The 144179-nt window shown below is 36.3% G+C and overlaps 8 protein-coding genes, 1 long non-coding RNA gene and 1 pseudogene across 15 annotated transcripts; 5 read left to right on the top strand and 5 right to left on the bottom strand.

The window, feature by feature from the left end:
* The first annotated feature begins 14428 nt into the window (after positions 1–14428).
* LOC110691740 (ribosome biogenesis protein WDR12 homolog) lies at positions 14429–19631 on the top strand. Its single transcript, XM_021868676.1, has 13 exons — positions 14429–14654; positions 14775–14875; positions 15019–15125; positions 15489–15524; positions 15623–15708; positions 15968–16035; positions 16177–16287; positions 16373–16498; positions 18530–18673; positions 18784–18892; positions 18998–19134; positions 19228–19263; positions 19349–19631. Exons 1-13 carry the CDS (start codon positions 14498–14500, stop codon positions 19439–19441), a joined length of 1311 nt encoding a protein of 436 aa, XP_021724368.1. The 5' UTR covers positions 14429–14497; the 3' UTR covers positions 19442–19631.
* Positions 19632–20923: 1292 nt separating this feature from the next.
* LOC110691739 (ribosome biogenesis protein WDR12 homolog) lies at positions 20924–29241 on the top strand. Of its 5 annotated transcripts, XM_021868675.1 has the most exons (7): positions 20924–21078; positions 21676–21702; positions 21778–23065; positions 23163–23255; positions 23509–23576; positions 23706–23817; positions 23888–23965. In XM_021868675.1, the coding sequence occupies exons 3-7, from the start codon at positions 23053–23055 to the stop codon at positions 23917–23919; spliced, it is 318 nt and encodes a 105-aa protein (XP_021724367.1). In that variant the 5' UTR covers positions 20924–21078; positions 21676–21702; positions 21778–23052; the 3' UTR covers positions 23920–23965. The 5 variants fall into 5 exon arrangements, 4 of the variants coding, with proteins under 4 accessions (XP_021724367.1, XP_021724365.1, XP_021724366.1 ...); XR_002505339.1 differs by adding an exon at positions 28356–29241 and having other exon boundaries at positions 21778–23255; positions 23509–23817; positions 23888–27748; XM_021868673.1 differs by having other exon boundaries at positions 21778–23255.
* A 15740-nt stretch (positions 29242–44981) lies between these two features.
* LOC110691738 lies at positions 44982–48775 on the bottom strand. Its single transcript, XR_002505338.1, has 4 exons — positions 48690–48775; positions 47946–48043; positions 45489–45685; positions 44982–45286 (listed from the first exon to the last, which is right to left on the bottom strand). It is a non-coding gene; the product is annotated as an uncharacterized LOC110691738 (long non-coding RNA).
* Positions 45717–49518, top strand: LOC110691737 (beta-amylase-like). Of its 2 annotated transcripts, none has more exons than XM_021868670.1 (8): positions 45717–46175; positions 46768–46845; positions 46936–47334; positions 47525–47689; positions 47805–48068; positions 48159–48368; positions 48721–48960; positions 49064–49518. In XM_021868670.1, exons 2-8 carry the CDS (start codon positions 46771–46773, stop codon positions 49208–49210), a joined length of 1500 nt encoding a protein of 499 aa, XP_021724362.1. In that variant the 5' UTR covers positions 45717–46175; positions 46768–46770; the 3' UTR covers positions 49211–49518. The 2 variants fall into 2 exon arrangements, with proteins under 2 accessions (XP_021724362.1, XP_021724363.1); XM_021868671.1 differs by having other exon boundaries at positions 45719–46175; positions 46777–46845.
* A 323-nt stretch (positions 49519–49841) lies between these two features.
* Positions 49842–51608, bottom strand: LOC110691685 (pentatricopeptide repeat-containing protein DOT4, chloroplastic-like). Its single transcript, XM_021868623.1, has one exon. It carries the CDS (start codon positions 51606–51608, stop codon positions 49842–49844), a length of 1767 nt encoding a protein of 588 aa, XP_021724315.1.
* A 29667-nt stretch (positions 51609–81275) lies between these two features.
* Positions 81276–87190, top strand: LOC110691735 (serine carboxypeptidase-like). Of its 2 annotated transcripts, XM_021868668.1 has the most exons (10): positions 81276–81842; positions 83453–83621; positions 83720–83839; positions 83944–84087; positions 84168–84318; positions 84415–84503; positions 84613–84871; positions 84969–85102; positions 85378–85453; positions 87078–87190. In XM_021868668.1, the coding sequence occupies exons 1-10, from the start codon at positions 81478–81480 to the stop codon at positions 87083–87085; spliced, it is 1515 nt and encodes a 504-aa protein (XP_021724360.1). In that variant the 5' UTR covers positions 81276–81477; the 3' UTR covers positions 87086–87190. The 2 variants fall into 2 exon arrangements, with proteins under 2 accessions (XP_021724360.1, XP_021724359.1); XM_021868667.1 differs by lacking the exon at positions 87078–87190 and having other exon boundaries at positions 81278–81842; positions 85378–85686.
* On the bottom strand, positions 85862–87718 carry LOC110691736. The gene is made up of 3 exons (XM_021868669.1): positions 87141–87718; positions 86678–86798; positions 85862–86490 (listed from the first exon to the last, which is right to left on the bottom strand). The coding sequence occupies exons 1-3, from the start codon at positions 87327–87329 to the stop codon at positions 86327–86329; spliced, it is 474 nt and encodes a 157-aa protein (XP_021724361.1). The 5' UTR covers positions 87330–87718; the 3' UTR covers positions 85862–86326.
* Positions 87719–88251: 533 nt separating this feature from the next.
* LOC110691734 lies at positions 88252–103090 on the bottom strand (annotated as a pseudogene).
* A 4296-nt stretch (positions 103091–107386) lies between these two features.
* On the top strand, positions 107387–115146 carry LOC110691733 (protein N-lysine methyltransferase METTL21A-like). Its single transcript, XM_021868665.1, has 10 exons — positions 107387–107651; positions 108547–108614; positions 110516–110582; positions 111536–111601; positions 112580–112673; positions 112841–112957; positions 113126–113226; positions 113728–113802; positions 113895–113987; positions 114506–115146. The coding sequence occupies exons 2-10, from the start codon at positions 108601–108603 to the stop codon at positions 114797–114799; spliced, it is 921 nt and encodes a 306-aa protein (XP_021724357.1). The 5' UTR covers positions 107387–107651; positions 108547–108600; the 3' UTR covers positions 114800–115146.
* Positions 115147–116470: 1324 nt separating this feature from the next.
* LOC110691732 (alpha-L-fucosidase 1-like) lies at positions 116471–121305 on the bottom strand. The gene is given in 4 exon segments (XM_021868664.1): positions 116471–117441; positions 117443–117692; positions 118274–118510; positions 119836–121305. Coding segments are annotated over 4 exon segments (1638 nt in total). The 5' UTR covers positions 120441–121305; the 3' UTR covers positions 116471–116895.
* Positions 121306–144179: the final 22874 nt, after the last annotated feature.

Raw genomic sequence — 144179 nt, 5'->3', positions numbered from 1 at the left:
AGTACCCCTGCACTGCGTCCCGAGCTTCAAATGGCTCTAAGACGAGTACTTTTTGGCCGCCTGTGGCCTCAGCAATCGGTGCTCAAGAGGTAGTCGGCCTGTCGAATACTCTGTTGTTCCATATATTTCTTGTTATGACTTTTATTAACTTTGCTGTTTGTTTTTGCAGCTGACGCCATGAGCAAAATCACCGCCGCCAAGACTGCGGCGGCCATGTTGCGGGCCTCCATCATGCAACAAGCTTCAACCGACTCCCCCAAGAAGGGGGCACCTTTGGTGAGCTCCGAACCTTTCACCCTCTTTTTGGAGTTGTGTTTATGCATATACTGACTTTTTTTTTTCTTTTTTAGACGGGTGTTCCAAGAGCTTCATCTTCCCAACAGCCGGACCCCAAGGCCCGGAGGACGACTGTTGCGAGCTCTCCTGGTTCTGCCAGGAAACATGTGGCGGCTGAGAAACAGCCGGCCACTTCTTCTAAAACTCCAACTGGGCCGCCTAGAAGTATGAAGTTGTCCTTGTAAATTTTAGACTCACTCCCTTTTTTACTAGGTCTAATCCGTTTGTTTATACTTGATGCAGCCGGCCCTCAGGAGCCTGACTTGGTAGAGATGGCCAAGTCTATGATCAGGGCAGTTCCTCCAGCTGAAAGGGAGGCGGTCAGGGGTGTCGCCACCCTTGACCTAGACGGGATTGCAGGGGTCCTTGCTGAGGTATACTTAGCATATTTTTGAGTATTTGAATTTCTGGACGCCTGTTTTCTTTTTTGTTTGGAAACTGATGCCTATTTCTTTTTACTTAGGCCCTGCTCCGAGTGAACGGCCTTCGCAAGTCGCTTGACCGGAAGAACAAAGAGGTAAAGGCAGCAAAAGCTATGGCCGCCTCCAACTGTGATAAGGCAATGTTTCAAATTGCCCAAAATGAAGTTCTGACCATTGATATTCTTTATTATCAGGCGCAGGCTACCGCCGCTGTTCGGGCTCAGTTAGAGGCGGCCCAGAAGAGGAATGGCGAGCTGGAGGCGACCATCACCAATCTCAAGGCCGAGCTGAAACCTCTTCGCCTAAAGATGTACTCATACGAAGCCTTGGAGAAATCCTTGGCCAACGTAAAGGAACGCCTGGTGACCCAAGAGAAGAGTCTTACCCAGGAGCTCTCGGAAAAGGCCGAGCAAGAGAAGAAAGAGCTGGTCCGGGAGATGATGGAAGACTCCGCTCAAATCTAGCGCATGACTTGGGGCCGCCTCTTCCCTAATGCCGACTTTGCCTCATGGGAAAAAACGACCTCTTCGCCTAAAGATGTACTCATACGAAGCCTTGGAGAAATCCTTGGCCAACGTAAAGGAACGCCTGGTGACCCAAGAGAAGAGTCTTACCCAGGAGCTCTCGGAAAAGGCCGAGCAAGAGAAGAAAGAGCTGGTCCGGGAGATGATGGAAGACTCCGCTCAAATCCAGCGCATGACTTGGGGCCGCCTCTTCCCTAATGCCGACTTTGCCTCATGGGAAAAAACGTACCGCCAGTGTTCGGATACATATAATCAAGAGATCCTGGCGGCTGCTGAGGAAGAGGCGTTGGAGGAGGCGTTGGAGGAGGAGGAGCCGGTAGTGGCGCTTGTGCCGCTTGGGGGTAATGCATCAAAAAAGGATGCAGCTGAAGCCGAGTCAAGCAAGAAGAGTGCTGACCAGGCGGCAGCTGCTAATATTGAAGATCTGCCCCCTTCTTAAGCTTTATGTATTCTTTCCACGGCCTGCGTGCCGTTTGTTTTGTATTTACCCGGCCAGGGGGCCGGGGCTTTGAATATTTTGCCGGTCTTTAATGACCGGCTTCTTTTTTTTTTTTTTAATGAATCTTTGTTTTGCTTCAAATTTGTCTAAGTATATTGAATATTCTAATATCGAATTGTTCACTAGACCGACTGTTTTACATGGCCGATAGTTGCAGACAGGTACGGATAGTTAGTCACGCCGCCTATGCCCCTGGACGACTGGTTGTCTGTTTCCAGGAGAGACGATCAGTCGGCCATTTATCCAATCGGTATTCGAACTATTTTAAGGTCTGGATCCTTTTTAGGCAGGCGGTCCTGTCATTTGTAAATTTAACCAAGTAGGAAAGTGGTCTGACCAAGTAAACATGAGTATTACCTAGTCGCCAAGGAACTGAGTAGTAGAGATAACAAGCGGCGGGTACCGGTTGTTTCCCTTTATTCGCCAATGTTTGTTGGCTTTTAACTCATAATTTGTTAACCTAGCAGGAGTAGTGGTTGAGAGCCCCTGTTTGCTAAAAACAGGCGTACAACTCATACCTTTTAGGCTCCATACTAAGTTTGAGTGACTATAAGTTAACATAGGAGTTACTTAGTCTTCGTCACACTCTAGATTGAGTAGTAGAGGTACCAGGCGGCGGAGACCGGCTGATCCCCTTGATTCACCAATGTTTGTTGGCTATTAACTCAATAGGTTACCTAGTAGGAATAGGGGTTTGAGTGCCCCTGTTTGCCAAAAAACAGGCGGTCTACTCAAACCTTTTAGGTTCCATACCAAATTTGAGGGAGTGACTATGAGTTAACATTGGAGTTACTCAGTCGCCGTCACTCTTGCTTGAGAAGTAGAGGTACCAGGCAGCGGAGGCCGGCTAGACCCCTTGATTCGCCAATGTTTGTTGGCTATTAACTCAAGAGGTACCCCCTGCATTTATCCCAAGTAATACAAGCGGTCATCTGACTCAGATGTCAACTGCTACCACTGGTTTGGTTAGTGATAGAGTTATCCTTGTCTCAAAAACGGCTACGTGGTTGCCCTTGGGGACAGTCGTATAGGTGCCGTGTAATTAGTTTATAGAGCAATGTTCCACCCAAAAGGGAGCTGCTCTCTGCGACGAATTTCATCCGGAGGGATGCCGCCGGACGCCTGCTATGATGTTGGGACAGGTCGTATTAGTTTTGTAGATTTGATCAGTTGGCTTGGCGCCTGGTCTGATCATTCGGCCTGTGGCCTTGGTAAGTTCTTGGTGAACGTAGGTGCTAAGTAAAAGGAGGGTAGCCGCCTGTTAGGCACAGGGTCGGCCAGGCCCTAATCTTTTTAGATAAGTATTAGGGGGGTGGCTATGTGTTTGGAACCAGTCGGCCATCTTCTTATGGAGAGTAGCTGACTATATGTCCAGACGACATGCCCCTATTGTGAGTAAAATACTCAATGGAGAGTAGCCGACTATAAAGGTACAGACGGCATGCCCCTGTGAAGATAGAGTGAAAAACTCAATGGAGAGTAGCCGACTGTAAAGGTACAGACGGCATGCCCCTCTGAAAATAGAGTAAAATACTCAATGGAGAGTAGCCGACTGTAAAGGTACAGACGGCATGCCCCTCTTAAGTAAGAATAAAAATTAAACATGGAGAGTAGCCGACTATTTGTTAGTAGGCGTGCCCCTCTTAGTACAAAATTGAATAGTAAGTGCAAACTTTTATTAAGTAGCTCTTGACTATTTCAAAAGAAATATTTCTTAAGATTATCTACATTCCAAGTTCGAGGCAACGGTTGTCCGTCTGGTGTTTCCAGACGGTAGGTACCGTCCCTGACTTCCTCACAGATTCGGTAGGGTCCTTCCCAGTTGGGAGTTAGTTTGCCAGACTCATTAGCCCTACCAACAGCTTCCATTTTTCTAAGTACAAAGTCCCCTACTTTGAGTGGACGTCTGTGTACTTTTTTGTTGTATGATCTAGTCATTCTCAGGCGATAGATTTCATGGCGCAAGACAGCATTGCCCCTCTTTTCAGGAAGTGAGTCTAATGCCAGGCGCATGGCTTCCCAGTTTGCCTCTTCGTCATATAGCATTACTCGTAGAGTCGGCTCGTAGTGTTCTATTGGAATAACAGCTTCCGCACCGTAAGTTAGGAGGAATAGAGTTTCTCCAGTCGCCCCTTTTTCAGTCGTCCTAATGGCCCAGAGAACATGTGGTAGTTCATCCGCCCATAGGCCGCCTGCTCGTTCAATCTTTTTCTTGAGACCGTCCGAGATGATTTTATTAAAGGCTTCTACCTGGCCGTTTGCTTGTGGACGGCCGACAGATGCAAAGTAGTTTGCAATTCCTTGGTCACCCAACCAGCTTTTGAGAACAAGCGTCTCAAATTGGGGACCATTATCAAAAACCATAGACATGGGAACCCCGAACCGAGTGATGACATTTTTCCAAATGAATGAAATTACATCTTTCGTCTTGATTCCCTTTACAGCCTCCGCCTCTACCCATTTAGTGAAGTAGTCAACGGCAACAAGTATGTACCTCCTTCCGCCTGTAGCAGGCGTATATGGACCCAGAATGTCCATACCCCACTTAGCAAACGGTAGTGGGCTATGAATGGTAGTGAGGTCAGTAGCCGGACGGTGAATTAGTTTGCCAAACCTTTGGCACTTGTCACATTTTTTCACCATCTCCATTGCATCTGCTTCCAAAGTAGGCCCAAAGTAGCCCTGCCGCCTTGCCCTTTGAGCAAGCGTCCTACCGCCTATATGAGAAGCACAGTAACCAGAGTGAAGATCGTCTAGTATCTCTCGTCCCTTTTCTGGAGTAACACACTTTAAGAAGGGTTGAAGGTACCCCCTTTTGTGAAGTTCTCCCTTTATCATTTCAAAACAGGTGGCTCGTTTTTTCAGTGCTGCCGCCTGTTGAGGATCATCCGGCAGTGTACCGTTTGTCAGATATGCCCTGATTGAATCCATCCAGGTTGAGCTTCTGTCTAGGATTCCAATAGGGTTTTCCTCGATGCTTCTCCTCTCCATTACTTCCCAAAAAACAGTTCGAGGAGTATCAGAGGAGGCGGATGATGCTAATTTTGACAGTGCATCCGCCTGGTTGTTTTCTGATCTTGGCACTTGGATCAGATGGAAATCCTCAAGGGAGCCGACTGCTTGTCGGACCGCCTGTAAATACTTGATCATGGCCGGATGGGTTGCTTCGTATTTGCCATTGTACTGACTCACTATCAATTGTGAATCGGAACAGGCGTCTATTTTTCTTGCCCCTGCCGCCTTGCACATGCGGATCCCGGCTAGTAAAGCTTCATATTCTGCCTCATTGTTTGAAGCCTGAAAACTGAAGCGTAGAGCATACTCGTATCTGTCGCCCTCTGGCGACTGACATATGACGCCTGCTCCACAACCATTTGAAGTAGAGCTTCCGTCCACATATACCTTCCATACTTGGTCTGGAACTTGAGAGTCAGGAGGACGAGTCATCTCTACAATAAAGTCAGCAAAGGCTTGCCCCTTCACTGCTTTTCTAGGCTCGAAAGTAACTTCGAGGCTCTGTATTTCTATGGCCCATTTGATCATTCGGCCTGACGACTCCATGATGGTAAGTGGCCGCTTGATAGGTTGGTCTGTATACACGACGACTACATGTGCCAAAAAGTAGGGCTTCAATTTTTTAATAGCCATGAAGAGTGCAAGACCAAATTTCTCCACTAGGGGATACCTCAACTCGGCATTTTTCAGTACGTGACTGACAAAGTAGACCGGGAGCTGACAGCCGTCTCTTTCAGCAAGGAGAACAGCGCTTAACGCATGATCAGAGACGGCCAGGTACATGTAGAGTACTTCTTTGGGCAAAGGGCTGACCAGCCTCGGCAAGGAATGCAAGTGAACTTTCAATTTCTGGAAGGCGGCCTCAGCATCCGGCCCCCATTCAAACCTTGCCTTTTTCTTAATTGCCTGGAAAAAGTATAGGCATTTGTCGCCTGATCGGCTTAGAAATCTTCCCAAGGCCGCCAGACAACCTGTTAACTTCTGAACCTCTCGGATGGTACGAGGCGACTGCATGTCAATGACCGCCTGCACCTTCTCAGGGTTCGCCTCTATTCCTCTCTGATTGATAAGGAATCCGAGAAATTTCCCAGACTCAACTCCAAATACACATTTCTTGGGATTGAGCATGACATGGTGCCGCCTGAGTGTGGCAAAAGTTTCTCGGAGGTCCGACAGATGATCTTTCTGAAGTTTAGTCTTGACAATCATATCATCAATGTATGCCTCGACGTTTCTCCCAATCTGATCAAAGAACACAGTGTTTATCATTCGCTGGAAGGTAGCCGGGGCATTCTTAAGACCAAACGGCATGACCGTGTAACAGTATAACCCCTGATCAGTGACGAAGGCCGTCTTCTCCTGATCTTTCTTCCATAAAGGAATTTGATGGAAACCAAAATAGGCGTCCATAAAGCTCATCAAAGCATGGCCGGCTGTTGAGTCGACCAGGTTATCAATTTTAGGCAGAGGGTAACTGTCTTTGGGGCACGCCTTGTTTAAGTCTGTGTAGTCTACACAGATTCGCCAGGTGCCATTCGGCTTTTTAACAAGCACCACATTTGAAACCCAGTCTGGGAAGTAACATTGCCGAATGAACCCTGCATCAAGTAATTTTTTAACTTCGGCGGCTGCCGCCTGACTTCTTTCTTCGCCATGGTTCCGCTTCTTTTGCCGTACCGGCTTCTTTTTCGGATCCACGGCTAGTTTATGTACCGCCAGATCAGGACTAATGCCTGGCATTTCATGGACTTCGAATGCAAAGATGTCCTTGTATTCTTTCAATAGTTTGTGAAAGTCGTCACCAAGGTCTCTCAGAGCAGTCGTCCCAACTTTGACTGTTCGGTCAGGACGTGAGTCATCTAAGATCAGGTCCGCATGCTCACCAGCCGGCTGAGGGCGGAACTCATCCGACCGCTCCTCTGCCAATGATTGCTATTTTCTTTCTTTTCTTGCGGCCCCTGTCTGGGATGCCTTTCTCTTCTTGCCGCCTGCTTCTTGAACAGGCGCACTCTCCTTGACATTGTCAAGGTCTGTTTTTTCACCGCTTGACCCAGTGGCCATAACAGTGGGCTTGACATCCGAGAGATAGCACTCTCGGGCCATCCTCTGATCTCCCCTTAGGGAGCCGACTGTTCCATTATCCCTCTCAAACTTGAGCAACATAAGAGATGGGATTATAACAGCCTTGGAATTATTCAGGGTTGGTCGACCCAGAATCATGTTGTAGGCCGAGAGTTCTTCTACTACCAGGAACCGGACTACCATGTGTCGTCCTTCCCCTTTTTCGCCCAGGCGGATGGGTAAATCCACTCGTCCCAGTGGGTGGACGACTCCTCCTCCTCCAAACCCTACTAAAGGGTGGGAGGCCGGATGTATGCAATCAATCTGATATTTTAGTTTCGACAGACATTTGCTACTGATGAGATCTAAGGAGCTTTCGGTATCTATGAGGATTCGGCCAACTCTCTGGTTGGCCACTTTACATTCAATAACGATAGGGTCGTCATGCGGCCCTCTTACCCCTCCTAGATCTTCTTCAGTGATGACAATCTCAGGAAATGAATATTTGGACGGCCGATCTTGGTGAACGGAATTTACATCTAACCGCCTGATATTGTCTTTGTTGCCCCTAATAGTGGGGCCGCCTCCTGAGAAGCCGCCTGCAATGGTGTAGACGACTGCATCATCTGTATCGGAGCTGTCGGCCTGTTGATTCTTTTTGGCCGACTGCTTTTTTGAGGAAGTGTTCCCCGTAGATTTCTTGACATAAGTGTCAAGATCACCTTGCTCAGCCAGGCGGTCCAGATACCGCATGAGACTGATGCAGTCATTGGTGTGATGACCAACATCATCATGATAAGCACAAAATTTATCTTGGTTCCGGTTGTTTGCAGAACCCTTCATGGGGACCGGCTTCTCAATTGAGATCCGTCCCTTGATTTCTTTTAGGATAAACTGGTTATCTTTGTTAAACGCATACTTTGGGGAGTATGGTTTGAATTCTTTTTTCTTTTTCTGGGCCGGCTGTTTAGAGGAATCAGCTGCCCAGACCTCTTTTCTCTTCTCATCTTTGTTTGACGATTGTTTCTGTCGTCCTTCTCTTTTGTCGAACCTTTTCCCGTCCGACTGTTTTACTGTACAAAGATCAGTCGCCTGTATATAGGCTTCTGCTTCAATCAAGGCCTCTTGAAGAGTCGCCACCCTCTTTCGAACCAAATCAAATTTGAAGGTAGACCCGTCTTTGAGACCTCTGAAGAAGTCAGTATAGGCTACCTCATCCGGTAACCCTTGAATCTGTATTCTCATCAGGTTAAACCGCCTGATGTAAGAACGAAGCCCCTCCTTCTCGCCCTGCTGAATTGTTCCTAAATCAAGGGTCGTTTTCTTCGCAGGGATGTTCATGGCGAAGTTGGAGGTGAATAAGTAAGCAAGCGTCCTGAAGCTATTTACACAACCAGTCGGCAGGTTGCCGAACCATTGTTGTGCGATTCCTTTGAGAGTCGCTGGGAAACACTTGCACCAAGTGGGATCATCCAACCCTTGAAGGTACATCAGGTTGGTGAATGCCATCAGATGGTCTTCTGGGTTAGTAGTGCCGTCATAAGCGCCTACTAGTACATTTTTCACTTTGGCCGGCTGAGCGGCTTCAGTAATTTCCTTGGAGAAGGCCGACGGCTGTTCACCAAGTCTAAGCAACCGTAGCTGCCAGTCCATAGGTTGGACGTTTTTTGCTGCAGGTCCACCAAACGGAGGTGGCTGCAAAAAATACTGTTGTTGCGGCACAAATGGTAAGTTTGGTACCGCCTGGTCGCTATGAAAGCCGGACTGACGGGAGGTGCCGCCTGACTGACTCTCATGATACGACTGAGTATGCCTCATCGAGGCATTTCGCAGACTGTCTTGAAAGTTTGAAGTAGAGGCCGACTCTGACAATCAGTCACTCTTCTTCTGCTCTAGCAGTAGCCGAGCGTCTGTGAAAGTTTGCTTCGACCCGTCCGCCTGAATATGACGAACAGGTTTCCTATTTCCTGTAGGAAAACGGAATTTCGTGAAATCAAGGGCAGGTGGCTCCCGCTTCCTAGATTTGGGATGAGGAGTCGCCTCTCGCCCTTGAACTGGCTTCCTCTTCAGTGAAGTGGAGGGTTTCTTAGACGACTGCTCCTTGACTGGAGCAGGCGGCTTCTTGTTGATCAACTCTTGAATCTCTCCCTTGAAGTTCCTCATGAAGGTCATGAGTTCGTTCCTTGTGATGGGAGCAGACCCATCAGTCGGCTGTTGCTGAACAGGCGGTGCGCCTGCTGGCTCACTTCCAGTTTGAAGATGTTCCCGTTCCCTCCTTTCGGTATGACGGGTACGTCGGGCCCTTAGGGTCCCGTCTGAAGCTGTGTGAGCTTCAACTTCAAATTCACTCTCGGTATCATGGTCCGACTGAACTTGAGGGTCGTCTAGGGGACGCCTCTCTTCAGGAGTCGGTACAGACTTGGATGCCATCTCAGAAGTACTCTTCCCACAGACGGCGCCAAATGTTTCGGGGTTTTCTGATGTCCTGCGGGAGAGTTACAATTCCGAGACTAGAACCGGACGCCTGTACCTGCAAAATAACGGAGACTCCTGGTGGTGGGAGCTCCGCCTCCAACGGTCAAGTTAGTACTTGATTAAGGAGTAATTAATGCGGAAATTAAAGTGATTGGGTCTCTCTAGGTGAGAGTGTTTAATGTAGGTAATCTGCTTTGTTAGCGAGATCAGTCGGTTATTACTGTGTGTAATTAATGTGTTTTTTCGTAATCCCCCTTAATGAGGATTAAGGGAGGTATTTATAACCTTGGGAAACGTGCCCATCCTAGGTTTAGGTTAACCTAGGGCTGATTGGGCTTCCCTCGGAAGTTGGGCCTGGGTGGCCGGTTTCTCCATTAGGCATGGAGTATGCCACATGTCATGACATAATAGGTCCAAGGTGGACGAATAAGCGCGTGCCACGTGGCAAGCCCTGACAGTTCCAACTGGGGGACACTTGGCAGGATCTGATTGGCCCACGTGGCGCATTTCGATTGGTGGGAGCAAAATCCCCTAATCAATAACTACTTTTAAAACAAAAGCTAATGAGATCATATCGCTCCCTATATATAACTTTAAAAGTATGAGATACACTTATAAATAGTATAAGGACAATTATATTCTTAGAATGTTTGTTTACCTATATGCCTTTAAGCTTTTCCTTGTGTGATTAAATGAATTAACTCTTATGAATAGTGTTTAAACAATTATACCCTCAAAAATGTTTATTTACTTATTTCAATCATTCAACTCGAGAAAAACAGGTAGCACGATGTTCTTGTTGCCCTCATTAATGCTAATTGTTTCTTTTTTATACTCTTAAAAAGTATGCGGCATTTATACCCCTTAAAGTATTTGTTTATATATTTTCCCTCATACCCCTTAAATTATTTGTTTATATATTTTCCCTTATTATTTTGCCAACAACTAAAAGCGCTCCCCGTAAATGGATAATTATGGGCTTATGGTGCGTGCATCGCGAGTGTTAGCCACCCTAGTTTCCTCTAAAATTGTACAAATGTCAACTTTGCATAAAAAAGTATTAAGCAAAATAAAAAGAAATAAAAAGAAAACAAAAGAGGAGGAAAAAGAAGCCACGGTGGGCCGCTGCTGCTAGTGGGTCTCTGGCGGCTGGGTGGCAGCGCCGGTGGTGGCTGGGCGGCGGTAGTTGGCGGCTTAAGGGGGTGTTTCACGTGAAAGGAGAAAAGGAAAAGAAAGAAAAGTAAAGAAAAGGGAAAAAGAAAAGAAATAAAATAAAGAGAAAGGAAATTAACTGACCTTTTTGCGTGGGAAAAATTTTGGGGATTCATGGGGTATTTATAGGAGAGAATTGTAGGGTAGAATTGGGCCTCATGAAAATAATGGGTCAATAAAATAAATAAATGGGTTAAGCTTTGTTTTTATCATAGGATATAGGTTTATAAAATAATAGCCTAATTTTTTTTTTTTGACCCAAATTAATAATTTAAAACTTTTAAAATTTAATTCCGGAAAAATACAAATATATATTATAAATAACATAAAATTTTATTTATAAATTATTTAAAAATATGGGGGATTACACCCTAAATCAAGCAAAAATAAAGAAAAATCAAAATTCAAATCGAATTGAAAGCATGAGTGAGCTCAAAAAATTGAAGTATGAAAGTGTGAGATTAAACCCTATATTGTGAAATTGATATTTGTTGATTAATTATTACCTTAGAAGCATATTCGATGGGGGAGTCGAAGCTTAGAAGACGCTTTAATGGAAATTTGAGAGTATTACTTTAATAGAGAACTAGTTTTTTGTTCCGTGCAATGCACAAATTCATAATTATAAGACTTGTAAATGTAAAAAGTCAATTAAAATGAACTTAGTTCAAATGAAATGACTTATATAAATTTTTTTTAAATTTGAATTTATTTAATGTCTCCCTTAGAACTTTCTTGTTAGACATATAATTTAAAATTTGCCAAATATTTTCATATATCCCTATAAGTTTTTATTCAATAACATTTTTATTGTGTTATTTTTTAAGGAAAAAAAGGGGTAAAAAAAGTAAAAGTTTTTTACGTGAAATTTTTTGTTGTGGATGCGACATGTGTACTCTGGTGATTACTTTAGTATATAGTATATAGATTGAGAGTAAAACCCGGAAAAAACAAAGAAAGAAAGTTGAATTAAAAGAGAAGAGTTCACTGGATTAATTGGGACGCCTTATGCACTCCAAAATGTCTAGGAGGAATGGGATTCCGAGACATGGGGGTTTTCAATCTTGCTCTCCTTGGTAAACAAGCTTGGCGTCTCTTAAAAAATCCGAACTCTTCTATAGCAGGGTAATGGCTGCAAAATACTACCTTCTGCTTTTTTGGACTCCTATTTGGGCTTAGCATGGAGCTATTCTTGGTTGAGCATTTGGACTTCAAAAACTTTGTTTAGGGATGGTCTTATTTGGAGGGTTGGTGATGGCCCTAATATTAGCATCTGGGAAGATGCGTGGGTAGCTGATGAGGCTGGGAGTCGACTTCTGACGAGCAAGATTTCGGGTTTGGAGATGGTTAGTGACCTTATTGATCCGGTGACAATGGAATGGAAGACCGGCCTCATAAATACAGACTTCAATGAGCGGGATATCAAGTGTATTTTCACTATTCCTCTCAGTTTTCGAGCCCCAAAAGATGAACTTATCTGGGCGTTTTCAAAGAGTGGTGAATATTTTGTGAAGATAGCCTATTTTTTAAGTAAATTGTGTAACCTTGATGACTTTCATAAGGCATGGGTTATAATTTGGAGTATGGATGTTATAAGAAGTGAGGCACTTCTTATGGAGAGTTTGCACAAGAACTCTAGTTGTGGGAGAATATCTTAAATTCAGACAAATGGCTGATTTTGATCACTATCCATGGTGCCCGAATGTAGCTGAATCTGTACATCATGCTCTTTTCGATTGCCCAACAGTTGAGGACTTGTGGATTGAGCTTGGGTGTGAGAAGCTTGTGTGGAAGGATGAGGTGTCTTTTGCTGATCTGATTGTGTCATGGAAGGAGAAGGCAAGAAGCATAAATGTGGGTGTTATTTTGCTTTGGCAGATTTGGAGCAAGATAAAACGACAAGGTCTTTAATGGTGTAGAAGTGACGCATCGCACTGTGCTTGAGAGAACAAGAAGACTTGCTGCTAATCTGAAGCTTTACTCAGAGAAAATATATGGAGGGATTCAGACAGCTTCGGGGTGTAACAGTCGTAAGGTTTGGAAAGCCCCTCTCCCTGACTTGGTGAAACTAAACTCCGATGCGGCTATTAGTGAAGACGGTTGGGTTGGTATGGGAGTAGTAGCTAGAGACTCCACGGGTGCTGTACTTTTTGCAGCGTTAAGGAGGGTGAAGGCTTATTGGGATCTGATTATGGCTGAAGGGAAAGCTCTAAGATTGGCTATGAGGTGGACCTCACAATCCTAACCCGTCCCGTGACCCGAAAACGTAAACCCAAAATTGACCCGAACACGAAACTAACCTGACCCGATCCGATGTGGAGTTAGCCCGATACCCGAATTGACTCGACCCGAAGTTAACCCGATACCCGAATTGACCCAACCCGAATTTGATCCGATACTGAAGCGACCTGACCCGATCTTGACCCGAATTGATTGACCCGAAGCGACCCGAACTATACCCGAAATGACCCGACCTAAAATTAACTAATACTCAAAATGACCTAACTGATTTAGGGCTTAATTACTTTACCCAAATAAACACTTATCGAAAATAACTAAACATTATATTCTTGTGTGTATAGTGTTATTGGAATGTGCGTGTAATTTAGTACTCGTAATTCATAATAAGTTTCACTTGATTAGGAACACTTGTTATTGTTATTATTACTATTACTCTTAGCTTCTTCTTTTAAGTGTTACTCTCTCTGTCCTAGAATACTGGACACATTTTCCATTTTCGTCTGTCCCAAAATATTTGACACGTTACTAAATATGGAATGAGATCACTAATAAAAAAATATTTTCTTATACTCTCCTCGAGACCACAAACCCCAAAACCCAATTAAATCCTATATTTTCTCTCTCTCACTACCCCTACCTCCCCCATCTTTTGTTTTCTTACAATATATACAAAAGAGAATCTTATATATGATAAACAAATGTTTTAAATGAATCCACTTATAGTTTTTATAAACTACGTGTCCACCCCAACATTCCATGTATTTTGGGACGAAGGGAGTACATTGAATTTTTTTCCCACTATTCACTTTACCTAATTTGAATTTTTGACCAATTAATCAATGATAGTGATTATACATATGAAACAATATAGTCTTGTGTGTATAGTACCGTTGGAATTGTCTAATGAATATCTTATCAATATTCAATTGTTATACTTTATACTTATTGATAATGATAATATATTATTGGTCAAATTTCTACATCAACTTAGACGAAATTGACTCGACCCGACCCGAACTTGACCCGACAAATGGACCCGAAGACTGACCCGACCCGAACTCGATTCGAAGTGTTGACCCGATACCCGACCCGACCCAAATTACCATTGATCCGAAACTGACGAGAAACCCGAATTGACCCGACTCAATCCGAACCCGACTCGAATATTGATTGACCCGACCCGAATTGACCCAACCCAAAGTCCCGTTTGCCAGCTAGTGTCAGGCTTGCTCGGAAATTTGGCTTCATAAAAGCAATCTTTGAGTTTGATAATTTGTCAATTGTTTCTCGCCTTACCAAAGCAACGATCTACTTGACGGAGCTTGACGCAACGTTAGAGGACTTTTTTTCTCTTACTCTTCTTTCGATTATGTTTTTTTGTCTCATTTTAGAAGGGATGGGAATGCTATACGGCCTGTACCCCATCATTTTCCTAAGTTAATTCCGTTTGGATTCGAAAATGTTTAGGTCAATCATTGTCCTTTTGAGATTGCCCCGTATGTTTTGATGGACTCTTTGTCCTTAATATAATATTTCAATTGGACGTTTCCTAAAAAAAATAGAATTTTATGTTAGTAAAGGGCATATGCGGTATTCTACTGTTACTTTGCTACAGTAGAGTAATTTACATCTCTCAATAACGCTAAAACCCTAGTTAAAACCCCTCTCCATCTTCTCTTCCTCTTTCTCTCTCTTGCAGAACTCCGGCAGCCATGGATATGGAGACAGACGAAACCGTGAAGAGAGTCCATGTTCGCTTCGTAACTCACCTCGAACAACACTTCAAAGTTCCTTCCAACGCCATTGCTATTCCTTCTGACCTTACTCGCTTCGGTCTCTCTTCTATCGTCAATAATCTTCTCAAAGCCGGTAATTACTACTTCTCTTTCTCGCTCCTGTTTTCCATTTTTCTACTGTTTCTTCGTTCAATTCAAGGTTGTCAATTTCTCAATGGTTGATTTTACTTTAATTTGTTGATGAATTTTGTAGTTGATTCCGATTGGGAACCGGAACCTTTCGATTTTTTAATTGATGGCGAGTTGGTTCGATTGTCGCTTGAAGAGTTTCTTCTTGCTAAACGCATTTCTGCGGTAAGAAATTATAATTTCAGTGAATTATAAACTATTTCTATTTTCGTTTGCTAATGGTTTCATATATTTGATGGGAGCTTGTTTGTTATCTAATTGCCATGTCTATTGTGTCGTGTTCACTAGTATTCTTTCTTCTTTTGCAGGAAAAAGTTGTGGAGATAGAATACATTAGGGCTGTTGTACCACGCAAACAAGAAGAGCCATGCTTACATGATGATTGGGTCAGTGCAATTGATGGCTCCGATCCTAGGTAGATATGCGGATTCATTGGGTTATATTTATTTTTTGTTTTTATTTTGGGTTATTGCATTGCACTCGTGGCAGCTAGGTGCCCTTTTACTAGATTTCGTATATGCCGTTTAAATTTTGGTGGCATCTTGGCTATAGTTAGAGAGAATGTATCATATAGACAGTCCAAAACAAAGAAAAGGTTGCCCTTTCTCTTGTCATGCTTGTGTTTTAAACTGCTTAAGACCAATTACACTGCGATATTTTTCAGTTTTCACTTTGTCGTTGTATTGTAATCTAATCAAAAGTATTGTATGAGTACCTTGTTGATTATTATAATTTAATTCCTGATTTTGTGTTCATTTATGTATTTTTTCTGAGGCAGGTTTGTTTTGACAGGATGTTATGATGGTCTTGGAAGGTACTATTGTTGGAAGCAGCTGTTGATTTAATTTCTAATTTTTTTTCCCATGCATTTTTTTGTTTAAAATTGATTGTGGATATTTTTTGTTTTTTCAGGATATGGACGGGTGCTGAGACATGTACTCATAAGTTAAAAGGACACACTGGTGCCCTAACTTCTCTTTGTATTATCAATGGAAAGGGCAAGTGACTGAAATTTTTTCCTTTTACTCGTGAACCTTTGGTATATGGTGTGATAATCTGATAATCGGTGGTTATTTTTTTTTGTTCATATGACTATGTTAAAGTAATTCTCTAGAGAAAGGTTTTTGTCGTAATACTAGATCAATATGTGCTTTTGGGGCTTAATAAAAAACACCAACTTACTGGTCTATGAATTTCTGTGTATGTAGTCTCGTTATCTTTGAGTATAGCTAGTAATCATCAGTGTGCTTTTCTCAGGTTCTGATAATGGTAATAACATCTGTGTTGCTACTACTTCAAAGGATCAATCGCTCAGGCTTTGGCAGGTAATTTAGACAGTGCTGCTCTGTGTTTTTAAATTTTTTTTTTTTAAATTATTAATTTTATTTATCTGTAAACTAAGAATTCGTAGAAACTTAGAAAGAAAAAGATTTCTTGTTAATTATTTTATCTCTTTTCCTAAAAAGTTTGATGCAGAAAATGCCTCAAATAATCCTGCAACCATTACTGCATCTAAAGTTTTACGAGGGCATAGTGCAGCTGTTGAATGTGTCTCATCGCAGCAATCTGGAAATATGGTATTTCTGTCTTTGTTGTACACAAACTAGTGACAGGTGTATGAATGGCATTGATGCTTATTTTTGCTTTGTGCTGCAAACTTAGGTGTGTTCTGGTTCCTGGGACTCTACAATTAATCTGTGGCAGGCAAATCTCTCTGATGCTGATGGTGATCTTGCTTCTATAAAAAAAAGGAAAAAGAGCGGTGTTGTAAACGAGTCATTATCAGAGGTAAACAATGTTTTCCGTGTATCATACAGTTGTGACTTCGTATAGAATGTTTTGGCGATGGATTTTTAATTTTCATCTCATTGGGTGTTTTCTTTCTTCATCATGATGCACTGGTTAATTATCACTGCTTTAAGGATTGGGAATTTGTTGTTTTATTATAGGGTTTTGTTGCAAACTCATTGGATTCTTTGAATCATATTGTTCCTTTTGACTTCCCTTTGAAGAACTTGAAATCATTGTAAGCGGGCTAAAAGGCTAGATTTTGAGAGGGAAGTACCTTGAAATTTTGCTCCACATCAATCTAGAGTTCAATGGGTTAATTGGCAACCTCAACATGTAGCTATTATTTATTCTTTATTTCATCATATGGAAACTATTGGCCCAATGCGTCGACTTTATACATTCCTAAAAATAGTGTTAATCTCATTCATTGATGACTTTCCATCTAAATTTTGGAATATGGGTTAGGGCAATGATCCAAGACTCATAGACTGCTTTAGGACTTTAGGCAGGTTATAATGCTACGTGATCCGATTCTATATCGCGTACGAAATCGGATGCTCAGCATAGTACCTTGGTGAATTGGGTATGGAATATATCAAAGTATGTGCTTGGGCCCTATTAAAGCTCACTAAATGCTCTATTCCTTCTCTTTATGTTTTACTACTAACTAAATACTCTGCTTCTTCGCCTTATTTTATTCCTAATTGAACTCTTACACCCATATAGGTTCTCTCTCTCTCCGCTGACAATTTTGCAACTGGTAGTATACGCTTGTATCCTTGTGTTCAATGTTTGAATTATGATGTTAAATATTTCAGTAGGTGTTTTTGATTTTAGCATCAGGCTCTCCATAAGTCCATATTACTTAAGATCTCGTGAATCCTCCACATCACTGTAAACACTAAGTGTGCGGCATCTAGTGTTCGTCTCATCGTCTATGGCTTGCTAAAACCCTTATAAATTTTTACTAGAACACAACTTTATAATTTCTAGAAGCATGTGAGGGGTTGGCTGTATCACCATTTAAATGTTTATCTATAATTTTTAAAATATTTTTTTTATACCATTTATTTTCCTTGCCAAAAAGTTGGGGTTGGATGGTGCAGGGGTATGTTCTTAATGTTTAGCTCAAGTCTTCCTTTGGGGTAAAATTTCATTTTTCTTCAGCTTCTGCTAATACTCTCTCTTCTGTTACTAGAGACTTTTGTCAATTACTTGAAATTTAATCTAAAGACAATTTTTAGACCTTGTATTAACCATTGAGATTTTTTTGTGCTTGAGTATCGTAAAATCACTAGTGGCTGAAGCTCTGATTGTTGATTTGTATATGATGGATAATTGTAGTATGCATAAGTTTGTATCAAGACAAATTTCAATTTCGACATGGCTGAAAAAAAAAAAGGAAAAATTGATTCTAATAATCCCACCTTTGGCCGGTTCGCTGCTAATAATCCCACCTTTGGCCGGTTCGCTGCTAATAATCCCACCTTTTGATTATTATCTAATAATCCCACTTTTAGGGGGCATTCTCTTCTAATGGTCCCTAACCTGTTGGTAACCGGTATAATGGGTTAACATGCCACGTGTCACTTTGTGATTCGTCGAAATATTTTTTTATAAATTTTTTCCCTTTCCTTCTTCCTTATCGTTTTTAAAAAAAAAAAAAATTACAAAATGAATTTTTTTCTTACCTTCTGGTTGCAAAAAAAAAAAAAAAAAAAAAAAAAAAAAAACACTTACCCAAACAACAAGTTACCGGTCATAAGGGACCATTAGAAGTGAATACCCCCTAAAGGTGGGATTATTAGATATTAATCAAAAGGTGAGATTATTAGCAGAGAACCGATTAAAGGTGGGATTATTAGAATCAATTTTTCCAAAAAATAAAAATCTGACGTCTATTGAGAAAGAGGCATACCTTGTTATGTTACTAGTTCATCGGTTTTTGTGCATTGATGTTACCAACAAAAGAATATTTGCCTGTAAAATAGCAAAACTGCACATTTTCATAGTTTATATTGATTTCAGGGTGAAGCTGTAACTACACTGGTAGGACACACTAATTGTGTATCTTCTGTTCTTTGGGCACATGATGAAACTATCTATTCTGCATCCTGGGACCATTCCATCCGAATTTGGGATGTTGAAACAGGGAACGCAACATGGAGCATGGTGTGTCACTATTCTCTCTATTACTCTAAATACTTTAGTTTTCTGCACTATATGTTTCGTTTTCTGAACCTATCTGTTAATAGCTTTTAAATTAACTCTCTCCATTACAGTTCTCAGGCAAGGTTCTTAATTGTATTGATGTTGGAGGAGAGAGCTCTGGTTTAGTATCAGCTGGTGGTTCTGATGGCACATTAAGGATATGGGATCCTCGCAGACGAGGTTTAGTGCTTGATCAATTATTTGTTCACGAATCATACTATGTATGTGTCCATATCTGTCTTTTCTCCTCTTTCTCTGGTTTCAGCTTGAGATCTATTTTTGCAGGGACATTAGCTCCTGTGTACCAGTTTTCATCGCATACTAATTGGATTTCTTCTTGCAAATGGCACAAAAAATCTTGGTTTCATTTGGTTTCCGCATCATATGATGGGAAAGTAATGCTATGGGATCTGAGGACAGCGGTATTTCTCCTTATTCTTCTATCATGCATCACACATGTTTCTATTTTATTTCCTCTGATATGTTCTTGCTAAGTAACATGTTTTGTCATGCAGTGGCCTCTGTCCGTGATTGACTCACACAATGATAAGGTATTAAGACCTCATACTTTATTACAGCAATCTTTACTTTTTATCATTTTAAGTTTGCTGAAATATGCTTGGTCTTCTAATTCAGGTATTGTCCGTTGATTGGTGGAAAGGCAATAGCGTTGTCAGTGGGGGAGCAGATTCAAAGATGTGTATCTCTTCCGAAATTCCAGTTATGTAGATGATATATACAAGTTCCCTCTGGTAATTGATCGTAACAGTCGTCAATGTAGTTACGGTCAATGCAAGGAACTTTTCACATAACACCAAGAATTCATTTTATTTGATACTATTTTGTTCAAGACTTAACTTTGGGTGCAAATTACATCCACTGTTCATGCAGTATGATTAAGGCACTATTTTGATACTGTTTTGGGTGCATTTCATTCTATCAATAATTATCCCAATACTTCGTGAATATTGTAGAGTCAGTTTAATTAGAGTGCTCCAAAACCCAAATATTTGCCCCACATTCACTCCCGTCCAAACACACTAATCCCTTCAAAAATACCTAATACTTTCTTTTTTAAAATTGGGAAATTGTTCTGTGTACCCCTAAGGTTTTAAAAAATGCACCGTGTTTCCTAAAAACTTTCAAATGCACCGTGTACTCCTAAGGTTTGTAAAAAAAATGCACCAAATACCTTAATCATCTAACAAATGAACATATCATTGACTTATCAAACTTTTTTTTTCTTTTTTTTTTGACGGGATACTTATCCAACTAAAATCATGCCCGCGCACTAACTCTTTCTTAGTACTTTATATTTATGCAGTAAAACCGCTTTAAAGCATAAATTACATCAAAATTTGAACTCTATCGATCATTCTAAATCCTAAACTTTTGGGTGTTAGAATTTGATTTATAGTAGGAAAAATAAGTGTGTTTGGTAAGGTAGGGATTTATGCAGCGGTTAGTGGTAGGGGTAGCGTTTAGGTAGCTTTTGTCAAACGTTAATAATATTAGCGTTTGAAAGGTAGCGGATAGCTTTTGACAAATTTTGTTTACCTTATACATATTATAAATGCATTTTTACTGTATTTTAACTGCTAGTTTTACCAAATACTTATACTATTAACCGTTACTAATCTATTAACCTATACTAAATGCAAATCCTTTCATGACAATTGTCATTACCTTGTAAGAAAATTTCCCGCCCTTTTTTTTTTTCTCCAAATCTATAAGTAAACTATTTATATCTTATGATATTTTCTTTCCATTTTGATAAACATATTCCATATATACCCAAATGAAATATTTCTGAATATCTTTTATATACATTATATTTTGTAATATTATTGTCAAAAATATATAACATTCGTGCATTGCACGGGATTTTAACATAATTAACAGCTAAACCTCTACCCACTACTAATTGACAGCTGCTCGCTACTCGACCGTTAAAAGCTACCCGCCACCACTAGTTTTGCCAAATAGGACCTTAGTTATTTAATTTATTTAATTTAATTTCAACCGTTTTTTTAAAAGAAACTTACAAACAATTGATACAAGCTTTGATGTGTGAAAATAGTATTTGCGAAATGGAAAGATAGAGAAAAACTAACATCCAATGTTTTTTAAAACAAATATGCTTTAAATCCTTATAAAGCCCGCCTAGTCCCATAATTGAATGATCATTTATTTATTAGACGGTCCATTGATTACGATGGGCCGGTGGCGGGTCATAGCTTTTGATAGGGCTCAAGGCCTCCAACCCAACCTCTCTCTCAGCTATCTATTTAAGCGCACTCAACGTTCTCCATTGAAGCGCAGTTCACGTTCTAATACTTGTATACCCCATTGAAGCATCTTCTGATGTAAGTTGTTTGTTTTTGTTATCATCATATTAATTTCACAATCTAGGGTTTAAATTGTCAGTGCATTAAGGGTAGGGTTCGAAAATCTGAACTGTTTCTTCTAAATTCTAAGATTATGAAACATGATAACCAAAAGAAAAGAAAATTATGTGCCAAATTTGATTATTGAATCAATCCCTAAAATTATGTATTTTTCGAAATAAATGAATCAAATTTGGTTGCTAATGTATTGCACAACCCTTAAATGTTAGGATTGAACTATGAATTTAGACCTGTTTGATATAACCCTTTAGGGTTCGCCTGGATATGGTGACAAATTACCAGGAAACTGATAATAAAATCACTCGTAATTCAATTTGCTCAAAAATAAGAAATAATATATTTTGGGTCCTGTTTGTACTTTGTGTCCTGACCTTGCTAAGGGGGCAGGCCTGTTTGTACTTTATACGCACGCCCTTGTGCTTCAATAACCATCCCCAACAAAGTCATTAATTAAAATTAAATTTTGGACTTAAAAAGATACGCCCAAAAGATGTAAAAATGCTATTTTTATTGGTGTGAGCTTGTGATATTATTGATTGACCTTTTGTTTTGCAGGCTTTTGGAAATTGAAATGGCAACAAGGTATCTAAGTTTTGGGTTTTCTTGGTTATTAGCTCCGGATTGAACTGATATCTAATTCTGTTTTTGTGATGTCAGAATGCTAAGGAAGTTGACAATATCACTTGGTTGTCATCGTTTGATTACACCAATGTCAGGAGTAGCAAGAACCAAACATTTTTTATCTCAACATCAGCAACTAGCCAATCTGAGCATCTTGTCATCATCATCATCACTAGAGGTGGTGGATGGTAACAACTGTCTGCCAAATCCGAGAATTCCATGGTTAAAACTCACTCCCGAACTAGATGAGAAGACCGGGTGTGTTGTGGACTCGTTCTATAGCCCTGTAGTGAATCAAGTGGTGAGGCTAAATCGAAGGGAGTGTCTTGGTGTTCCCGACACAGCTAAGTGCCTTGCATCCATAGGGGAATGGTTGGCCTTTGAGGATCCCCAGGACAATTGTCACCCCATCTATCAACCAATCCCTATTTCAGTGATAAGGATATGAATGGCCTTTGATTCTTCTAAGATTTATTGGGAAGGAAACATTTGGCATAACGATCGCGGCATCTTCAATTTGGACAATAACACAATTGAGCCTATTTCATGTTCGTATACTCCAACATACCCTCTGGATGAAGATTTAAGGGAAAGAAATCCCAACTGGAAAAGGGATCAAGTGTTTTTTTGGGTTTCCCCATCCAAAATTCATCTTTAATCAGCAAAAATCAACATAGTCAGTTTAAATAATTTTATTTTGGTGAAAAGGACTCAAGTTTCTTGTATGTTTACTCAAAACATTTCTTGGTTATTCATATTTTCTTTGTTTCCTTTTGTATTCTAGAAATAAAAAATAAATTTCTTTCATTCTCTACTCTTGATTGTACGTTGTAACCTTAACTAGTGCTGCTGTTTGCCAAATTAATGGTGGATGATACCTAGATTATTTTATTATCTTGGTAGGACAATAACTAATTGTGTTGAATACCTATATCAAATTAGTACCTTGATTATTAACCTTTGATATCAAGTTTCAAGTAAAGCTAACTTTTTGGTGCCCTTTTACTAGATTTCATATATGCTGTTTAATTTTGGTGGCATCTTGGCTATAGTTAGAGAGAATGTATCATATAGACAGTCCAAAACAAAGAAAAGGTTGCCTTTTTTTTTTTTTTTTTCCTTTCTCTTGTCATGCTAGCTATGCTTGTGTTTTAAACTGCTTAAGACCAGTTACACTCTGCGATAATTTTTCAGTTTTCACTGTGTCGTTTCGTAATCTAACAAAAAGTATTGTATGAGTGCCTTGATTTTTATAAATTCCTGATTTTTTGTTCATTTATTTATTTTTTTCTGAGGCAGGCTGATGTTACAATGGTCTTGGAAGGTACTATTGTTGGAAGCAGCTGTTGATTTAATTTCTAATTTTTTTCCCATGCATTTTTTTTTATTTAAAATTGATTGTGATGTTTTTGTTTTTTCAGGATATGGATGGGTGCTGACTGCTGAGACATGTACTCATAAGTTACAAGGACATACTGGTGCCCTAACTTCTCTTTGTATTATCAATGGAAAGGGTAAGTGACTGTTTTCCTTTTACTCATTAACCTTTGGTACATGGTGTGATTAATCTGGTTATCATTGTTTTTTTTTTTTTTTTGGTTCATATGACTGTTAAAGTAATTCTTTAGAGAAAGGTTTATGTCATAATACTAGATCAATATGTGCTTTTGGGGCTGTATAAAAAACAACTTACTGGTCGATGAATTTCTATGTATGTAGTCTCGTTATCTTTGAGTCATCTAGTAATCATCAGTGTGCTTTTCTCAGGTTCTAATAATGGTAATAACATCCGTGTGGCTACTGCTTTGAAGGATCGATTGCTCAGGCTTTGGCAGGTAATTTAGACTGTGCTGCTCTATGTTTTTTTTTAAAAATTTTTTTTATTGTATTTGTAAACTAAAAATTCGTAGAAACTTAGAAGGAAAAAGAATTCTTGTTAATTATTTTTCTCTTTTCCTAAAAAGTTTGATGCAGAAAATGCCACAAATAATCCTGTAACCATTACTGCATCTAAAGTTTTACGAGAGCATAGTGCAGCTGTTGAATGTGTCTCATCGCAGCAATCTGGAAATATTGGTATTTCTGTCTTTGATGTACACAAACTAGTGACATCGATGCTTATTTTTGCTTTGTGCTGCAAACTTAGGTGTGTTCTGGTTCCTGGGACTCTACAATTAATCTGTGGCAGGCAAATCTCTCTGAGGCTGATGGTGATCTTGCTTCTTTTAGAAAGAGGAAAAAGAGCGGTGTTGTAAATGAGTCATTATCAGAGGTAAACAATGTTTTTAGTGTATCACAGTTGTGACTTTGTATAGAATGTTTTGGCAATGGATTTTTAATTTTCATCTTATTGGGTATTTTCTTTCTTCTTCATGATGCATCGGTTAATTATCACTGCTTTAAGGATTAGGAATTTGTTGTTTTATTATATAATGGGTTTTGTTGCAGAAACTCATTGGATTATTTGAATCATAGTGTTTCTTTTGACTTCCCTTTGAAGAACTTGAAATAATTGTAAGCGGGCTAAAAGACTAGATTTTGAGAGGATATTACCTTGTCATTTCGCTCCACATCAATCTTGAGTTCAATGGGTTAATTGGTGACCTCAACATGTAGCTATTATTTATTCTTTATTTCATCATATGGAAACTACTTGCCCCATGCGTCGACTTTATACATTCCTAAAAATAGTGTTAATCTCATTCATTGATAACTTGTAACCTAAATTTTAGAACATGGGTTAGGCAATGATCCAATATTTAGATACTACTTTAGGACTTTAGGCAGGTTATAATGCTATGTGATCCGATCCTATATTGATTACGAAATTGGATGCTCTGAATAGCACCTTGGTGAATTGGGTATGAAATATATCAAAGTATGTGCCTTTTCGGGCCCTATTAAAGCTCACTGAATGCTCTTTTCCTTCTCTTTATGATTTACTACTAACTAAATGCTCTGCTCCTTCGCCTTATTTTATTCCCAATTGAACTCTTACACCCATATAGTTTCGCTCTTTCTCTGCTGACTATTTTGCAACTGGTAGTATATGCTTGTATCCTTGTGTTCAATGTTTGAATTATGATGTTAAATATTTCAGTAGGTGCTTATGATTTTAGCATCGGGCTCTCTATAAGTCCATATTACTTGAGGTCTTTGAATCCTCCATGTCATTGGAAACACTAAGCTTGCGGCATCTAGTGTTCGTCTCATCGTCGATGGCTTGTTAAATCCCTTATTAAATTATACTAGAACACAACTTTAAATATTGTAGAACGATGTATGGGGTTGGCTTAATCACCATTTAAAGGTTTATTTATAAATTTTAAAATATATATTCTTTTTTATACCATTTATTGATTTTCCTTGCCAAAAAGTTGGGGTTAGATGGTGCAGGGGAATGTTCTTAATGTTTAGCTCAAGTCTCCCTTTGGGGTAAAGTTTCATTTATCTTCTGCTTCTGCTGGTACTCCCTCTTCTGTTACGAGAGACTTTTGTCAATTACTTGAAATTTAATATAAAGACAATTTTAAGACCTTCTATAAACCATTGTGCTTTAGAATTGTAGAATCACTAGTGGCTGAAGCTCAGATTATTGATTTGTATATGATAGATGATTGTAGTATGCATAAGATTATATTAAGACAAATTTCAATTGCAACGTGGCCAAGAAAAAAATAGAAGTCTGACATCTGTTGCATGCTGAGAAAGAGGCATACCTTGTTATGGTATTAGTTCATTGGTTTATGTGCATTGATGTTACCAACAAAAGAATATTTGCCTGTAAAATAGCTGAAGTGCACATTTTCATAGTTTATATTGATTTCAGGGTGAAGTTGTATCTACACTGGTAGAACACACTAATTATGTATTATTCTTTGGACACTTGATGAAACTATCTACTGGGACCATTCCATCTGAATTTGTGTTGTTGAAACAGGGAATGCAACATGGAGCATTGTATGTCACTGTTCTCTCTATTACTCTAAATACTTTAGTTTTCTGCATTATATGTTTTGTTTTCTGAACTATCTGTTAATGGCTTTTTAGTTAACTCTCCATTACAGTTCTCAGGCAAGGTTTTTAATTGTATTGATGTTGGAGGAGAGGACATGGAAATTTTGCTATTTTATTTTTTGTCCTGGTGTTTCTAATGGTGGAAATTTAGCTATTTTATTATTTGTCCTGGTGGAAATTTAGCTCTGCTTTAGTACCAGCTGGTGGTTCTGATGGCACATTAAGGATATGGGATCCTCACAGAGTAGGTTTAGTGCTTGTTCAATTATCTGTTCACGAATCATACTGTGTATGTGTCCATATCTGTCTAATTTTGCTGTCTTCTGAAGGGTAATGAACATATCCTTTGTATCGTTTTTTTTTTTATTTTTTTATTTATTTATTTTATTCTTATTTGACGTATAGTTGATAACTTGCTCATTTGCCCTACATTTGTCATCGTAAATTTGTTGATGGAAGACTAATTGTGATTTATTATGCATGGTTAGGGTATTGATTGTTAAATGTTAGAATCTACTCCATAGCTTATAAGACTCTTGCACTATTATTCATATAATTTGGACTTAGAGTAGCTTTCAATGGGAAAATTGTCATATGCAAAATACATTATTGTGTAGCAGTTTGGACTCTTCTGTCCTAGGAAATTGTCATATGCAAAATACATCTTGTGGACTCTTTTGTCTTAGAAAATCAGGATAGTTGCTGGGTGCTTATGCTTGAAAAGTTATAGGTTCGTGTAAAAAAGCAGCGCTAAGCCGCTAAGATTTTTGAATGCGACAAGCTTTATCAGTGTGCTTGCACCTGGTGGTAAGTAGGTCTTACCACCAGAAAAGGCTTCAGGTCAGAGGAAAATCAGTCAAGAATGCAATGCATATATTTAACTAATATTATCTGGTGGGAACTGTGAGTATCTGAGCTCTTGCATATTCAGCTGTATTTAAGTTGTGGCCTCCTTTCAACTATCTTAATTCATAGTTTGCTGAGCTGGTGGCTCTGCTGGATTGTTTCTGTACCTGATCTCATCCCTTTCTCTTGGTCCTGCTGCAGGGAGAGTGAGGGGTGTTTACCTTGTATAACATTTTGTTCTATTATATGGCCAATCTATTGTACTCATTTCTTTTGTATTTTGTGGCTTAGATCCTTGCGCTTCTAAATTTCTTTACCCTTTGAGGATTTGTTGCTTGGTAGGGTGTGGGCATGTGGCTTTCAGGTGTTGCTTGTAAAACTTAGGTAAGGGCGAAGACATCCATTGTTCAAAGTTCATGAATTCTATTAAGTGGAATGATTATGTCTTGGGTAAGGCTGTTTCACAATTTATTGTGAGACATTAAGTCATGGGAAAAAATTTGGTAGGAAATTGTTTAGAGACGCTCACTCATTCTTATTAGCGTTTACCGGGAGGCCTGGCAATTCTTGATAGTTATGTCAACGATCAGCATTCGATGAACAGAGGATCTACTCATTCGCTACTAGAGTTAAATAGTGTTTATTTTTTATCTTTAAGATCTTGGTAACTTCCATTGTTTTAAAGGAATAGAGGAGATGCAATCAGTCACCTTGCATTTGTCCTACATTAGTGTTCGTCTAATAATAGGGGATGCCACAAAATTCTTATATATATACATTTTCCTAGAGTGATTTTATATGTATTTAAATTTTTTCTCTTATTTTGGTGAGTGTATGGACGTATGTCATGTTTTTAGCCTTTACAATGCAGTTGCATCAGATAAAGGAGAATGTAATGTTATTTACTTTCAAACACTAATTTATTGGTACATGTTGTGCATTTAAATCTTTGGTGCATTTATCAAGTACATAAAATTCTTGAACAAAATATTATCTTGAGGTATTCTCATTAGGTTTGTCTGTGCTGCAGCATGCGAGGTTGTTCCTGACCCAAAGATTTGAGACAGCAACTCGGAATGTGATTGATTGGAAGATACAGAACGGTATACTTCAGCCCTTACCCGCAAGTTCCTCACAATACCTGGTATGTCATACACTCATACTGGCAATACTGTAGTAGTTTCTTACACCCTTCACACGAGCAGCTTAATCATCATCTTTTGTGCTCTGTCAAGTTTGTGAACATGTGAATTTAGATTACACTTTAGCTTTTCTTGTTGAGCATGAAGTTTAGGGGTGGGTGATGGCACTGCACCTACAAGAGTTTGGGTCCATTCAGCCCTCATCTACTGCGGGAAGATACCCTAGTCTCCCCTCCTGCTGATCCATAAACTTCAAAAAGAAATTTGCATTTCTTTGATTTCACTCTACATATATGAGTAGTTGCTTTATTTATACATCCCTCTGTCGCCCCCCCCCCCCCCTCTTCTCGTGAGAAAGATTTTTAAACTGATTTCAGGATGTATGTTAGGTTTGGAATTTGCTATGTCATTATTATTATTCTAGAAGTGTCGTGACTGCGACCATTTTCCTTAATATGTTCTCAATGTGTAGTGTAAAAGCTTAAGAAGGCATACTAATGGGTGCTTGTAAAATAGTGATTTTTATTCTAACAGACAGTTCTTTGCATAGAGGATGACTATAACTTGCATGGTCCTTCTTTATCTTAAGATCGTTTTTCATGTTGGTAGGAACTACGTTGGGGAGGTAGTTCAGTCCGGATCTGCTGTAACAAGGTTAAAAATTGGTAACAAGGCCGTGGCTTTTCTTAGCTATGGTGTAACTTTGTAAGTTGCTTGCTTCAATCAGAATGCTTTTTTCTTAACACTCTATGAGTGAGGGGCATGGCCAATCTCAGTTACTTGCTAATTTGGTCACTGAGTCCCAGTCTCATAAGGCAATTAAGTGAGCTTTCTGTGGATAAAACCAAAGGAGAATCTGACAGTTATCTGACCATCAGAAGTTTCAGCACCCAAAGGTGCAGCCTACCTGTTGCTGCCCTTATTGCTTACCAAGCTCTCATCCAGCTTGCAAACTTCAAGCTTGATGGAAGTGGTGAACATATTGATCACAGCTGCATCAGGAGGAGTGGGCCACTATGCAGTCCAACTAACCAGTTTGTAACGTCCTACATGTGGAGCTCGTAATCTAGATTTTGAAAAAGGCTTAGGGGCCGATGAGGTTCTCGACTATAAGACTCAAGAAGGGGCCCTTAATTTCATTTTGAGAACATCCTATCTGTAGGGGCAGGGCTACATTGATTCTACTTTCAATTTTTTATTTTATTTTATCTTTTTTTTTATGGTGTTTTATTGTATATAGTGTGAATATTTTTGGTGGGTTTGTTTTAAGGAAAATTTTTATTTTCACACACAAAACACGCCTTTTTTGAAGTAACCACCTGTTAATTTTTTTTATTTATTTTACCACCCCTTAAATTAAAAAAGTATTCAGATTCCCACCTTTTTGAAAATTCTGATGAACTTTCCGTCACCTAACTTATTTCCCTCCTTTTTTTTTGGGAAATTCTCTCTGGTAACCACTAACTTTTATTTTTACTCAGTGATAAAGTCTGAATTTTTTTTATTATCAATGGTAATCACGAATTAATATTACTAAGCCAATGATAAGGGGGTCATTTGGTTTGCACAGGGTAATCGGAATGGAATGAACAAATGGAATGAAAGAGAATGGAATGAAACCCTTTCTATGTAGTATGTTGTTTGTTTTACAAAACAAAGGGAATCACCACCACCACCACACACAACCCCTCTTCCCCACTTTTCCGGCCACTCCACCGCCCAACCACCACCTCACTGAAACTCGTCGCCTGTATTCGCACCTCCCCCACCCTTCGCCGTCCGTATTCCCACATCCCCTACCCTTCGCCTCCCGTATTCGCACATCCTCAACCCCCTCGCCGCCCATATTCGTACATCCCCTACCCCTCACCGCCCCCTGAAAACCGTCGGCCGCCGTGGCTTGTGTCGGAAATTGCGAAACTGGAAATCGTGAACTTGCTGCTCCTCGTGGCTTGTGTCGGAATCTTGGTGGCGGAGAGGTTGGGTTTGCGTGGGTTGGCTTGTGTTGTGGCTTGGGTAGGAGGATGATTTTTTAGAGTTTGCGTGGGCGGGGGAAGGTTTTTCATGTAGGAGAGGGGGAGGTGCGACGAGTTTCGGCGAGGAGAGGGGGAGGTGCGGCGAGTTCCGGCGATGTGGTTAGGTCGTGGGGGTAATTGGGTGAGGTAAGTAGTGGCTGGGGAAAGGAAATGCAAAAGTCTAGGGGGGGGGGGGTGGAGAATCAATTAACGTAGAAGGATTTTGGGTAAACTCAAAAATAAAAATGGGTAAAGGGATGAAAAAAATGACAAACAAATAGCAACAAAGGGAATGAGCCATGTTCATTCCCTTTTCCTTTGATTATTAACCCCAACCAAATGGCCCCTAATGATAATAAAATATCATTAAACGTGGGGAAAGGAAATGCAAAAGTCTGTGGGGGGGGGGTGGGGAATCAATTAATGTAGAAGGATTTTGGGTAAACTCAAAAATAAAAATGTGTAAAGGGATGAAAAAAATGACCAACAAACAACAACAAAGGGAACGAGCCGTGTTCATTCCCTTTTCCTTTGATTATTAACCCCAACCAAACGGCCCCTAATGATAATAAAATATCATTAAACGTTTAACCAGGGTTAATCTTGGTTTAGAAACATTAAATTTACATTAATACCTTTCAAATTATTCAAAAAAAAAAAAAAATCCAAACCCTTCGCCACCCACCTAGCCAGCCCCGCTCCGTTGCTGACACTAAGCTTAGCCCGACTGATGGAGTCTCAAATCCCTCCCTCATCGGAGACCCTGTAACACCCCCGATTTACTAGCTAATAATAAATAATAAATAAAGGAAAATTAACAACCTTTGAATAAAACTGCAGAAGCATACACCTAAATCGGAGGTATTATCGCCACTCTCAACAACTTGTCAAGTGCTATGGCTTATAAAATCACAATAATTACAACCCAATAAACTAGGTGAGCTATTTATACAACTTTTCAAACTTGTTATAAAATACTAATTGAAACACTTGAGCTCCTTTAGCTACGATCACTTGATCAACCTGTTTAGACAAACTTGACTGCTCATCATTAAGGACAAATTCCAAAATAGATCGTCACAGGGCCACCATAAGAAAAAGACATGGTCGCAAACACAAGTAGCATAACAAAACAACACACACGTCAACAAAAAGCTGAGTAATCATCACATATTAGTATACAGAGTAAATAGAATAATCAACATTAGGTCAATTAAACAAGTGGATTGCTAAACATCGCCCGCAAATCTCCACATAAAGCCCACAAACTTATATTGAAGTTACAATATTGCCCTTGACCTTAAAAAAAAAACACAACCTCAATAAAAATCAAAGTACGGGGATGTCGAGGCTCGTGGCGGCAAGGTGGTTGGCTCGTGGCGGCAAGGTAGTGGTGGATCGTGGCGGCAAAGTGGTGGTGGCGCCAGGTCCGGCAGCCACGTCCACCGGCCTGGCGTCTGGGCAGGACGCCCAGCCACGGTGAGTGGCGTTTGGGACAGGCGCCAGTCACTGTGGCTGGGCGTCCTGCCCAGACGCCAGGCCGGTGGACGTGGCTGCCGACCCTGGCGCCACCACCAGCCACGGGCCGTCCTGGCCAGGCGCCCTAGCTGCCTTAAATTTTTTTTTTTTTTAATTTTTTTTTTCTTTTTTTTTTTGGAAAATCAGAAAATTTTTCTAATTTTTTTTTAATGTGTTTGATTTTTTTTTAATAATTATTAATTTTATGTGTTATTTTTTATAAGTCTAGTATATATATTTTTTATAAAATCAAATAAAAAACATAAATTTCCACATCCTAAATCAAAACATAAATTTAATAAACATAATTTAAAAAAATAAAAAAAAAAGGCAAAAAAAAAAAAATTAAAAAGTAAGGGCGGCGTCCAAACCAGACGCCAGTGCACTGGTGGTGGCGCCTGGCCTGGACGCCAGTGCACTGGTTGAGGCGCCTGGGCTAGACGCTAGTGCACTGGTTGTGGCGTCTGGCCTGGATGCCAGTGCACTGGTTGTGGCGCCTTGCCTGGACGTCCTTGCCATGGTTCCGGCGTCCAAACTAGGCGCCACCTCGTTTTCCGTCGAAGACGACGTATCTCCGGCGACCCTCGCCTCTCCGGCCTCCCTGGGCAACCCAGTACGACTCCACATTTGTTAGATCGAGATTTGTTCACTTTGGGTACGATTTTAGAAATGGGCAAAATTGTCAAACCATGTCTAATTTGTGGGCTTTATGTGGAGATTTGCGGGCGATGTTTAACAAATCCCTTAAACAATGTAATTCAAAACTACATTACACACTGTACTCTTAAAATAACCTTTGTCAACTCAACATCGAATGATAACTCGAACCTTTACTCAATTAACTCATCTATCCCATAAGTCTGCCACACTCTTTATTTTATACCCAGCCTTGGACATGAGTAATTCTAATAACAAACCAACAAGTATAAAAACTTGAATACTCTCAATAACCAGAAAAATACCATGAACCAGACCAACATACGGGTCAAATCCCACTGTAGGGGACCAAAGAAAATATAAATAAAGATTGTACCTCATTCTTAACTTATGATTATCATCTCCTTACCAACATGCCAAGGACTAAGGCCTATAACGCCGACCCTCAAACCAAAAACAGAATAATAATTCTCTACCTTTTTGATCTCATACTTATCAAATAATCATTTACAGACTCATAATCAATATCTCAATAATGGCAAAGGTTCCCAAATTATATAACATGACGTACTTGATTCATAAAATATCTCGACACTTATAGGGCAAACCTGCTAGTTTCCAAATATAATTAACTTACAACCCAAAAATAATATTCTGCATTAATAATTCTATAACCTCAATAAAACAATACTCCCCGTATTTACAAGGTATGTAGTTATCCATTGTGGATGCTCTTGTACTGCTCAATTTCTTGATAAAAAATAAAATGAAATTATCAATATGTAAAGACATCCACGGTCTAGTTGCAACAAAATAAACAATGACCAAAAGACATCAATCATTATAGGCTATGTATAATAGGAGTTGAACCCACACCTTACGCACGGTAGCATAGTGCTTTACCAATCAAGCTAATTAATAGCCTTTATCTATGTTAATTGATATGCAATTCTATATAGCCACATGACTCAAACTACGTACACATATTTCAAAAGATGTTAGGAAAATTTGTCAAAAATAAACTTTTACAAGAATTTTTGTTAAAAAACAACCACGGTCACTTTTTTATGTATAATCAAACCTTCACCTTTTTTTCCGGCATTGACTCTAATTTTCAGGCGTTAGACTCCTTATTTTCTCCATAAACTATTTTATACTGCACTTACAGAGTACTAAAGTACTAAACTATTTTTTGTGGATAAATATTCTTGAAGTTTAAATATAATTGTAGCTCTCGTTACAAAATTATGATCATTAGTCATTTCTATTATTGACTGTGTGCTACTGCCATTCTGTCTTGCATAGGGAGTAGACCGTGCATTTTCAGCTGGAAGAGATTTATGGATTTTCTACAAGGGAAAGAAATCAAGTAATAACTTGGATCTTATCTATTTTTAGATATGTATTCAACCCAGATATATTTGTTAATGACATCATCTGTGATTTGCTTTAGGCAGAGGACTCCTGCCTCGAAGTGGTTTACAGGATGTATTAACTATTTGGCTGTGCTATCACATCCACACCTACAAGAACACTTAGGTTGTGCATCAAAGAATATGCACGGGTGCTTCATTTAGTAGCTAAATAAGTGAGATGCATCTTGAGTTTTCTTTTTGCAAACTGTGGATAATAAGTCAATATCATTTTCAGGTTGCTCTTTTTAATGGTATTATCATTGATGGTTCCAATGAAATTCTTTGTCGTAACAGTTAGTTTCTTATACTTGAAAACAGTTCTTTCTTGTGTATATTACCACATTATTCACCTTAGATTATTATCTTTTCTTCATATAGGTTTTTGCCACTCCTGATTCCTGAATTGAAGCTGCTATTGGGTTTCAATTCGCACTGACTGTGGCTTCTCATACATACATTCTCGATTGCCTAGTCACTTGGGTAAGCGTAGTTATGTAAAAATAAACTTGTTCTAGCATTGGAAGTTTCAGTGGAGATCCGAGGCAATCAACTGTATGTGGGAAAGTAAGCAAGAAATAAAAACTGGATAGTGTGAAAGTAAGATGTAGGGTCCTAGGGACTTATAGAGCCCTTTAAATGTACATGAACTTGTAATTTTTGGTAAAAAAAACTTATTTTGATGATATCTAGTGGACACTATCATAGTTATCATGAATACAGAATAAACAGGTGTTTTTTTTTTTTACCATAATACAATCTTTTATTGTCCATAAACTATAAATAATTTTTTCTAGGTATATGTACTTCACATATTATTCGTAAGTGCTGACATCTTACTTTCTTAAACTTCAAGTGACTTATTTCTATGGCTGAAGTTGAAAAGGATTTTGTTCACGGCACTTAGTGGCAAAATTTTGATCACATATTGCATAGTTCTAGTTCTAGGATGTACATTCCTCTTACCTGTTTTGAGGCATGCACTTAACATTCTAATCACATCTTTGCAGGGGAGTTCTTGGCTTTAACTGGTACAAGATTAAATGGCAAGGAATTAGTTGCAGCTGGACTGGCTACTCTTCAGAGGTACAGTCATTTCATTTCAAAGTATAATACATTGTAGCTGCACCCAAGAATTCAGATAGAATCTCAGGGACCTTTGGAGGCTATACGAGGATCATAATTCCTACAATACTGCCTAATGTGTATTTCCAATTTTCAATTGCCTTTTGATTCCAACTTTTCCAACAAAGGGACTATTATCTATGTTAAAATTATCTTAATTATACACAGACAAGGTGGCATATGTCGCTTCCACGCCTTGCTCTCTGATCCTTTTTCCTATCTGAATACATGCAGTACTCTTCTTTTTTTTTGTATGTTTATTGCTTCTCTAAATTTTCATTGAACTGATTAGCGGAATGCAACGATCCTGCATCTGACGTTTCACTTAATCTGCATTAAATTTCAAATTGGTTGTTTTCTGAGGTTCAGATTGAAGAGTTCTCTTCTGAGTTTCAGATTGATGCACGAAGCATTTTGAACTAATAAACATTTGATAATGTTCCAGGCAGTCAATAATTAACGAATGCTTTTCTAAGGAAGGGTCTATTATATGCTTTTACGTTTTCGGATTCTACAGCTTATGCATATTGTTCGGGAAGCTGAGTCATTGAAAGAAGGAAATGGATGCCAGTTCTTAAAGGGTTGAAAATATCATCTCCTACTCGATTGAAAATCACATTGTCGTGTGAGTATTGTTTGCCAGAACTTTGTTCTTTTACCACTCTCCTCTGCTTTGCTGTTTAAATCATCTCCACACTTATTTTTGTTGCAAATTTCTCTCGTGTGAATAATAATAATTGCTTTCTACATTGGAGGAATGTTCAGTAGGTGACTGGTATATTAGCCTAGTGGGCTTCCAATTTGTTTTTCAATAGAACCCTACTGGACTTCTGTATAGTATATGATAGAGAATATGTTAATATTCTCATGATCATTCTAGATCTCTCTAGTATTTTGTAACTTATACTTGTGTAGTTTGCACTTATGTTTATAATCTAGACCTTTCTATGTAATTAATGTAGATACTGCTTTTCTCTAGACTATTCTAGGAATTATGTAAACATTATAAATATACAATTTAATAAAAGGAAAGCCGAAAAGATTTCATAGTCTTACAATATACTTCGAAACTAACCTTGGCCGATTACCTCAAAATAGAGTATAGACTCACAATAAACATCATAAGAAGCTGTATATCAGGCGATTTGTATGAAGTAAGTCCCAATCGATAATGTAGCAGCTATCTTTACATGTATGGAAAAAATTCATTCACGCTCCAAATGTTGTTTCCTCTCACTCTAACCTTTGTTTGGTTAAATGAATTTACTTGTATGATTCATTCCTATGTTGCATAAAGATAGATGAAGAACATGATAAAGTTAATGAAACTAAACATAAAGACTTTCTGGAGTTCAAAACACGATTTTATTGGAGACAAGTTCTTGTAAAATCCGTAGATACATTTTGGTAATGCAGTTATCTGGAGTGTTTGTGTTAATTACAGTGGGACCACAAAAGAGGCTCACCCAAAAGTCAAGCCAAAGGAAAACTAGGTAAAATCTAATAGATGTACAATAAATAGGAAAAAATGGAGCCGTGAGACTGTATTTTCCACCAACCAGTTGTATGGTTACTTTGCTGATGAACCACTTTCATAACCTGGGGAAATTTAAAGAAAGTAAATCATCTGAAAATCTGGTTGCTTAAGGTATAGAGTACTGAACTTAAATGAGGAACTAACTGGGTGAGCAGAATTACACGTTTTCATACCAGAAGTTGTCGTGAAGTTACTTGATCCATTAAGCCCAGCTGCGCCCATGCAGCAAGAAATTGACCTTTTTAATCAGGAGAAAAAAATATATAAAAAAATTGATACACCACGTAAAGAGAAGACTTGAACTACTTTGTGTGAACGCAACTTTTAAATAACAGTGGCAATATAAATGAAACCAAGTGTTATACATAGTACTTTACTAACAATATTATAGGGTTGAACAAAGTACCCAAAAAACTCAATATTGCCTCCATAATACTTTGTATTCCCCCAATAAAAAAACCTCCCAAAAACACCTATCTTGTTATCTTGGTGTTCTTAACACAACTCAATGACCAGAAGAATAAAAAAAAAGATCAACCCATCTTTAACGGTGGACTTATACGAGATTATCAACTGTAACAAAATCTATTACTACCTGAGGTTATGTAGTTTTCATCTAACATTTGGTAGAAATTTTCCGATTTTTGGCCCAAGTCGTTTCTAATATTTTGGTGGTCCAGGGCAAAATGATAATACTTTTGTTGAATAAATCATTTGTTTTTATAATTATAAAATTTCATGTAATTTGTTAACTATTTCATCCGTTATTTAAAATGCATTATTTACACTTTTCCACTATTCACACACATTTTTTGAATTTCTTTAACCGAGGAAATATATAGAAAAAGAATTCCTACCACATAATTTTATGTGGTTGACTGGTTGTTACTGATTCACACATCACAATTAGTGTCAATAATCATCTTAGGCATTTACTTACCAAGAACCAAGTTCAAGTACAACCAATTAGACTTCTTTGCATGATGCTTTGCTTTAATGTGGGATTTAATAGTCGTACTGTCTTTAAATGACCTAAAACCAAATAAAAGTCAAATATTAAACAAGCAAATTATAAAATTGTAAAAAATTAAAAGCAAAAATAAAAAAAAAACCTTTTGCAAAAGAAGCACGACACAGTCAGCTTGTTGATATGTACCGCCAGAACAAAGCATGTTCGGTAGGGAAAGAACCGCATATTTTATTGAAAATACATAATATTATAACCTTTTTAAAGAAAATAATATTCGGAAGTTAAAAACAGTTACTTATCGTGCTAAAGTAGGCAGAGTAACTAACTGACTACCTACTTTTCAATAAGTAGCACAACATGCACACTGGAAGCTAGAACTCATAATCTTTTAATTGATTTGCCTTGAACAAGCAAACTACAGAAACCTAACATATACAGAGTCAGCCATCCCTGCATGATTAATGTGGTTTGACTACGAAATCCGACTAAAATTATATTCAATATCCAAGCCTCAATCCACTTAGTTGGAATCACAAGCATGTAAATAGATAATTGTTATGCTCAAATTAGTGAATTTGGAAGCATGTAAATAGACTTGAGAATTTGGAAGCTTTGTATGTAGTTAAAAAACTAGGTTAAACCCCTTGCAATGCACAGATAAATTATAATGAAAATATAATTATTTAAACAATATAGATATAATGAACTAATTCACCGGGTATTAAAATGCATGAAATATATTAAAACGATAAAATCATAGGCGATAAATTATTTAAATACTTGTATGTAATAGTTATAATGTGCAAGTTGATAAATAAAGAAGTTTTGTATAAAGTAAAAGTTATAATTTAGATACAAACTTTATTTTTATATAATAACAATGATTTTTTTTAAAGAAAGTAATTTTGGAAGGATATTTATAATAGTGTGTTTCCAAGTGTCCTCCTAGATTCGCTTTTAGTATTATGTGTAGATAGATAGGAAAATAGACTCCTAAATCAATACTATTATTTTAAAACAGGAAGTTGGAAGGACACTTGTCCTCTTTCTGTTTTTCCTGTTTTAAATTAATTTGTTATAATTACCAAAAAAAAAAAAAAAAAACATACATCTCTTCCATCCCAATCTCCTAATCCACTACAAAAAATATCCATAAAGAAACGGAATTCTAGCGACAGAATTCAATCTGTTTCTAAATTAGAGCCGGAATTAAAAAATCCATTTCTAAATTAATTTAGAAACGGAATTAAAAAAATCCGTTTCTAAATTTGAGACGAAATTTAAAAATCCATCTCTATATTATAAGCAGATTTTTTTCCCGTTGCTAAATTAGAAACAGATTTTTTTTTTCCGTTGCTAAATTAGAGACACATTTTTTTTTTCCGTTGCTGATATGAGCGACAGATTTTTAATTTCGTCTCTAAATTATTTTCGAAACGAATTATGTAAAATATTACTTTAGAGACGAATTATATAAACTAAAATCCGTTCCTAAACTAGAGACGAATTTTAAATTCCGTCTTTAATATTTCTTTCACTTATTATCAATTATGTGCGTAGAAGTAAACAAATAATATTTGGTATTGTTGATATGAGTTTCACTATGTGACTTTGAGGTCACGGGTTTGACTCCCTCCTATTGTGATTCTTGAGATTGGGGATTAAAGGAGTCTTACATGCAAAGCCGAGTCGGGTTAACCCGAGTGAGTTCGAACCGAATAGCATCTACTTTTAGACACAAAATAATATAGACATCTTTTTTATTCCCGCTGCTAAATTTAGAGACGGATTTTTTTTTCCGTTGCTGATATGAGCAACGGATTTTTTTTTCAATTGCCAAATTTAGAAACGGATTTTTTTCCCATTGCTAGTACCAACGACATATAAAAATAATCCGTTGCTAAAACCAGCGACGGAAATAAAAATCTGTTGCTAAAACTAGCAACAGAAAAAGAATCTGTTGCTAAGTTCAGCAATGGAAAACAAATACAACGTCGCTAGTCTTATTTAGTGACAATTGTTTTGCCAACGGAGTAATTCCGTTTCAAAATCTGTCGCTACCTATATTTAGCGACAGAAAAGTATAATCTAGCAATGGATTTGATCTGTTGCTAAATATCTATTTTTTATTTTGTAGTGATCATGCCTTTCAAGAAAATATTTTTTGTTAAAAAAAAAAAAACATACATCTTTTCCATCCCAATCCCCTAATCATGCCTATTCAGAAAGTAATTTTTTTCATCAAAAAAAATTATTAAAACAAATTTAGTGTTTTATCTCAAAACGAAGTTAATTGTTCATAAACCCACCACTGAAAATAGTAAATTCCTTTTTATTTCCATTTCACTATATTTAAAGTTTCGCTTATGTATGATCAAAATTTGATTTCCGCATTTAAAAGAATTGCTATGTTTGATTTGCAGAAAGGTCATTGTGGACCAAATGACTAATAGTGAGTGAAGTTCAAACTGGGCTACAAATTCTTTTTTGGTAAGCATGTTTCTTCTATTTTATGTATATTGCATAACAATGAATTAGAAAAATAAATTTGTATCCCTTATATGCATATATATATTGTTTTGTTGAGGACAAGATTTCTTTATAAATTGTAGAACAATATTTATAAATTGTAACTATTATAGATGACAAATTGTTTAAATTTGACAGACTTTTAAGTGTTATTGTACATTAAAAATGCTAACCTAACACTATTGTTATAATATTGCCTATTACTGTAAGATTCGATAGTAATGTTTATATATTAAAAATATACATACATACATACATACATACATACATATATACATATATACATACATACATACATACATACATACATACATACATACATACATACATATATATACATATATATATATATATATTAAGCCATTATGTATAATGTTGAGATGACACTTGTCAAAATCTAGTTAAATAATTTTCCGCCAATTTTGTATTTACTTTTTTGCCTTAATTATCTTAGGAAATTTTTAATTCACTATATTTACTACTGTAATATATTACTTCCCTCCTAAATTATATAAAACATTTTTGCAACTACTTATTTTAAGCAAAGTATTTTTATTAAAAAGATGTGCATAATTTTTTATATAAATTTGTATGGAGTATTTTTTTAAAAAAAAAAAAAGTTTAACCTTTGTTATACTTTTTATAAAGAGGAAAAAATTATTAAAAAAATTGTTGAAATACAAATTTTTGTAACTCCGTGCATTACATGGGACTATAAACTACTCCGTAGTAAGTAATAAAAGGTCGATAATGTATAATCTTATGTTTGGGCTCATGATATATAGTGGGCTTTCATTCAGCGATATTTTGATTTCTGAGTCAATATGAAAAGCAAGTTTCTGATTACTGTGTATGGGCCCATCAATTACAAACAAATACTACGTAAAATTCTTTTTGCTAAATTGCTGGCCTTACTGTCCTGATGGCCTGGTGCCACATAGGCCCACATTGCATAACTGCATATGAAGATCCGAAAATTTTTGTGGTTGTTTGTTTGACAAATTTCTATGAGAATTTATATTTGAAGAGAAATTATATATGTCTACCAAACTAAGAGTAAGGATGTTAATGGAGCAGGTCAAATAAGAGATCCGTCGTATCCCTGTCTCAATGGAGCGGAGATGAGTTTTAGTTTTGCTGGTGATGGGGAGGGGATGAGGATAAAATCAAATCCGTCATGGGTGATGGGGTGGGGGTGGATTTTAGGTTGTACCCGCCCCGCTTCATACCCACCCCACCCCACTTTGTACCCGCCCCATTCCTACGTCTTTATGTTTTTAAAAACAAAATTATACATTATTATACTATTTTATAAGAAAATTATGTAAAATAAAATTATAAATACATAGTATAATACTTTGTAATACACTTATATTAAAAACAAAAAAGCGTGTAATTATAGCATATAATTTTGGACCCGCTGTAGAGATGTAGATGAAAATTTTAGGTGGGGATGGGGATAGGAAGGCCAACATCCGCCCCGCCCCGCCTCGCCCATTGATATTCCCTAACTAAGAGTGCGCACAATCGTGCATGTGTGTGACTTTAGTTGGAAAATTTTTGGAATAGTATCTGACTAGTATACTACCTGTGCAATTAAACGATTTATAAAGTTCATCTACTAAATCTCACAATATTTAAACTATAATTAGATTAATGCATAACAATGAAAACATTTACATTAATTGATTATTAATAATTTCATGACGATTTTAATCAAAATATTGTGTATCCATTAGATATAATATAATATTTTCAATTTAGTGTTGAATATACAAAGATATAAATAGAGATATGAATAAGCCTGATTTTTTCATGTACTATACGTATCTCGATCATATTTTCCCTATTAGATCAGAATGAATCAACCACGTTCACATATTTAATAGACTAATACTAAGTACATATTTAATAGACTAATATTTTCCCTATAAAGAGGATTTGTTGGAACCCCAAAAATCAATAGATTGAAAGTTATTATGAAAAGTTTTTGAGAAGCTAATAAATATATTACACTAGTTTGTGCTCCGTATAATACACAATTTCATAATAATAAGATATATTAATCATGATAGTCAATTTAATAAAAAAAATAATAAATAATGATAGTCAATTTAAACAAAGTGGATTGAATTGTAAATAATAATTTTTTTAGCGTTGATATTGGATTCACTATTCTGATGAATCAATATTCGAGTTTAGATTAGATACTTAGGGAAGGGGTTTGATAATTAAACTGCATGCTGCAAGTTACCAGATATATGCACATAGTAACTCATTGAGATCATCAAATCAATTAAGATAATTTCACTTTTACTACCACCAAAACACATGCATCTCACTTTTGCTACCCCTTTAATTTTTTTATTTTATTTTACTATCACCTAAAATCACAGTTGTTAAATTTCACTACCATTTAACGGAATCTGTTAGGATTCCGTTAAATTTATTAAAAAAAAAAAAAATTATAATGTTAAAAAAAAAATTAGCCACCCTTCCCCCTCCCTTTTCTCCACCTAAGCAGCCCACCACCCCCCCTAAGTTTATTAAAAAAAATTAAAAAATTAAAATGTTTAAAAAAAAAAAACCCAGCCACCCTCCCCCCTCCCTTTTCTCCACCTAAGCAGCCCACCACCCCCTCGTCAACTAGCCTCACCCCTCCCCCTGCCGGCGACCGACGCCCAAAGCTTTGGCTGGCGCCAACGACCCTCACAACCACCCCCCTCAACCCCACCACCAGAAAATGCGTCAGACTAGCCAACTCACCAGCCCACCACTACCACCGACTCCCTCCTAAACCCAGACCAGCCACCATCACCCATCACTGACATCCCCTAAACCAAGCCCGACACCCTCACATACCCAAACCCACCATCGCCGACAACCCCTAAATCGAAGCTCACCATCACCGAAAGCTCACCATCGCCAACAACCCCTAAACCCAAATCGACCATCGCTGAACCCAAATCGAAAATCCAAACCCACCCACGAAACCCAACCCAAAACCAGCCACGAAATCCCCCACTCACAGTCTCCCACGATACCCAACCCAGAACCACCCACAATACCCAACCCAGAACCACCCATGATCCCAACCCAGAACCACCGTACCAGAAACCAAACCACCAGCCCCTCAAACTAGAGAGAAGGGGGGTGGGGTTTCGGGGTGGTGGAGGAAGGGGGTGGGGTTTCACGGGTTAGGGGTTTGGGCTAGGGTGGGTGGCGCGACGGGGAAAGGGGAGGGGAAGGGGTGGATCCACCAAGGGGGATGGCTGGGTTGGTGATTGGAAGGGGAGATGCGGGCCAGGTGGCTTGGGGGTGGAGGGGGAGTGGGAGGGGAAGGGATTGGTGGCTGGGGAAGGAGGAGAAAGAGGCAAGGTTGAAGTGGGCCCACAAACGACAATAGTAACAGATTCCGTCAATTCGTAGTAAATTTTAACAAATGTGATTTTAAGTGGTAGTAAAATAAAATAAAATAAAATTGAGGGGTAGCAAAATTGAAAACCATGTGTTTTTGTGGTAGTAAAAGTCAAAATTTCCAATCAATTATAACTTAAATAATTACTCCGTATTTTATTTAGGTGATTAATTAGGCTAATAGAACAACTCTTATGAGATTACAAGGAAACATGAAAATTGAAATGAATTATAATGAAGAAAAACCAATGATTATTTTTTCATTATTAGTTCTTGAAGAACCAATGAGGTTGCCCTAAAAAAAAAAAAAAAAAAAAAAAGAAAGAAAGAAAGAATTAATGAGTTTATGTATTAAACATTTGGACTTATTAAATCAAAATAACAAAAAAAGTTGATTGATGTCCACTACTTATGTTTCTTATTATATCATCATTTGTTCGTATTAACAAAAGAGGTCATATGTCTAGCAAACGTCACTAATCAAGTATTAATCAATTGATCAACTCTATTAGTTGCTAATCATTATACACTTGATTAATTTGGTAAACTTCAATTATAAAGTCATAGCGATTCTAAGGTAGAATTTATTATAAGGCTAACCTAAGGTGTTTGGAACAAGTAGTAGTACTAAAGAAACATATTAAAAGCCTCTAATTGGTAGGTACTTAAATTAATGTTCAGTTGTCCTTCAAAAAAAAAAATAAAAAATTAATGTTCAGTTTCGTGTAACAATTAAGAACCAGATTACTACTCCTAAATGTACATATAATGATCTTAAAATTTAGAGAGAAATGTCATTATCTTTTTAAATCCATCGGCAATTGTCAATATAATTGGATGTTATTGAGTGCGTTGAATAACTTCACTTACAGTTTTACATCATAAAATTTTATTATCTCCTATATACTCCATATTAGCCAGGGAGAAAAATCTTATGTTTGTTTGGTGGGAGAATTCTTTCTTGAAGGGTAGGGAAAATAGAAAGATCTTTCCTAGAGGATTTTAGATATATGCTTATATCATGAGTCCATATGGCTATGTTATTAGGTCTTCAATCGATTCTCTAAAATAGGACGGATGATTCTACTTTTGAATCCGTTGGAAAATTTTAACGACGATTTTGAGCTTTGGTAAATATGAAATTACCAATCATCAAAACTCCCATGGCCAATCACCAAATACAGAAATCTCTTTGGGGAATAGACCCAATACAAACATACTCATCATAATTATTCATATCCCATCTAGGCATCTACCTATACAATGCGCAACTGTGTTACAAGCCCTTTTAACATGAGAGAAAATACAGAAATTGAAAAGCAAGCTATTATCCTTAATGTCTTCATAGATATGGAAGATCGGAGAGAAACCCACATTCTTTTGCATTACTTTCCTTTATTTTATTTTATTTTAAAATAACTAGAAAACAGTTTTTTTTTTTTATTTATTTTATAATATTTAAATAACTTTTAAAGTCACTTGGATGGATGTACAAGATTGGTTTTTAAAAATGAACGGCCGAGATTGAAAATAATAACAATAGCCACAATACATTTGAAACATATACTCCGTATTATACATGAGTATGAACATATGGAAGCAGTACATGATGGTAAGATTGGTAACCTGTGGCTGTGGCTTCTATTGTAGTAGAAAATGTTACACGTAACATTTTTAAAAATTAGTTCAGCATTAACTAGGTGCGCAAATTACAGCAAGGTGAAGCAGCAGTAACTGTTTCTGAAGCTTGAAAAGCTGAAAATGAGGAGGCAAGCCTACCACTTTATCTTGAAAAACCACTTCTGACGATAGTCTTAACTTCACAACAGTTTCTGTTAAGTCAACAGAATAAAAAACAAAGAGTGCAGACGCAAAACGAATCTGTTTGCAACTGAAATCAGTTTGCGGCAGGACTGAAACTGACGTTAGATCCTGAAACCAATATCAGACACTGTTTCGAGGGGATGGGGGGGGGGGGGGGGCGGTGAGAGAAGAAGAATCATAAATAAATAGACAAAATGACACCATACAATAACTTCCCTTATGTTCCACTTCTTTTTTCTAGTACTCCGTATTGTATTTCTTTCTAAACTCGACACTTCCTGTGTATTAGCATGGGTACACTGTAGAACACTGATGATAATTTTTGTTTTAAGGTCCATAAATGATTAGTATATACTTCTTATTACATAATATGAAGTACAAAGATAGTGAAACTGTCATTTTTGCAAAAGGATTAGAAAGAGTAGCATTCGGGTAATTGAATACAAATTGAACCTTAGATTTAATCTTGCAATTACATTGGAAAAACTGATACATAATCTGTCTTGCAATTGGCATTCTACAATCCAGCAGTGATTCTGCATTCACAATATAAGAGAAAAACCCAAGTTCTTTAAGCTTAATGAAGGAATGCAAACGTAAATTGAATTCGTTATTTAACATAGAAAATAAGGACCAAGACATTTTCGAGTTTAAATCATAAGCATAGACGAGTAATCCAGAAAAGAAGGTAGCACAGGCCTACAGGGTTTAGCAAATTGTTGGTCAGCTTTATATTACCTGTTAAGCAAATCTTTCTCCGTGAAGTTGATGCACCAAGGCATTCCCCTACTTCCCTAGTGTCCATTATTTTCAACGTTTCATACTATCTTCAATATCAATTCATGAAGATGTAAGATTATCTCTGCAATATGCTGCAGAAGAAGATTGTGCATTCCCATGCAGAACTGAATTACTAACAGCCTTTGGAAGGATCTCTGAAAACGTCATAGGATAATTAGACAGCTTATTGTTATGTAAGGTTCAAGCTCCACAGTTAATCCAGACATCATAATATAGACAGTTCATCGTTATGTAAGGTTCAAGCTCCGCAGTTGGTCTTGATATACTAAAATAGACCGTTCATTGTTATGTAATGTTCAAGCTCCACAGTTGATTTTGATTTCATAAAAAGCAGTTGATAATCACAGAACTTAGGGGTGGCCATCATTTAGAATCAAAAGGCAAAAGTCAGTAAAGTCTTGATTTTCAATCGTGACATATTTAGTTGGCTATATATGTAACAGATTCAGAGAGAATTAGTTTAAATAGCATCAATCGAAGTGCAAGAAAAAATCACAGCCAAACACAAGGATCATTTTGTTTAAGAGAGAAAGAAACTGTACTGTCTGTTCTAGCATTCCAATTGTTCAAGAGAACCTGATTTCAGAAACAAGGATCAATCAATCACTTTGATTAGTGTGCATTGTAAGAGATTATTTATCCATCCTCTTTGAAATTTACAAGTTATTATCATGTTTCATATCATCAGATATAAGACATTTTATAGCTATCTTGATGCTAGTTAGGTTTCTATTTCCTTCCTTTCTTTCTTTCTTTCTTTCTTTCTTTCTTTCTTTCTTTCTTTCTTTCTTTCTTTCTTTCTTAATTATTTAGTATTTTATTTATTTCTTCTAAATATGTAATCATCATTGACGATTGAAAACGCGAAACTCTTTTTTTAAAAAATAGGATTGAAAATTTGAACTTGAAATCCACCTATTTAGAATAGTTCAAGTTTGTAAGTGACCGTAGAAAAAGTTCTAAAATTGGGCCTCCATGATAAGTTGTCAATAATGTCAAGAACTCTATGTGTAGTTATGAGAATGCATCATATTGCAACTAACAATGTGGATCTCAGCTAGAGAAACATGTGGTTGGTTGTTTAGCTATTTGAGATTAATTAAATGTACATCTATTATGATCAGTCCCATATCAGTGCACTCAAAGAATCTTCTATTTGCCTATTCCCATTAAAATTGCCAATCTTCCTCTTGATTCCCAATGACAGTTCAATAAGATAATGCAGGTCCCAGCTAGAGTCAGAGATATGGCAAAGATTCTTCTGAACTATGTGCCCGTCTATGCAATGCTACCGGTAAGCCCTGATTAACACAAGCATCAGCTTAATTTACTCGAATAACAAAGTCACAGAATGACAAGTTCTTTATTTGTTTGATGGAAACAGTTGGGAGTGGTTACAGATGACAACAACTTTGAGAACCAGGATGACATCAAGAGACAGCTATACAAACTGAAGGAAGCAGAAGTTGATGGAGTCATGGTTGACGTCTGGTGGGGAATAATAGAAGCTAAAGGACCTAAGCAATACAATTGGAATGCTTACAGAAGCTTATTTCAGGTCATAAAGGATTGTGGCCTGAAAGTACAAGCCATAATGTCATTTCATCAATGTGGAGGGAATGTAGGAGATGCTGTGAATGTTCCACTTCCTCAATGGGTACTTCAAGTTGGAGATACTAACCCTGATATTTTCTATACTAATAAAAGGGGTACCAGAAACAAAGAGTATCTGACTATTGGTGTTGATAATGAAGCTATCATTGGAGGACGAACTCCCGTTCAGGTAACTATTCTCCAAATATCCCAATTAAAGCCTGCAGTTTTACCAAATAAGTTATACACGAATGTATTAGATGGAGTTTTAATTGCCTAGGTTTCCCTAAATTCAATAGTTTGTCCTTCACATAAACAATAACGCACATGCCTGAAAAAGGAGAGAGAAATGGCACTAATTTCTTGTTATAACTTCACAGATCTATAGTGATTACATGAAGAGCTTCAGACAGAGTATGTCAGATTTTCTAGATGCTGGTGTGATAGTTGACATTGAAGTAGGCCTTGGCCCAGCTGGTGAACTACGTTATCCTTCTTATCCACAAAATCAAGGATGGAGCTACCCAGGAATAGGGGAATTTCAGGTTTAAACGAAATTGGCTCTGCCAGCTAATCCGATATGCCTACTTATGTGTGATTAAACTGATAAAAATACCTTGTATTTAGAAAATAGCTGAGTTTCGATTTTCTATTTTGCAGTGCTATGACAAATATTTGAAAGAGGATTTTAAAAAAGCAGCAACTGAGGCTGGCCATCCTGAGTGGGAATTACCAGCAAATGCAGGGCAATATAATGACAGACCAGAAGCCACAGAATTTTTCAGAAACAATGGGACATACCTTACTGAAAGTGGAAAATTCTTCTTGACTTGGTATTCAAACAAGTTATTGATCCATGGTGATCAGATCCTGGAAGAAGCAAATACAGCATTTTGTGGCTGCAAAGTCAAAGTAGCAGCAAAGGTAAGTAAATATAGTCATAGGAGCATCAACTGCTAGAGAAAGTATTATCCACAAGGTGACTAATTTTATTTGTTTTCAATTGACAACCAGGTTTCTGGAATACATTGGTGGTACAACGATGACAGTCATGCTGCTGAGGTTACTGCAGGATATTACAACTTGAAAGACCGAGACGGGTATCGTCCAATAGCAAGGATGCTTTCTCGTCACTATGGGGTTTTAGACTTTACATGTTTGGAGATGAAGGACTATGAACAGCCTGGTTATGCTAAAAGTGCTCCACAAGAGCTTGTGAAACAGGTGAGAGCATGGGAGCTTAACAACAAAATCTTTCTCTACCATGTCAGATCAAAAGCATCTGAAACAGTGTAGCATGATATATTACATTTGATAATTGGTCATAAGACCTTGCAAGTTATTGACTTATAAGAGATCTTTCATTAAAAGTTTAAAACCTATACAAGTTCAAACCATCAAAAACTCTTGCCAATTTCATTTTGTTGTTACATAACAAATATGACGATATCAAAATGCACATAAGCACCAACAATATTCTTTTCAAAAACAATCATTAGATTAGTAAGATATGCTACTAAAATAATTCCATGCGAATTTCCATACCTTTGACATGGTGCACAATTTATATGTGCAGGTCTTAAGTGCTAGCTGGAGAGAAAGTATTGAGGTTGCAGGTGAAAATGCACTTCCCAGATATGATCCCAATGCTTATGATCAGATGCTGCTGAATGCCAGGCCAAATGGGGTGAACAGAGATGGTCCACCAAAACTGAAAATGTATGGCTTGACATATCTTCGTTTGTGCAATCAGCTACTGGATGGGGGTAACTTTGGAACATTCAAGACATTTGTAAGGAAAATGCATGCTGATCAAGTAAGTGACCAGATTTACCATCAAAATATATGAATGTAATTGAGCTTCTATGGAAAAGGCACAAAAGTCTTCATTCTTTTAATATTCGTACAATTATGTTCAGGAGTACTGTCCAAACCCTGAAAATTATGGAAGGCACATCACTCCGCTGGAGCAGTCAAAGCCAAAGATTCCACTGCAGGTTCTTCTAGAAGCAACTAAACCAATGGAACCATTTCCCTTTGACAATGAAACGGATATGAAAGTTTGAGAAGCTTCTATAATAGAGTTAAACACAAGGCAATTGGCAAACATGCAATTGTCAAGCAAGAAAATAATGTTTCTGTTAAGATAGGCTAATAAGACCCAGGTAGGCTAATAAGGAAGCCACAGAACCTATCTGTGGGGATCCTCACTGGGTGTCTCGTTGTTTGTTGTTAATTGTTATTAATTGTTGTTGATGTTTCCTCCGTTGATGCTGTTGTTGTTTTTTCCAATAAGGAAGTCTCCTTCATCATAAGGATACTTACGAAAATGAAATAAAATCTGAGAAGGATGTCTCAGAAAATGTTTTCTGTTTAATTGTATAAGTGTTGGTAATATCCATGGCTCTTAACCCCTCAACAGTTCACCCAGCAGCACTTCATTAAACAATAAACAGAAGTTCATGTTCTTTTTTCCGGATAGTTCTCATAAGTTCCCTTTGCTATATGATCGTGCTGTAGTCAGTCACTTATTGTACATAAAATCAAGTCTTCAAATGGGTGGCATAGTGGCATACAATATCATTGAAGAATGAAGATCGCTGCTTGCTACGACATAAGTATCACGTAAATTCACTGGTAATTGAATGAGTATCCCAAGTGTCCCAACTGCAATAATTATTACGCTTTCATTTCATACTACTCAATGAAGCTAGAACCTCTAGGCATAGCCAGTCCTTTACTTTGTAATTTAAATCGCAGCTTCTCTGCATCATCCCACCGTTTCTCATCTGCATATATATGTGATAAAGAAATGTAGCTACTTACTCTATTTGGATTTTGTTCCGTAACTTTCTGAGCAGACACCTCAGCTAGAGTAACATTACCATGAAGCCTACAACCAGAGAGAAGAGAAACCCATACATCATCTGTCGGTTCCACTACCATATTGTTAATGATCTCATATGCTTCCTCTAAGTGTCCTGCTCTGCTAAGAAGATCAACCAAGCATTCATAATGAGCTAGTGCAGGCTTCATGCCATACTTCTGTTGTATTTGATAAAAAATTTCTCTCCCATCCTCAACAAGTCCTGCGTGGCTACACGCAGTCAATGTACAAGTAAAAGCACCCTCGTCAGGAACAATGCCATTTCCTACCATTTGGTCAAAAACTGAAATAGCTTCCCTTCCCTTCCCATGGTGCCCATATGCTGAAATCATAGCAGTCCAAGAAACCAAAGATTTCTCAGCTATCTCATCAAAAACACGTTGTGAACAAGACAGCCTACCACATTGAGCATACATACCTAGAAGAGAAGTTGCAGCCATAATGCTACAACCAAACCCTTTCTGAACAAGATAAGAGTGAATAGACATGCCAAAATCAATGGCAGTGACCTGTTCACAAGCCCTCAGCAGAGCAATGATCGTAGCTAAGTCCGGTTGTTCACCATAAGAAACCATCTGGCAGAAAAGTTTTAAACCTTCAAAACCCTTGCCAATTTGTACATATCCTGAAATCATTGTATTCCAAGTAACAGAATCCTTTGATGAGACAGCGAACAACCGCCTTGCGTACAACATTGTCTTGCATTTACAATACAACTCAACAAGAGAATTGGTCAAAAACCTATTAGAACTAAGAAAGCTATTCCGTAAAACATAGCCATGTACTTCCTTTCCCTTCTCAACCATTTGCATATCAGAACAAGCCGAAAGGACACCAAGCAAACTAGTCGAATCAGGAACTAATCGAGATCTAAGCAACAAAACAAAAATACACAAGGCCTCTCTAGAGTAACCATTCTTTGCATACCCAGTGATCATAGTATTCCAGGAGGCCAAATCTCTCTTAGACATTCTATCGAACACTAACCGTGCCTTACCCATTTCCCCGAATTTCGAGTACATTGCCAATAAACAATTGCTCACATAAACATCCGACTCAAACCCACTAATCACAACCTCACCATGAATTATCTTCCCAAACCCAACAAGCAAAGAATCACCACAAGCCTTAATTACAAAAGGGTATGTAAAATTATCAGGTTGAACACCAAAATTAATCATTTTACGATAAAACAACACAGATTTAAGATAAAACCCGCATCCAGTATAACCCCTAATCATATAATTCCATAAAAACGAAGATTTAAACTCAATTTGATCAAAAATTATCTGGGCTTCTGCCATTTTTCCACAATTTGCATAAAATGCAGCAAGTTTAGTGCTTAAATTAGTGATTTTATGAAGAATACCAGAAGATAACATAAGGGCATGAAGAGCTTTGCCTGTTTTTAAGGATTTGGAGTTGGTAAGAGACTGTAGGATAGCTCGACATTGAAGCGACGATAATGGAAGCGTCGGAATTTGGTTGTTTGAATCGACGGGAATTGGGGAAGATGAAGTGTGGAACTGGAAACTAGTGTGAGAAAAGGTATGAGATTTGAGAGCGTTTCTGTGCATTGCTGAAAGCCTGCAATGTATGCACAACGCAGAATTTTGGTACTTGGTGATGGTTAACTATTAGCGCATAGGGCCCTATTTACTTACATTGGCACATTGCATATAGGATGGCAGTTTGGTAAATAATGGGAACTTGAACGTGAAAAATATGATGGCAAAAAGTACCACTATATGCATATAATACACAAAAAATACTATTCAGACTGATGTTTTAATAGTGCATTATGCATGTATAATAGTACACAAAAATGTACCACCGTACAATTTAGAGAAAAAAAAAAAAGGTTCCATCGAACTCCAAATTGCCCTCCTATTTGCAAGCCAAACAAATAGGGCCTTTCGCCCAGACCTTGGTGATTGCCATTTTTAACTTCTTCGTGAATCACCCATTTTTTTTTGGTTTCATACTTGAAAGTTTGCCGTTAATATTTTTAAAACTTACTTCTTTTTTACTTTCACTTGTTTCTTTTATCACGCTTATCAATGTAAAACTTTAACCATCAAGAACTTTGATCTTCAAAAGTAAAATTTATAAAAGTTATATATTATGATAGTACTTATTGAGACGAATTCAAAAAGATCCAACATGAATATGTTTTTCCTTAATTATGTATTATTCACAAAAGATGGTCGGAGAGGTGGTGAATAGTGTAAAAGTCAAAGCGAGTCAAATAAAAAAAACGGAGAAAGTATGAAAATTATATCATCGGTCGTAAGTGTTATAACTTATAAGGTTACGCCGTTACCGAGTATGTTGCTACTGAGTTTTAAATTATATCACCCACGGAGTTTTAGGGTTGGGCTGGCTGTGGCTAAGTTGGTGGTGTTATTTATTTATTTATTTATTTATTTATAATTTTTCTAAAGTTAATTAATTAAATAAATAATATTAATAAGAACTAATTACAAGCTGTCACGTGACACAATTAAAGTTAATGACTAACTGAGTTAACAGAAAGGGTATGTTGTGACATTTTCATAAAACTGAATGGTATATAGTGAATTTGAAAGTTTTTGATGGTATATGGTGAATTAAGTAAAAACTAAGTGTTATATGGTGAAAAAGCCGAAAATAAAAAACCTTCTTTGGCCCCCACCCTAAAATTTTCCTTCAACTTTTCCCTCACTACTATTGCGATTATTACAAAACGAAAGGGGTATTTTTTATGATGGACTTGGGATTAGTTGATGGAAAAATAAAAAATAATTTGAAAAAGCAAACGTGAGTATAAATAGGGAGAGAAAATATAAAAAAGAAAAAAATATTAAAATATGATATGAGGGGATCAGTCGCCCGTCGGAACACTAGTGGGGAGGAAAATAGTAAAATATTGTTAAAAGATTAAAAAAAATAGAGCAAGTAATAAATTACAACCGCAAAAGGATAGTGGAGCAAGTAATAAAATATGAAGGGAGTAATAGTATAGTTGGTAGGGATATAATGTATTTGATTATTAGTAGGAGAGAGAAATAATGGCCCTAAGCTATTTGGTAATTAGCTGCTGATTGATATATAGCTGGTTGAATTGTATTAACTGATTTAAGTAGTTGGTTTAGCTAGCTAGTTGTAAATGATTTTGTAAAAAGTGTTTGATAAACAATTGATAATTATTAGCTATTTCAATGTATTTAATACCAAAAAAGTTAATTGTTCAATAACTAATTTCAAAAGGCTCTTATAATAAGTTTTTTTTTCTAGATGATATGATTAGTTGGTTAGATGACATGGTTAATTATTTGAATGATATGATTAATTAATTGTTTATATGATATCATTAATTGTCTTGGCTGAATAATATGATTGGTTGGTGAGCGCGGGGAAATTATGTCATTGACTAACCTCCTCACGGCCAAACAAAATTTATTATAATCCTAAACTAACCCCTAAACAAGTCTAGTGGTAAGTTCGGAGTCGAACCACAAGGAACGGTAATGCTAGATTGTTCTTAATCTAATGCCTAAGCTATGCCGAAGTCGATTTACGGATAAAGGACACTACAACTACACTAAAACACATATAAAGAACAAGGTATGATAAAGTCTACTAGGGGAAAAGATCCACTTTGAACAATTAACAAGTTAATGGGAATCGATTTGATAATCAATCATGCAAAGAAAGAATTAAAATGGGAATTAATTACCATCAAGAGCAATCTCTCAAATTCCTAGCCTAGATCCCTCATTGACTAGGTGCATAGAAGAAATTTACCCAAAATGCAATCAAATATATAAATTCTAATTCACAATCCCTTGTCAAACTAGAATTAACATGCAATTAAGTTTGCTATCTTGGGAGATCAATCCAATCTAAAACAAACAACATGCCATCATCAATTCAATCAATTTAATCACACAATTATCATCAAATTTATCTCAAATAACTCAATTAACCATAACAAAGCTTCACTCAACACCTAGTAGAAGGAAATCTACTCAAACATGATTAACAAAGCAATTAATAAAGCATAAAGAGAGAAGAGAGTAAGAAATGCTCATTGATATAAAATGGAGATCTTCAAATCATCAAATTCCTCCTTTGATTATCCAAAATCCATGAAAACCATTGTGCTCCTCACTTTCTCTCTCCAAAATTTGAGAGTTTCTCTCTCTAAAAACCTAAAACTAACCTAAAAACTATTCTAAACTGAAAAAAATCCTCTTTCTTTAATGAGCAAAAAAAACTATTTATACCCCTTACAAAATTGCTTAGGAAGCTCCGCAAAAAGTCAGCTGAAACGGGAAAAGGTCCGACCAAACTCTGGGTAGGTTCGGTCGGACTCAGGGTAGGTTCGGCCGAACTCAGGGTAGGTTCGGTCGAACCTCCCTGATCCTTGTTTGGTCGAACTTTCCTGGTTCGACCCCTCCTGTAAACATGCTGAAAACTTGGTTGAAACTGCCTTGGAGGTTCGGTCGAACTTTTCAAAAGTTTGACCACACCTTGGTTCGACCGAACCTCTTAGAGGTTCGGCCACACCTCCTCTTGAACTTCCTCTTCTTGCTTCCTCTTCTTCCCTTTTGCTCCTCTTGTCTTTGTCCATGCCTCCATACTTGGCCAAGGGGCCTCCTACCGTGCTTAGGACCGTCATGGAACCTGCAAAAGATAGCAAAGATCACGAGAGCATGGGGATGATAAAATTATGCATAAAGATTATCAAAACAAGCGCAAATAAGCATACTTTTCATCCATAAAAGAAAAGGAAGCCATAAGAGGAGAAAAGAGGTAGAAAACCTAAGAAAAACAGGAGAAAAGAGACCAATACACTACCCCTAAGGGTAACATAAATTTCACTCATCAAACACCCCCAAGCTTAACTTTTGCTCATCCTCGAGCAAAACAAAACAAACACAACGGAAAACGATGTATATTTTTTTTTTTAAAAAAAAACAATAAAATAAAATAAAACTAGAAGAGAAAGAATATACACTAACTCACTTTCATAGGAATCACGAATGCATTTAGCGCATGCATCAAGAACTTTAAACCCCATAGATCGCTCTAGAGGACGAGTAAGCTCTCGTAAGGGTATCCTAAGAGTTTAACCCATAACTCTTGACAAAAATCAAGGCAAAGCAATAAACAAATAGATAAAATAAATTGAAGTAAGAGAAAAGTTACAAGCGTTCTAGAGTGGACTTTTATGAAGGAACAAACACTAATGAATGTCAATCTTTCTAAATTAATAAAGGTATGCACGTTCTAAGATGTCCAAGGTTGATTGAAACATAACATATGCTAAGCATAGAGAACTAAAGGAAACACATTCCACCTTTTGTTTCAACCAATCAAACCACGTTCTCTCTACTAGTTTCAAATCCACTTTCAAGTTAGCTTCTCATGATTCCACGAAGAAACCGGAAAATAAATAAGAAATTAAAAACATTGAGAAGGTTACCTGACATCTTGGCTATGCAAACTCGCTCTATAGGCTTGATTCCTATTTCCCGCCATCATTGAATGACTTAACCCTCTAGGATCAAAAGGACTTTCAAGGTATTAACATATAAGCTAGGAGAGTAAAGGTGTGGAGAACTCTTGAAATTGGTGGTAAACCTATGTGAAGCACGGGTGGAACTTCTTCCACAAGATCCAAACGATTCCAAAACAAAAGTGCCAAGTATGCTTATTAAATAACTTTCCCCCAAGCTTATTTAACACAAAATAACAAAAACAGGGAGAACAACAATAACAAAACCCTTTTTTTTTGTGCTTTACATTTTTCTTTACTTTTTTTTTTTTTTTTCAGTAATTCCTTTTTCCAAGCTTTTTTTTTTTTTTTTTTTTTTTTTTTTTTTTTTTTTTTTAAATGTCCTTGCCTCTTTTAACTTTTGACGGCTTTTTCTCAAAATGTATTTGGTTTTATGCAAAAAATTATATACAACACATACTTGCTTTGCAAATGAACTTATAATTCTAAACTTGCACCATAAACAATAAAACAAGCTCCAAAACAAAATTGCTTCACAAACTAAAGGTAGGATTTAAAGTGAAACTAAGGCTGTAAGGCTTGTATTAAGGTTAGAGAAAAGAATGTATATGGCTCAAATGGGCTAGTAATAGGGGCAATTGCAAACCAAATCCAAAATTGAAAATTAATCCTATAAAAAGAGAAATGTCTTTGTCATCCCCTAAAGTGGCTCAGTCGCGATCTTGGGAGCTAAAAGTCAAGTTCTAGATATGAGAATGCAATAGCCAAGGATCCAAATATGCCGCTCAACAAAGTATGATGAAGGCTAGAACAATTATACATCACTAGGGATAGCAATAACTAACTCTTGATTTCATATCCACTATAGAGAGCAACTCCATCTTACCACAAGAAAGTGAACTAGAGCTTCATGGTCCCAAAGTTCTTAGCCAACTACCTTAGCATACCATATCCTAGAGTCAACCTAACACATTCTCAAACCGTGCACACCTCTAAAATTTAGGAAGAAAGACATTCAAGAATACAAGTCCAAAAGTATTATGTCCAAAGCAAGAACAAAAGAAAATACATTGCAAATTTGCCTTGATAGAAACAAAAATCTTTTTGGAATTTTCAAAATAAAGAAAATGGAAATGCATATACAAATGTGCATGGCATATATGAATCAAAATTCCACCAAACATGATAGAATACCCTCCCCCAAGCTTGAATGAGGCAACATGCTCAAACTTTAAACCAAAGAATCCATGGGAGGAGAAAAGAAAGAAAGTCATCCAACCAACCAACATATGTCTAACAAGTCACAAATCATTAGAGGAAGAGCAAGGAAGGATATTACCGGATATTAGGTGGGTATAGTACCCGCAAATGACCCAATTAAACCTTCTTGAAGCCGACTACCTCTAAAATTGAATCTTGTTTTCCATGTGCTAGCAAAAGTGGAGTCAAACTTCCTTGATTCTTGATCCAAACCAATGCATAAGAGTATATTAAGTTATGTACCTAGCACCAAGCACACAAACATTTCCATGAGGCCAAAAACTATTCTAAAAAGAAAAGAAAATGAAAGCAATAAAACACGGGTTACTTCCCGAGAAAGGCTTGCTTAAGGTCCAAGCTTGACCGCTCTAGTAAATAATATTGCAACGATCGCAAGAGCTTGTCAAATGCACTACTACACATCTCATAAGATAACAAGTAAGCAAATGATATAAGAAGGGCATGCACCAAGATTAGTGCACGCAAAAGAAGGTGAAGAGGGAGTTTCCAAGAAGAAGAAGGATCAAAAGAAAATTCAAGAAAATAAGAAGAAGAATAGAAAGGCAAACTCTCTTCACAAAAATCTTTTTGGGTGGCAAAATCACCCTTTTCCTCAATTGAAGACGAATGAGGGACATAAAAATCTTCACAGGCAAGGGGGTCCCCAATAGGCTCATTAACAAAGGAAGGAAGGGATATAGGAGTGTAGGGGATATGGTTGAAATTCCTTGAAAAAGGGACATGAGAGAAGGGGATAGGAGCAATGGTCTTACAAATGGTCTCTTCTTCACCACCATTCCTCAAATCACCAATTTGAGCATGAAAATCAATCATAGAATCCTCAAAAGAAGAACACTCATGATCATGATCTCCCTCAAACATCCAACTTCCAAGAGGAACTACATAATCCCCTTCACTACAATCATGAACAACAACTCCCTCAACTTCCTTAAAGCCTAAAATCTCAAAGCCATGCATGAATGGATGCAAATTCATTTCAAAATCATCTCTCTCCCATAAAGCATTCTTAATGAACTCACTCAAAAGGCTATGGGTTTTCATTTGACACTCAATAAACACATTAGACATAACCTTAAATGAATCCAAATACTCATGGATAAAAGGATCACAATCATGCACTTGAGACTCATCAAGATGGGAAAAAGGGTTAGGATTTTCAAAATCAACACTCTCTTCATTCTCAACTCTTTCACCATCACTCATATGCTCACCAATGGGATCCTCACACTCTCTTGGTTGCTCAAAATCATCATCATCATCCTCAACACACACATTAAATTGGGATTTTTCACAAACAAGCATCAAGGGTGACAATTGGCTTTCTAACTCTTCTTTTCTTCTCCTTCCCTCCTCAAGACGCTCCTCATTCTTTTTCATTATCTCTAATTGACCTCTCATAGAATTAAGAATCATTTCATTACTAGGCCCAAGCTCATTATCAAGCTCAATGCACCTAATTTGAGATTCAAAAGTAGCAATAAGGGATTCAAAAGGTGTTGAAGGTTGAGGCTCAACAAGAGAAGAAGAAGTACAACCAAGATTGGAAAAATCAACATTAAGATCATGAGCATATACATCACATTGGGGAGTGGGGGCACAATCAAACACATGAGATTCATCATTAAGGGAACGAAGCACATCACAAGAAGGCATGGTAAATAATGAAGAATATTGAAACACACCATTAGCATCAACTTGAGCATGTACCTCATCATCATGAACAAAAGAGGAAATAGAGTTGAAATCATGTGTTTTAGGTTCACTTAAGGGATCATGTAACAAATCATGGGAATTCATGCTAATATTAGAAGTATCAACACATTGCATATCAATAATAGAATCATGATTACCCTTATTATAGACATCCCAAGAAAACCAAACATAAAAATCCCAAGCATCATCAATTGATAATGCTCTAAATTCACCATTATGCATGCATTCAACTTCATCCCTAGTTTGCTCATTCAAACCAAAATAACAAATCTCACAAGCCTCCCAAAGACTACAACAATCAAAATCCAAATATCCCTCAAGTCTATTGAAATATTCACAAAAAGGCTCATTGTCATATTGAGGAAACGAGTTACTTGCCATTTTTTTTACAAAAACAAGCAAAAATAAAAAGAAAAGTATACACAAAGACCTAGACTCAAGCAATCAAAAACAATCAAGCATTGACACCGTTCCCCGGCAACGGCGCCATTTTGATGGGCGCTAGAACGGTCGCACATTCCACACTCAATCAAATAAATTTATTATAATCCTAAACTAACCCCTAAACAAGTCTAGTGGTAAGTTCGGAGTCGAACCACAAGGAACGGTAATGCTAGATTGTTCTTAATCTAATGCCTAAGCTATGCCGAAGTCGATTTACGGATAAAGGACACTACAACTACACTAAAACACATATAAAGAACAAGGTATGATAAAGTCTACTAGGGGAAAAGATCCACTTTGAACAATTAACAAGTTAATGGGAATCGATTTGATAATCAATCATGCAAAGAAAGAATTAAAATGGGAATTAATTACCATCAAGAGCAATCTCTCAAATTCCTAGCCTAGATCCCTCATTGACTAGGTGCATAGAAGAAATTTACCCAAAATGCAATCAAATATATAAATTCTAATTCACAATCCCTTGTCAAACTAGAATTAACATGCAATTAAGTTTGCTATCTTGGGAGATCAATCCAATCTAAAACAAACAACATGCCATCATCAATTCAATCAATTTAATCACACAATTATCATCAAATTTATCTCAAATAACTCAATTAACCATAACAAAGCTTCACTCAACACCTAGTAGAAGGAAATCTACTCAAACATGATTAACAAAGCAATTAATAAAGCATAAAGAGAGAAGAGAGTAAGAAATGCTCATTGATATAAAATGGAGATCTTCAAATCATCAAATTCCTCCTTTGATTATCCAAAATCCATGAAAACCATTGTGCTCCTCACTTTCTCTCTCCAAAATTTGAGAGTTTCTCTCTCTAAAAACCTAAAACTAACCTAAAAACTATTCTAAACTGAAAAAAATCCTCTTTCTTTAATGAGCAAAAAAAACTATTTATACCCCTTACAAAATTGCTTAGGAAGCTCCGCAAAAAGTCAGCTGAAACGGGAAAAGGTCCGACCAAACTCTGGGTAGGTTCGGTCGGACTCAGGGTAGGTTCGGTCGGACTCAGGGTAGGTTCGGTCGAACCTCCCTGATCCTTGTTTGGTCGAACTTTCCTGGTTCGACCCCTCCTGTAAACATGCTGAAAACTTGGTTGAAACTGCCTTGGAGGTTCGGTCGAACTTTTCAAAAGTTTGACCACACCTTGGTTCGACCGAACCTCTTAGAGGTTCGGCCACACCTCCTCTTGAACTTCCTCTTCTTGCTTCCTCTTCTTCCCTTTTGCTCCTCTTGTCTTTGTCCATGCCTCCATACTTGGCCAAGGGGCCTCCTACCGTGCTTAGGACCGTCATGGAACCTGCAAAAGATAGCAAAGATCACGAGAGCATGGGGATGATAAAATTATGCATAAAGATTATCAAAACAAGCGCAAATAAGCATACTTTTCATCCATAAAAGAAAAGGAAGCCATAAGAGGAGAAAAGAGGTAGAAAACCTAAGAAAAACAGAAGAAAAGAGACCAATACACTACCCCTAAGGGTAACATAAATGTCACTCATCAGTTGGCTAGCTGGACGACATAGTTAATTGTTTGGATGATATGATTAATTGTCTAGATGATATTGATCTTTAAGTGTTTAAACTGGATGATATGATTAATTGGCTAGATAATATGATTAAGTGTATATGTGTATGTATGATGTCATATGTTTATTCACTAGTAGAGAAATGCTCATTTGCGTCGCTCATTTATAGTGTATTTGCGTCGCTTCTATGACTAATGAGCGACACAAATGATGTGTATATATATATATATATATATTTGGTTTCAAAATGCTTCACATTACAGCTATATGTATGTTTGTAGTACCTATTTCCCTTGGTATATATGGTAAGACCAAAATTTACAATTAGATTGAATGCAATAATAAAGAATTCAAATGTAAATTTCGGCAAAGTTTCCTTTGTATTTTGGTCTACCCATAAAATTAGGGATGACAGCGCCATATTAATAACCTGTGCAATAAGTTTACAACTCAATATCATTGACATTATAGTCATCACCCAACACAATCATGAACACCAACCCAAATGGTTGGTAAACCAAATACAATCATGTCAAACCTAAGATATAAAACAATAATCCACTTAATAAATGGAGTTTGCTAAGCGTGAACCTAAAGTTCAACATTACATACAAACCTCATCTATCTCCTCCTCCGTATACAGTGTAGATCTTGAAAAACCCTATGAACGCAACACAAATACAAGAGCAAAGGTTTAATTCAAGAGTGTAGCTAACTTCAAATTGTATTTATGGAAAGGAAGAAAATGGAGATGCGGAAACACAATTTATCTTTTACTAGAAAAAATAGGAAGAATGTGATCAACCACAAGATATTGCTTTACTGCTGAAACCACACTGATGAAATGAAACTTCAAAACCCTGCCAAATAAGACTTCAGAGGGGTGAAATAATCTCTTCGGCCTAATCATCCGAATGTACTAATCCTTTTTCTTTTCTTTAACTACTTCAGTATAATTAAACAATTCCTCACTCCTTATCTAAAATGTCAAATCGATTAGAGTTTACCAGAGCAATACCTATCGTAGATGCTTCAATAATATATTGAAAGAATCGTGGCATAATTTATCAAACTTTGGGAACATTGAATAAAGGGAGTATATGGTGTACCTCTAGTTGTCTGACCTTCTTCTCAATTTTAAGCATATCCGATTAAACTGTAAATGAGCCTTAGAAGACGGGCTTTAATCAGAATGAAGCTGTGCTTCAATAACAGCTTCCATAAATACAGTAGAAAATAGAAATGGGTGAATAACCAAGCAGAAGCAAAAACCAGAATATATTTTCAATATTTAACAAAAAATCCAACTGAATCTCAGCCATTTTAAGAGAAAGGAAATGCAGAAACACAAAATCATTATTTTACTAGACCGATTAGGAAGAACATACCTTAACCGAAAGGTATTGCTGTGCTATTCAGACCTTACACTTATGAACTAGAAAGATGAAAGTAAATACAAGTAGCAGGGAATGTTATTAACACATAACTAGGCGAAACAAATGTATATATATCTCTAGAAGACAAAACTCAGTAAACATTAGTGTCAAAGTGGATTAGTGATTGCATTTCCTTGATTGAATAGTCCCAAACCGAGGACTATTCAAGACTAACTCCTAATGAGTAAGCGCCAATGATGCAAATATTATCGTAAGCAATTCCAATCAATTATATAACAATTAGAAATCCAATATAATTCAAAATCATTACACCAACCACAAAAAATACGTTAAAACTACAAAGAATAGTTAGAGTATATACCACAGGTGAAGACAATGTCGTATGTGTACTACCACCTCAATCGTTTGTCCATAATGACTAACTCATTCAACTTTAGAAACTCATTTTAACATAATTGAGAAATCTGCCATATAAATTTACAAATAATAAACCAACAAAATCCAATCATACTTAAAATTATTTTCCAATGAACAAAAATCATTTTTGAAATTTAACTAAGTTCTTGTTCAAGTAAATGCTAAATTCTATCTACTATGAAAATATTTAAGATAAAAGAAGAAGCAATCTTACCTAGGGTGAAATCGACTTCACAAATTCACCAAATTCACCAAATGCAGTTTAAGCCCTAACTGCTACAGTGGGTCGAATTTCAATTATTTTTGCTAAAATTTGCTCAAATTTTCTAGGGGTTTTTTTTTTGGTGAACTGCTATACATCGCCCGCAAATCTCTACAAAAAGCCCACAAATTTTAAGTGAATTGACCCTTTTGCCCACAAACTAAAAAACACACTCTCATTTTCTCTCGCTAAAAAAAAAAAAAAAAATTTAAACTACAATGTCGAGGCGGCAAGGCAAGGAAGTGGTGGCACCGGAGGCGGAGGGAGGGCGGTCACGCAGTAGGAAGGTATTTTTTTAAAAAAAAAACAAAAAGTTAAAAAAAAAAACAAAAAAACCTGATGCGGCGGCGCCTGGGGAGGACGTCGTGGCCACGGTGGCGACGCCCTCGCCTAGCCCATGGCGGCGGCGGCCGGGTGAGACGCCAGGGCCATGGTGCTGGAGTCTTGCGTGGGTGCCGCCACTGTCGCCAAGGCGTCCTGCCCAGGCGCCGCCGCCATGGCCTGGCGTCTGGCTAAGGCGCCGCCACCTTTCTTGGTTTTTTTTTATTTTTTTTTTCAGAATATTTGTATTTTTTTTTAAAATTTTTCTTTTTTGTTTATATTTTTTTTGTTTATGTTTATATTTTTGATTTTTTTTGTTTTTGTTTATGTTTTTTTGTTTTTGTTTATATTGTTTTGTTTGTTTTTATATTTTTTTTTCAAATTTGTTGTTTTTTTTTATGTTTATATTTATTTTTCAATTATTTGTGTATTGTTTTGTTTATTTTTTTTCCCAATGTTGTTGTATTTTATTTATTTATTTAAATTTTTTTTATGTTTATATGTATTTTGTATGTTTTGGTATTTTTTTTGTTTATCTTTTTTTTTTTCAGTGTTGTGTACTCTTTTTTTTTATGTCAATTTGTTAGTATTTTTTTTTGTTTATTTGATATTTTTTTTGGTTAGGTATTTCTAATTTTTGTTTTTGGTACTTAAAAAAATTGATTATTAATATAAATAATAATAACAATTGCTATTATTTTTCGTTATTTAAATGGAGTTAGGTAACACATTTTCGACCTGGTGCGGGGAAGAGTATGGATGTTATTAGAAGTAGAATCTACTCAATGGAGAGCTCGGGGCCCAGACATGTTAGATCCCGTGGTATTTCGGCCTCGGATCGCAGAGAACGGGTTCACCATCCTGAGGAGGATGAAGATGATGATGGTGATGAGGAAGAGGAGGAGGAGGAGGACGCAGATGAGGATGTGGTGCTTGGGATGGACGATCAGAGTGGACCATATGATGATTACGGTCCATTCAGTCAGAGGCTTGATGATATGTATGAGACGCATAGGGTAGATGTGCGTAAGGGTAGAGATGGTAGATTTGTTAGTAGATCTGGCACATCATCTACGTCCACTATGTCTGCGGGAAGCAGAAAACGGTAAAGGGGCGTTAATGATTCTTGGGTGGTAAGGGGTGAGGTGGCTGGGGGACCTGTAGACGGGAGTGTGATTCCTAGCTTTCTAGGACACATAGCTACCCGTATCTGGGAGGACCAGGAGAGGGCTTTGGATACGGGCATTTTGAAATGCCAAACCCGGAAAAAGACTTGTAACTTTTTGCATAGTTAGGCTGAGGCTTGGCCGGAGGAGAGCGAGATGCTCGGCCGATTGAGGGGCACTAGAGTGAATCACCTTCCTGCCACCATGCACGATAGGATTGACTCAACGCTGATCACGGTTTTCGTTGAGCGATGGCAGCCGGATACGAACTCTTTCCACCTTCCGTTCGGTGAGACGACAATCATGTTACATGACGTCGAGGCCATCCTTGGGATTCCCGCAAAGGGAAAACGACTTTCTATTGTGACTAATGCGGATCAGATAGATTTACTAGCGGAGCTGTTGGCGGTGGACAGGGTTGCGCTGTACACCGCGACGCTTGGTGTTTGGGATCACGGCGGTGTGAAGATCACAGCCGTTTTGCAGCGATGTTTGCACCCCACTACACGTAGGATGCATGACACACAACTGGCTGCATATGTTTTTCTTCTCCTCGGTTGTACCTTGTTTTCGGATAAGAGCGAAAACAAGCTCAGGCCACGCGACATAGTTGACGCGTGTGAGCCTGACGGAGTAGGCCAGTATTCTTGGGGGTCGGCTACGTTGGCGTATCCGTATCGCCAGTTAGGATTCTCGAGTCGGGCTGACGCGGCAGGTATCACTGGATGTCTGACATTATTACAGACCTGGATATACGAGTATTTTTCTGTGTTTCAACCACACCGCGACCCGGTTCCTATTGGGGATGGGATGGCATGTGCCTCTCCGTTGGCCGCCTCTGATCGATTCGTTTATTGCTTGACAGGATGTCCCCCTTAGAGGTAAAGTGTATAAATTATTTCTAATTTTATATTTGGATGCATTTATTATATGAATCTTACTGATTTGAAAAAATGTGCAGGTGAACTGGATGCCTTTCGGCCAGAACCCTAGTAATAGGGTACCCAGGACCCTCTACACGGGACTGATTCAGTATCGTGAGATCGTAGAGGCGTACATGCCCCAGCGCTGTCTTCGCCAGCTTGGATTTGTCCAAGTTGTCCCTCCTCCACCAGTATGGCCCAGTAAGGCGGTTCGATCTGCGTCGTCGAAGGAGTATGTCGTCCAATGGCCAGAAAGCATGGTTGCCACGTGGGAGAAGTTTCCGATGGTTGCCCGCCTATGGACTACGGAGCTGCAGCGGCCGCCAACTGGGGTGACTGTCATGTGTGACCAGCACTACATGGAATGGTACAACCGGTATTTGCACCCGAGGTTGATCAGAGACCTCCACCATGGCGACGACAGCGATGATGATGATGTGCCACCGCCCACTGCCGTGGATGCGGTATGTCTCATAAAACATTTATTGTTGTGTGTTTTTTTTTTCTTTTTTTATATAATACATCGATGCTGAATTTTATGTCTGACGTTGTGTGTAGTAGATGGAAAAGATGATGCAGCTGGGACAAGACTCTTCCAGGAGATGGACAACATGACGACTGCATCAGGCAGAGCTGTTATTGATGATCTGGAACGGGCCCTTGAGCAGTGGCAGTGGGCGTCACAGAGGGATTACTGATCTGTGGCAGTTTATTTATAGAACATTTTGTCGATTATCATAGTAGTTTGTAAAATTTAACAATATCTTTTTAGTTTGTACCATTTGACATTATTATTTTAAGTTTTTAAAATTTGACATTATCTTTTTAGTTTGTAACGCGCAAATACTAATTAGTGTGCATGCAAGATATAAATTTAGTCAAAATTAGAGTACGAAAAATAAATAAATGGAATAAAAATAGAATAAAAATACAAGGTTACATAGAAAAGGTAGGTATACGCGTGAAAAACTAAAATGCAGCTAGGTTGTTCCAATGCTGCATCCGGTCATGATACAGCGCATCCCAACCCTCTACGCTTGTTCTGCGAATGGTGTACCACCGAGGTATGATCGGTGGCACCGGAAAATCAGATGACAGGTCCAATCGGATGAAATGTCTGTATGACAACCCAAGAAATGCAATAGCTAACTCTTTTATCGGTGCGGTGACGGTCGCACACGAACACCAATGGAGAACCGTGGTACATGGATAATAAGCTCGACTATGCAAACCAAGCTCGAAATGCATGACTGCACACTTGTAGATGTTTGCAACGACAAAGAGATCAAGTGGCGCATCAAACCAATGATTTTGACCGCAAGGTCCTCCTCCCCACCGGATACGCTGCAGAGAACTATCCAAGTCTTGGCCGTACATATGGCGATAAACATCTCAATTTGAGGCGATTTCACTGTACATCAACTGATGCACTAAACCGTAGTTGTCTTCACCCATCTGAAACACATCAGCCACGACCCGGAATCCACAGTTACCATCTGCAACCACATCATTCCACCCGTCCAAGTATGCCATGATGATATTAGGGATCCTGTCCTTATATGGAAACTGTTCAATATCCATTCTTCCTGTTGCACATATCAATAAACACAATCAACAAGTCAGCAGTAAACTAAACAAACATTCTAAAAAGTAAATTATAGTAAAGTATTGTACCGGTGCCGGGCATATTCACCGACGAAGAAGATTGGCTATGACTGGATGACGATGAACGACCACGACCACGAATGTACTCAAATGCCCTCATGTTCCGCCGTGCTTGTCAACCTCTAGGTCGCTCGACCCCTTCAGGTTCCTCGTGATCCAAGCATGACGTGTTGAACATGTCATGAAGTACGTAGGTAGCATCACGAATGATTGAAGGGTGATTGGAGGACACTCGGTCAAACATCGAACGAAACTGCTCCAACTCCTCTTGTTCACGGTGGACCGTTTGTGGAACAGCATGCTCTCCAATAACGAGCGTCTGCAAGAATGGATGAACCTGATCAACATGTCACGACGCCCTATCTTGCGTAATTACGCGGTGAATGGTGCATACACAAGGTAGTCCATGAGTCACTGATATAGCACATCCACACCGAATAGCCACTTCATCACCCAAGTCCTTCATCCTGTTGTGCTCGCTCAGAATCAACCCCAAGCAGTATTGTGACACACGACCATAGAGAATCTTAAATATGAAATGGCAATACATCATGCCATGGCGCCGTCTAGAGTCCTCGAGAGAGTTCTTGATGCCGTTCTTTTAAGTATCAATAGTCTTGTTTATTCTCTTGAACAGTGTATCTAGAGGAGAGGTGGAAGAATCAATCCAGTCCTTCAAAGCTCTATGAGCGCTCTCAACTCTACATGTTGAAGTGTTTCCAAAATGAACAACTTAGTTTGTCCAATATTTGACAAACTTTTCCCTCTGAGGTATCCACTGCTGCATCACATAGTTTACCATTGCCGGGCACCATTGGTATGCATCCTTGAAGTTATCCAAGGCTCGATCGTACTCTGCCTTTGTGGTAGCTTGCAGGATCTTCCGCCACTTACCATTTACCAATCTCTCTGCTGAATCTAAATTCTTGTTGAAAAAGTTGTAGGCTTTGACTTTCACACAGTTGTTGATGTGCCATGTGCACAGTAAATGCTTCGACTCTGGAAACAGCTCCGCTATAGGGGCAAAGAGACCTCCCTCACAATCACTGACGATAGCTGAACATTAGGGCCGATGTAGTTTCTCAACTTCTCCAACACCCAATAATAACTCGCAGCCGTCTCATCCTTGATGACTGCAAGGAGAGCAAGCCTTCATGTACGGGCGTTCCCCGACAGGGGCCTGCCAGCTCAGGAAGCCAAACGCCCGATACCGGTAGCCCCTATTTTCTTCTATTAGTAATGGTGGCGGCAGGCCCAACTGTTACTTCTTTTTGCGCGGGCGGGGATCCAGGGCAGAGAAGAATCAAAAGGATAGAACTACCTACTCATTATTCGGAGGTCAATCATAGAACACTAAAAGCTGTGGTATCTTATGGACCTAACATAGATCACATCCCTCACGACATAAGATTGAAAGATCCAAACCTTCCTCTTCGGAGCGGAAAGGGGCGTGGCCAAAACACATAATGCAGGTACAGAGCGGACTTGACACGAAACTTTGAATACACGCCTTTTCCCTAGAGGGACCAGCTTCGTGCGAATCAGCGGCCACCAAAATAGCAGAATCGTTAGGCGTTGGTGGTGGATTGAACCTTTAATTCATTCCTCTCAAGGCGGGATGGAACCTCGCGAGACGTTAGCATTCCAGACTTTAAGTCTTCGTTTTTCATTTCTAATGTCCTCCGGTACCTCCAGACTAAAGAACTTGTCTAGACCCTGACAAAACCACCAACCGTTTGCTTTGATATGAGGGTACAAGCATAAGGGTGAGCATAGATAACTACTTATCCGAACCTAATTAGCGTGAATGTCGGGGCGACGTACCAGCGAGCCATGACTGCGCTCTTTCATGATAATATGAACAGGGCAAGGAACTTGTGGGCTTTGATTCTTACTTTAACCAATCAGAAAGTTCTGGTTCGTTGGAGCCATCCCAACCATCTCAACCAGTGGGAACTTGTACTTGTTTGTCTTGTATGTTGAATCGATCAAAATCACAGATGGCCAAGACTTGATCATATCAGCACAATCAGGATGCACAAGGAATAAATGAGTCACCTCCAATGTCTCTTCATCAGAATCAAACTAGAACAGGTAACCACGTGCTTGTGCCTGGTATAGAAGCTGCTGAATAGGGTTCCGTCCCTCTGACCGTTCAAACCTCAGTTTCTGTCTGATGTTGTAGATGTGTCTTCGGTTCGGCTGGTCTTCAGGAAATTTCTCTAACACATATGCTAATATTTTAGCAGGCTTCACTTGAGCATCACTCATTTCTTTGACAAATAGTTTTGCAGCAGGACTTAGGCCGCATAACTGTCGATGACCCACTTCATATACTATCATCTCATGGTTGTGATACCCCATTTAAAGTAACCCTTCACTTCCCAACCGTCACGACGTTGGTGTTGCCGAATCTTTACTCTGAACTCACACCCACAACCTTTCCGCTTTGTATCAAACCGAATCGTTGTACAAAAATTTCGTTCCTCCCTTTTACAATAACGGTCGCATCTCAAAATGCGATCCATTCTATCATCCCGCTGAGATTTATGAGATGCTACTACTAAACAAAAACCAGATTTAATTGCAACCTGTTTTGCCCAATCAATCGCTTGTTGAGCATCTTCGAAGGGACCATCATGTAAAAAAATCCCACTGTAATCAACACCGTCTCTACCAAAATGCTACAACAATGACATATAAATATAATTATATAAAGATTAAATTAATACATTTGACACAAAATTAACACATAATTACTTTCTAAATTTTTAATTTGTAAATTTCATTTCTATATTTAATGCATAGTATATTTAATTTCTAAATTTACACATAATTAACACAAAAATAACACGTAATTATGTATAAAAGTATTCATACACATACAAAATTAAAACATAATTTTGTTTTTTTTAAGTTATTAAAATATATTAATTTCAAATTAAAACATATTTTTGTTTTTTTTTGACATTATTAACACATATTTAAAACATAATTTCAAAATAAAACATAATTTTGTTTTTTCTTTGAAATTATTAACACATATTTAATTTCAAATTTATCAATGTTAAACACAAAAAAAAAAAAAACAAAAACAAAAACTTTAATTAAAATTAAAAAAAAAGGACGAAATGGTGGCCGACGCATCGCTTGACCGTTGCCACTGTGGCGGTGGAGTCTGGCTGGGACCTTGCCACCGTGGCGGTGGCGCCTGGCCAGGACGCCTCCACCATGGTTGTGGCATTCCAGCCAGACGCCACTACCATGGTGGCGGCTTCCTGGCCAGCCGCCACGGTGGCAGCGGTCAGGCCATGCGTCGGCCACCATTTCGTCTTTCTTTACCGCAAAGTACCTCATTTTCCGGCGACGATGACGGCTCTCCGGTGTCCCTCGGCGATCCAGTGCTGCTCCACATTTTTGGTGAGAGAGAATTTCGTTTTGGGTAAAAATTTAAAAAAGGGCAAAAGTGTCAAAGTTTAAAAAATTGTGGGCTTTATGTAGAGAATTGTGGGCGATTTTTAACAACTCCCTTTTTTTTGGGGGTTTAGGGGGATAAAAAAGGTAGGACAAGGATAAAAACTATTAATAGAAAAAATGTAGTGTTTGTTTAAAGGGATGGGGATTAGAAAGGGTTAGGGATAGGGATAAAAACACCCACTTATTCCTCCATTTCAAAACTAAGGGGGGTGATATAAGGGAAAAGGATAAAAAAAAATGGGTTTGAAAAGATCAAATTACCTTATTGAAATTGAAAGGATAAGGAAAAATAGTAGAAGTTAGTAAGGGTATTTTTATAATTTTATTACTTATTCCTAATTGTTTCCCATACTAACCAAGGGACAAAAATTATTTATCCTTATCCCACCTATCAAATGTGTAGTACACTAGTACTACCCAAAAATATTACGTCAACCTAGCTATTAGCATTCTACTTCAATATTACCAAAAAAAAAAAAAAAAAAAAAAAAAAAAAAAAAAAAACAAGAGACTATGTCGGCAAGGAGGAAGCAAACATCCACTTCCCTCCTACATTGATGATGAAGGTTGAAATAGTACCAAAAAATGCACTATAAATAGCAATGGGAAACAAGCTACTCCACCCCACTTTCTTCTTTAAGTTTCCTCTTCTTACCTTCTCTTACTAGCTTCAAATCCTTCCACCACAACCACCTCCACTGTCGCCCGACCACCACTGTCGCCCCATTTGTTGCCACTCAGCTCCTACCACCATCCCACTGCTGCTACTACTACTACTATTGATCATTGCTTTTCTTTTATTTTTATTTTTACTTTTACTAATATATATACTACTAGTCCATACTTCTATGTTTACTAATTTGTTACATTTTATGATACTACATTATTGATAGTTATTTCAACTACTACTACTACTACTTTTCTCTTATTATTATTAAAGATTGGTTCATAAAAGCAATTACTAAATTTATAAACGAGTTAAAATAAATTGTTCATGCACAATTGCATAACTAGTTAAAGTCGTTATTCTAAGTCCTTGTGTCTATGGATTGAAATTAAAAGTATTTGATTAGGATTGTTGGTTTGTTGTAGGAGGAATTTGGAGTTCGGAATTAGGATTTCTGTACTCGTGTGCAAAGATCAAGGTATGTACACGTGGCTAGATTTTTTATAAAGTGACTTTTATATGCAACGCGATTTACATGTTAAGTGATTTCGAACCATGTTTGAATGATTATAAAATATATTGCAATGAAGCATGCATGTTTAATTGTTTAATCTTAAATGGTAAAAAAAATTATATGATTATAAACATGTATTGATATTCAAGATGTTTATAAAGGAAGTTTTATTGTTTAAATCATCCCGAGTATGGGATATTGGAAAGTTTATCTATCGGATTTATTTATTGATTTTTGGATTTATGACTCCAACTATGCGGAGATATAATTGAAGACTATGGGCTATGTGTAATACCCCGTATTTTTATACATATTTTAATTTAAATCATTATTTTATGAAGTATTTAAATACTAATTTGAAATGAATTATTTATGGTATTTTATTAATTTAAAAAGAATTATTTTAATTAAAGGTCCATTTATATTTATTTAATTATTTTGGAAATATCTTATTTTATTATTTTAGAAACTTTGCGGCATATGATTTTATGAAAGGAAATTTAAAGTTAATGGTATTTAGAAAGTCAATGGACTAGTTTGAATGGGAGAATGGATCATTAAGGGTAGAAAGGGAATTTAAGCTTAGGAGGGTGTTAGAGAGGGGGTATAAATACCCATCTTATGAGCAAGTTAGAACTTGCCCAAGGTGGAGAATACACAAAGGTAAACTCTCTCTCTCATTTCATTTTCCCCCTCCCCTTCTTAATTTTCACACACCACCACAATCGGCCGCCGCCGCCAGCACAACGCTGGCAGCAGTGGGAGGTGGCGCCAACAACCCTCCCTTTCCCCCTTGTGTGAGTGTGTGTGTGTGTGTGTTTTTTTTTTTAAAACAAAAAAAAAAAAAAAACTCTTCTTTGTTTTTAAATTATTTTAGCTTTGAATCAATTATTATTTTTCGGGTTTGTGATGATTTTTATGATGTTTGATTATAATTATTATGTATATAATTTTCTGATTTGGTTTTTGAATTAAAAAGCCCCAAATTGAAAACCCTAGGTTTCTAAATTAATGCATGTTGATGGAAATTGATTTTAGGTGATTAAAACTATTAAATTAGATGTTTTTAAACATAATTACAGCAATTTTACATGTTTTTATAAAGCTGGAATTTTTATATAAAGGTTATAGTTATGTTTCTTGAAGGGATTTTTAATTACCTATTAATTGGGAATAATAGTAAGGGTTTTTAATTAATTTTCAGCTAGTTTTAGAGGGTTTATGAGTGATTTAAAGAGTGTATATATTGCTAGAATGTTATATTGAATAGGTATTAATGTCTCTTTGTAATTTTGGGTTGTAGGAGATTTCCAAGTGAGTGATTGTGTGTAGTCGTGGCGATTTTGAGAGCATATTCAAGGTACGTTCGCATACTCGGTAATTATTTAAGTGTATAGAAGCATGCTAGGCTTTGTATAATTAATTCCGTGGTATTATCATGTTAGGTGTGAATTGGAATTGGTGATTGGATTGATGTTGTTGATTGATTTATGACGTATGAATTATTTATGATGGATTAATGATTGAAATTAATTATATTGGCATGTTGAATATGAACTCCACTTTTATTATTGGCATGATTGAGAGCATGTTTAATAAACTAAATGTTTAATTTGGTTTGGAATATGAAAAGGGAATTTTTATTGTGGTTCATATAATTTTTATTGATGCTTTAAGCAAGAGAATTGGGCTATTAAGTGTCTTAGTACACAGGGATAAATTATATTGCGGTGCCTACGTGCACTTAAGGTGTTCTAAATACCGAGGGATAGGATTTGCGATGCTTTATCCGCTTAAGGTGTTATTTAACACCGAGGTAGTTTAAAAAGGATTCAACATTAAATTATGTGGTCATTAATTATTCAAGAATTAAATTGGTATGTTTGATTGCTTGAATGATTTATTATGATTGATTGTGCTATGGTTTAAGAGTCGTCACCAAGTCTAAAAATATGTAAACAACGTAAAGTGAAAGAGATTACGCACCAAAACTCTTGGAACGTATATACCTCGAGTATGAACATATGGGGGGAGTTATGGGATTTTATATTTAACAATGACTTCTACTGGGAGTACAGGACGCTGTATTTTCCTTTTTATTATTTATTATGCGCAGGACGTCCAGTCACTTCATGTGGCATTTGCCTACCCGGTTAGCTCCCGGTGTAGTTTACCTCAATTTATTTGGGGAAGGGATTTGTGGGGAACTCGTTCGATGCATAATAAAATTAAATAAGCAATTTATTTATCGATTTATTTGTTAGTTGTATTGTGTGCTTGAAAACAGGTGCAACAAGGTAAGTTGTGTGTTGATGGGATTAAAGCATGTTAGTGTGTACTGTTTACGCTTATGTACTCAGCATTGCTGATTGTGTGTTGTATGTTTGTTTGGCCTTGTCTTTATCTTGGCCCTACAACGACCCATTTCTAATGGCGAGTAGTGGGGACAAAGTAAAGAGGAGCTTTTCAGGTGTGGAAGCATATTCATGATGGGCATGAGTGAAGAGCGAATCATATTTAGTTTTCATAAGAATATGATGTGGTTTATTGCTTTAATTATTATATATTTTTCTTGTGAGACTAACGCAAAGGTTTTCAAATATTTTATTTCGGTTTTATTAAGGGCCTACAATGGTTCCAAGTTGTAGGTTGACTTTGTTTTGGTTGACTTTACTTTTATTTGGTTTGACTTTTTAAGTTGACTTGTTTTGAGTGGTTTTAAAGAGAGTCTTCCGTTGTGTGTCTTTGATATTTGCCTTAGCCGTTTTCACGGTGGCGATAATGTCTTAAAATTTCCTATTTCGTATTTCAAAAAGAAAAACAAGTATTTTAAAAGAATGGAACTTCTAGGGTGTTACAAAGTGGTATCTGGGAGCTTTGTTTGAGATTTTTATTACCACTAAAGCCAAAAACGTGTTTAAAATATTTTGTTTTAAACTTGGCCAAGTGTTTATTTAACTAAGTAATTTTAAAAGTTGATTTATTTTACTTTATTTTAATTTAAAAAGGACCGAAATATTTTTTTTTTTTAAAGAGGGGGTCCTTAATTTTTTTTTTTCTTGAAAAAATCCAATTTTTTTTTTTTTAAATAAAGACATCCGAATTTTTTTTTTTTAAAATAGGGTGTCCAATTTTTTTTTAATAGTGAACGAATATTTTTGGCCTTTTTTGGAAATTATTTTCGAAAATTAATTTAAAGGAGGAGTTAAAAATATTATTAGTTTGTTCATTTTACAGGAAAGCGAGGATTAAGGTAAGAATTATATGTTAAAAGCTTATAAAGCATGTTGGTGAGCTTGGGTAGGAAAGAATTTGGGCATATAAGTTAGAAATAATCATGTTCTTGTATGCATTAATATTTAAGTTGTGATGTTTAATCATGTGAATTCATTGATTGGAAGCATGTAATTATGTGATTAGAAATAAGTGAGATTGTTTGATTTAACATTGAACCTAATTCATGCAAGAACTATATTATTTTATTTTCTTTGGGAAGGGAATTTTTTTCTAAGTCTTTTCCTTTACAGGATGTCTATCTTTCATAGCAAAAACTCCCAAATTGGTACTCTAATTAAGAAAGAATATGAACATCCTTTTGACTATTTCAAGAAAATTCGTTTCTATTGTTCCCATTTGAGTTATGTCCTAGGAGACAAGCATTATGACCTTCCTGATCGAGTTTCGGCTATGATTATTCACTGTCTTCCAGATGAACCCCCATATCTTGTTGTCAAAGCAAAGTTCTTTGATTTTTACTTACCTGGGGACATCCCAAACTACTCCAAATATAAAGATTATTATGGACAGTGGTACCCTAACTACATATACTTGATTTCTTACCTCATTAGAGTTGAGAAATATCATTGTGAGCGCTTGTACATTCCATACCCCAATTACTGCTATGATAATCCGAAGGGAATAATTCCCCTTCCACTAGCAATCAATCAGGAAATTCTTCTCCACCATAGGGTAATCTAGAAGGAACTAATGGAGGGCAAGAGAAAGGAGAGCTAATGGATGAGAGTAACCATACTGTTGATAGTTCCATTATAGAAATTATATTCCAAATCCAAATCCACCCCCAACTCCAATTATAATTGATATTTCATCTGACGATGAGGAAGATGAAGATTTCATTCAAGTAGAACAAAATTCAGAGACACCTGAGCTAATGGAGGAGGAAGATGACCTTGAATTCGATCCTGGAAGCTACTAACAATCGAAGGACAAGAAGGACAATGCTCGAAATGACTAGATTTTTGTAGTTTCATCTCTCTCTTAGGATTCTTAGCTTCATTTTCGAATTTTAAGTAATTCCTTTGTCAGTATAGTAATAAGTGGCATGTCCACAAAAGGCAATAAACCTATTGAGGGTTTCTTTTCAGTTTTCCATTCATTTTCTTATATCAGCAATAAAAATTCTATTTATTTTCTAGTCAAATAATTTATTTTATTGCCAAATAATTCATTTCGTTCATAAAATCATTCGTTTTGTATCACTACTCCAATAAGTCATTTCTTACTCAAATATATTCCAATAATTCAATTCTAAACTATGGGAATTCATGGAAATTATTTTTATTTATTATTGTAATGCTTTATTAAATGTATGGTTAGTTAGCAATCAATATTTGGTTGATCAAGCTGCAAAACTTGGGAATTGTTATTTTGCAATCTCAATTTGTTAGCTTAAAATTAAATGCGTAAGTATAAAAAGGCATAAGTTGGTTAGATGGGTGTCTAACTTGAGAGCTAACCATGACCATAATTAATAAAGACCCCTTGTTTTAATTCAGGCGAAGAAAGATGGCAGGAGGAAGTGGTAACAACAATGATGGAGGAGAACAAAGTGAGGTTGTGAGGCAGTTGGCAGTGGTCGCCTAACAGTTAGCAAGAAACTCGACCAGCAATGGAGATGCTCAAGGAGAGCTATTCAAGAAGGTGGCACAAAGCAAGCCACCAACCTATCATGGAGAGCATGATCCAACAGTGTTGGAAAACTAGTTAAGGGAATTTGAGAAACTCTTTGGAGCAGTTGGCTGCCCATAGAATTCGAAAGTAGGCTGTGCTACCTATTACCTCAGGGGTGAAGCTGACATTTGGTGGCAACAAAATGAGGCTACTATTAAGGCGCTACCTGGGTTTAACTGGACTATGTTTCAGGAGAAGGTTAGGGACAAGTCTTATCCTAGCTTCTAATAGAAACAAAAGACTGAGGAATTTGCTAACTTGGTAATGGGAGAAATGTCAGTGACTGAGTATTACACCAAGTTTATTGAGCTGTCACGATTTGCCAAAGTGTATGTTGCTATAGAAAAGTCAAAGGCTAGGAAGTTTGAGAGTGATGGATTGACTACTGATTTGCAACTAAAGCTGTGTGGACAAGTGTTCGAAACCTTGGATGAAGTGTATGGGAGAGCCGCACACCTTTATGCGTTGGAGTTAAAGAAAAAGAAAGAGTTAGTTGAGGTAGAAGGGAAGGAAAAGAGAAAGGAGGTGGGGCAAAACTCTAGAAACCCGCAAGCTAAGGTAACCAGAACAATTTTAAGAAGTAGAAGTACCACCATAACCACAACAATAACTTCCACAACAACAGCATTTTCCAGGGTAACAATCGCCAAGGTGGGCGAAACTTTAATGGTGGATCTAGGTACTCTAACCAAGGAAATACTAAAGGACCAAGGCATTTCTATTTCAAGAGGTGTAGGAACGACCACCGTGGTAAGGATTGTGAGGGAAATTTGGTTACTTGTCGCGCAAGCAACAAGTTGGGACACATGGAGTGTGAGTGCTTCTCCAAATATTCTAATCGAAACAAGCAGGGAAATAATCAAGGAGGAGCTCAAAGGAACTTTCACAAAAACAACAACTATTCAGGGAACAAGGGGACACAGCAGAATGGAGCGAAAAGCAACAATAATGGGAATAATCAGGCGAAGAGTGGAGCTTCAGGAAAACTCAATGTGATGAGCAGAAATGAGGCTGATTCCACGAAGGATGTTATCACTGATACCTTTTCTATTTACTCTATTCCTGTTAAAGTTTTGTTTGATTTTGCAACTTTTTCTTTTATTTTAAAGGCCATTGTTTCAAAACTATCACACTGTTTGAAAACCGTAGATGTTATAGATTTACCTATAGTTATTCCTACGGGAGGGGTAGTACAGTGTACCAAAACTTTTAAGGATGTACCATTAGAAATCAAGGGAAAATAAATGTAAAAGAAAATTGTCGCGATTATATAATAAATGAAGGGATCATGTTATAGATATGTTTGGACATGCATATTAAGGACATTAATAGGGTTATATAAGTTGTGAGAGAAAAAAGTTAGCGGAGAGACCCACATCACATGTTTTATATGTGTGTGTAAAACAAATTTTATTCTAACGTATGTAATATGTTTTTTGTGAACATCTTAAAAAAGGAATACAAAAAAATTATATTAAGGGACTACATTATTTAAAATCACTTTGTGCAGTGGTGTCCGCTTATTTATCTCATCTTATAACCTATGCAACTTAACACCGCTGGAAAACTAGTATGTCACTTACAAAAGGAGGTAGCTTAGGGATCGGAGTATGGCATATATGATACAAAATGACTGAAAATGAGCAAACTATATATATCAAGACATAATCTTATCTTCTTCTTCTTGTTGTAATTGAACATACAGTAGTGTTGAGACAATAAAACAAGTATTCTAGTATACGCTCTATAATTAGGTAGTCTTACGTCAACTAAGTATGGGAGATCAGTCATCAACTCGTCATTAAACAAACAATAAAAGGTCCACGTATATTTCACTTCACGCTTAATTACCGATTCACTGACAACTACACTTTTTTTTTTTTTTTTTGCTTGTTTAAGCTTGCTTTATTTAAAAAGGCCCTTATTTTTTGTGATGTATATTAATTCGGAAAGGTGGCTCCTTTTACGCAATTGCTTACCAAAACATACCCTTTAATCTTCTGCATCTTTTGTGTGTACTCAACAATATTCCATTTTTAGGGATCAAACTGTCTCTAATATGACGTTGACGGTTTATGTATTCCTCGGCTAGCTCATTTTGGTGCCTTTTTCATACGGTTTTTTCACTTTTTAATAGAATTAACACTCGGACAAAAAATAACCATTTCACATCAAACTAGATAGTAGATACAGTATTTTCAATAAAACTAATTACTAGCTTAGTAGTGCACGATAGGTAGTAGTGTTGGTTGAATTTCATTATCATTAATCAGTATTAGAGGTGGGTAATTTACAAAATAATTACCCTATCATGGAGATTGAAATCGAGTTATGTTACTTTTAGCTAATCATTACCTTATGTTTAAACTATAAATCTATAATGTTTGACTTCAACAAAAACTAAAACCTACAATAAATATCAGAAGCTAAGCTTGTTATAAAGGATTAAGGAAGCTATTAATTCCACTTTGGGTTGGTATGTTTGTCAAAAACTTCATTGAAGGGCAAGTTCTACATGCATTAATCTCACTCAACGAATTCTACGTATAACACAAAGATGTGACAACCTTAATACATGCATGTACCAATTATATATGTACCATACATATACTGTATGTCATTAAAAATTTTACTCATGATATGACAATAATTATGTAAATAATATGACAAAAATTATGAGGGCAACCCCATTACTCACTGTGAGAAACGTTTTTGTTTCTCACAGTGGCAGTTTCGTAAATAAAATTACCACTTTAGCCACGGTGGTACATTTTATTTACGAAATGGATGATAAAATTGTACCACTTTAGTCACGGTGGTACATTTTATTTACGAAACTGCCAATGTGAGAAACAAAAACGTTTCTCGCAGTGAGTAACAGAGACTTACTGAAAAATTATGTTAATACTCGTACAAAGTAGTAGTGGAGATTAAGGAGTAGTACTTTGTGTCACTAGTAGTAGAGATTAAGGTTATTTAATTTATACGTTCTACTATTAGGAATTGAACTTATTCATGTTTACACCAGAAGTCAATATAAAGTAAGTAAATACTCTTTTTCTTTCCAATATAGGACAAACACCCAATTGGCCAACATTTAAAAAACACCATTGTTAGAAGACTAATCTAACAATTATAATTATTGGAAATTGAGATTCTCTTATTCGGTGGCTCTAAACTAGCATTGAATTAAGCATTGTCCTAATAGAAAATTTGACTAATTAAGGATTGATTATACTGTGAAAATTATATTACTCTATACATTTTACGTAGTACGAGTATATTATATTACAAAGTTGATAAATAAGTAAAGCATTCCAATTTTTGGCGTTGGAGAGTGTGTAAACATACATAGAAAAAGCTAATCATTCAAATATGGAATAATGGAAACATACATAGAAAAAGCTTGCTCAAATTTCCGTGATTATCATGTCATGTGATTATTATTAATTGTACTGTCTTGTTTTAAGAAGTGACATTTTCCTTACATAAGTTCCTTTCTTTAATTTGATTGTGTTTCGACTTACTTATATATGTCAACTAATCAAAATATTAGGAGTAGTTACCCACTTAGTAATACAGACGCGTGTGATAAGAAAATGTGAGGGGTACACCTAAAGGTAGCTAGGTTCACTTCACTTAATTAGAAGCATAATATATATTGTGACCTTTATGCCCCTTAAAACAGCTTCATATTATAGTCAATATAATTCTGTTGCAATAAAATACCAAAGTAATATAAATAAGAATATATGTATGTAAAATTGAAACCAAAATTTAGCATTCAAGGCAACTCAACATGACAAACTTCACTTTAAATCACCATATGGAGAAGTTGATACAAATTAAATATGTAAAAAGGCAACTCAACTCGACTAGTCTTAGAGGGAAGTTATTAATTTTCATTTTGGGTGACCAGAAATTTGGCATAATCAATTTGCATATCATGCATAGTTTTGATAATGTCACTTTGAATTACAACCTTAGATTTAAGTGGATGTCAATCAGCTTAGTTGGCTAATGACTAAAGTATTGGGGTGATATCCAAGACCTAGGTTATAACATCACTGCCCTTTATTTTTAACCCTCTTTACATCAAAAAATAATATAAATATAATAATATTTTATATGATTATATGGAGCATTGTTTATTACTACTAAGCGTATAACCTTTCATAATTTATATTTTATAGTATTAATTTAATACTACATTTGGAGTTATGAGGTATAAGAAACAATTTTTTATTTTTTTATTTTTGTTGAAAAACTTTTGAAAGCCCTCAAGTGTTCCTTAACTCGATTATAAAAGTCCTTATAAGACATGCATGCACATAAAATATAAGAAGTTTTCTTGAATAAAGAAATGTTATTAGGTATGATAAATAAAGATTGTTTATTCCCCAATAATGAGATAACATAAGAAAGAATAATAATAGTATAAGGGATTAAGTATTTTTTTCCTTCAAACTTGTGTTCGCATTCATTGCAAATACACACATCCATTCTCTCAATTGCATCTAATGATTTATTGATATAAAGATACGTTGAATTATACTATTCCTTGAATTTTAATATTACAATAACATTATATTTAATTTACATCTCACTAAGAATATAACACTAAATAGAGAAGTAAAGCATGGCATGAAAGATAATAGACATCCTTTTTTAGCTTTCAATGCTACAGCCACATTCATTGCATATATATAATGTATAAATAATTACATTCTCTTAATTGCATCTAATAATATACTTGACATTACATTTTTTTTTTTCTAATATTTCCTAAATTTTGAAATCCCTTCATAAAATAAAATAAATATATCACTTAATATAAACAAATCCAAACAAGGGAAGGTAATGATGGCACATCAAAGAAAAAGATAAGTAGGAACAAAGACAAAGAAAAAGAATGACAACTGAAAAAACAAAGGAAACAAAGAGCCAAAATATAATAATACATAACAATTTGTAAACAAATAGCTTTAAAGTAAGAAATACATTACTTTTAGTGCAACAACTGAACAACCCTTAGACCGTTAAGGCACTCTTTTTTCTCGCATTTTATTTCCCCCCACTTTATACCTAAATTCCAAACTCTATAAATAGCCTACAAACTTCTCTTCTTTTTCTTATCTCAAATTTCAAAAATTAAAAACCAACAAGAAAAAATGGGTTTTAAGTTTTTTCATAAATTTAGTTATTTTGTTGTTGTTTTTTGTCTATTGAATTTACAATCATTGTGTTTTCTAACCAATGCTAAACCAAACCATAAACAACAAGAACATTTTAAGTTGTCATCTACCACAACATTTCCAAAACTTCAAGCAGAGAGACTTATAAGGCAACTTAATTTATTCCCAAAACACCCTTATAACCACCACGACGACGTCGAAAGCGGGTTATCGGTTTCGGAATCGGGTTTGGTAGAGAAAAGGTTTAAGATATCCGAATTGGGTGGTGACCCGGGTACTAGTGTTGAGGATTTGGGTCATCATGCAGGGTATTATCGTCTTCCTCATTCCAAAGATGCCAGGTGTGTTTTTGTATTTTTTATCTTCAATTTTGGTTTTTCATTGGTTTGTTTTTATTAGTTTTACCAGATTTTTTTGACTTTGGAATCTTAGTTCAACTATTTGATTGAATTTTATGGATACTAATTTACTTTTGCACGATAGTGGTGTACATCGCATATTCACGCATGATCATAATTTTCATTTTGTTTTTGTGGCTTGCAATTATCATACGATAAGTAAAATTATATACAAAGATCGTATTATATACAACTAACCATAAAATATCCTTTTTCCCCTTTTAGTATATAAAAAAGACTTCATTTTATTAGTGTGTAAACTTGTGTTTAATTTTTTATAAAATAAAATTATTGCGTGGGAGTAATCAATAATTATGGTTTTGATATGTTTGGCGATAATTGGTACAAATTAAATTTATTTACGCGTCGATCAATATTTATAATGCGCAAAGTGTCGTAATTACATGTGACTGCTTGCCTTAATCTACGGAGTAAATTAATAGTACACTTCCTAAGAAGCAAGGAAAAGACAGCAAAGTAAAGAAAAAGTTGTTTCTTTTATATATGAATAAAAGTGAAGTTCATGCCTAAGCCTAACTAAATACATGGGTTAACTTCTCCCTCAAAAAAAAAAAAAAAAAAAAAAAAAAGGGTTAACTTAATATTATATTAAATGGGTTTTAATTGTATATAATAATAGAGTAAAGAATACTCATGATGTTGTGATTATTATTTTGTTTGTTTGGTGAAATGTTGTGATTATTATGTGTCATATATATTTCGTTAAAGGTTTCTGCATATGCATTATGCAAGCATGAGTAATTGACGGGCTATACTAGCATAAAAAAATGTTGCATAAAAAGAGATAAAGGATAATTAAAGGAAATCAATGTTTGGCTGTTTTTGTGTTGAAATGATTGATTTCTATATTTGCCAGATAATGCAATTGTGTAACTTTTTCATTTTGATTCTTCATCAGAACATTTTCTAGTTTTCCTTGAAAAACTAGAATTTTTTAAGTTGAAATTTTTTTATTTTTAGTATCATGTTTCTCCTAAATATTACTCTTTGGGAAGTTGCATTGGCCCTGTAATTTTTTTGTTAGGGAATTATTTTAATTGAGACGAAAAAACCGTCATTTTAATGACAATATGTGACACGGCTTAGTGAATTTGCTAAACAAAGCATAAAACATGTTGAATAAAAAGAGAAAAAAAAAAAGAAATAAAGAACTACTCCGTAACAAAGCAAAAAAAAACCAAAATTACATGTCTCCTAAAAATGTAGCCAAAAAAAAAATGATCATTGGTGATTTTCTTTTAAATAACTTGTAAAGATGACAATTTTTTTTTACTAATCCATCAAAATTACATGTCTCCTAAAAATTACTTATTGGGAAATAAATTTGCCAATAGATTTATTTTACTATTCATCGAAAAATTACATTATTCGGGACAAAAAAGCCATCTATTTAGTGAAAAATGGCTTAAAGCCTATTAGTGCAGTTGTTAATACAGTACAAAAGTTAATTTTAAGCCTATTAATGTAAATGTACCTTTCTTTTTTTATCAAAGTGATAAATCTGATGACTTGATGAACAAAAATCTTTGCAGGATGTTCTACTTCTTTTTTGAATCACGAAATCGCAAGGATGATCCCGTCGTGATTTGGTTGACAGGAGGACCAGGGTGCAGCAGTGAGCTAGCTCTATTCTATGAGAATGGACCTTATCAAATTGCCAACAATATGTCTTTGGTTTGGAATGATTATGGTTGGGATAAGGTATCATTCTAATCCTTGGTCATTGAACTTCTTTCAATTATTCGTCTTGATCCTGTGATGATTTCATAATATATGACATTTTGTTGATACTTTTGTAGGCTTCCAATCTCATCTACGTCGACCAGCCAATAGGAACAGGTTTTAGTTACACTTCCAATTCTGGTGACATCCGACACGATGAGAATGGTGTTAGCAATGACTTGTATGACTTCCTGCAGGTGCGTGAGTTGCTGTTGCTTCGAATTGATAATATTGTGTTATGGAAATACTAGTAAGGAACTACAATCCGGTTCTAACTCAAAATAGTTTTGGAAAATTATAGGCTTTCTTCAAGGCGCATCCTCAGTATGCCAAGAATGACTTCTATATCACTGGAGAATCCTACGCTGGGCATTACATCCCTGCCTTTGCTGCTAGAGTTCACAACGGAAACAAGGCTAAAGAAGGACTCCCCATAAATCTCAAGGTACTTCTCGCCTTACTTTTCTTTTCCGCCTTTGAATTTCTTGCACAAACTTAATTTCAATCTTTTTTCCTTGTAATCAGGGATTTGCAATTGGTAACGGCCTCACCCATCCAGAAATCCAATACAAAGCATACCCAGACTTTGCTTTGGATAATGGAATCATCAAACAGGCAGAGCACAAAAGCATCAGCGAAATGGTTCCTGCTTGTGAACAAGCAATCAAGCAGTGTGGTAATTATCCCGTGTCTTCCTGTTTCCTGCTAAGCGCAGCTTTTAAGACTTCTGTAAGTCGTATATAAAGTGTGTTCTCATCCTTGGGGAATTTAGGTACTGATGGTAAAGATTCTTGCTTGAATGCGTACTTTGCTTGCACCAACATCTTCAACAAAATCATGGACTATGCAGGAGACACAAATGTAAGTAACAATATCTTACATTTTAGAAATATAAATGGAAACATAACATTTCGAAAAGCCTGCCTTGAGCATGGACTAACTACGAAAAATCTATTTCTTCTATATGCAGTACTATGACATCAGGAAGAAGTGTGAGACCAGCTTGTGTTATGACTTTTCGAATATGGAGACATTACTGAATCAGAAATCAGTAAGAAAAGCCCTTGGTGTTGGGGACATTGACTTCGTATCATGTAGTACCGAGGTGTATGATGCCATGCAAATGGACTGGATGAGGAATCTCGAAGTTGGTATCCCTGCCCTTTTGGAGGATGGAATCAAGCTGCTGGTTTATGCTGGGGAGTATGATCTGATATGCAACTGGCTTGGTAAGTTATTACTCACCGGAAGCATTTTAATCTAATCCAGATTTACCATCATTAATTTTCATCATCTGAATGAGATTTGTCTTTCTGTCTGCTGCAGGGAACTCTAGGTGGGTTCATGCCGTGGAATGGTCTGGACAGAAAGATTTTACAGCAGCTCCTACTGTATCCTTCACTGTTGATAACAAAGAAGCAGGACAAATGAAAAGCCATGGTTCCCTTGCTTTCCTCAAGGTCTAGCTCTTGCACTTATGTTTCTATATAATGGCATTAACTAGTACAAACATCTAATAAGTAAAATAGTTAAGAAAGCATAAATTTACCTTATGGTCTTACTGTTGGTAGTCTTAGGACGACAGAGGAAAAGATTAAGGGCATTGCACCCTTTAAACATGGTGCCAATTTTCTAAGTTTGCTCAATATTGAGCCTGATTCTCAATCAACCATGACCTAAAAGTCTTCGTCTTTACTACAATGTAGTAGCTAACTTTGGCATTTTTATGAGGCAGGTGCATGATGCTGGACACATGGTCCCAATGGACCAGCCTAAGGCTGCTCTAGAGATGCTCAAGAGGTGGACTCAAGGTACTCTGGCTTCAGCAGATATAACAGAGAAGATTTCACCTGTGTGATAATCTGCCCGTTGCTGATGGGTCAGAATTGCTAGTAGTAAAATCAAACTTACAATCTGATATGAACGAGCAACTACTTTGACCCATATAGACATCAGTGTGCAGTACCTAAGATCTTATGCAGCCATGAATTTTCAAGTTTATTCTTTTTAAGCATACAAATAAATTATACTACCTTCTGTTCCACAAAAGCTTCGATTTCTAATTTGTAAGATCGACAGCAAAAGTTTCAAAGGAACAGTGAATAAGAAAGAGTGTTCAGCCTTAACTCTATGACAGGAAAATAAAACAAAGTTCCAGGCCATACACAATAATTGAAACTTGAAGCCATCACTGAAACTTCAAACATAACCCTTTAACAAAACCCAAACTGGTATAAGCAATCCATTCACATACTACAGATACTAGTGTTAAGGATGCAAAAATTCATTTCACTTTGCAAATCACAGTAATACAAAGTGGCTTCTAATCACAAACCACACATCTATATCTGTAGGCCATAGCTACTGTCTATCATCAGCTCTCTACAATAACAAGTTCATCACTAAATCGGTACAACTAAAGTACAACCGTGAACAAGTTTGGATAAGGAAAACTGTAGAAAACTTGCAGAGATCAGTGTTGTCTGTTTTGTTATGTAACATGATAAGCCTATCTCAGTCTCAATGAAAGTAATAAGCCTTCAATGCACTCAAGTTCCCACAACTACCCATTGTTATATCTAACAAGAAGATTTTCAAAACATCTAGTATCCATAAATGCCTTGATCTTTAACAACTTTAAGACGGTAACTGAGCCCCAATATACAAATAGATAAAGTTAAGAACTAGTGCACTCCATAGTGTTCTTTCAATGACTGAATTACTGGCTGAAAGCCAGAGCTCAGAGGAACAACAGATGCAACGCGCAGATGTTGAGCATTACCATTCTTTGGTTTCGCCAATGTCATCCGACACATTTCACCTTCCAAGATCCTTCCAGCATTTGAAGCTGTAAGAACCCAACTAAAGATTAATACTAACATGGCTAAATATATCAATACATAAGCAAATACATACAGAATTAACTATAGTAACATCATCATAAGAAGGGCATGAGTGAAAACAACTGTGTCAACTCGAAATTTCATAATTACACCATATAATTGCCCGTGAAAGCAAACAAGGGTTAAATGTACCTGCAAAAGGATGAAGCTTTGCGAAATCGAAGAATTCACCAGCAGAACAACCAAGCAAAACTTTAGCAGCCCTATCAAAGCATATCACCCTAAATACCTTTGTATCTGATGCAATTGACATCTGCAAAAAAAAAAAAAAAAAAAAAAAAAAAAAAAAAAAAAAAAAAACCCAAAATCATCAGTAGAAGAATTAGAATTTGTTCAATAAAATTCCAAATTCCAAGCCTAATTTTGAAAAAACCCATTAACCCCCACCAAGAAATATTATACACAATCGCAAAGGGTAGTGTTGTAGACGGAATTTGATCCGGGTTTTGGGCACTACAATTCCCCCATTGTGAACCTTACCCGGACGAAACGTTTGTAATCTGACACATAATTATTATCTCTGAAATTTCAGGATCATAATGGTAAAGTTGCAGGAATAATCGAAAAAGGGGGGGAAGGAGAAAGAAAAACTTACAAGAAGGCGAAAGAGGCGTTTGGAAGGAAAAGAAGAGGAATTGAAGGCGTTGCGATTGCAGAAATTGCAGGGTGAAATGGGGTTATGAAGGGGCTTTTCGCAGACTGAACAAACCAAGTACGAGAAGTCGTTGGTGGTGTCTACTGCTACAATGGTGCATATCAGAGTCTGTGGCTTATCGTCTGCCATGCTAGCTTCTTGTTCCTATGCTTATGGAACAAGAGTCGTACTCTAGTATGTAAAAGGGCTTGCTCCAGTTATCTCCTACAGTACCATTTTGCTAGTTACAATCTTATTTGGTACTTGTATCCTCTTCTTGATAAAATAAAAATTAAAAAAAGTGATCGAATATTTTAAACTATAACCAAAATTCGATTTTCAACCACTTTTACTAAAATATATGACGTCACTATATCAATAAATAATTCTACACTAGTATTACAAACTAGTTGTGGCTTGGCTTTATTCTTTATATCAATAAATGATTAATAACATCATATTCCGGTGAAAGTGACCAAAAATCAAATTTTGGTTTCATGTAGTTTAAAATGTTTGGTGACTATTTTGGTTGTAATTTGCAAACATAAACCTTGATAGCTATAACCCACAAAATGAGTACTTTTACTACTTGTAATTGAAATTTTTACCTCTAGATAAACATTTGATGTTTATCAAGGGATAAAAGGGATTAACTTGTAATTTTTGTATAAAATAAAGGATATATTTGTAATTTGCACTCTGGTTCATCTTCTTCGTCCTCTTCTTTCATCAGTTCATCTTCCATAGAAAATGTTAAGAGTACATACATATATTGACCAATGGGAATATACATGACTTCCCTACCCAAAAACCTACAGCAGTAGAATCAGTGAAATTGTACAACTGAAGATATCTCTCATGCTCCAAGACGAGGCGGCATGATAGGCCAGAACTCAGCTGCTGCAACTGAGGGACAAAGAAATAGCATATGCAGATATGCATCCACCTCTGATGCTGATGTTTGAACTTTTACACTTATGAGTTCAACCAGTGCCCCTCTTGCAGTTGCCCTTTTCTCAACACCATCAATTTTAAGAGGGATACTCCAATGCTACACCTTCTACAAGAAAGTTTATCAGGTGGGATATACATTTGCTAGTCGAAAGATATATATGAAGCATGGACAAACAAGATGATGTATGGCAGCAAATGTAATCACATAAACATTGTATTGGCACTTTGGCAGTCAATTTTCACCATTCAAGAAGATTTTCTTAAAAATTCAGTACACAGTAAACCAGGCTTCAGAGCTCACATTGTGACATCTCATACAGTGCTACTTTTTCTGATACTTGTTAGCTTGAAAATTATTTTACTAAACGAATATAGAGGTGATATCATAGACTGCATTGTATATGAATTATTCTGTACAAAATCTTCAATACCTGATGCTGTATGACAAAGCCAGCTATAACCTTCTAGCCACAGTAAAGTTTAATCAATTACCAATAATAATCTACAAACACTTTGCAGCTACAAAAACTCATTTGAGGCAATATGCACCCAAATAATGCTGGTTAACCATGAAATGAAATAAATCGTGCATTCTTCTTCAAATTTCAATTGACAGCAGCTAGTTCAGGGATTGGTTGAACATCGACAACATTATAGCAACGAGGACAAAGAGTCGGATGCTCAGTGAAGAAACCAACTTGGGTAGAGTAATTCCAACATCTTTCACATTTTGAGCCATCTGCTCTTGATACACCAATCCAGACCTTATTATCACTTCCTTGAATAACATACTCCCCGGCGTATGGTATTTTCTCACTAGGATTATTCTCCAAAGACGAAATAACCTCGGCCTGTATAACCAATTATTAAACAAGTGATAAACTTGAAATTTAAGTTTTCCAAGGAAAGAATTAGTAAGGTAGCAAAAGAGGTGAAATTACCTGGGAAGTAATAAAAAGACGATTAAGTGAATCAGCATCGTTCTCTGCTTCACACATCTGATGTAATCTTTTGGCAAGGCTTGCATCCGGGGTGTGAATATAAACCTTTGCTTCTAAGCTGGACCCAATTAACTTTTCAGTTCGAGCAAATTCCAGTACCTTATTTACCTCAGTTCGCAACTGCAAACGTTGATGTTTATTCTAAGATTAGATTCTTTAGGTAGAATACAGGCAAGATGGAGTGTGAAAAATACACAAACATACAAATGGGGAGAAAGCCACGTAGAAAACAGAAACATAACAATCCCACAAGCTCCCATAGAGAGAGAGAGAGAGAGAGAGAGAGAGAGAGAGTACCATAAGCATAGATCAAATCATCAAATATATATGCTCACTCAAACATTTGTTCCAGCGTAATACGAACTACTTTGTGAGCTTTAATGAAAATTATGGCACTACACTCTTTACATGAACTGAAACTAATTTACTGATTAAAACTAATTTATAGATTTAAATCGATCAATTAAAGGAATGATAAAGTTGGACTTGTTCCCAGATTTTTATATAGAAGGTGGTAGGCGATTTGGTTGTGTAGAAAATAAGAAAAATAAGTTCCTTTTCTCGTTGACTTATAAGAAAAACAGAGTACTCCTTTTTTAACTTTCAAGAAATACTCTGTTAAAGGTGGTCAGCAACTTGGTTATTTAAAAATTAAGAGAAATAAGGACCTGTTCTTTTTAACTTCTAAGAAATACTTTATACATATACTACACCGATAATAAAATTGAATGAAAAAATTTCTACAATCAAGTGCAGTAACGAAACAGTAAGCAATATTGAAATCTTTAGATTCATGACAGCATCAAGTGTTAATTTTAACTTGATTACTCTGAAGTATGAACATAACAACAGCATAGCCTTATTCCCCAAAGAGTGGAGTCGGCTGCATGGACCAAGATTTTGTCTATAGTAGTCGTCCACTATACAAGAATGGTTTCCATATGAAATCAGCATCAGAATGGCAAACCTTACGCCTTCATAAATATAAAAATAAAAACAGACAACTAATTGAAAAAATGACAAGAAAATGCAAGTTTGGGCTATAATTCCAAAGTAGATAAAAAAAATAAAAAAAAAATAAAAAAATAAAAAAAAACAGTTCCTCCGTTCCTATTTAGTTGACACGTTCAATTTAGGCACACATATTAAGGAGAGGAGAGAGAATGTGAGAGAAGGATAAAGCAAGTGGGGTATACTAGTATATGCAAGGTATAAAACTTACCTAAAAAGGAAACGTGTCAACTAAAATAAACTTCCTAAAAAGGAATACGTGTCAACTAAAAAAAAAACGGAGGTAAGTATTAAATACTAAGCACCCTACTCAGTAAGATTCATTTTATAGTATATTGTAGCAAAGTAGCATCATGTAGCAATTAGCTTTGTATATATAAGTGAAAGAGGGAACTTTGGCATGTTCAAAGCCACCTGTATACACCTTAACTACATGATATATTTTGAAAGTCCCACTTACACTGGTCTCTCAGGTTGTGCTAAGAAAATTACCTCAAGAACTTTAGACCAAAACTGCACTTCATCATCAGGAAAAGCAAGCCACTGCTCGTTTAGCACTGGCCATCTTGACTCAAAAACAAATTTTGCTGTGGAGCCATCATCATTAGCAAACTGGAATGGCAGGTTCTGCCAGACATCCTCAGCCAAATGTGGCAATATTGGAGCAATAACCCTCACAATTGAAAGAAGATGTGCTGCCAGAACAGTTTGGCAACTTCTTCTTGTAAAGCTCGACAATCCCCTGAAAGACGTCCCAATTTAGTGAAGCCAGAACAGGTAGAGAGGATTTCTACTCCATAAAAACACACTTTGCAGAAGCTCAAACAAATGCAGCAGTAAATTTCAGGCCAAATATGTAATAAAACTTAAATACTTGTTAGTTTTTAATGTTGTAGCTACACTTCAACAAATCTACATCAAATTAATAAGGATGGAAAAATATTTTATTTAATAAAAAGGCAGGTGTGGTTTTAAGATTGTGCCACAGTCCAACCATTTGCTTTTTCACGTTTACCAACGCATAAAGTTGATAGTTAATCTCACTTTGTCTCTTTCTTGTTCTATATACTTTCTCCATTTCTTAATACATGCAACATTTGATTTTTGCACTATTCTAAAATTAACTTTGACCACCAATATCTTGTATTTTTATATTAGAAATAATTATAGAATGTGATGTTATGAAAATTGAGATCAACCCAACAATAATTAGATTGATGATTATTAGTTTAATACTTGTATCAGTTGTATGTTAGCAATAAATAAGGTCAAAGTTAATGATAATACTTTATAAAGTCAAATGTTGCATGTATTAAGAAACAGATGAAGTATATACTAACTTCTTTTTTTTATTCAATGAGAGTTTCTTAACCCAAGAATGAGAGGGATTGATGTGCAAGTTTTTAAAATGAAATATGCATATTTTCTCAACTGAATGTGCATATTTGATTTTCAATTCAAAAATAGTTTTTGGTCTTGGAAATCTTAAAATATGCACATCATGAGTAAAAAAAAAAAAAAATAGAAAGGAAGCACATATATTTCAAAATATATATGGGCAAGCATGAAAAATATGTACATAAAATACTTCTCATCCTTTTCATTTTGAAGGAGATGTGCCCAGTTTATCTTCCAGATAAACCTGGGGGTATAATCGTCTTTTCAAGTACCAGTGGAGGGGTACCTGCGTCTTTTCATGTACTAGTTGAGGGGTACATGTGTAATTTCCTAAATGCAAGTTGCAAACAGTAATTGGACAGCTCACCAAAAGTATTGAATAAATGACCACGCTTTTTGAATATATTTACAGAAATTGTCACCAGATTAACAAAAATTCGTTTATCTGGCAAATAAACTAGTATTTGCCCATTTTAAAGGTCTTCTAGTTCGCCACTATTTATTATTCAAAAATGAGGGCATAATATATTCCTCTAGAGTGATGACTATGCTCATCACAAACTATCCTCTCTTTTTTCAAATATAAATAATTGATGTTTTATTATACAAAAATAAATCCACGCTTCGCTCTTCACCCATGGCGGATATAAAATTCAATAGCATCTTGCTCCACCACTTACCACTCACCTTACAGGTACATAAATCTACCTTAACCACCAACTTTTGAATTGAAGTTATAATGATAATTGGGGTTTTAGATATAACCCTAGTGGACTGAATAAGCTCGTCCCTTGCTTGCTCCATAGCTTTCTTTGTTAATAGGCAGTTGATATTTTGCTAATTGGATTTTTAGAAGGGGGAAAAAAAATATTTCCATTACCGCCTCTAACTTGTGGCGGGTATATGTGCGGATACAAAATCAACACAATACTTCCTCATCACTCACTTCATAGCTAAAAATATTAAAAGTGGATATAGTTTTGAGTTTTTGACAACACACATACTCTCCTTTATTTATGTTTTATTGATTGTTCTACTTTAACTTTCACGTTTGTCAATACATAACTTTCACCATTAAATATCTTCAATTATTTATAAGCTAAAATTATAAAAATGTTGATAATTTGACAATATAAATTGGGGCAAATTCAATGAGATTTTGCATAATAACATTTGTCTTTAATTAAGTAGGTTTACATGGTCAATCAAAACATATGAATCATGCAAAAGTCAAAATGGAACCATATATTAAGAAAATGGAGGAAGTAAATTTTTTTTTTTTTTTTTTTTTTTGGAAACAAGATTTATGCATAAAGTTGAAGTACAATTCTGGATCAAGCCCCTACCCCTCCATACACAACAAAAAATATATTTCTTCAACATATTATGCCAGGAAAATGAACAGTAAACTAAACCACAGCAATGAAATGAAAAAGGAAAAAAAATCAAAAGAGAAAAGGAGGGGAGTTTAATTTTGTGGAGAAATGCATACCCGATATACAGACGATCTTTAGCAACATCAAGATAGAAATTTGACAGATCAACAATCACAAACCTTTGAATACTCTGAAATATGTAAAACAAATTTCATCAGCAATCCCACACCAGCAAGACCACAGTAAACACCACAAAAAAACAGCGCAGTACAATCATTTAGGAGCACAATGTAAGATTTAGAAAACCAGGAGACCAAAAGCCTCACTGTTGAATGTTGATCCAATCAAGATGGATCTAAACATAGAAAGCGGTAATTCAGAAGCCAGATTCAAAGCCTCTTTGCATCATATAAAAAAAGCAGCTAATTTGTAATGCAAATGTTGGTTCTCTTTTTTGGTTCTTGTTTTAACATGAGCATGGCCCAAAGCTTGTATGCACACAAACAGCCCACAGCCTCTATCTCAGAGTTTAAAACAGTAGCAAGGCAACACAGTCGCCTGTAAGCATTTCAATGTGCTTGAGTCTGGAAACACTGCTAGCTCATTGTTGATGCCCCAATGTATATTTTATCTCTTATCCATTAAGAAAAGGATTCCAGGCAATAATGATATGTCTAATTACCAAGATGATTGTCAAATATTGTCTAACTTTTCAATTACTTTGGCCATCTTCCTATTTACCAACATAACTCTATTGCTTTCTCAACAGTGCTCATGACTACAATCTCAAGTTTCATAACTTTCATCATTCAATCACCTTCAATTACATGCATCAGGGAAATGCTCCTTATATCACTCTTTGGATGTTTTTCACCCTAAGTTAAGCTAAAATTACCAGAGAGCTCCAGAAGCAACCACATAAATTGTCTTCCTAACGGAATCTAGTCCAGGTTCAAGAAAATCAATTAGCAGCTCACTTCCTCTATCATAGAATTCACACTCGGAACACTACAGCATGGCGGCCTGCAAGCATTCTGATGGGCCAGTGTCAGGAGAGGGTGACAGACTGACAGCTAATTCTTGATATTCCATTCTACATTGCACATTAGCGCCTCCTAAGTCTTAACCACTAACATAAAGTATTAAAGCTATAATGATCAATCTGAATAACCATCAAATTTTCCTTTACATATCAATTGTTTTGAGGGTTTTTCGACTTTTACCCCCTTTTTTTTTTGAGAAATTTTTACCACCCTTTAAAAATGAAAATAAAAAAATAAACTAAATAAACTGATTTTGCCACTACTTAACAAATTCATGGACGACAGCTATCAAGTGGTGGTAAAATCCAAATAAAAAAAAAGGGAAAAAAAAGTGGTAAATAACAATGCAATTTTGTTAAAATTATTGTTATTTACCACCTTACAAAAAAAAAATTCTTTTGATTTTGCCACCACTTAATTGATAAATGGACAAAATCTGTTAAGTGGTGGTAAAATCATAATTATTACTTCCTCCGTTTTTTCTTTAGTCGCAACGTTTGGAATTTTACACTATTCACAAGCCACTCATTTGATCGACTTTTGTGATTAATACGTTGGTAAAAATACAGTCATGTGGGATCTTGTTAGATTCGTCCAAAAATATACTTTCATAATGTCAGCTTTTTAAATTAAAAAATAAATATTTGGTGTAGTTAAAATAAAAAATCGGTGTTTTTAAAGGTAGTAAAAGTCAAAAATTCTTTGTTTTGACCATCTTAATTATTTTCAATAACTTATAGTTCACTGGGTTAGTGAGTCCCCTTATTGCTCCTAACAAGGGGGCGAGGTTGATATCTCTAGTTTCATAGTTCAATCACCTTTGCTTGAAGAATGTCATCCATTGTGATTAGGTTGTGAGATCTACATACAAGGTTTTACCCTAAGAAACTAAAAATAAGTCAAAATCACCACACATTTCCAAAAACAACCACATGACCTGTCCTCTCAATGAATAGGAGTACATTGCAGCTTCCCATGAAGGCAGCAGTTGAAGCTGATCTCTTTACAAGGAGATAGATATCTCTGGTTGATCTCCTTACTTATAATTCACCACGCCCCCGTAATGCTGTTAATCAAGGAGGTGATTTATATCTCTAATTTCATAGTTCAATCAACTAACTTGAAATTGCTCTTCCATTGTGATTAGATTGTGCGATCTACATACAAGGTTTTACCCAAAGAATCTAAAGTGAGCCAAAATCACCATATCTCCAAAAGCAACCACATAAATTATCCACCTAAGTCCTAATGGATAGGAATCCATTCCCACTTCCATAAAGGCAGCAGCTGAGGTTGACCTCTTTACATGGAGATAGATCCTCTTTACATAGAATTTCAGCCAAATGAGTAGTGGTCTACGCAACAAGCCTTTATATGAGAAGAGGTCTATATACTCCAAACTCAAATAAAAGAAAAAAAGGAATAGAAAGAGTTTCGTTCTTTTGGGCAACTATCTAAACCAATTTGTCTGATATACAATATAATTTTCAAGAAAACACACTTTGAATATGTAATAAATAAATCATTATACAGGCAACAGTAAAAGTTGATGTTCATCAAGGCACTTCTTTAGCCTTTGGATGAAGTATGTTATATCCATTAAACTTTAGGGAGGGGAGAGGAGAGGAAGCCAATCCTAATTAGAATCACTCAATGCTTTGTTCAAATTACCGTCATAATATAAACTTGACAGTATGTTCTTTTAAAAAGCCTACAGTACAGACAGTTTTTTTTCCCCCTGCCATCTTGGTTCCAAAACACTCCTGTTCTCCAAGCCCAACTCATCATATAAGAGCAATATTTATCAATGGAGCTCAAACTAGAAGATAAACTACATTAATCACATCATGAAAAGTTGAGGAATGTATCCCTATGAATAGTCACTCCATCAAAATGCAGAGTTCTATCTGCTCCAGTTCTCCAAGATGCACTTAACTAAAAATAAACCATCAATTTAATTGTGAATAAAAGCTATGGTTTGAGTTTTGGTGGCCTAACCTGAAATATTTTAAAAAATTGATACTTTTCATAGCTATCAGTAATGTTCTTGACAACATTTTCCAACTGAAAGAGTGCATGTTGATCAATCATTATAAGAAACAGTATTCTCTTCCTGCACAGAGGGGAAAAATTATTTTAGAAAGAGAGATAAATTTCATTAAAAAAACAAAGGAAATAAAAAGTACTAGACAAGAGAAAGAAAAAAGAGTAACAAAATAGTAATAATAACTGGTACACATCACACTGATAAAACCACCCCAGCTATATAGTCGCACACAGACGCTCCTATATGCAATGCAATTAAACATATCAAGATCACATGTGCACACCTCTCCCCTAGCAACTAAAGAAAAAGAGACAACAGATTCCTGATCCATTTGCAATGCAAGGTAACCACACCAAATCATATGCTCACACTTGAGCACCATTCTCTCTGTCATACACAGATAGCCATCTCATCCCTCAACCAACTCAACAGACCATCATACACATGCTGACAAGAATGAAGCATGTAACAAGATAAATTGCAATACAGAACCTATCCTGAAGAAGGAATAAATAATATATACGATGTATACTTCAACATGGATGAACTGCTTTGCTTTGACAGAAAACATTTTCTGAATAAGTGGTTTTCCATGGATACAATTTTTAGGGGATAACACAGTTGTAAAAATAATTTTCCTTTGATTCCTTGCAAGAAAAATTATAGAAGAGGAGGAAAATGGGAGTAGAAAAGAGAAGATGGATGGGAGGAACGAAAGGTATGTTAAGAGTAGGGAGGGAAATATAATATGCCTTCCTTTTAAAAGGAAAATGTTTTAGAGTCTAGCGAGAACTATTTTCCATCTTAGAGAAAACTGTTTTCCACCCTTCACAAACCAAGCAATTGAAAATGAGAAAATCATTTTCCTTGAAAATGTTTTCCGTCAAAACAATTGGAGTATTAAGAAACTATCTCAGTGACTGAAATCATTGCTTTAAAAAATTGCTATATATACCTTCCAATCGTACAGGTTTGACAAAAGATACCGTAGAGTTCCACGAAGCTTTCGATATATATCAGACATCTGACGAAGAATCTGTGCTCCAATCAACACATCACCTGTATAATCTACACTAGACACCCAAAGTCTGAGGACATCTGCTCCATAGGCTGGTGAATCTTTTTGGTTTTTACCACCATCAATTACAACTCGAGGATCTACAACATTACCCAAGGACTTGCTCATCTTTAAACCCTTTTCATCCAGTACAAATCCATGAGTTATAACACCAGAATATGGAGCAATTCCCCTAGTAGCAACACTAGTTAACAAAGAACTTTGAAACCACCCACGATGCTGATCTGATCCTTCAAAATACAAGTCTGCTGGAAGGCTGAGACCTTCTCTATTCTGCAAAACGGCAGCCCAAGACGAGCCAGAGTCAAACCAAGCATCCATGGTATCAAAACCCTTCTCATATTCCGATGCTTTATCACGGTATTTCTCAGGAAGTAATTCTTCTACAGTCATGTACCACCAAGCATCACTTCCCTCTCAGATATTATAGACTGAATATGATTGATCGTCTCTTGATTCATTAAAGGTTCCTTCGACACTCTATGATAGAATACAGGAATTGGAACACCCCACGTCCTCTGCCTAGAAATACACCAGTCAGAGCGGCTTGCAGTCATAGTGCATATCCTATTTTCTGCCTGAGCTGGGATCCACATCACCCTGTTAATTGCTTCCATCGCTGCCTGTCGGAACCCTTCAACTGATGCAAACCACTGCTCAGTGGCTCTGAATATAGTAGGCTTTTTGGTTCGCCAATCATAGGGATACTTGTGCCTGTAGGGTTCTTCTATAATAAGTGATGAGCATTCGTCCAAGTAATCAACAACGGCCAAATTGCCATCCCCAAGTACATTTAGCCCACAAAATTGTCCAGCTTCTGCTGTAAACTTTCCATCATCATCAACAGGTGATAAGATAGGCAATTTATATCTCAGGCCAGTTATGTAATCCTCCTGGCCATGACCAGGGGCTGTGTGTACAAGTCCAGTTCCCGATTCAGTTGTGATATAGTCACCTCCTACCACCACCGGGCATTCTCGTTTATCAATCGGATGTGAATATTTGCAATTTTCTATATCTGAGCCCAAAAATGTTCTCTTGACAAGGAGCTTCACTCGCCATTTAGCTTCCAATGTTTCTACAAGATCTGTGGCTACTATAAGACTAGGTTTCTTCAATGTTCCTAAAATACTACCAAACCTTTTCTTTCCACTTGAAGGAGACACTCCATCAACTTCTTCTGGTGAAAGTACTTCAACAACAGAATAACTGAGTTTCGCATTTACCGCAACAGCTGTGCATGGAAAAAGCAAGAGTAAAATGCCACAGATCAATACACAAATTACATTTGTAAAAAAGACCAGGCATGAGTTTAGAACATCCATATGAATATATAAGCGAGCTATAAAGCAAGGGAGAGCGGTTGGTCACAGAAACTGAGATAATCGAGGAGAGGGGGTGGGGTGAGGCTGAGTTTCTGTTAACAGTCCTAAAGTCCTAAGTACTACTCGGAATTCCTCCATTCCTTAGAATGTGTCTTGAAAAGTTAATCTAAAATGTGACAAATAATAGGGCCTCTATGTTTCTTGGAGTCGGCAACAGTATTGCATTCAGATAGCTCTAATTTACAAAATATTGTCAACTATTTTAAAGGAATCACACCCAACTCTAAATGGATATTACAGACACTGAAATGCATTGATATACTAAAGTGACAAGATTAAATGGAACAAGAACTAAAAGTAATAGAGGTATTTAATTTGTAACTTTTTGTTACTTGGAGTCCCCAAAAGTGTCTTTTGTAACTCCAGTTAAAGCATATTAAAGTGACAAGTAATATGCATCTATGTTAACCCAATAGGGCCAATACAAACAAAGTGGCCGTGGTTGCTTTTAATATCCAGAGAAGAGAGAGAATAAAAAAAGTTTCACCTGCATTAGCTGGAATAGTCCATGGAGTTGTGGTCCATATAGCCAAACGAAGGTCGGGAAGGAATTCCTCCAATAAGCTACAGGAAGTTGAAGGCAGTTCAACCACTCTAAAACTGGCATATATGCTCTTTGAAACATGTCCCTCGGGGTATTCCAGTTCAGCCTCTGCCAGAGCTGTTCGTGATGAGGGACTCCAGTGAACTGGTTTTCTGCCCCTATAAATATACTCTTTAAGGGCCATCTGGCCAAAAACTTCAATCTGGACAGCTTCATAGGCAGGATCCAGAGTCAAATAAGGCTTCTCCCAAGAAGCCCAGACTCCATAGCGTTTAAATGAAGCCATCTGATTTTTAACAGTCTCTTTAGCAAATTTTGCTGCCTTAGCTCTCAGTTTTAATGGAGTGAGCTCCTTTCTGGATTCTTGATCCATAGACTGCAAAACTTTTAACTCAATTGGAAGGCCATGACAATCCCAACCAGGAATATAATGAACCTCATGATTTTGAAGAAGCTGCAAAGAGATTGTTGTAGAATAAGAAAGCTATTAGCAAGAAATTAGCAGTAGATCCAAAGAAGGGAGAAATGCATCATATTAGACAAAGAAGCTTCATGAAACTTGTGAAATCTATTTCTAGAGATACACAGAAAATATCAAGGACATTATTGATGACAGTGTATTGTTTCTTTTTCCTCCATGAAGATTACAAATGTTTTGCACTTGGGACACTAAGAGGTAACTGAGAAATCCACTAATTTCCACTAACCTCTAAGCACATACTTTAAGCTTTGGAATTTCACAAGAAAAGAAAAATTTAAATAATAATAATAATAATTTTCCATTCCAATGTACTCTTAGGCATGATGAACTTTATTAGACAAAGACTGATTTGCACAATAACCAGCACCAATTTTGTAAAGAAAATCTTTCACCTAGAAATGCAGAATTCTAAATTTATTAAAAAAAAAGTGTAAATAATCAAATGGATTATCCCCCAGCATTAAAGACATATAGCACATAACACCACCAAATTCAAAGCACTCCCTTGTGCAAAATGTACTTAAAAATTGAAAAGAATCAAACACAAATCTATTCAGAGATAAAAGTTCCTACATTAGAAGCCTTATTGCAATCATGGAATTTGAACGATGAAGGATAATGGACTAACACTAGTTAAGAAAAAATGCAAATGAATGGCATCTCCTGTCCATGAATCTCCCCTCAAAGAGAGTTTCTTGCAAATCCCTATTTCAAGATGAACCTCCATCAACTCTGCAGGAGACACATGAAGCCCTACAAAAGCATCCTAGCCCTAGGCATACTTCTAAGTTCTAAATAACAATTCCATAAAAGCCATCTGCCAAAGGGAATATATTCAACATAGTGGAGACCAAAAGCACACTACATAGCTCTTTTGTCAAAAGAAGTTTATTAAACATTACTTAAAACAATGCTTCTCTCCTCCCCAGTGTGAGAAACTCGGCAACAAAAAACTGAAACCAAAAATTGAAAATAGAAACCAAACAATTCAAGGTACCTGAACCACTGTCTTAGATTTTGGCATAAAGATTATCACATCAATAATTGGGGACTAGGTTCAGGCACAGTTTATGGATTTACAAATTCATTGAGATTGTTTCCTCTAATATCTTTGTTCTATTTAGGAATAAACATTGGTCATAGCCTCTGTTGTATCAACATGTACCACTGGTAATTGATGGTAAGAATTATTGATTGTTCATCCTACTAATTCCTCTACATCATGTTCCCCTAATTTCCTCAATTTTTCCTTCTTTCACCTCTCTGATTTCTCTAATGTCCTTTATCTTTCTCCTTTTGCTATTGTCTCCTTTCTTTTCCTCAACCATAATCACAAAGCTTCATCTTAAAAACACTAGGCACTATTGCCAAAGATTCTATATTATATTAACACGTGTATAGTATCTAGAATTTTTCTGTCTTTCTCACCCCAAAACCTATAAACTCCAGAGAAGGCTAGGACCAAATACTTGTCAGGCAAGCGCATTGAGTTAGAATACATAGTATTGCAAAATCTACAAGAAGTCATTTAAACCAACAATAGCCGTAAGAAAACAACAGGAAAACAGGCCATTATTTCTTATGGAATCAGTTCTACACTCCCACACTATAATATCATGTATGCAGATAAAGTTCAAGATAAGGAACATCACCTTGTATTTGTTAATTATATCCTTCAAAATCTTATTTAAAGCATGCCCAATGTGTAAATCTCCATTAGCATATGGTGGACCATCATGAAGAATGAAAGTACCCTGCCAGATTAAGAGAAAATCAGTCATGTTGTCAATTTACTGCACCAGAAGACGTGTTAAGAATTTACCCCATCATTTCTCTCTACAACTCTCTTGAAAACTTGATTGTCTTCCCATAATTTCTGAATTTCAGGCTCCCTCACTACGGAATTGGCCCTCATACCAAAATTTGTCTTAGGCAAATTTACAGAGTCTTTGTACTTTCCATCTTGTTCTGTACCTGAATGGAAACAAGAATGTCCTAAGGGGGGAAGAAAAAGACAAACAAACCATTTCCTCACATTTACCATCGTTAAGTTATTAATTTTTGTATGCCGAGTTTTATTGACGAAACCAAAACTCAAAAGGTATATGTTATAAATTATCTATAGTGGAATTGGGATTTTCTTTGGGCTGGGGGGAGAGTAGTTATGAGATGGACAGAGAAGGAGAATCATCTTCTATGGTGTTTGGCACTACTTTGGCTTTGGCTATGCAAGTAAGGGAAGGCACAATGAGAAAAGAAGGATACTATTATCAGATTGCACCAGTGCCTTTAAAATTAAAACAATAGAAAAATATCCACATGTTCTTAGAAGGTCCAAATCATCAAAGAACATCAATATCACTAATAATTACTTTGAAAATTTGAAACTTTGCCTCTTTGGAGAGGTGCATTTAAGCAAATCTTTCCCATTACCAAAGCATGACCAACAACAAGGCCAAGGAGTTAAACTCCCCTATCTTAGCCTCTTCCTGGAACCCTCAATCCAAATACAATCAAAACTGTGATGGCAAAACATTAAGAATGCAATATAATGTAGCAAACATGGGTCCATAAGGCCTTAGACAAAGCAATTTAATCACCAATGTTTGAGACGAAGACATGCACAGACAACACATATAAAATTGACAATGAGCTCAACGGATTCTAATAATTATAATCATAGCTTTATAGATAATTATACACTACAATAGCAACCAAATTAGAGTGGTTACAATGCAGCTAAGCTAACGCCACAGTTACATTCCAAATTAGAGTGGTTACAATGCAACTAAGCTAATGCCACAGTTACATTGTCAATACAAATGCCAATAACAACCTCAAATATTTAAGACACATACCGCCAGACCCTTTCTTTGCTGCCATGACTGGTCCACGAGACCTTCGCTTCGAAGATGGTAGATCCTGCACGCCACTTGTTCGTGTACAATACGGAAATCTATTTGCAATTCTAACAGCGGAGCTACCTCTGATATTAAACAACAGCAAGCAATCAGGTCCGTCCCTGAGCCAAGGCAAGAGCGGCAGCCGCCCCGGGCCCAGGGAGAAAAGGTCCATTTTCATAGTTCCTTCCTACATTAAAAGGATTATAAACAACAGCCTGCAACACATTAGCAACCAATTTGACTCCATTATCAAATTAGGCTCCAAAAATCACATTGAATTCTTCTCGCTTAAGAATATCAATGTAAATTTCACATTGCAAAGTTCCAGAAACAAATTCGATAGAAGTTTTCATAGCTTCAGTATTTATAGTAAATAGTCCAATGATTCAAAAATAGAAGAACCCTAAATTGATTATAATGACAATTGAATTAATGATAAACCCTATAATTAATGATAAACCCTATAATCAATGATTCAAAATATATTACCTCAGAAGCTGCTTCAATGGAGGAAAGAAAGCTCGGAAGCTGCTTCAATGGAGGAGAGTTAGAGGAAGAGGGATAAGGGGTTTAATGGTGCAGCGTAATAGTCAAAGAAGGAAAATAAAAAATTAAAAATAATAGGAGGAAAATTAATGACATAATTGTCATTCATAAACGAGAAACGTCAAACGTCAGATCATAAAACCAACGGTTATAATTCAATTACAGTTAAGTTTGGTATCTCTTTCTTACTCCTTACTCCGTAGTAATAGTTGTACTAGACCTCGCAATCGGGTCAGGTCTTTTAGGGTCGGATCAACAAATAATTGGGTCACGTCAAGTAGGATCATCTCGGATTTTGAGTCAACACATAATCTGGTCGAGTGGTATTGGGTCAATATTTTGAGCCGACTTTAGGTTGGGTCAAGTTCAAGTTTGGTCAACTTCGAGTTGGTTTAGTTAAGATCGGGTTTATTTTTGAGTCCCTATGTTGAGTCATGTTTGGGTCTAGTCAAGTTTGGGTTATGTCATTTTCGGGTCATGTTTGGGTTTATTCTAGAACTAATTAAAGCTCATAAACTACTTCAATGGAGGAGAGTTAGAGAAATAGAGATAAGGGGTTTAATGGTGCAGCGTAATAGTCAATGGTGGGAAAAGAAAGTACGAAGTAGGGGTTTAATGACATAAGTAGTGGTTGGCCCGGGCCATCTAATGTAATGCAATATGAGAATAAAGATAAAATGACAAAAAGTTCAATCTCAGTGCAAATAATTATGATACATCAAAAATAATTTGCAAAGAGTCACACTAGTCTCTAATTAGTGATTTGGATTATCCCACAACTTTACAAGATGTGAGTTTAATTTTATTGGATTAACCCTTGATATTTACATCTATTTTTTGGGCTCTGGATTGTGGAGATGAATATTTTTTTTTTCAATAATATAAAGGAATCATTATGATGTACTTGTTTATGTTTAGTGATTGTGAATTTTGGCACATATTAATATTAATAATCAGTTTCATCCAAGTATTAGTTACGGAGTTTTTTTTTTTTTTTGAATAAAGATTGATTCATAAATAAAAAGCCATATGACATCTACAAAGAGATTTAAATTTGATAAATACATAACAATTGAATCAAATAAAAGCATCCTTTCAGCAAAGCTACGATCGTTGTTGCAAATTGTATATTTTTCATACCCTCTTTTATATCGCTGCGATTTACAGCCTTCTTCGACGAGGGGGTCTATCGATTTGTTGTAGTCGTGAAGAATATTTTCGTCTGATTCATCTGATTGTAATCAAAGGATAATCCTCTTTCTCAATCCCGCACAAATCTTTACTCATGAAACAACTTGTACCATACTAAACTCAAAATACAAAAATAAAACTAGAACAAAGCCCACCATAGGGCCACTTACTACACTCAAACCCACTATAGGGGTACTTACTACCTTTTAAAGAGTGTAGATTTATTGAATTTAATAACAAAAACTTAATGAAACTAAAGGTAAAGGGTCGGAAATAGCCAAATTTCCGAAGAAATTTGACTATTTTCGGCCTATGAAACACTTTTTGAAGAACCCTAGAGAGAAAAAAATAGAGAGGAGACCGCTAGACAATTAAACCTACAAGTATTAGTTACGGAGTATTACCAAAACTAAAATGATTTTTTAATTAATGGTTATGATGACCATTTTAAATGAAATTGAAAAGTTCATGAATTATGTTGAGGCATGTTTATATATTTTTAAAGGTAAAACGTTAAGTCTTATTTTAAAGTTCTTGTTTATTAAAAGCATTAATTTAAATTTTATAGACTATACATATGACTTGGCGCCATATCATTGGTTAAGAAAAGGTGACACATGGAAGCATAACACGTATTGTCACTTTGTCATTGACACATGGAAGCATGGCATGTATTGCCATGAGTTTTAATAATAATATATACTAGTTTAGCTCCCGTACGATGTACGTTTTAATAAAAAGAACATAAATTGATTAACAATTACAAATTTAAAAGCATCATAATTTCTTACAATTAATTGAAAAACTTTTTAAAATAAAACAATTGTATTACATTGAATATTAATAAAATTATAAAACAAAAGAATCAATAACTTCACACGTTAAAAAATAACCGAACATTTAAATATTGAAATGATGATGGAGGCATAAAAAAAAAATAAGAAAAAAAACGACAAAACAACACAATTGAGGAAGAGGAAAAGCAATAAGGGTTTCAATAATTAGGGGGGATGGGAATAGTCCTTAATTTGAGATTGGTAAATATCTAATACTTCGTACTATTTTCTAGGCATAATAGATGGAATGATTTAGCACTAAAGAAAAAAAAATTTAATAAAATGATGTTATTGATACATTTAGGTGGAAATTTTTTAATTAGAGCATGCCATGTGTAGAATTTAAGTAGGGAATGATGCCAACAGTTTCTACTTTAGTATTAGTTATAGATAGATATAGATATAGATTGGCATTTATGTTCGAAGTAATGACAACCATCAGATCATAAATTCAACGATCATCCAGAGTAATTCATTTTCATTTAGAGATAATAAAGAGGACACAATAAGGTGCTGAACTTTGATGAAACTTGCAGATGAGGTACTGAGCTTTTAAAAGTTGGAGTTAGGAAATTGAATCAGATAAACTCTCCATACCTTTAATAACTGTAATTGGCCCAAATATAAAAATAGGATAAGTAAAGAGTATTTGGGCTTCATTAAATAATGATATTAGGGAAGATTTATTTGGCCTAAATATAATAATAGGATAATTAGGCTTATTATGGTTATGAAGGGGTATATATTGACCCAAAATTTAAAACTTGTTTTATTTAAATTCCATAATTAAAAATAATTTGTCCCAAAAATATATTTAACAGGCCACTGGGACCCTGGAGTAGCGGAGACTGCAGCGTTGTTCTATGGTGTGGAGGTGGTGAATAGGCTGGGTCATAACGCAATTTGGTTGGAAAGTGACTTCTGTCCAATCTATTGTTTCTAAGAGGAAAGGCCATAGTTATTTCTTTGCTTTTGTGGAACACATTTTATGTATTGTTTCTTCCTTTTCTTTCTTCTTCTGTAGTCATGTGTCAAGAAGTGGTAATGCCTTTGCCCACCTAATTGCTAGGTCTTGCCCTTCGGACACTATGGAGCATGTACGTTTTGCACCTTTCCCGGAAAGCTTTTTAACGCTTGCGAGTTTGGATATTAATACATAACTGCTCCCTGCTTTCTTTCAAAAAAAAAAAATAATTAAATATTTTATAAAATAAATAAAATTACAGGGTATAACAGTTACCCACTTACAAAAAGTTTCATCCTCGAATATTGGTACAAAAATCAGAAAAAGCTCATTTAAGGACGAATAAATGTTTGTAAATTTTCTTGATATTTGTAGTTGCTATACTTTTGTAATACTTACTTTCTACCTCATTTATCCCACACAAACTAATGCGTAAAACTGTCATCTCAATAACAAACTTACATCAACTTGTGTGTTAGAAAAAGGAATAAATTTTACACGAGTTAGTGTGCAAATGACTCAAACTATTGTGTAATATACACCTTTTAATACAAACTTACACGAGCTTCGAGGTGACAAAATAAAAAGACACCCTAGTAGCAAATAATGTAAAGTATGGCCATATTAACCCTCTTAGAAAAGCATCTCATAAACGTCGCTTCATAGTGGTTGTAAATGATCGACTGAACGCTAGGGGAGTGATACATTGTTGAAATTCTGTATAAGCTTCAATGAAAACGAAGCTTCTGAATATCAATGGAGGAAGAAAAAGAAACTTTAATGTCACTCTTAATTAAATAGGCTAAATGACTATTGTATCTCCTGGTATACCAACAAATCCAATCAGCCTTATCAACTTGATATCTATTATACTACGTATAATTATAGAGTTAATTTTTCAACACTTCACCATAATCTTCTGAATCCCCAATACTCAAACTCTATGCATTTCACTTATTTATTTATTTTTTTAATAAAAAAAACACCAATAACTGCCTATTCTATTTTTTTTAAGGGACTCCAGTAACTACTCAACATTTCATTTTGTGTTGTTTCCTTCGATGTATGAGGATTTTTCTGTGTGGCTGGCCACACCGTGTGGCCGAGGTTACTCAAGTTAATCGATCAGGGATTACTCGAGTAACCCCTGACCGAGTAACCTCTCGAGTAATTCCTGACCGAACCACTCAAGTAACCCCTCAATTAAACCCTGATCGAATCCCTCAAGTAACTCTTTACCGAACCCCTTAAGTAACCCCTGACCGAACCCTTTAAGTAACACTGACTAAGTAACTCGAGTATTCCCTGATTGAGTGACTCGAATAACTCCTAATCGAGTTACTCAAATAATCACTGCCATATGGTGTGGCCAGCCCCATATAAAAATTTATGTTGGTTTATAATATATCTATATTGCCGTGCATTAACATAGACATACTAGTTTCTCCTAAACCCCTCACCTTTGTGAAATCTCAAATGCAAGAACTAAAAAGTCAAAAAGTGACTCAATTACCATTGGACAACCTTGTTGAATAACCATCTCTAATTGCCGGTAGACAGTCCGGCGGAGTGGTACCCTTTTCAGCCACCAAGTGAGTTCATCCTCTTTCTGCGACACCCAACTTCAGTACCATCACTCAATCAATCAACCAATTGCCCTTTAACTACAACAAACTCTCTCTCTCCTCTCTAACTTCCAATTTTTTATTTCTGGGTATTTCTCTAACTTCATCTTCTATATTGTCAATTCAATTTTAATTTTGGCTCTCAAAGTGCATTCAATTGATAAAAAGTTTGCTTTATATTAAATTTGATTTTGGTTTATTCGATTGAGTTGATTGTAGGACTGAAATTAATTGCTGCAACGTCATGACTTTTTTTTTTTTTGATGATTTGGTAACTGTTAAAATCTGGGATTCTTCTTTTTAAGCTTCATGTGTGGTAAATAGCAGAACTAGTTGCGTTTACTTCTTGTGGTGTTTGCTGATAAATTTCGGATTATCTTTTAAAGATGTAAATTTTGTAATTCTAACTTTTATGGGTATGTTTCTAAATTACCAGGTTTTCCAAACATTTTTGTTACAGCTGAACTTACAGGGTGTTAATTGTAGGTTATAATACAAGTAATTTTTGTGTGAAACGATCGTATTTCAGTAAGGCAGACAATGCTTACTATAGTATTATTTATTTTAATAATCCTGGCAGAAACACTGATAGAAAATATTTCCAGAATTGTATGACATTGAATCTTGTAGCTCGATTTATATTTTCAGCAAACTATTTGTCAAATTAGCTCGATTTATATTATTACTACCCTTGTCTCAAAATATGTATGACTTTGGCATATATATTTTGAGACAAGGGTAGTAATAATAAATAATTTCTGATGAACTATATAGAGTATAGACGCTTTGGTTGTGTAGTCAAATCTCAAATGTATATATTATGTGGGTACAAATGGCTTTTTGGACCTTTTAAGCGCTACTTTATTGGTTATGAAGTTATGAAGCATAGCACATTCCATGAGTGCAAGCAGTCTTCATTCTATCAAAGTTTTATGGTTCCTTATTTACTACTTACGGAGTACTTATTATGGTCTATTGTCACAGGCCTCACAGCAAAAAATTATCTGCGAGCTATTGGATTTTGGAATTGATGCAAGTATGGAGTCTGACAGGTAATTAAGTTATTGTTATAATTAGTGTATGTCTGAATTTTATTTGCAGTGACTTCGCTCTGCAGTCTGCGTGAAGGAGGTATTTAATTGTAAGTAAATGCTAGATATATATGTCATGCTTTCTGATATACCTATAAAGGTGGGCCATAGCATATTTCAGGAGAAATGCTTGACTATGCCTTCATCCGTGCCATGTTACAAAAACTGGATGTACTCATATACTATGAATTCTATTGGGCTGTTGTTTGCTTTTCTTCGGAGTATTGTGCAAAATGAAAATAAATGTAGGAGTTGTTTCCTAGATCCATAAGAGATTGTCTTGTTTCTTTTTATACTAGAACTGTTTGGGACTAAGATTTTTGGATAGAAGATCATCATGCTCAATCAAGAGAAAGGATGTGGATATGATATTTTTATTTGTGTATGGCATATATGCAATTAGATGTAATACATCAAAGCTTGTTTATGACGCGATGCGTGCGATAATTTCAAATTTTACTTATTTAATTATCAAATACAATTTTATCACACGTATACAATAAGAAAAATTGTTAAAGATAAATTAGTATGATTTGTTTTGATTTTATTTTATTCTCGTATGATTGTGTTTATTTTGGGAAGAATGCAATTATGCTATTTTTATTTTTAATAAATTGCATTTTCCTTTTGAGTGTCTTTTTAGAAACTGGTGTGATTTGACTGATTTATTTACTTATTTATTTATTTTGTAAAAGGCTTGTAGGGGCAATTCGGGGAGTTCAAAAGTTGGGCACCAACTTTTCACTCCCCTCCCCCTTGGCTTATATAATAGAGATAATATATTAGCTCAAATGTGTAAGTTCTTAGAGTAGTCACCAACATGAAGCTTCTCTAGACAATCTTCAAGGACCTATGCATTTTCTTCTGGGATTTGATTTTATGTTATTCAGTACCTTAGGTGTCAACTTGAACATGTCATATGTACCATATCTGCTTTTGCGCCATGACAATCTCACTCTTTATTCCTTGCAGCTTCAGAATTTACTTGCCATTCCATATATTTCAGTCTAATCATCTAATGCCATTCACTCTTTTTCCGAAATTTCATTTCTGAAACATAGCTTATTAATTGAATTGATTCAATTGAAAAGTAGTAGACAACCGAGTGTATTTTAGGGAAGTGTATTTTATACTTCGTATTTCTTACCAATCGTTATGTAAAGCATGCTTAGGCTTGCAGTAGGGTTGGCAGGCCCACCCGTAGATACAAGATTTGTCTCCATGCAAATTAGATGTGTTGAAAAAGTAGGTTTCCAATAAATTATATGGATTTTCAAATTACATACAGGTGACATTGCGTCACTTATATTATTAGCCCAAAGGACACGCATATCCAGATAACATGTATTGCAGATAAATATCAGACTGCTACTGAATTTTTTTAACCAACACTATAGGATATCTGTGTCAGGACTTGGGAACAACTGCGTTGTCTTCTGTTATGAAATGCATATATTGTAGTTGATCTGTGTTTCGGCAGAGACCTGATAGATATTTTTTTATGATATATGGAGTACTTTGTTTGGCTTAATGGCTGTATGATCTAATCACGTTGTAAATCATTGCCAAAAGCATTGGAAGAAGTAATGAAGTATCTGAACATCCATTAGATAATCTATTCATTCAGTTCTCTCATTGGCTACATATATGGATGAATTTATTAAAAACTATATGGGAGTGGGTACTGGTGATTTTCACATAGATGCCGATAGATGTGGCTGTACCTGTTTCAAATCTGATCTGTTGCCATTCATACTAGAACTTGAAATGTCAAAAATTGTAGTTAACTAATTGAGTAGAGCTACCATGACAGGTTTCTAACTTAGAATAGCTTCTTACATTGTCTTGATGTACCATTGCAGGTTAAATCTGCCAGACACATCAGTTGTTAAAATAGACTTACTGGGAAATCAATTGCAATTTTCTCAGGTACACTGCCTTTACCTGTCTGGCTTTATAGGCACGCTCCCTCTACCCGCCTACGAATTAACGCTCCAAATATTAATCCTGCTTTTTTGGGGCTCTATGGCTTCACTTTTGTTGGCTCAACAAAAATATTGTGATTGACATTACTACTTTTCGGAAAGTGATGGGTTTTATGATGTGGGTATCATTCTACAAAACTTATTTCAGAGTACTTGGTTGTTCCATTTTACTCAACAAATTACGAAATGTAAATCAATTTGATAGGATTATTTTTATTGTTGATTAGTGCATTAAATGTGCGGAGATAATAGATATTTAAGAGTGTTAGGAAACTCAAATCAAAATTTACGAGAACCAAAAGTGAGATACTTACTATAAAGAGGAGAAGTAGAGCTGTAGAACACCCTCATGCAGCCTGTGTAGAGCATATGTAGTTGTTGCAGTTGTGGTTCACACTGCAGTTGTTTCTAATGCTTTCCTCAAATCTCATTTGAATAAATGTATTCGGGTAATGCTTGTGGAAGAATTTGCATTGGTTTGCCGATGAAGCTTTCTTTTTGGGGTTTGAGCTTGAGCTTTGATTAAAAACACTGCCAGTGGCTTTAAGAAATTAACCTATCCATATAGCTGTAAATTTCTAACACAGAATTTCCTTAGTTTTTTTATTGTGAATTTTAGAGAAGTATTTATTGGGAGAGAGAATTAGAGCATTACAAATTTCCGCTATGCAGAGCTTAAGGGAGCTTTTTTTTGGCTGCTTGGATGAGTTGAAATTTATTTTTCCGAAAATTTAATTGATTTTGTACTTAAGTTTATAAACTTTTACAGATTTTAGCCTTTAATCATTCTGTATAAATTTTTCCACCCTTACCCAAGAATTATATTTCCACTTTCCTGTTTTCCCCTGTCCTTGATAACTCTTGGTAAAACCTTTTTTTTCTCCTTTGCTGTGACAGGATCCAAATTCCAAGCATTTGGGAACTACAGTATGGGATGCATCAATGGTATTTGCCAAGTATCTGGTATATTCTTTTCCTAGGCTTTTATCTTACAAGTTTCATGCAATCTCTGGAAATATTGTGTTTGTTGTCATTGTTGTTGAGACATTTTATTATCTTGAGTTATAAAGTTAGATTGCATAACATAACCACATAGTAAGATTGAACATTTTATTATCTTCTTTGTTTGATGAGCTAATATGTGAGGTTAGGTGAGTACATGAGTTTAGTATGCAGTAAATGCAATTGTTGTATTTTGGTTTCAATTATAATTGTAATATTTTTCTTTGAATTTTGCTCCTTTTTTTTTATATATATATATATATTTTTTTTTTATTTTATTTATTTATTTTTTTTTTTTTTTTGGGGGGGGGGGGGCGTTTGAGTTGACTGTGTCTTGCCACGGACCTACGGATGTCAACTGTGCAGTAGTATGCTGATTTGCTGAATTTTGTCCGTTCTTAAATCTGTCTAGAAATTAACATGGTATAGCAACTTATGACTTGTGTTCATGCTAGGCTTTCACAAATCACATCTATTGACAGTTTGTGAGATGCATTTTGGGGAAAATTCAAGTTTATCTCTGAGGTAAACATGGAAATATATCTCCTCTCACAATATATTGTTTTATTTCTACTTTCAAAATAATAAAAGTGAAATAATAAAGTGGCACAGAAATAAATGCATAAAGTTGTGAGAGGAGATTAACTTGGACAGAGATTAAATGGGGCTCCCTCTGCATTCTGTTTGTATCAATTTTTTAAAGGAAAAGAACGGCAGATTAGGATGATTATACTTGGCTTGTTCTTCTATATGTTTGACTATCACACCTAATAAGAACTTTTGAGTATTGTGTATAAACTCTATTCTTCGCCTTTTTACATTTTATGGAAAAGAATGCCAGTGGACTATTAAATTTCTTATATCTTAGGCATCTAGTAATCTAGTATACTAGTAAATTTTTTGAGATGTTTCCTATTGATAATTCACTCACTTTTTCAGGAAAGGAATAGCAGAAAAGGGAGATTTTGTCCATCTAAACTCAAAGGGAAGCGAGTCATTGAACTTGGAGCAGGTTGTGGAGTAGCTGGCTTTGGTATGTTATACCTGCTCCTTAGATGTCTGTCTTCAGCATATGTTGGAAACCAATGTATTATCACATGTTCAGAGAATAATGGGTCCATCCCAACGTCTTCATTATCTAGAAATTTGATAATGTATCTATTCTTTTTCATCCCTTTAAATTCCTTTTTGGGTAACCAGGGATGGCTATGTTAGGATGTGAAGTGGTCACAACTGATCAGAAAGAAGTTCTGCCTCTGCTACAGCGAAATGTTGAACGTAATACTTCATGGATCATGCAGGCAAATGCCAATGCAGGTAGAGAGCAATATGAAATATGCTCTAAATTTTCACTTTTGCTGTGATATGTTTTTGGATTTTTTTAAAAACCTATTTTTTCTTTATATTTCCTCTACCCTACACTCTTTGTTGGCATCAATGTTCTGTATAATTTTGTATCTAACTTGTGCAAGAGTTGTACTGTAGATTCATTTGGCTCCATCAAGGTTGCGGAATTGGATTGGGGTAATAAGGATCATATACAAGCTGTAAATCCTCCATATGATTATGTGATCGGCACTGATGTGGTATGTATCTTTTCATATTTATTATCCCTTTCGAGGCATCAAGGTATATAAGCTTATGACCAAAAGTAACTGTGGTGGAACATGGTAAAATTAAAACTTGTTGGAGTGCAAAAGTCCAAAAAAAAAAAAGAAAAAAAAAAAGAAGGTTTTTAGGAGTGTAAATCCAAATTTTCTGTCAGTTTTGGAAGGCTTATGTGAACTGATAATACAGTCTATACAGATTACACAGCCACATTACGTTGTGATTCATGAAACAAGGCATGTGCATGTTAATTATATTCTTCTTTACATGGTATAAATCTAGTTGGCCTTTTGTTCTCCTATCTTGATGTATAAAAGGTGACTGTTGGGCCTTCTTTTTTATTTTTATTACTATAGCTTGTCTGTTTGCATATCTGCAAAATAATATGCTAGAGGACTATGGTATAGGACTAGCAACAAATAACAATGTGGTATAGATTAATTTTTGCATGCAATGGTTCTGATGTGTGTGGATATCAGGTTTATGCTGAACATCTTCTTGATCCACTGCTGCAAACGATACATGCTTTGTCAGGACCACGCACTACCATTGTGGTAAAGATGATAAAAAAAACTGTATATTTAGTATTACTATAGCAATTGTTCAGTTCAACTATCAGTTAGCAATTTAAAATTTAACTGGACAGTTGGGTTATGAGATACGTTCTACAAGCGTTCACGAACAAATGCTTCAATTGTGGAAGAGCAACTTTGATGTCAAAACTGTTCCAAGAACCAAGGTACATCACTTTATTTATCCAAAACCAATCACTGTTGACCTAATATCTTGCTTCATGAGGCCCTTGCCTAGCCTAAGGCATGGCAAGGACTAAGGATGGGGGTTAATGTACATAGATAACGTTACCCTCACATTTTAACATAGGTTTTTGTAACCTTGTCCTTGCTAGTTGCAGTTGTCGAACCAATTGTTATCGTTATTCCCTTGATTGGGCTGGCTAGCAAGAAGCCTACTACCTCACTACATTTAGAAAGGATAATTAAAACATTTGATTTTATCCCATCTAATAAAAAGTTTGAAAATTTGGCTTTCAGTAAACATATATGAACTTTTAAACGAAATGATATTTACTATCTTCGAAGATGTATATATACTCCGTATTAAATTTCAAGATCATCAGGTTAAGCACAAGATTAATAAAACTGTAATTGTTTTTTCTAACAGCCTTTTCTTTAAAGTATGCTTTCATTGAATAGTCTTTACATAGATACCCAACTCGGAAACTCTTTTGTTTTGCAGATGGACAGAAAGTATCAGCATCCAAGTATTCAGCTTTATTTAATGGAACCTAAAAATTCTGCTGGAATTACGTTGGCAGTAGATCAAGAGAAAAATCAAGCATCCAAATCTTTAGATAGAGAAAGTAACCAGAGGGAAGGAAAGACTAGCGGGATGGATGAAGTTGAGAGTGAGAAAAACGATAAAGGCTGCTCAGATTCTACAGGAGAGTCAAGCCGAGATTTTACTGACTGGGAAGTGCGAAGATGTGGTGCCATGGCTGCCCGGCTTCTTCGTGATGTTAAAATCAACTAAAAAGTTCCATGGCTTGCTGTCTTTTACTGTTGGTATGTGCTTTCATCAATCCATCATCACCAATTAAGGTATTGCCATGGTATTCCTCTCTCTTTGATCTCCTCGACCCGAACACAATGCAGTTATTTATTAGTCTTTGGCTCTTTGCTATGGAAATATCATGTCTGTCAGAAAATTTAGTACTGTAGTATTAGCAATAGAGGAATAGAGGTAACCTTTTTTTCCTTTTTTTTTTTTTTTTCCCTTCCTTTTCAAGGTTAAGAGATTATTAATGTAATACCCTTCATTTAAGATATAACCAAATTAAGCTCAGCAATGAATAAAGTCTCTTATTGCTTAATTAGCCATCATGGTGTTTTACTTCTTTGCTTGAGCTAGACCTTTTACCAAACTCAATTTGGAGAATCAAAAGGTTTTGTTTACTCCATATCATACAATTTCCAACTATGATTATAACTAGTACTGCGGACGACACCCTAAATATGTTGTAAGAGTTGAATGTTATGTTAATGTATTTAATTATCGTAATTTCGTTGATCACAAGTGATGATAGTAAACACCTGTCGCCCTAAATATGCTGTAAGAGTTGAATGTTAATGTATTTAATTATCGTAATTTCGTTGATCACAAGTTATGATAGTACGTAAACACCATTTATAAATACTTCGTATATGAAAAGCTAGAGCAGATAAAAGACATAGAATTAGGCTGTAGACATAAAGCATCATAAATACACCAGGTTAGGAAGAAGCAAAGCGTGTGCCCAGAAGCTTGCTTGTAGACCTCAAGAACGCAAACCAATTCACTCTCTCTTGTCCTTTGTCTAAGCATCCACAGCGTGATCACCAGGGAAGTAATGGAATTTCAGAGGGTCGGTCATGTGAGAACCATACTTCGCAAGGCTGCGCGCCACCTCATGAACATCATTCTTAAAGGATTCCCATGACAACAAATTTATGTATCATACAACACAAAGCATATTCTACGTATGCCTCATCCATAGAAAATAATACTTCCTTTATTCCTTTATTATTGCAACATGTAGAAGATGCACACTATTTGACGAGCTCATTGGATATAGAAAAATATACAAGAGCGGCCCGTGTCACTGAGAGATGATAATTGAGAAAAGAGATTCCCATCGATTAAGAATTTAAGTACCACAAAGTACTCAGATGTATCAACAACAAAGCCCGGAATTTGGTTCCAACCTCATTTTTCATGTCCCTGGTTCCCTTTTTCTACGCTATGTTTATATAAAATGAGGGGTGCAAGATAGCAATTAACCACACTGACTTGCATCCGAATCGAGCTGTGCTTAATTTGTAAAAACTGAACTTATGGCTAGAATCAATATCCCTACCAAAATCATACTTGTTGGTTGACCCAAGATAGTTTCAAAGAGCAACTCTATCAGTGTGAAGAAATCAGCAAATCTGAAAAAGTGAAGTTACTCAATGAAGACACAGAATATTAACTAAAGATATAAGCAGAGAACCGGAGATGTATCGTTTCTGAACGTAATTTAGAAAAGAGGACCTCTGTCCTCACAATACGAGTATTCTCAACCTTTGAACTGAATGAAATGGAATTGCAGAAAAACAGCAGAACATAGAATTGTAATAAGAATTTCAGAACTAGTTACATTTTTTTTTTTGAGGAAATCAGAACTAGTTACATAATACAGCATTTGCATTAAAAAAAATAAATCTCTGAATCACAAATTTCAACAGTGTACATCGAGCAAACTGTTCATTTCTGTAATCATTTCAAACATACAACAATAATCGCTTGAGTGAGAGTATTCCGCTTTCCACAGGCAATACAGAGTATTGAATAATTGATATACAAATGGTACAAAACATATGTACTATGGATGTTTAGGATAAACACATCGGGATTACGCTTTCTTTTGCCACTCAGAAGAATAAATGAGGCAAAGCTTGATTTAAACTCTCGATCTTTTTATCATTGAGCTTTATACTCCGAGATTGATGGTAAACTATATCAAGGACTGTAATAAAGCAGAGGAAAAAGAGGTGGAATGCATCCCACCAGATTCCCACAGTATTATATGCTCCCATAGTAAGGCTTACCTAAATTTGAGATCTGAGAGACATCTTTCTGTATGGTACAGAATAGAGAGTATCTTTAAACTTACTCAAGAAATTGTTTCCATTTGATGGCAGCTTTTTGGTTGTATGACTAGTATCAGATAAGTTTGTTAGGGTTATATAAGGATCTATATGAACCCCAACAAAGGAAATAAGAGGGTCTCCACGAGCTTTCTCAATCACCAACCTCAAGTACTGAGATTCCACTCTCGGAAATTGTAAAAGTCTTTTGTGTCCAATTGTAGTCCCATCCAAAATTCTCTTCCATTGCCCCTTATCTTTCATAATATCAACATGAAAATATGTGATCCTTTGCCCTAGTTGAATTGGTTCTTGAAGTTGCAAAACATTGAAAGCGATTATATCCTTCAAGTCTATATACAATATCCAATGAGCTTGATTCTTTTCTGGAGCCCAATATGTATAAATATTCTCTTCAAGAACATGGAAGGCACCAAAGCGAGAATCAGCATCTCCTCGTGTACTACTGGCAAACACAATGGCATGCCTAGCCAAGTTATTGGAAAAAAATAGAGCTCCGAAGCTCAGCAAATTCTTGGAGTACTTGTATATCTTCATCAGATATAAGCCCAGAGGAGTTTGGGGGAACATTTAGCAGTAAAAGACAATTTCTGCCTACTGATTTGTAGTAGATGTCAAGTAGAGACAGTGCAGATTTTGGTGATTCAGATGCATGCCAAAACCAACCAGGTCTGATGGAGACATCACATTCAGCAGGTACCCAATCATGCCCCCCTGGGTCTCCTTCCCGTGAATACCTTTTAGATTCAATAATTATAATGGGCAGGTTAGCTTGAGCTGTAATGAATAATCTCAAAAATGCAACGCATTTCCACGGAAGAATGCAATTAAGCTTTTTACACTATTGCACTTTAAAATTATATCCTACAAAGTCACAAAAAGATTGCATTTAATCAATGATTGGTTTCATCTAAGCAATTATATTTCTGTAGCAGAGAAGCAAATAAATCAATATAAGATGTAGGTGAAGTTTGAATCTTATGTGATATGAATGGTTTTCACTCTTCAGACTTTTAGATAACCAAAAACCAGGTCAACAGCTGGAATTAACCCCTCCCTCTTCAATAAGACACACACAAGCGTTTACCAAAAGACGCATGTTTATGTATATCTGTAATGTATATGTACAAGGTGAATTCCATTGTTGCTTTCTCTCATTTTCAGACAGTGAAATACAAAGTAATTCTCCTAGGAATATGAAAATGTGCGCAGTAGGTGTAGACAGAGTGCGTAAACCTGAATCAAAGTAGTCAGAAACTAAATTAAACTTAGCTTTACTCATTTTTAAGGTAATAAGAACAGGGTTTAGTTAACTTACTGGGGATCAGTGCCACCAATTTTCGCAGCGCTCCTATTAAAAGAAGACCAGCAAGTTGATCCAGCAACACCAGCTTCATCTCCAACCCACCGAACATCAGGTCCCGCATCAGAAAAGATTACGGCTTTAGGTTGCAGTTGATGAACTAGATCAAACCAGATGTCAAAGAAATATTCCATATCCTTCCCCCCCTCTCCCTTGGCACCATCCAACCATACCTCCTTGATCTCCCCATATCTGTTTCATCAAGAAGTTGCTTCATTTAACAACACCAGAAATTACTTAGATCCAGAAAGGGGTAAAAACATGCTTTTATCTAAAAAGTTTTAGAGTGTTTAGTGCTAGATAATCAGCCGTCACACCAGAGGTTTTAATTTCAAAGGTAGTGTTACATCCTAATTCATGCAAGCTGGGTACAATGGGAAAGATGTATGAAACAATGTACATTTCCAATAGAGCCAAGGATTAAAAGTCTCAAGCCACTGTACAAATCACTATGAAGTTTCTTTTATGACTTATGAATGTAGTGTTGATCGAACAATTGAGCTTAATAAAACTTCTAAGCACAATGCAGATTGATAGATGGACAATTGTTAGAACAACACACAAGTAAAGCAAAGGATTAAACTCAATAGGCAACATATTACCACAACAACACGAAAGATTAATATTACCTTACCCATTACACTATATGTTCGTTAGCTTCGATATCAAGGGAGATTGAAAATTCATTACAGATTGCTACAACTCGAAAATTGCATAATTCTATTAGATTATCTTTGAAGAGAAGATACAATTCATTATTTTAGCCAGTTGCAAATATTGCTTTAAGTTTTAACCAAACATGATAAAGCAAGGTGCAGTTTGATTGCACTATTTAAGCCATGACAAAGAAGATACAAAATAAGCCTAGTATATACTTCTGCACCAAGAACAATGGCACCAACACGGCAACACCAGCACCACCACCTGGCACCAAGAACAATGGCAAGCCACTACCACTACCACCACCAACACCACCACCACAATAACAACAACAACAACAATCACAACAACAGCCACAACAACAACAACAGCCACAACAACAACAACAACAACCACCACAACCACAGCAACCACCACAACAACAACCACGACCATGACCACGATCACGATCACGACCATGACCACGACCATGACCACGACCACGACCACGACCATGACCACGACCACGACCACGACCACGACCACGACCACGACCACGACCACGACCACGACAACAATAAAACTGAAGAAAACAACAACAACAACAATAACAACAAAACTGAAGAAAACAACGACAACAACAGCAGCAGCAACAACAACAACAACAACAAAACTGAAGAAAAAAATAACAACAGACAACAACAACAGCTGCAGCAGCAACAACAACAACAACAAAACTGAAGAAAAAAATAACATGCATCCTCTATAATTTGTTTCTATAATATAGGTTCTGATTAGCTGTATATCTAAGTTAATCATTACTGTAATATATAATTCCAATAAATTGCTAAAACACCAAGAAATTAAGTAGTTATTACCTAGTTAGCAATTCAGTCATTTGTGCCAAATAAAACTCATTATACTCCAAAGTATTCCCATAACAACTTTCATGGCGATCCCAAGGAGAGAGATACAACCCCAATTGAATCCCACTCTCTTTCGCTGCAACAGCCAAATCATCCACTATATCGCCATTCCCACGTCGCCAATCACTCGATTTCACAGAATAATCAGTGTAATCAGACGGCCAAAGGCAGAACCCATCATGGTGTTTCGCAGTCAAAATGACCCGGGAAAATCCGGCGGATTTAGCGACGGAGACCCACTGTTTAGCGTCGAAATTGGAGGGGAAGAAGATAGATGGGTCGGATTTACCGTCACCCCATTCGGAGTCGGTGAAAGTGTTGGTGCCAAAGTGGAGGAAGATTGCCATTTCTGAGAGCTGCCATGAGAGTTGCTGGGAGGTGGGGATGGGGAGGAGAGGTAATGGTGGAGGGTGAAGGTGGAGGAGAGAGAAAGAAGAGGGGAGAGAGAAAATGAAGAAGAAGAGTGTTAATGGTGAAATGGGTTGGAATTTGAACAGAGTTTTGTTGGATTTATCCATGGCGGAAACCCAGAATGATGAGAGGGAGAATTGGACCATTTAAATCAATAGAGTCTATGGAGACTTTGGAGTTTTTATGTGTTTGACTATTGCGGTACTTTTTACAAAAAAATTTTGATTCTTTTGGCCAGACAAGTAGTGTGTTTATCAAGGAGTGTTTTGGTGTGGCAAATTGGGGGTATATATGTAAAGCTTATGTCTATTATGTAGCAAAATTGGTTTCTTCCGTTAGAACCATTTTACAGAAGTTTCAACAAGAGATAAATGAATGAAGAAGCTCATGAGTCATGACAATCATCTTCGATGGTGAAATACTGAAATTTATGGGGAAGAGAACTAGAGAAGCCTCACAAAACAAACACACAATCTACCTTTATTTTTGGGTCCATATTTAGCATGAGTTTTGTGGCTTTCAAGGGAAGTTTTATAAGGCTATTCTTGCTGAAAAATACTCAGCAATTTTAGAACATTCACACGCACAAAATAGAGGGAGAGAAAGAGAGAGTGAGGGTTCTTTACAAGAAATTCCATTTACGGATTTTTCTGGGAAGCCTTTACATAATTGGTCGTTGCCAAAATTTCCACAGTTGGATCGTGCTCAAAATTTTACAGCTTATTCCTGATATCAAGGGCTTTATTTTGGACGGTTTGATCATCGGTTTAAACTCTAGCTTGGTCAGAATCGTCTCTGAACAGAAGTCTTGTTTTTGGGTGAATTCTATTCTTTTCACTCTCAAATTTCAATCTCTTATTGTTTGTTGTAGTTGGTGGGTTGTGAATCCTTTGTAAATTGAATTGGGATTCTTTTTATCTCAATTTATCAATAAAAGAAGGTAGGGTGGACCCCTTAAACGGTCCCATAGTTTTTATCCTTCACATCAAAGGGGTTTTCCATGTATAATCCTTGTGTGTTGATTGTTATCGTTTCTTCCTCGTATTGTTGGTGTTATTGTTGTTTTGCTACTGCTCTAGCTACTGCTGATTTGATTGTGCTATTTTGGTTGTGTGAGAATTTGGGTTGATTTGATTGAATTGTTGGTTAATTGTCTCGTATGTAAAATTGTGGGTGTCGTAGTGACCCCCTTCCAATTCCTACAACTTGGTATCAGAGTCGGGACTTAATTTGTCACATTATGGAGTCGAGTAGTAGTAGTAGTTCGATGGTTAAATTGACATCAACTAATTATTCAATTTGGAAACCTATGGTAGAAAATTTGTTATATTGTAAAGATTTACATAAACCAATAGAAACAACTACAAAGACAAATGGTAGCACTGTTAAACCAACAAAACCTGTTAAGATGGATGATAAAGATTAGGCTAAGTTGAAAAGGAAGACTTTAGGAACTATTAGACAATGGATCAATATTAGCATATTCAACCATGTGTCACAGGACTCCGACCCATATGATTTGTGGAAGAAATTAAACTTGAAGGTCTTTATGAAAGGAAGACCACACATAACACGTAACACCCCCAAAATTGGAGTCTATGTAAAACGATAAGAGTTACCCTTTTACCTTTCAAAACCCAATCATCGAACCTTGGGAGTGTTACAGCTACACTTATTTTCCGTAGAAAACAAATGCAAAGCAAAAACAAAATACCATTTAATAAACTAAGTGATCTAAGTGGCAGCAAAATTGAAGTAGTCATTACATCCAAACTGTAACCTTTTAAATAAAGTAAAAATAAATAAATAAATAAATAAGTTCGGAAGTAAACTAAATTGTCTTAACTACGTGATTATTCTAACGTCTCCTCACACGTAACCGAGTACCCTCTCACCAACCTACAAAATAAATCAGAAACAAGGAAAGAGAGAAAACTCCCAAAATCAAATAAACTGAGTAATTCCAACTCCATCCCGTAAAATAAATACTTTTAGCTCGAAAACATCTTACACAACACAATTTCATCGACATTATAACACTAAACCAAAATCAAGTTGTCACATTAAAATTTATTACTTTAGTTAAGAAAGGGAAAGAGAACGCCAGTAAGCCGATACTAGTCCCTGTCACCACTTACTTTATAGAGGGTCGCGCGTAACCCCAAATGACCATAAATTAAACAGAATGTCCCTAGTGTGCACAACCCTCACTTAATACCCATTGATTAGGAGGAATACTAAACAACAAAATACGTTAATTTAAACCAACTAGTAGCAACCATAACTACTAGTGGACAACCTGTCTTCACCCTTTTGGGTTTCATTTCCCTTCTTAATTTTAATGTACATTTAATAGATTAAATTGTCCGATCACATTGCACATAAGTATTGCACCAATCAATTTATTCCCAAGTAACAATGTTTTAATTTCAGTATCATTAGAACATAGTCATTCTACGTGACATACTAGTTACAACTCGTTTCCCAATAGGCCTTGGAGACCATCAATCACATATAATCAATCATCCAATTCCCAAGATTTTAATTATAAAAAAAAAACTCATACGATACCAATTAATCAAATTTTCGAAAATATTTATACTAGTACACAAATATAGAAAACTAGTATATAATTTGATTCCATAATATCATACAGTAACACACTCATCACATATAATTACACAAGTACTAGTTGACACACAATATTTCAAAACAATTTTCTAACGGGATTCTAAAGATGATGGATATTGAAAATTACTTTGAGTTGCGCGTAAAGTCTCAAGATAATTAATCTCCGAAACGTCAGACCACATTACTGACACTTGTTAATATCCATTATAGTAATGAACCAATACTTCACCATTACGTAAGAAAGAAAAAAAAAAGTAAATTGTTTCTTTAAAAGAAAAAGAAGAAAAAAAAATCCGCCACATTAAAAGCTTGATAAGGTGATTAATTCATCTTTCCACCATTGATATTCGCCTACTATAAGACTAAGAATTGTCTTATAGTTACGAAAAAGAAGACAACAAAACCCCTTTAAATTTTGTTTTTATTTTTGAAATCATACTCTTTAACTATGAATCGGAAGAAGCCATATAAAAAATATAACTCAAGGTCAATGAACGAAGACGTAGTTCGTAGTGGGTTGGCTGACAATTATTGTCAAGAAAGATGAAGGTGAAGAACCATGGCTTACCACTATACTCAACAATTATGGTTGGTATTGTAGCAGATAATACAAATTAAAGAAGAATATGTTTGAGGAAAAAGAAAAAGTAAGATTCGCGAATTTATAGAGTTTGGGTGGGATTGAGAATTTATAAATTTAGTGTTGTGAAGGTGGATTTATCCAGAAGTTCTACAAGATAAGAATTGATTTTCAAATAAGTTTGTTGTTGATTTCAATCCGATAAAACCAATTATAGGAATCAATTTCTCTTCTTTTTAATTTTATTTTTTTTAATAAATCCGAAAATAAAAATAATAATTATTAAAAATTTTACTATAATATATGAATTTGAAAAATAATTATAATTTAAAGTATACTAGAAAAATCGTTGATTAAATATATTAAAAAAAATTTGGGGTATTACATAACAAAGTTTCATTGATTAAGAAACTTGTTAATTTGAAATTGGAGGGTGGAAAGTCAATTTATGAGGATCTTAATGACTGCCATGATATTTTTAACAAGTTGACTACTATGAAGATTGTTCTTGATGAAGAATTGCAGGCTTTATTCTTATTGAGTTTTTTGCCAGACAGTTAGTAAACTTTGGTTGTGACTATTAGTAACTCTACTCCGAAGGGTGTGATATCAATGGATGTGATCAAAGAGAGCATTTTCAATAGCATTTTCAATGAAGAAATCAGAGAAAGGATATGGGAGTTGATAATTTACAAGCTTTTGTTGTTGAGAACAGAGGAAGAGGCAAGAGTAGGGGTCCCAAAGGCCATGATAACTCAAGGAGTAGGTCCAAATCTAGTGATGGAAGAAATGTGACTACATGCAACTACTGCAAGAAGTATTATTTTCATTTAAAAAAGGAACAAAGAAAGAAGAATAATTCACAAAAAGAGGAGATGATAAAAACACTGCAGCAACAACTTCTAAAAGTGAGGATAATGTCACTTTGATTTGTGCAACTAGTGAGTTTCATTATGTTGAAAGTTCAGACACACACTAGCTTGAAGCTGGTGACTTTGGTAATTTGAAGATGGGAAGCCAGAGCTCAGCAAACATTGTTGGGTTAGGTGATATTTGTGTGAAGACAAGTGATGGGTGCATGCTTACATTGAAGAATTTGCGCCATATTCCTGATCTACGCCTTGTTGTCTGCTAATGTTCTTGATCTAGAGGGCTTCCAACATACTTTTGGTGATGGTAAGTGGACGTTGTCTAAGGGTTCGATGGCAGTTGCTCAAGGCGAGTTGTCTTGCTCCTTGTATAAAACATATTTGAGTGTATGTTTAGGTGAGCTTAATGTAGTGGAAGAGAAGAACTCTCCTAATTTGTGGCATCGGAGATTAGGACACATGAGTGACAAGGGTTTGAAATGTTTAGCAAGTAAATCTCTTATTCCTATTGATATTCCAGTTGCTCTTAACCCATGTGATCATTGTTTGCCAGGAAAGCAACACAAAGATTTTTTTTACTAGGAAGTCTACTAGAAAGCAAGCCAAATTGGAGCTTGTTCACTCTGATGTTTGTGGTCCTATTGAAGTGGAGTCTAATGGTGGAAACACATATTTTTTCACTTTCATTAATGATTCTACTAGGAAAACTTAGGTTTACATGTTGAAGACCAAAAGCTAAGTGTTTGAAACTTTTCAGAAGTTTCATGCTATGGTAGAATAGGAGACGACGGAAGGAAAATTGAAGTGCCTTCGTTCTAACAATGGTGGTGAGTATACTTCACATGATTCAAGAATGTTCACAACATGGTATTCGACATGTGAAGAAAGTTCCAAGCACCCTGCTACATAATGGTGTTGCAAAGAGGATGAACGGAACCATTGTGGAAAAGGTGAGGTGTATGTTGAAGATGTCAGATCTACCTAAGTCATTTTGGGCAAAAGCAGTGCAAACTGCAGTTTACCTGATCAACTGTTCTCCTTCTATTCCTTTGGGTCTTGACATTCTTGAGAGAGCATGGAAGGGATGTGATCCTACATATTCACATCTTAGAGTCTTTGGATGCAAGGCATACATGCATTTGCTGAAAGATCAGAGATCAAAGCTTGATTCTAAGACTACTCAATGTGTATTTGTTGGCTATGGTGATGAAAAGTATGGCTTTAGACTCTATGATCCTAAGAAACAGAAGGTAGCGAGAAGCAGAGTGATGAATCATATCTATAAGATTCTTAGGCACGTTTATGCTAGTTTTATACCTTATTCTTAGTCTGTTTGGTCAATTTTAGGTCATGTTTACATAAGTCATCATATATCACTCTATTACGCTCCGTTTGTATTTTTCTTAATGTTTCTAGTGATTTCAGAGTCATTTGGACGCTTCGAAAGTGTTTAGAGTTGATTCGGATGATAGTTGGATGGAAGCCGATGAATTAAGTTTGTTGATCGAGGAATCTATGCTCGTAGACATTGATTTTGATTAGTGTGTACATGTAAATGAACATAGAATCCACAAGGGGTCACTATGTGCCAATCTAAATTGGATTTGAGTTGAAAACGAAGCAAAACGTTATTGAACGATGTGATAAAAAAAGACCTTTGATCACTGTTTTATCCATAACTCGAGTTCCACAGATTGGATTAAGGTGATTCAATTTGGGTTGGAAACTAGACTTGAATAGATTTTCAACCATAGGCCGCATGCCTTCATATGATTCCTAGATCTTGAGTTATGGCCTTCCAAAGTTGGTGCTGCAAATTTGCCAGTCAAGCCCCTATATAGTACATTTACTTATTGCAGAATGCCATTTGGGTTGTGTAACACCCTTGCGACGTTTCAAGGGTGTATGATGACCATTTTCTCTGATTTCATCGAGAACATCATGGAGGAAAGATAGAACGCTTCTTTAGTTTTTTTTTTCCATTGTTGAACCAAAGGGTTTTTAATCTCCATTAATTCAATCTTCGAGGTATTTTCATTCAATCTTTCTCCTTTTATTTTATTAATCATGAATTCTAGTTTAATTATTTCTTTTGTTTTGTTTATTTCAATTATGAGTGAGTATTCATTTTCAAGGGCTAAGTGAGGGAAGCCACATTTGTACCTTGAATATTTATGCTTTAGGATTTATAAATTCATGAATTAGGGTTTGAATAATTCCAATATTTATTGTTTGATTCATGTATTTAGCCAGTATCATGAGTTAATTATTTAGCTAATAAAAATTATAATTGATAGATCATAATTGGCGAATTTGATTATGTTAGCGACCGAACTAAATATGTTAATTCATAAGCGTTAATTCCCAACCATAGGATTAACAAGTGCTTTAATTATTTGACCTAGTTTATTTATTAATGAATTTTTTGCATTTTTTGGATTGGTATAAGCATGGTGGACCGTACGTATGCCCTAGACCTTTATTTAATTGAGAACAACCTTATTTTTAATATTGTCCTAGTTTAGTTAATTGAATATCAAATCACTCTTCGTTTATTGAAATAGTTCATAATAATTGGGCAAAAACTAATAGAACTTGTCTCCCTCTGGAATTCGACTCATATTTGCTAAGTTTTTGCTAACAACAGACAAGAATCTTTAACTCGAGGTTATGAAAGAGGAGAAGAATTCTTTGTTGAAGAATCTGACTTATGAGTTGGTGAAGCTTCCTAAGGGTAAGAAAGTCTTGAAGAATAAGAAAGATGGTGAGAAGATGGTGAAGAGGAAAGCCAGATTGGTGGTCAAAGGATGCAAGCAGAAAAAGGTCATTGATTTTGATGAGATCTTCTCTCCTGTTGTCAAGATGACTTCTATTAGAACTGTTTTGGGGTTAGTTACAAGTCTTGATCTTGAGTTGAAGCAACTTGATGTAAAAACTGATTTTCTACATGGTGACTAGCATGAAGAAATTTACATGGAACAACCTGAAGGCTTTGAAGAAAAGGGGAAAGAGAAACTTGTTTGCAAGTTGAAGAAGAGCCTTTATGGGTTTAAACAGGAAGCAAGGCAGTGGTATAAGAAATTTGATTCATTTATGATTGACCATGGTTATAAACAAACTTCTGAAGATCCTTGTGTGTATTTCAGAAAGTTCCCTAGTGGTAATTTCATTATCCTTCTTTGTATGTGGATAATATTCTGATTAGGGTTGTACACCGGTCCAAACCGGACCGAAATTGGCCCTGAACTGAATTGAACCGGAACCGAAATCGAGGTTTTTTCAGGACCAGAGACCATACCGAACCTGAATCATTCGGTCCGGATCTTGTTTGGACCTGAAAATTCAGGTCCGATCTACTTTCGGACCTGTTAACTTTTATTTTTTTTACTTAATAAAAGAAATAAACCATAAAAATCTAAAACATACTATATAAACTTATGTAAACCAACTTTACCAACATACGCATTAAAATTATGAAAGTATATAAAAATAAAAAATAAATAAAATAAAAATGGAGATGGTTTTGTTTCTACGGTAAAACAAGTAAACAACTCCAAAAAGAAAATCACATCAAGTATCAACTGTAAACCAACATATAATTGATTTTTATATCAATTCAAGAATTTACATATTGAACCAAGAATAAAAAAATAAATAAAAGGGGAAGAGATAATAATAGTAGCTAAGTGATTTCGATCTACTGATGTTGTGCGATGAGGCAATGACCCGGTGACTCGGTGAGGCGCTGCTAGGCGAATTCGACGGCTGGTGGTTGTTTCCTCAAGTGTTGAGGTCGTGTTGAGGTCGGCAATTGAGGAATCAGTGAAGGCTTTGAGGGCGTTTTCACTGATATCAGGGAGTTTTCACTCGCCGCCTAGGTCTGTACGGTCGTCGCAGTGGCGTGAGGGGAATGAGTGAAAGAGTGAGAGGGTGTGCGGCAGTGAGGCTTAGGGAGTTAGGGTTTGTTCTTAGTTATAAACTACTTTATGCTGTTTAAGTAAAATAAAAGCAATTTTTTTCTAAAAAAAACATACAGTTTCACCGGGTTTTAGGTCCAGACCTGAAAATTCCAAGGTTTACCCAAACCGGACCGAAAACCTAGAACCATTGGTTTTTAAAGACTGGGACCAGACCTGAATCCATCCTAAAATAGATTGAACTCGCCCTAAATTGGCCTCTACTTAATTCTTATGATATTCATGTGCACTTTCCGATCAACATACATACATTAAGTTAATCCTAAACATATTTTATCTACATTGGCTGATTATTAATGCACAATCAAATCGATTATTGGTGATCACTTGAATTAAAATCATTTTAAGCCTAAAATCAAATTTCAATTATCTTATTAGGCGTGGTTTCAAGTATAAATTCCCTTTAAACCTGCAAGAAGGGGTATGATCAAGCAATAACAATAAATCATGAATAATCAAGCAATGTATAATTGACACAACAACCATCATCATCATCAAAATATGATTAAAACATTGTTAGTAAGATCCTAGGCATGATACTTAAAAGATTAATAACAAATCCTAGCATGTCACTAATAATAAAAATCAAAGCGTTATCCTAAACATGATACTAGAAATCATAATAAGCATCCTAAACATGATACTAGGAATTAAAATAATATTATAAACATGATTTCTACTCCAAAATCAAGGGATAATAAAAAGGGTAATTTAATTACTTACTTTGATGCCTCAACCTTCTTGCTATTAAAGCAATACACACGTTAGTAAACTTCAAGAAAGATTAAATCAACAAAGTAAACAAATCAAATAATAATTGAAATATAGATTTGGGACCAAACCCTTAGAACTATCAACCTTTCACGTCGAGGTCGAAGGCAACGTTGAGGATGGCTAGGAGTATCCAAATCTCGTGAAGGAGTTATCGTGTTTGTTTGGGAGAGTATCAAGGATGTGTTTAGGCTAGGCTAAGAGTATGAAGAAATCAAGAGAGAGAATATTAGAAAGGGTATTGATGATGATTATTGGTGATTGAAAGCGGGGTGATACGACCTCTATTCATAAGGAAAAAAAACAGAGTCGAAGGATTAGAAAAGAGTCAGGATTTGAAACGGACTAACACAAGTCTCATCGCGGTGCGACAGGTTTATTGCGGCGCAACAAGTCCATCGCGGTGCGATGGTTATGTTGTTCTATGATGGTTTTGGAAAGATAAGAATCCGTAAGGAGTTTGATTCCCAATCAAATTGGGTTAACCAAATATCCATACGTATTCTATTTTGACCGGGATTGGGATCATAAAAAAAAAGAGATGTTTTATTCAATATCAAATTTCTTAAATCTTTATCTTTCGAAAATAGGACAAATTATAACCTTCTAGAGGATTCTATAAGCTTATAATAAATCCTAATGGGTTTAGGAATGGGATTAAGGTAATCGGACCCTCCACATGATCATTGGGCCATAGGTAAGACTTGGTTCGGGCTCGGTTTAGTATACTGGCCATAACTTCTTCGTTATAAGTTGGATTTGGGCTTATAATATATCATTGGAAAGCTCTTTTCAAATCCCATCGAACTAAACAATAATTGGACTAGGACTATGGACCAAAATAATCTATTTTGGACGTTTTTCATAAATTGGACACGAAATGAACGATTTTGAGGACACGAAATGAATGATTTTGGCTTAAAACATTTTAGGCAGAGTTAGGAAATAATGTAACACCCTAGAAATTCCTTTCCTTTGAAAACTCGATTTTGCCTTTTTGAAATACGAAGAAGGAAAATCTAAGACATTACCGCCACTGTGATAACGGCTAAGGCTAACATCAAAGACCCACACAGCGGAATACTATCTTTAGAACCATTTAAAAATCAAGTAAACTTTAAAAAGTCAAACCAAACGAAAGTAAAAGTCAATCAAAGTCAACCTACATTTTGGAACCATTGTAGGCCCTTAAATCAACAATATTTAAAACCTTTGTGTTATTCTCATGATCAATATAAATAAATAATATTTAAAGCAAATAAAACACATCATATTCCTATGAGAACTAAGCATGATTCGCTCTTCACTCATTCCCGTCATGAATATGCTTTATCACCTGAAAAGCTTCTCTTTACTTGTCCCCATTACTCGCCATTTAAAATGGGTCGTCGTAGGGCGAAGGTAAAGACAAGGCCAAACAAACACACAAAATCAGCAAAGCTGAGTACATAAACGTAATAAAAACACACTAACATGCTTTCATCCTATCATCACCCAACTTACTGTGTTGCATCTGTTTACAAGCACACAAGACATTCAACACCTAACTAGACAAATACTAATGTTCATTTAATTTGATTATGCATCGAACGGGTTTCCCCGTAAGTTGCCCCAATAAAGGGGTATTAACACGGGAGCTAACCGTGAAAGTATAAAATGAACCACTCGTAAATGGTGGGATTCCTGCGCATAATAAAAAGGAATGATAATACAGCGTCCTGTACTCCAGTAGAAGTTATGGTTAAATATAAAACCCCATAACTACCCCCATATGTTCATATTCATGGTATATACGTTCCAAGAGTTTTGGTGCTGTAATCTCTTTCACTTTACGTTATTTACAAATTATTAGACTTGGTGATGACTCTCAAACACAACACAAATCAAACACTATAATTTACTCAAGCATTCAATCATACCAATTTAAATTCTTGAATAATTAGCGACCACATAAATTTAATAGTTGAACCCTTTTTAAACTACCTCGGTGTTAAAAACACCTTAAGCGCATAAAGCACCTCAAATCTTATCCCTCGGTGTTAAAACACCTTAAGTGCACTTGGGCACCAAAATATAATTTAATCCTCGTGTACATAGATACTTAAATAGCTTCTTCCTCATGCTTATAGCATCAATAAAAATTATATGAACCATAATAAAATTCCTTTTCAATATTCCAAACCAAATTAAACACTTAGTTTAATTAAACATGCTCTATCATGCCAATATTAAAAGTGTGGTTCATATCAACATGTCAACCTAATAAATCCCAATCACCAATTCATCACAAATAATTCATACTTCACAAATCAATCACCAAATCAATCCAACCAACAAATTCCAACCAATACCTATCATGATACTACTTGGAATTTATTAAACAAAGCCTAGCATGCTTCTACATATTCAAATAATCACTAAGTACGTAAACATACCTTGAATATGATCTCAAAATCGTCACGACTAAATAAAATAACTCACTTGGAAACCTCCTACAAACCAAAATTACAAAGAAGTATTAATACCTCTTTCACACAAATTTCCAGCAATATATACTCTCTTTAAATCACTCATAACCCTCTAAAATAATCTGAAATTGAATTAAAAACCCTTACTTTTATTCCCAATTAATGGGTAATTAAAAATCCTTTCATGAAACTTAATTAAAGCTTATATATATAAATTCCATCATTATGAAAACATCTTAAATTGCTGTAATTAAGTTTTAAAACACCTATTTCAATAATTTAAATCATCTACAATCAAATCCCATCAATAAACATTAATTTAGAAACCTAGGGTTTTCAATTTGGGGCTTTTTAATTCAAAACCAAAATCTGAAAATTTATATACAAAATACTTATTATTAAACATCATAGAACCATCACAAAACCCAAAAGCAATAGTTAAATTTAGGTAGATTCAATTAAAAATCAAAAACAACATATTAATTTTCTTTTTCGTAAACTGCAGCACCAACGTGGCTGCGGCGGTGGCCCGGCGGCGTGTGGTGGTGGCTGGCGGCGTGTGGTGGTGTGTGGGTGGTGATAAAAAATAAATATTATAAATTAAAATTAAGGGGAAGGGGAAAAATTAAGGAGAAAAGAAAATAAGAGGAGAGTGAGAGTTTACCTTTGGGTGCACTCCACCTTAGGCATATGATGGGTATTTATACCCCCTTTCAATCCCTCTTACTTAAAATTCCTTTACTACCCTTAATGATCCCTTTCCTAGTCAAACTTGTATTTTGACTTTCCATAAATATAATTGACTTTAAAATTTATCTTTTAATAAAATAATATGCCCCAATATTTTTGAATCATTAAATGAAATATTTTCAAGATTATTAAATAGTTAAAAATAAACTTTTAATTAAAATAATTCGTTTTAAATTAATAAAAATACCATAAATAATTCATTTTAAATTATTTAATTACTTTAGGAAATACTCATTTAAATAAAAATACATATAAAAATACGGGGTATTAAAAATACGGTTAAGGCTTAAGGGAACTTCATGAGACTCTTCAACTCTTTACCAAACTCGTTAATCAATGACGTGAAAGGTACTCATCACTGGGTTTGGTTTTTAGGGAGACACAATCAGGTGTGTCTACAGAAGCCCCCACTTTGACTGAGTTTGGAGAAACGTAAGTTTCTAAAACAAAAGTCAAAGTAGATCGATAGGGACGGAGAATGATTCAGAACGTTGTGTGATCCTAAATCATTCTTTTTAATGCCGATACCTGCAGAAAGCGTCATTTCTACAAATAAGTTAAGGGAAAGAAACGCGTATCTTGCATCGTCGGGCACACGTCTCTGGTTCGAAAACAAAATTCAAAGTAGATCGATAGGGACGGAGAATAATTTAGAACGTTTTGCGATCCTAAATCATTCTTTTTAACGCCGATACCTACAGAAAGCGCCAGTTCTACAAATAAAGGAGTTAAGGCAAAGAAACGCGTATCTTGCACTGCTGGGCACACGTCTCTGGGTGACATCTTGTCGAATCAAAGTTGTTTTTTTTACAACCTCCACATTCTCAGAGAGTGCTGTCGAAGACCGCTACATCTCGTGCCATCTTCTCAAATCAAGGAGGATTAACCTCCACATTCTCAGAGAGCGCTGTCAATGTCCACTTGTCTCTGAACAAAAGAGCTTTGGATGAAATGTTCATTTGTCTCTGAATAAGGGAGCTTTGGAAGATATTGTCCATGTGTCTCTAAACAAAAGAGTTTGTAAGGAACGCCCACGCGTCTCTAAACAAAAGAGCTTGAAAGGAATGTCCACGCGTCTCTGAAAAAAAGAGCTTGAATGAAATGTCCACACATCATTGGACAAAAGAGCTTGAAAGGAATGCCCACGCGTCTCTGAACAAAGAGCTTTGATGGATAAATGGGGAAGGTGTTCGATTAGCTGCGAACAGAAGCTTCAATGAATTGGTGACAAATGATGAAATTGTTCGATTGGCTGCGAACAGGAGCTTCGATGTATTGTTGTGTTCTGTAAAATCAAATATTGCAAAAGGACTTTCCTGGTGATTTTCTTGGGGTTGACCCAAGACCTGATGAACTTTACTCATTGTGGTGGGTTGGCTTGAGGTTAACTCAAGGCTTGGTGTAACTAACTCACTATATGACTCAATGTGTTTAAATCAGCTCAATGCACTAGTATGAAAAAACAATTTAGAAGCCCCAAATGGGAAGCGGTTATTGAATTCTGCTTCCAAAAACTCACCAAAAAAAAGAAAGTAAAACATACAAATGGGGAGCCGTTATGAGTGAACCGCTCCCAAATATTGTAATTGGAAGCGGTTTGAACAATGAACTGCTCCCCATTCTCTTAAAAAAAAACCCTAACAATACTAATAGTGCTAAGTAGTCGCCCACCCCCTTAGCTCTTTTTCCCTTCATTTCCCCTTTCTCTCTCCTCTTTATTTCCTTTCACTTTCGGTGCTCTCTCTTTCTCTCCTCTTCCATCTCTCTCGTTCTCCTTCTCTCTCCTCTTGTCTTTCCTTTTCCTCTTCAATCTCTTTCTCTCTTCTCTGTCCTTTTCTCTTTCTCTTGTCTTCTTTCTCACGCCACCATTCTTTTCTCCTCTCTTCTTTCTCTTTCTCTTTGTTCTTTCTTTCTCACGAAATTGGTATTGTTTGTGGAATTCGACCATGGAATTCTAGGATTTTAATTTCAAAAACAAACTACAGGTTTTTCATGTCAAATTCGACCATAAAAACTCTAGATCTAGAGTTTTCATGGTCGAATTTGACCTTTAAAACCCAAATTCAAGCTAATTTCGGGGTTTTGGTGGAATCAAGGTATGTTCCCTTTTTTCTTTCTTTTATTTTGTTTTTTGAGATATTTTTTTAAAAAAATTTATGGTGATGTGTGGTTGTATTGGTTTGTTTTAGATGGATCTGGTTTGGGTAGGGGTTTTGGTAGGGGTCGTGGTGGGTGAGGTGGGGTTTTTTTTGTTTGGTGGTGGTGATACGTAAAAGGGGGTTGGTGGCTGAAGGCTGGTGGTGCGCGTGGCTGAGGGTTGAGGGCTGGTGGTGCGCGTGGCTGGGGTCTGGTGGTTGAACAAGAGTAGCAACAACAACAATTTAAATTAAAATGTATTGTTAATTTAATTTTTTTTTATTTTATTTTTTTTATGAATATGTAATATTACATCAATTTATTAACAGAAATAATGTTTATACATATGTTAATTGTTTGTATTCAATTTAAGTGAAAAAAAATCAATTTTTTTTAGGCATAATGGGAAGCGGTTCGGAGCCAAAACCGCTTCCCATTACCTTCAAATGGGAAGCGGTTCGAACCGCTCCCCATTTAAAGGGGAAATTGGAAGCCCCCCAAGCCTAAGCGGTTCAAAACCGCTCCCTATTAAGGGATTTGAACTGCTTCCCAATTGCTTTTTTCTACTAGTGATGTGTGTTGACACGTGTGTGCAGACTCAACTCGTTGTGATGTGACTTAACGTGACTCAATATGCATGACTCGTGTGTATATTGTGTTGTAATTATGCTCGTGCACTCGAAAATGCAGAAAAAGCAAAAAAAATTTCCGCCATTTTTGTGGAGGGTACCGACTTTCTCCCGAAAAGAAAGACTTGAAAATGAATCAAGGTAAAGTTTTGGTGAAAAATGAAGTTTTTGAACTTCCTCTAGATGAAAAGAATGAACCTAGCGATGGTGCATGTCGAATGAGCTTAATCAAGTGTATGTATTAATCATTGTATTTCATGGTGCAAGGATTGTAGCATCCTAGACTATCTCAATTGATGATCTGATAATGAAAGTATTTGGATAACTTAGGCACGGAGACTAGGTTCCTTATACTTTGTGATGCAATGATGATTATGATAATGAGTGATTCACAGATGACAAGGCATACTCGGGGTTGTATTAAGATTTCATGAGAAAGGGTCCTAAGGGAAGGATTATTCGGCTATGTATTTGTGATGTGTGTGAGAGTGATACTAAGGTTAGGCTGCAAAGGTTAAAGGTGTGGAAAAATATTTGGATAAGAGCCAAATGATGGTGACTCTTAGGCTGGGTAGGCTAATGAAGTAGGGATCAAGCCATCAAGTCTAGCTCTAAATGGATAGGGATGAGCATTGAAGATCCCTTGATAATGCATGAATATGTGATGAATAATTATTACGGCCGCACCCCAATGTGAGGTTACCTACGTATCCGTTATGAATCATGCTGAATGTAGCTTTAGCTGAACCTCGTACAAGTGTGTGTATATCTCAAGGAGGTCTTTCAAGGGCTGTAACGGGGTTAGGATAAGGTTGAAGAAGAAGGGATAAAGGCTCAAGACCCAAAATAAGCCCCCAAGGTGTGCAACCTTGCATTTGAATCTTGGTATTTGTATGCTTGAGGTTTCTCACTTTTGAACTTCTTTTCTTTGTTTTTGCATTTGTATTTTATGTTTGAATCTTCTTTTGAATAAGTGTGGGAAATCTCGATCATGTTGTCTATCACTCACTTGGCATTCATGTTTCTTAGGCACGGTGCCGAGCACTCGATAAGAGACGCAATCCGAGACGTGTTCATATCAAAGACATTGGAACACTTGCCCTTTTGCACACTTTTATTGCTTTTTTGAACTTTGGTGAAAATCACTCAAGCTTTTTCTTTGAAAATTGCATAAGTTACACACCATCCCATCCCAAGGTTAGATAAATGTGGGTTGAAAAAATGAAGGTCTATCGTCAGACGAAGCTCAAAGTGGTTTATCAAGAAAGGATCATATATTTGAAAGGGTAAAGGTGATATGATGTGGCTACAAAGGTTGCCTCAAATCATTGGTATACCTTGTGTTTAGTTCAGTGTGGATTTTTTTTTTTATATTTTTTATATATTTTTTTTTCTTTGAATGAAATGCAATGCAATGATCATATGTAAGGAAATAAATGCTCATTTTATTAAAATTGAAAGGGTAAAAAAGACTCATAAAGTAAATCTAAGAAAAAAGATGGAGGGTGCCTATGCTAGACTCATTGGGGAAAGGGAAATCAAAATAAGAAAAAATCATGAAAATCCTAAAGATGCAGCGCCTTATGCCTTAATTATCACTCGGTCTTCTTGCCGGCAAGGGGAACGGGAGGCTTGTTATTATCAATCAAATATTGGATGGCTTCCTTTAATTTCCAACAACTCTTGGTTGTATGACCTCTACCTTGGTGGTACTTGAAATGGGCATTAGAATTCCAATTGGGTGATCTATTTTCAGGCGCCGGATCTTGAATAGGTCCAATGGGAGTGATGAGCCCCTTGGCATGGAGACGATCAAAGGCGGTATCATAGCTCATCCCAATAGGAGTGAACTCTTTCTTTTGTTGTCTTCTTGGTCCTTGATTGTCTATATATAAGACATCATTAAGGTCGTAGGTGCTAACATTGTTACTAGAGTAGGTGTTTTCGGAAGAAGAAGGAGTGTCGTTCTTTTTTACTTTCCAGCCTCTGTTGTTACTATTGTTAGTAGCTTTCGATTTCATATGGCCATCTTCAATATCAATGCTTATGTCATAGACGGCCTTGAAAGTGTTCAAAGTTCGGTATTTCAAGTGCTTTTGATACTTTTCTTGGAGTTTTCTAATGAACATTCTCACGGACTCTTTCTCACTTGGAATTTCAATCATTTTGGCAGAAGTTTCCTTCCACATATTGTAAAATGCAGTGAAGCCTTCATTTTCCTTTTGTTTAAGTATTTCAAGCTCTATGTGATCAGTTTCTACTTGTACGTTGCACTTGTACCTGTTGATGAAAGTATTCATAATACCATCCCAAGTAGCCATTTTCTCAGTGTCCATAGAAAAGAGCCATTATTGATATACTGGTTTTAAGGAAAGAGAAAAAAATGAGGGGAAAGCTTTCTTATCAACCCCCTTGATTCCCATGATTGTCTCAAAAGTTCTTAGGTGGAAGTAAGGGTTATCTGTGGGTTTGAACTTGGGAATGTCACTGGTAGAGAACTTGTGCGGAAGAAGATCCTTTTCTAGTAAGATTCCCTTGGTACTCCTATCAATGTATTTATAGTCATAGGAAACTTGGCTTAATGTCTCTTCGATGCATTTGATTGTCTCAAGTGGAACATATTTGTCAGGGCTTCGGCCTTCTCCATTCAAGTGGTGAGTCCTTTGACCAATTCAACAAGATCATCTACAATCTTTTGGATTCTGTCAACATCTTCTTGTTTAGCTGCCATTGGTTTCGTCTTTCTTCTCGTTCAAACCGGGATCTGGAAAAGGAGTACTTGTATGAAGGTGTTATCTCGAATTACGTGCCCTTCCTTCCTTGACCAAATGCTGTAGAAAGGGGAACCATGGACACTCATTGTCAATCACATGACTTGAACTCGATTCAACATTCATAGATGGGGAAAGATCATAGCGTATGAGGGGAATGATATGTATGGAAAGCATGAAAGAGGAAAGTAAGTGATGGTGTTTAAGAAAAAAGGTATAAGGTATGTAATATATGGAAAGTGATATAAAGGAAAAGAATGTATTTGTGGAAAGATATGGAAATTTCCGGGACTGGGAAGGACCCTTAACTCGAATGACAGAAGGGATGACTCACGCATGGACCTAAGACATGGTCATGATGTGAAGAAAGTATATATAAAGTGTGTGCAAAGACTCGTGAGTGTAAGTGATATGTACAAGACTCGCGTAATGACCATGGGACTAGACATGTGGTTAGACTAAAAAAAAAATAGGGAAAGACCAAGTGTGTCCATTAAACCGGTTTATCGTGAAGTTAGACTTAACGCGAAGACTCGAAAGGAATCAGCCGAACCATCGCAGGACTCTGGAACCATCGCGGCGCGATACGACTATCGTGGCGTGATGGAAACCAGTATTTTGCGCCACAGACCAAATTTTTGCGCCGATACTGGAACGTCAACCTGATCGGTTTCGGTGACTCTTTCGAAGGTTTAAGCCTATAGTCTGCTAGGTCGAGTATATTTAGACTTTATAGGTTCATATTAATTAAATAAGCAAAGTACTTTTTAGTCCTTGGTTAGTTCATTAGACTTTATTTATAAGAAAGCAAGTCAAAAGAAAGGGTTAGTTTAATCACAAATAAGTTATGCACAAGTAGTCAAGTAGTCACAATATGATGCAATGAGTTTGCCACCTAACCATGGCTTTAGTTCTCTAAGGTCAAGGATTATGGTGTCCAAGAGGGTCCATGGTTATGAGTTTGGATGCATGGCGTGGAAGCCTTACCTTAGAAGGGTTGGCACGATGGATGGGACCTCGCAAGTTAAACTCGCTTCCACGGTTTGGTGAATTCACAAACTCGGATGCACCCATTGTTGCACAGAGCGTTCATTAAGGTGGATGGAGCGTGAATTTCCAAGGGCTAAAATCATATGTAGAGCACATATGGGTTCAGAAAAGTCGAAAAAACTCAATCAGGAAGTAGAATCATTAAGACAATACTAGAATCGGGCTGAACATGAAGACAAAAGGCTGGCGCAAAATCGCTAGATCCATCGCTGGAAGAAAGGGACCATCGGACAACGATAGCTCCATCATGGAGCGACAAAGCTATTGTTTGGCGTTGGTCTCTGTCGTCCTACGCTGGTTCTGGCGTTTTAAGGCAATCTCTATTTTTGATGTTTCTTCCGATTTTTCATAGCGTCTTTTCGATTCTAGTTGTGAAAGATATTTCCGGCCTTTCCTACGTGTATATTCTTATGTTGTTGACGCATTACAGATGATCTTTCCGATGCGAACCTTTTTATGCTTATGTCAGAATGTTAATCGAAATTACGTACAATGAATATCTAGAATCTTTCAAGTCTCATCCACTCATTCTAAATCAATTGCCACAATAAATTTTAGGAAGCAATCTAGAAATCCTCCCCAATGTAGTCGCCAAAAACGGTAGGGAATTTTTCAAACTCAACCTTTTGAGCCCCACTATGTTCATGATTTAGGCATGGCGGCGCTCCAAGGGAAGGAAGCTAGAGATAGAAGAGTCGCCAACAAGTTTTAGGTACTTGTAAACCGTTCATAGGTGCGAAAGTTACACCCCATTCACGATCACGGAGATCGCTAACTCCATAGTTGTCCGGAACCATAACTGGATATTCGGGAATGAAGGTACGAATCCAACCTAAAATAGATTGAACCCGCCCTAAATTAACCTCTACTTAATTCTTATGGTATTCATGTGTGCTTTCCGATCAACATACATACATACATCAAGTTAATCCTAAGCATATTTAATCTACGTTGGTTGATTATTAATGCACAATCAAATCTATTATTGGTGATCACTTGAATTAAAATCATTTTAAGCCTAAAATCAAATTTTCAATTATCTTATTAGGCGTGATTTCAAGTACAGATTCCCTTTAAATCTGCAAGAAGGGGCTTGATCAAGCAATAACAATCATGAATAATAAAGCAATGTATAATTGACACAACAATCACCATCATCATCAAAATATGATTAAAACATTGTTAGTAAGATCATAGGCATGATACTAAACGGGTTAATAAAAAATCCTAGTATGTCACTAATAATCAAAATCAAAGCGTTATCCTAAACATGATACTAGAAATCATAATAAGCATCCTAAACATGATACTAGGAATTAAAATAATATTGTAAACATGATTTCTACTCCAAAATCAAGGGATAATTAAAAGGGTAATTGAACTACTTACTTTGATGCCTCAACCTTCTTGCTATTAAAACAAAAACACATTAGTAAACTTCAAGAAAGATAAAATCAACAAAGTAAGCAAATCAAATAATAATTGAAATATAGATTTGGGACCAAACCCTCAAAACTATCAACCTTTCACGTCGAGGTCGAAGGCAACGTTGAGGATGGCTAGGAGTATGCAAATCTCGTGAAGGAGTTATGGTGTTTGTTTGGGGAGAGTATCAAGGATGTGTTTAGGCTAGGATAAGAATATGAAGAAACCAAGAGAGAGAATATTATAAAGGGTATTGATGATGATTGTTGGTGATTGAAAACGGGGTGATACGACCTCTATTTATAAAGAAAAAAAAGAGTCGAAGGATCAGAAAAAAGTCAGAATTCTAAACGGACTAACACAAGTCTCATCGCGGCACCACAGGTTTATTGCGACACGACAAGTCCATCGCGGCACGATGGTTATGTTGTTCTGCGATGGTTTTGGAAAGGTCAAAATCCGTACAGGGTTTGATTCCCAATCAAATTGGGTTAACCAAATATCCGTACGTATTCTATTTTGACTGGGATTGGGATCATAAAAAAAAGAGATGTTTTATTCAATATCAAATTCTTAAATCTTTATCTTTCAAAAACAGGACAAATTAGAACCTTCTAGAGGATTCTAGAAGCTTATAATAAATCCTAATGGGTTTAGGAATGAGATTATGGTAATTGAACCCTCCACATGATCATTGGGCCATAGGTAAGACTTGGTTCGGGCTCGGTTTAGTATTTTGGTCATAACTTCTTCGTTATAAGTCGAATTTGGGCGTATAATATATCGCTGGAAAGATTTTTTCAAACCCCATTGAACTAAACAATAATTGGACTAGGACTATGGACCAAATAATCTTTTTTGGACGTTTTTCATAAATTGGACATGAAATGAACGTTTTTGAGGACACGAAATGAATGAAATTGGTTTAAAACATTTTAGGTAGAGTTAAAAATACTGTTAAGACTTACGGGAAATTCACGAGACTCTTCAACTCTTTACCAAACTCGTGAATCAAAGACGTGAAAGGTATTTATCGCTGGGTTTGATTTTTGGGGAGACACAATCAGGGGTCTACACTATCACAAGAAAAGTATATTGAACGGGTGCTTAAAAGGTTCAATATGAAGCATGCCAAGCCTGTTAGTACACCATTGACAGCTTATTTTAAGCTAAGTAAGAGAGCTTGTCCTACAAGAGAGTAGGAGAAAGCAAGTATATGTCTTCTATCCTTTATTATTTTGCCGTTGGTTCTTTGATGTATGCTATGGTGTGTACTAGGACAGATATTGCACATTATTTTGGTTTGGTAAGTAGACACTTGTCCAATTTGGGTAAGGCCCAATAGGATGCAATGAATTGGATCTTCAGATTTTTGCTGATGAGTGTCATTTATGGCACTCATTTGATGAGTTTTTAGGTTGTTTTTACCTCCTTTTCATAGCTTTCTTTCCCAATAAATGCTTAGTTTTATTCTTTTGCTCTTTAATTTCCTTATTCTTGCTTATTTTGTGTTTTCGTCCACTTTTGTGGATTTTCTCGTGTTTCTCCCCTTTATTTGTTCTTTTCCTTTGTTTGTAGGTTTAAGGCGAAGCTCAAGACCCGCCATAATGATTTTTCGGGTTGGAAGAGGCTCAAAGTGCAAGGTGGAAGCTCATGCATAGCCCACAAGGCAAGGAATGACTAGCTCCAAGACTTGGTGTTTGCGCTCTCATGCTGCGCTTGCATAAAATCGTGGTGTTGAACCCACCGTAAACCTCATTTCGGGACTGCCACACCCAGTGTTGATCATGAGGAGCGCACCATCCGCATCAAGCACGCATCGAAGAAGTGCCCTGGTCCAGCAGCGCGGGCGCGCAGGAAAGAACCACCGTGCCACAGCAGGAATAGCCGCGCCACGGCAAGAACCGCTATGCCACGGCAGGAACAGCCGCGCCACGACAGATCCAAAAGTTGCAGGAAGTTAGAATTTTAGTAGGTTGTTTGCACGACCTTTGCACGGGCGCGCAACCTGATGTCCCTGTTTCCGTACCCAGTTTATCGTGGGCGCGCACTTATTCAGCGAGGGCGCGCTTGATGGGCCTATTTAGGGATATTTGCCTTAATTCCTTTGTACTATAAATAGCTTTGCTTATTATTTCTTCATTAGGCAATTTTAGATTCCAATTAGCTTAGTTAAGAGTTTCTCTCTCTAGTTTTAGGCTTAGATTTAGGAGTAGTTTTAGAGAGAGAAAGTGAGGGATTGCAATGGTGATTTGAGAGATTGAAGATGCAAGGGTGATAATTATATTGAAGATCATCTCAATTATCAACGAGCATTTCTTACTCTATCTCACCTTATTGTTTTCTTTAAATCATGTTTGTTTGCTTTAGTTTGTTGCTTGAATCTTGATTAGATTAGTTGTTGTTGATATTTGATTGATTCTTGATTACAATTACTTGTTTGGATTAGATGATGATAGTTATTGAGTAATTGCTTTGCTAGGGTTTGGGTAAACTTGTATGATTGGTTGATTGTGATTAATTTGGGAATTTTGTTGATTGATTTTTGAGATTAAATTGATTGATGGAATGGTGCATGTATTTTGGATTGATAGGAGTAGCTAACCTAGATTTCCATTCTAGATTGCATTGTAATTTCTAATGACATGACCACTCGATTTAGGAATTGCTTTTGTTGATTGAATTGAATTGTGATTCTCTTAGTTTGTTATTCATAGAGGAAACCTAGTTTAACGATTAGGCGATAGCTGTTCGATTCCATTAATAGCTTTTACCATTAGTCCTCACAACCATTGATTGGCTTGACCTTCCCAAGTTGTTGCAATAGTCATGATTACATGTTGATCTCCATTCCCTAGTATTTTATTTTGTTTGATTGTTGTTTGTTTTGGTAGTTGTATAGCCTTTCTTCACCTTTGACTTTGATCTAGCTTAGGCGTTAATTGGTAGTTGTATAGCCTTTCTTCACCGTCTACCTCATGTTATGTGTTCACATTTTCAGGGGAAGCCATATCATGGCAATCCAGGTTACAAAAGTGTGTGGCCTTGTCGACTACTAAGGCAGAGTATATAGCAATTGTGGAAGTAAGTAAAGAGATGCTTTGGTTGAAGAGATTCCTTCAAGAGTAGGGTTTGAAGCAAAGTGAGTATGTAGTACTCTGCGATAGTCAAAGTGCTATGGATTTGAGCAAAAAGTCTATGTATCACGCTCGTACCAAGCATATTGATGTTCGATATCATTGGTTGAGAAATGCGATTGAGGAGAAGAAGATAAAACTGAAGAAAGTCCACATTGATAAGAATAGTGCAGATATGTTGACAAAGATGATTTCCGGAAGCAAGCTTGAAGTTTGTGGTAATTTAAGCTTGCGGAATTGAGCTTCAAGTGATCATTGAAGCATGGTCGTCTTCCCCGTGTTGGGCTGGAGGGGGAGATTTGTTATGGTTCCTGCCAGTGAAAATAAGAACGAAGTGTTCGCAGAAAAAATAAATTCAACAACCATACTTTAATAAGAGTCATGTATTTTAAGCATATGTGAAATGTAGGAGAAAAAATTATTAAAATAACTTGCAATAGGAAATTTGTTAAGTAGACTATTCGTCAATCCCACTAGCTTGCAAGACACAACAAACAATAATGAATTAAAGGAGTTAAAAAAATACAAACAAGTGTAAGAAAATAATAAATAAATAAATAAATGATTGCAACAAGTTTTGAACCACTGCCATGCATGCACAAAATGATCTAAACTACAAATACACATGTATTATGGGATCTTATCATGGACTTGTTAAGTCTTAATTTTGGGTCCATATTTGGCATGAGTT

Source organism: Chenopodium quinoa, unplaced genomic scaffold (assembly GCF_001683475.1).
Source record: "Chenopodium quinoa cultivar QQ74 unplaced genomic scaffold, ASM168347v1, whole genome shotgun sequence".
NCBI classification, from domain to species: Eukaryota; Viridiplantae; Streptophyta; class Magnoliopsida; order Caryophyllales; family Amaranthaceae; genus Chenopodium; species Chenopodium quinoa.
Note: the sequence above shows the minus strand (reverse complement) of the source record. Positions and strands in the feature narration are given on the sequence as shown.

What these genes read in the sequence shown, in the direction of transcription:
- LOC110691740 (XM_021868676.1), top strand. Translation starts at nt 14,498, where the DNA reads ATGGATATGGAGACAGACGAAACCGTGAAGAGAGTCCATGTTCGCTTC. An exon ending in AATCGCTCAGGCTTTGGCAG is followed by an intron (nt 16,036 to 16,176) that starts GTAATTTAGACA and finishes TTTCCTAAAAAG; the next exon opens with TTTGATGCAGAAAATGCCTC. An exon ending in TAAACGAGTCATTATCAGAG is followed by an intron (nt 16,499 to 18,529) that starts GTAAACAATGTT and finishes TATTGATTTCAG; the next exon opens with GGTGAAGCTGTAACTACACT.
- LOC110691739 (XM_021868672.1), top strand. An exon ending in GAAATTGAAATGGCAACAAG is followed by an intron (nt 21,703 to 21,777) that starts GTATCTAAGTTT and finishes TTGTGATGTCAG; the next exon opens with AATGCTAAGGAAGTTGACAA.
- LOC110691737 (XM_021868670.1), top strand. Translation starts at nt 46,771, where the DNA reads ATGCAGGTCCCAGCTAGAGTCAGAGATATGGCAAAGATTCTTCTGAAC. An exon ending in CAGGAATAGGGGAATTTCAG is followed by an intron (nt 47,690 to 47,804) that starts GTTTAAACGAAA and finishes TCTATTTTGCAG; the next exon opens with TGCTATGACAAATATTTGAA. An exon ending in GGAAAATGCATGCTGATCAA is followed by an intron (nt 48,961 to 49,063) that starts GTAAGTGACCAG and finishes AATTATGTTCAG; the next exon opens with GAGTACTGTCCAAACCCTGA.
- LOC110691685 (XM_021868623.1), bottom strand. Translation starts at nt 51,608, where the DNA reads ATGCACAGAAACGCTCTCAAATCTCATACCTTTTCTCACACTAGTTTC.
- LOC110691735 (XM_021868667.1), top strand. Translation starts at nt 81,478, where the DNA reads ATGGGTTTTAAGTTTTTTCATAAATTTAGTTATTTTGTTGTTGTTTTT. An exon ending in CCTCATTCCAAAGATGCCAG is followed by an intron (nt 81,843 to 83,452) that starts GTGTGTTTTTGT and finishes AAATCTTTGCAG; the next exon opens with GATGTTCTACTTCTTTTTTG. An exon ending in GACTCCCCATAAATCTCAAG is followed by an intron (nt 84,088 to 84,167) that starts GTACTTCTCGCC and finishes CCTTGTAATCAG; the next exon opens with GGATTTGCAATTGGTAACGG.
- LOC110691736 (XM_021868669.1), bottom strand. Translation starts at nt 87,329, where the DNA reads ATGGCAGACGATAAGCCACAGACTCTGATATGCACCATTGTAGCAGTA. An exon ending in AACGCCTCTTTCGCCTTCTT is followed by an intron (nt 86,799 to 87,140) that starts GTAAGTTTTTCT and finishes TTTTTTTTGCAG; the next exon opens with ATGTCAATTGCATCAGATAC. An exon ending in AAAGCTTCATCCTTTTGCAG is followed by an intron (nt 86,491 to 86,677) that starts GTACATTTAACC and finishes GGGTTCTTACAG; the next exon opens with CTTCAAATGCTGGAAGGATC.
- LOC110691733 (XM_021868665.1), top strand. An exon ending in TTGTGGAGTAGCTGGCTTTG is followed by an intron (nt 112,674 to 112,840) that starts GTATGTTATACC and finishes TTGGGTAACCAG; the next exon opens with GGATGGCTATGTTAGGATGT. An exon ending in AAACTGTTCCAAGAACCAAG is followed by an intron (nt 113,988 to 114,505) that starts GTACATCACTTT and finishes TTTGTTTTGCAG; the next exon opens with ATGGACAGAAAGTATCAGCA.